Below are 119596 nucleotides of genomic sequence, written 5' to 3' on the forward strand. Positions count from 1 at the left end.
TAGAATGAAGGAAACTGACTTTGGAGCAGTGCTTCATCCTCCCACGTTGTCTCATCCCCCGTTATAGCTTTCCACTTCACCAACCATTGCTTACTTCGTTAGTCTCCTTGAACAATTTCTCTTGATGCCAATACAGTTTCTGGTTCTTCAATTTCATTTGATTCCACCTCTAATTCTGTTGGTAGAGATGATTCCACAACATAATTTCCCACAACTTTTTTTAATTGTGAAATGTGAAACACTGGGTGTACTTTAGTTATATCAAGCAACTTCACCTTATAAGAGACAGCTCCTAACTTAGCTATTATAGGAAAAGGACCATAATATCGTGGAGCGAGTTTAGGATTAATCCAACGTGCTACTGTTTGTTGTCTATGAGGGTCTTAATAAATACCCACTCACCCACATCAAACTCAAGAAATCTGCGCTTTTTATCAGCAAATTTTTTCATTTGTTGATATGCACGTAGTAAATGATATTGTAGCTATCGCAAAGCTTCATCTCTATCCATCAATTTTGCTGCCACGGCCTTAACACGTCTCCCCTTGTGAAAACCGCACCAATGTAGGTAGTTTTCTCCTGTAAACCACTTCAAAAGGGGTCGTACCAGTGGATACATGGAATGTGATATTATACCATAATTCTGCCCATGGAACCCAATGAGACCAAGTTTTAGGCTGATCTGAGACAAAACATCTTAGATAGGCTTCCAGGCACCTATTCACTACTTCCGTTTGGCCATCGGTCTCCGAATGATATGAAGAATTCATCTTTAACTTGGTTCCTTGTAAACGAAATAATTCCTGTCAAAACAAACTCATGAACAAAGGGTCCCTGTCACTAATAATAGATTGCGATATACCATGAAGCTGCACCACCTTTTTAACAAAAACTTTTGCTACCTTCCTTGCTGTATAAGGATGCTTAAGGAGGATAAAATGCTCATATTTAGACAATCTGTCCACCACCACCAATATAGCTTCAAACCTCTTTGATTTTGGTACTCTCGTAATAAAGTCAAGAGAAATGTCCTCCCAAATTCTATTTGGGATTGGCAACGGTTGTAATAAATCGGCTTGAGAGGTTGCAACATATTTTTGGTGTTGACACATATCACACTGCTTGACAAAGTCCTGCACCATCTTCTTCATACCCACCCAATATAAGTTGGCAGCAATTCTTTTATATGTCCTCAAAAACCCCGAATGCCCCTCGGTGGAGAGGAGTGAAATTCAACCAAAATTGTAGTTATTAAAGTTGAATTTGCTGGTAGCACCAACTTGTCCTTGTATAATAATATTCCTCGCTGTAAACTGAACCCAGGACGAGAATGAGCATCTTGCAGTAAGTCGTGCTCCACCTGTTTCAAGAAAGGGTCAAATTCTTTTTCCTTGCTAATGTGCTGGCCTTGTAACCAGACGGGAAAAGAAGCAATTTGCCTTAACTCGCCATCTTCAAACATTCTAGACAAGGAGTCTGCAACTTTATTCTCAGGACCAGGCTTGTATATAATCTCAAATTGATACCCCAAGAGCTTTGTCAGTCAATTCTGTTGGGCCCCAGTGGTGATACGCTGCTGCAAAAGATGCCCCAAACTCTTTTGATCTGAATACACTTTGAAACTTCTACCCAACAAATAAGGCCTCCAATGTTGCACAGCTAGCACAAGTGCCATTAACTCCTTTTCATAGGCTGATTTGCTAATATTGTTATGTGACAAAGCTTTGTTGAAATAGGCAATTTGCTATCTATTCTGCATCAATACTGCCCCAATGCCTACTTTGGACGCATCACATTCAATTTCAAAAGGTAAAGAAAAATTGGGTAAAGCCAAAAGAGGAGTTTTAGTCATGAATTTTTTTTTAATTCCTCAAAAGCTGCTAATGCTTCGGGACTCCAATTAAACCCCTCTTTCTTGGTCAACTCAGTAAGTGGCTTCGCTATCTTATCATATTCGGCAATAAATTTCCTGTAATACCCAGTCAAGACCAAAAATCCTTTTACTCCTTTAACTACACACTGAATTTTTGTAGGGTCCACTGATATCCTATGTTCAAAAATCAAATGACCCAAATATTCTACTTGTCTACTCCCAAAAACACACTTCTTTTGATTCACCACAAAGTGCTAACTCTATAACAACTCCAAAACAATAGTTAAATGCTCTACACGTTCTGTCCAACTTTTGCTGTAAATCAATATGTCGTCAAAGAAAACTAAGACAAATTTCCTTAAGAAAGGCTTAAACACTTGGTTCATTGTAGACTGAAAAGTTGTCGGGACATTTGTTAATCTAAATCACATTACCAAGTACTCGTAGTGGCCCTTATGAGTTCGAAATGTCGTCTTGTGAACATCTTTCTCCTTCATTCTCATTTGATGATAGCCGGATTTCAAATCCAATTTAGAGAAATAAATGGCTCTATGTAGCTCATCTAACAATTCTTCCACTATTGAAATGGGATACTTATCCGGTACCGTGACCTTATTTAACGCTCTGTAGTCCACACACATGCGCCAAGAAGCATCTTTCTTCTTGGCCAATATTACCGGACTAGAGAAAGCACTTGAACTGTGTCAGATAGTACCCTATTGCAGCATCTCATTTACTTGTTTCTCAATCTCTTCTTTATGATGATAAGGATAGCGATAAGGTCGCACGCTCACAGGTCTCACCTCTTGGTGCAATGCAATGGAATGAGAAACTTGTCTAGGGGGTGGCAACCCTTGTGGTTACCGAAATACTGCAAAAAACGATGCTAAAATTTGCTGAATATCATTTTTTTTTATTCACCGGACACCCCCTAGTCTTTCACTGACTCACCTTCTTGAACATTACTGTCCATCAAACTCTGTAGTGACATTTCAGCCCTGTATGGTTTTCTACCATTGCCCTGTTTTTGCCCTTGTAGTTCAATTTTTTTTATCCTGCCAACAGAAACTAAGGGTCATGTCCTCCCAGTCAAAAGTGACTTTGCCAAATTGTTGTAACCAAGCAACTCCTAAAATCATGTCTAAATTTTCATGTTCCAGAACATAAGGTGCCACTACTACAAAAAAATTTCTAACCTGAATTTCCATTCCTTTACATTGTCCTGCTGTAACAGCTCAATGACCATCTCCCAAGCATGCCCCCATTGGCTTCGTTGACTCAACTTCAAGCTCCAAAGTAGCAATTACCATTGGCGAGATAAAATTGTGGCTCGCACCACTATCTATTAAAACCACCATAAAAACGTCATTGATACTCCCACCCAAACGCAAAGTAGAGGGAGGGGTTCATCCCCTCTGGTCTATCTCAACCTCGCCAAAAAAACCCATGGATCCATAATCCAAGGTAGGCTCTTCGTCCTCTTCGCGAACTTCAATGGCAATTATCTCTCCAGCTTCGTTAATGGTTTCATCGTCTCCCAGGACCACCAAACGTAACTGTTTAGTGATACTTCTCACTGTAACGGAAACACAACTCATGTGCCTTGCAGTTCATCAATTTTGAATATGGAAGATATTGCGTACCTCGGTTTCACTCTACAGTGGAGATATGCTTACTATAGCCACGACTTCCTTGCTGGACGATGGTGCGCGACTCACTAGGGCTCGCGCTCCAACCACGACTTCTTGATAGGACGGTGGCACGCACCTCATTAGGGTTCGAACTCCCTATGGAATGCACCCTAGACTAGTTTCCTGAAATTGGGCCAGGCCTAACACTTGTCTTGCCCGCGTATGAATTCTGACCCGAACTAGGTCCATTTCGGTCAATCTGACCTAGGCTCAGTTCTCGACCTTTCCACCAACGTCACCCTCCTCCTCGCAATAACTCATCCCCATACAACTCTACCTCCATGTCCCTAGCCAAACGCATAACTTGTAAACGATTTCCTAGATTAAAGGTTCAAACTCGTGATCAAATCTCAGGGTCGCAAGCCTCCCATAAAATACCCCAGATATTGTTCCTCTGGTAACCTTAGAACCTGTGAGGATATGAATTCGAATTCCAGCAAGTAATTCTCAACATTCCCAGTCTGAGATAAATCTTTCAATTATTCAAATGGATTATAACTCTAGCGACCTCCATAACATCTGATTAGCTCTCTTTTTAATTTATCCCATGTCAATCCATCCACCGACTAATGAAGAAGATTGAACGAGTGAATGGTGGCTCCTTCCATACTTAACTTGGCCAATCGTACTTTCACGTCCTCAGTTGACCCTTGTACTTCAAACTATGTCGTTGCTCGAGTGATCCATCCTATTGGATGAATGCCATCAAACACGGGTAATTCCACTTTCTTCCCTGCCATCCTATACTCAGTCAATGAGTCTGTCTCAGAAAAAGACATCACGACGGTCTTCTGAACGACTAGCACGTAATTTGGTAAGTTCCTCCAATATCGATTGGCAAACTCAAGCAATGATTGGTGCACCAAACTCTCTAACCCCATCAATCTCTTCTTCAATACTTCCACACAATCTGACATTTTTGGGGGGAAGGACTGAAACACACAGCTAGCTCCTCACTCGAATCTAGCATGTCGAACCAATGATAGAAACAAATTATATATGTTGTGTTATTAATCAAATTATGCAGTAAAACTGAGTAAAAGAGCTCAAGCTCTACAATGCTAAGGTAGATTTTCTAGAGTCAGTAATTGACTCCTCTAAAGAGTAAACTCTCCTTAGCAAAACCCACAATATTCTTGCCTACCTCATTCCCATGCCCTTCTTTCCCCATATACTAGAATTCCTCTATTTCCTGGATTCCTTCCACACCACCTCCCCTCTAACTAACTAATCATTATTTCCTGGCCCCATTTTTTTGTCTCCTAGTATAGACTCTCCACACATTGGGCTTTTGTAAAACTGTCCCTTCACTAGACACAAGCCCATCACCCTTCCTTATAGTATTTGCCATATTTGGCACCCTATCACTTTCAGTCTACTATGCACTTTGCTCAGTTTGAGTGTGTACACTTCTTTACATCTGTCCTGGTTTTTCTTGAAGTACAGTCCTCTTCTTGGTGTACTCTTCAAGCATTGTAAAATTTTATTGACAACCTTCGTATTAGTGTCACTAGGATCATTGTTGTGATTACCATAATTAAGACAAATTCTAATTATCACAAATAGATCAGATTTGTTTTTTTTTCTATAATTAGGACATATTTGATTGACTATAATTTGTACAGTTTTTTATTCGATATGATCATCTTGTAATCACTACAATTAGGACAAAATTAACCTATAAATACAATGTAAAACCCTCATAATGATATAATAAGAAATATAATTATTCAAATTCTTCTGTCTACACTTTTTTCAAGTTGGTATCAGAGCTCCCGATCTTAGGACCTCTGTTTTCGCACTAAAATAATAGTCGCCTTCATTGCAGACTACCCCAGTATTGCCTTCACTGCACTCCCTTAGTATTTGGTGCCTTCATTGCACCTTGTAACAGGTGTTTCTCTTCTTGGTTCTGCCTTTATAATGTGTTTTTTCAGAGCGCACCGACAAAATCGTTAGTATCACAGTTCCCAGCGCATGTAACCCATGCGCCACTGTAACGGCCTCTGTTCTCGATGCCTCTACCACCACACGAGTTGCCAAATCTTCCTGATTATGTTTCAATGATTGGTGACCATAAAACAGAACCGTTTGGCTATTGGTTCTTACATCCTACCTCCCTCGCTTTTGTCTAATCATTAATGGCTACTGAGAACCCTGTCTCTGCTCAAGCACTGGGTCCTAATGACCTTGTCTTAATGATCTTACTGATTTGATGGTTGCAATTATCTACAGTGGTCACAGCTTGTTCACAGAACCTTGAAAAGAATAAATAAGTTAAGTCACATTGAAGGAAAAGCTCCAGGCAAGGATAAATCGTAGTATGAAGTTTGGGATAATGAAGACTATCTCATCATGACATGGCTATGGCACTCGATGCTTCCTAAAATTAGTCAAAACTGCATGTTATTCTCCACTACCAAGGAGATTTGGGAAAATCTGCAACAAACTTATTAAAAAGGACACCTCAGCCTGTTATGTGTTGGAGAATCAAATATTCAACACTAAGCAGAGATCTTTGTCTGTGACTGAATATTATGGTATTCTGAATGGTTTGTGGATCGAGTTAGATCAATATCAGGATCTAAAAATAAAATGCAATGATGATACTACCATTCTGACAATTTATCAAGAAAGCAAGGACCTTTAAGTTCCTCTCCATTCTAAACCCGGAATTCGATCCCATCCGAGTTTAGATTTTGGGAAAAGAGAAGCTTCCTTCCCTCTTAGATGTGTTTTACTCTGTTCATAGTGAAAAGAGTCGTAGGACAGTAATGCTAGAAGATAAACCCACTGAAGGATCAGCCTCGGTCTCTGGAAAGGGGTCTTTTGTGAAGCCTTCCATGAAGTCTAAACAAGAGGAGCGTTGGTACACCTATTGTAAGAAGTCAGGCCACACTAAAGAGACCTGCTTTAAACTTCATGGGAAGGATAAGGTCCTTGGATGCTGGAGGGTTCAAGGGCACTTTACAAAGACATGCCAATCAAGCAACCTCTAATTTTGAGATTGCCAGGGAAGATCCTCTTCTGTCACAAACTAAAGAAGAAATCTCAGCCCTTAACAAGGCATAACTGGAATGATTGCGGATATTCATGGAATCCTTTAGTAAGCCATCTAGCACTTGTTATCTAACTGTGACTAGTAAGAATTTTAACTTCTTAACCTTTAATTCCTTTAGTATTGAAGATCTCTGGATTATTGATTCTGGTGCCACTAATCATATGACACCTCACCCTTCTTATTTCTCATCCTACTCCCTTCTATCTGGTAAACATCAGATCACTATAGCCAATGGGACCCATACTTATGTTACCAGATGCAGTGATGTTAAGGTTCAACCTTCTCTTCAATTGAATAATGTGCTCCATGTCCCCAAACTTTCTAATAACCTTATGTCTATTCAAGATTTAAATTACGCAGTAACCTTTTTCAACTCCCATTGTGTTTTCTAGGATCTTGCCACGAGAAGGACGATTGGAGTTGCTAAGGAACAAGGCGAGTTATACTATTTACAACATAAGAAAGATAAGGGCAGTACCGAATAGAAGGTCTTCATCGAGGAAAATTAGACCCTTGAGCTGTCAAGTGTATCTTCATAGGGTATTCTCATAACAAGAAGGGATACAAATGTTACCACCCACAAAGTCGTCGTTTCTATATCTCTATGGATGTCACCTTTAATAAAATTGTGCCCTTCTACACTAGTACTCGGCTTCTAAAGAGTCATTTAGAAGCTGAGGCGTCCTTCAATGAGTTGTCCTTTATTTCCTCTTATGTCAGACTTGACCACTGATGATTATACTACCCTTGACGAGAGGAAAAACTCTGAACCAACGGCAATGAAGACAGATTCTTTAGGCATTAATATTAGTGAAGAAAAAAATCCTAACTTGGTCCAAAAACTGCTCCAATGGCTTGAACTAGAGGTAAGTACTCCTATTCCTGATTCTCTACACAAACCTTTAGATAATTTTGATGAATTACCAATTGCCTTGAGAAAAGAAAAAAGAACTTACAAAAAATATCCTATATCCCAGTTTGTATCTTCTAAACACCTTTCCATGCAGCACCAAAGCTTTATTTCAGCCATTGATCCTGTTATAGTCTCTACATTAATACAAGAAGCCTTAAAGGATGAGAATTGGATTTAAGCCATGAATAAAGAAATGAATGCATTAGAAAGAAATGAGACGTGAGAGATCGTTGAACAGCCAAAGAATAAAAAGATTGTGGGTTACAAGTGAATATAAATTATGAAGTATTGCTTATATGGTATGTTGGATCGGTATAGAGCTAGACTAGTCGCAAAAGGGTACATGCAGACCTATGGGATCGACTATCAGGAAACATTCACCCCAGTAGCCAAGATAAATACAGTGAGAATGATCATTTCCTTGGTTGCTCAATTTGAAATGAAGGACCGTGGAAGTTGAAATACTTCCTTGGAATAGAAGTTGCCTACTCTTAGTAAGGTATCTTTATCTCTCAAAGGAAGTATGTCCTTGACCTTCTTAAGGAGACTGGCAAGTTGGGGTGCAAGACCACTAGAACTCCTATAGAACAAAACCACATGATTGGGAATGATGAAGATAGCCCAAAGGTGAAAAAGGCACAATATCAGAGGCTAGTGGGAAACTCATTTATCTATCTCACATCAGATCAAATATAGCTTTGTTACTGTGGTTAGTCAATTCATGCATAATCTTTAAGAAAGACATCTATAAGCAGTAAATAGAATCCTTCAATACTTGAAGATAACCTCAAGGAGAGGACTCCTCTTTAAGAAAGACGGTGATTTGTCCGTAGAAGTATACACAGACGCAGATTATGTAGAGTCTATTATGTATAGGAGATCCACCAGAAGATATTGTATGCTTTTAGGAGGAAATTTAGTAACTTGGAGGAGTAAAAAACAAAATGTGGTTGCAAGGTCAAGTGCTAAGGTAGAATTCAGAGCTATGGCTTAAAGGGTGTGTGAATTGTTATGGGCAAAGATCATTTTAGATTACCTTAAAATAAAGTTTGAAGTCCCTATGAAACTCTTACGTGATAATAAATCCGCTATTAGCATAGCTCATAATCCGATCCAACATGATTGAACCAAGCACATAGAGATAGACATACACTTCATTAAGGAAAAATTAGATAATGGTCTTGTTGCCACGTCATATATTCCCTCTGAACTTCAATTGGCAGATACATTCACCAAGGAGATTCTCACTGATCGGTTTTGAGAACTAACATGCAAGCTGGTAATGATAGATATCCATTCACTAGCTTGAGAAGGAGTGTTGTGATTACCATAATTAAGACAAATTATAATTACCATAATTAGACCAGATTTGTTTTTCTATAATTAGGACACATTTGATTGACTATGATTTGTACAATTTTTTATTCGATATGATCCTCTTGTAATTACTACAATTAGGAGAGAATTAACCAATAAATACAGTGTAAAACTCCCATAATGATTTAATGAGAAACATAATTATTTAAATTCTTCCATCTATAGTTATCTTTTCAAGTATCATTCATGTGGTGGTTAGGCATACTCACAGCAAATCCAATGTCTAGTCTGGTTTGTGGTAAGTATATCAATTTTTCCACTAGACTTTGGTACCTTTCTTTGTTAGTAAGCTGACTTTCATCTTCATCACCGTTTCTTTTGACAAATTCAATGGGAGTGTTTGCAACCCTACATCCTAGCATCCATGTTTCTTGCAACAAGTCTAGGGTTTTCTTCCTTGGGAAACACAAATCCCATCCTTTGACCTTGTCGCTTCCATTCTTCGAAAATATGTGAGTTGTCCAAGGTCTTTGACTTCAAATTCATTAGCCAAGAGCCTTTTCAAGTGCTCAATTTGCTCACCATCGTCTCTAGTGATAACAATATCATCCACAAATATTATGAATATTGTTTTTCACCTTCCAGAGAGTGTTTAACAAACATGGTGTGGTCTGTGTGTCACTGTGTGAATCCTTCCTTCTTGACAACTTGGTTCAATTTGTTAAATTAAGCTCTTGGAGATTCCTTGAGGCCATAGAGAGTCTTTTGAAGCTTGCATAGTTTGTTGATGGTGCTAGTGAACTCAAGTCTAGGCAAGATTTGCATATATACTTCCTCCTTTAGATTATTATTAAAGAAAACATTCTTGATATCCAATTGATGTAGTAGCCAATCCAAGGTTGCAGTTAAGGATAGAACAACCCTGGTGGAATTGAGCTTGGGCACAAGTGCAAATGTTATTTTATAATCAATCTCATATGATTGAGTAAATTTCTTTATTATATCCAATTGATGTAGTAGCCAATCCAAGGTTGTAGTTAAGGATAGAACAACGCTGGTGGAATTGAGCTTGGCCACAAGTGCAAACGTTATTTTATAATCAATCTCATATGATTGAGTAAATTTATTTATTATCAACCAAGCTTTGTACTAGTTTATGCTTGCATCAACATTATACTTGATCAAAAAACTCTATTTGCATCCTAACGCTTTCTTCTCTTTTGACAAAGTGATGAGCTTGTTCTTTGCCAAGGCTTGAACTTCTTTTGCAAGAGAAGCTGCCCACTTTGGTTGTTGAAGATCTTCTTGAATGATATTTGGGATTTTCATGTCAAGAAAAGTTATAAAAACTTTATAATCTTGAAGAAATCATGCTATAAGACATGTTTTTCAATTAAGTGTTGAGTGCAAGATCTAAACACCTATTCTTGAAGCAATAGGTACATCAAGGTTAGCATTACTATGATCTAATTCAAGGTTGGAAGTAGTGTTACCTGGGTGATTTTCGGTTTTTGGAGTATGGTTTGACTCATGACCATGCATTAAGATTGTGCTAGGCTCTATTGTCTTCTTAGTCTTCCTTTTCCTGAAATAAACTCATAGATTGGTTTCTTGTATAGTAGGTTGTGGAATTTCATGAGGGAGGTTTTCTCCCTCTAAATCTACTCTTTCTATTATAGTGACACTTGTTGTTGCTGGTAATGGTGGTTCTGCCATCTCACCTTCCAATTATTGAATTCTATGATGTCTTTTTGCTTTAAATTTCAACCTTTGGATAATATGGTTGCCCTTCAAAAAGGTTACATTTGTAGGGTGAAAATATTTTCTAGTTATAAAAGTAGTATTTGTACTCCTTTGGTAGGGTGAGTAGCCAATAAAGATACATTTGATGGAATTAGGGTCAAGTTTGTTTGAGCTGATTAAGACGATTGTAAGTGGCAAAACTCTCCTTTTGAGTATTTAACAAAGCTATATTCATTGATACTTGAATTTGAGATTACATGTTAATGCTAAAATTTATTTTTTTATTTTGTTATATAAAAAGAGTATTTTTATTTTATATATTCTCTATATATCTAAATAAATTTAGATCATATAATTATATATAAATATTAAAATTAAAAATTCACACACACCCATTTAAAAAAGTTCTTTATATATTTTATAACTTTTTTTTAGTATAAAAGAGAAGTTTTAAATTTGATTTTTATTTAACTTCTTAACTTTATATAAGAAAATGTTTTGTGAGCATAAAAATATGATATTAAAAAGTTTCTTTTGATTATAAAGTAGTATATATTTTAGATATATGTATATTGAAAAATTAAAAAATTATATATAATATTACATGTCGAGTTAATTTTTTTATGTTTAAACAATGAAACTTATTTAAATTTGTTAATTTAAGTTATGTAAAAGTTGGATTCAATACCAAATAATTCGGTCATGAAATCTAGTTACAAAAAATTAATTCAACTTAAAAATATAAAAAAATAATGCATCCGCTTCTAAAGGGTAGAGCCTATTTTTATTTAGTTCATTTATAGAGTTTTTTTGGTAATTTTTTAACACCAATTTTGTTAACAAAAATAGATAAAAATAAAAAAGAGAAAGCGAAAACAAAAATGTAGTGAATGATACAATAAATAAGGGAGTATTTATATTACTAAAAAATGTTTATTACCAAATCTTATTTAATATATTTTATTTAAATATTATTATCATTAATAATTTAACTAATAAATAAAAAAGAGTATTTTATATAAAAAATAATTATTTAAAAAGATGCGACAACATTACTCAATATACAAATGTAAGACTAATAGAGATCGGTCCAAGTGACAAATAGCTCGGTATTACTTAAGTTAGGTCTTAGATTTGAATCTTTGTGTATTTAAAAAATTTTCAGTAGTACACTTATCTACTATATCTAAGTGGCGATTATCTACCACATCTAAGTGGCGATTCGAGTGGGATCCAAATTAAATTGGATGGAAACTAAAAAATATATATATATAAATGTAAGAGTTGGAGAGAGAAATATATAAAAAGAGATAACATAAAAAGGATATTTTGAAGGAAAAAAGGGATATTAAAAAACAGTAATATAGAAAATAACTTGCAAATACTTGGAAGCCAGACATTTCCTTCATGCAAGATCCACTGAAATATCAGACCTGATATCTATGGCTAAGCGGTCAACTGAACACAAGTCAACTTAAAAGTAATGCATACGTTGGAGTAAAGTTCAAGTCATAACGGTGCCACCATTGCTTTTATAAAATCGAAGACTGAAATACAAACTATTTGCTCTAGGATAAGCCACTAAGCATTGATTCTGAACCCAATCTTGCTGCCCCTCTATTTTCAAAATTTTTTTCTACCAAATGGGATTTCATAGTTTCTTCTTATCTGCAATTTTGATGCCATGCATCAGTTTTGTGATTAGTAGTACTCACCAATCCCAAAACTTTACAAAGAGTTCCAATGATTTGAAGGCTTTGACTGGATTTTCTAGCTGCTTAGACTCGGCTATTCTAGATTGGAACATCTCCACCTCACCTGATTATTGCACTTGGTCTGGTGTCACATGTGGTGCCTTACCAAGTGTAGGCACAAGGGTGGTTCAATTGGAACTTGGAAGCACAGGACTTGGTGGAAAAATCTGTGAATACTTAGCAGGTTTGGATCAACTAAGAGTCTTGAACCTTTCCCATAATTTCTTTAGTGGCTTTCTTCCAGACAATTTATTTCATCTACAAAACTTGGAGGTCATAGACTTGAGCAATAATTATTTTAATGGCTCTATAAATACTGCTATGTGTACCTCTTTCACTCGGGTTCAAATACTTAAACTGTCTAATAACTTCTTTTCTGGTAAGATTCCAGGAAATTTAGGTAATTGTTACTCTTTGCAGCATCTGTCTATTAATGGAAATGATTTGTCAGGAAGCCTTCCAGAGAGTATCTTTCAGCTGCAAAAATTGAGTGAACTATACATGCAGGATAATAAGCTGTCTGGGCCATTGAGTAAAAGAGTTGGTAACCTTTTAAACTTAGTGGAATTAGACATCTCCAATAACCAATTTTATGGAACTCTTCCTAATGTCTTTGGGAGCCTCACAAGGCTTAAGGTTTTCTCTGCTGATTCAAATAGATTAACTGGCCAGTTACCTGCATCACTTGTGAATTCCCCTTCTCTTCAAATGCTTAATATGAACAACAACTCTTTGGGTGGTTCAATTAATTTGAATTGTTCTACAATGAAAAATCTAACCGTCATTGCTCTTGGTTCTAATCAATTCCACTGTCCAATCCCCAGTAGTCTAACAAACTGCTTAAGATTAGAAGCAATTGATCTTTCTCGAAACCAATTCAATTGTGGGAGTCCTTTTAATTTCAAGAATCTTCAGTCCCTAACCCAACTCTTTCTTTCAAATGCAAACCTGCATAATTTGTCAGCAACACTAGAGGTTTTGAGTCAATGTAGGAACATAAGTACGCTAGTCCTTACAAACAACTTCCATAGCGAAGACATGCCACAAATTCAAAATCTTGAATTCAAAAGTGTCAAATTTCTCTCCCTGGCCAGCAGTAAAATAAAAGGTTCAATTCCTGAGTGGTTAAGTGGATGCAAGATGCTACAGATGCTGGATCTGTCATGGAATCATCTCAGTGGAAGCATTCCCTCATGGATTGGCAAATTTAACAACCTCTATTACTTGGACCTATCAAATAACTCTTTCACTGGGAACATACCACAGAGCTTGACCTGGATCTTGTGCCTCCAGCACAAGAATTCTTCATTACAAGGAACTCTTTCTGCCTTTCCTTTGTACACCATTGGAACTGGTACTCTAAAGAAGATAAAGTACCAAAAGGTTTCAAGTTTCCGACCATCTTTATTACTCAGTTACAACAAACTTGAAGGACAAATATGGCCAAGTTTTGGTAACCTTAAAGGCCTACATGTTATGGACCTGAAACACAATAGCCTCTCAGGGTCAATTCCTTCCCAATTATCGGGCATGGCAATGTTGGAGATTTTGGATTTGTCTCACAATAAGCTCTCAGGAGAAATACCAGAATCATTAATTGAACTTAGTTTCTTGTCTGCATTTGATGTGTCTTATAATCAGTTGCATGGGGAAATCCCAACAAAGGGACAGTTTGATACCTTTCCATCTACAAGCTTTGAAGGAAACAAGGGTCTCCTATACCATCATGGCACTGCAGGAGTTAAGCCTTCTCTACCAGATGAGATTCATTCTCAGCCTCATCACCAGAAACTACAGATCATTGGTTTTCCATTTTGGTTCGGTGCAATTGCTGGTTTTGTTATAATCATTGCCATGTCTTTTGCCAGTGGATGGATGTTCATAGGCCAGGAGTAATACAAAATCTTTCTTTTACCCACCTTTTTTTAACATTTTTTATATTTATTATCTAAAATTTATTAAATATAAAAATATCAGTGGACTCATTAATTAAATTTAAATTTTTTTTACATAATTTATAATAAATATTTATGAATAATAAAAATATATTTAAAAAGATATACTAAAATTTATGTTGCTAATATTTCTCTTTTATAGATGTAGAAAGAATGAATGACATCTTAGAATTTTTAAGCACCGTGAATTTAACTCTTAATAATGTTATGCATGTAACTGTAAGATGCTTTTTTTTTTAATTATTGATTTTCACCACAGGTTCGTATAGTTTATGAAAAGATTAAATGTTATTTCAGCTAATAGAAATATAATTTTTTTTTTACTTTAATTTTAGTAAATTTAAAATTTTTAAATTTTTTTATCATTGTTTACATGACGTGATAGGCCTTTGTGTCACATCATTAAGTAGGTAATTATAAAATTTAAAAATTAATATAATTATATTTATATAAATTAAAAATATAGTATTCTTTATATATATATATATATATATATATTAATTTTTTTATATAAAAATTTACGAAATAAATTTATTTAATAAGAACTTTCAAATAATTGAATCGATAATGTATAATAAATTGTTGAGTTGTGTATATGTGAATATGTGTGTAATGTGAATGGGTTATGAAAATAAATATACTTTCTTTATATTACAACTGTGATTCTGTGATGTAATAATTTGTAAATGATAGAATAGACGTTCATCCTTACTAATATTTTCTGTAAAGCAGGATGACGATGCCTCGAAAAAGAAATAGGTTAATAGATAGTTTTGTAAATAATAGACTTAACTATGTATTTAATGAATAGGTTAATAGGTGGGATTGGCTTCCTCCTTGTACAAGCACGGGCTACTGACCTTCATTTAAAATATACCTAATTAAATAAATTAATGAATATATAAACTTTTATGATTTTTTTTTCCATCTAGTTTAATTCGAATTCGACTTGGGTCGTGCACCTGAATGTGGTGAGTGAATCTACGACTCGAACCCGAAATTTTACTTAAACAATACTGAGTTGTTTATCACTTGAAGCTACCTCCGTTGGTAAATTTAATTGATTCTACTTTCACATAAAACATTTTAAAAGATGTGTAAGGTTACTTGGGTGATAGGATTTAAGAATAAGATTCATGTGAAATTTTTTTCATTTTGATGTAGAACATAAAGGCAAGACAATAAAATTAAGAGTGAATGAGGAAAATATACTCACTTAGAATTATGATTGATAAATTATGGATAATTAGGTTTCAAATTACCTAATATGAATATTTAATAACTTGATATCTTTAACTTATAAAATAGTTAAAGGACTAAAACATACATAAATAATCTTAAAAACTTGCTTATTTTGAAATAATACTATTGACATTAGATTGAAAGATAATTACAATCAAGATCACCATCATGGTTCACTATAGACAAAAGAGCACTTTGGATCATGTGTACCCAAGAAAGAGTAAGAGTCACAGCACCTGTCCCATCACATAACTTGTATATCCAAAGTCACTACGAACATCAAACTCACTATTATAATATAACTCTTACTCAATTATCTACATCAAGGCATGGATGAAATCTTAACTAAATGATATCATAAATGTCTATACAGAAGCAAGAAAACTTCAAGTCTAAAGTACATTACTCATTTTTTTATCTTAAATAAAGAACCTACTTTAAACTGTTTTTCACTTGAATGTTGAAGTGTTTCCCTATAAAAACAGCACTAGCCCTGTGTAAATTATCTCATTTCACAAACAAAACATCAACATTGAAACAATGTCCACCTTTAAGTACTAAACATTGCTATAGCATGTCATTTTTTTTTTACTTAAGTCATATGACATGCTAAATAATTTTTCAAGCATTGATCATGTAACACCATGTCTAAATTTGAGAGAATTTGTCATATGATGTATTTCCTGTGAAGATTGCGAAACATAGAGTCAAGCAGTTAAGGGGTAAAAATTCTCTATTGGTAAAAGTAATCTGGAATGTAAGTGATAAGGGAGATGTCACTTGGGAGTCTAAGGACAAAATGAAGGAAACCTACCCCCATCTTTTTCTAAATCAGTGAATTTCAGGGGCAAAATTCCTAAAAGAGTGAGAGAATTATAACATCCTCTCTTTTATTATTCAGTAAATGATGCTTTGTTTGATATTAAGTAGGGTTAGAATGTGTTAGAAGTGAATTATGAGAATTTTTGGAAGAAGTCTGGTGTAGGGAGTCTCGCTCAAGTGAGACAAATCTTTCTCAAGTGAGACTAAGCGCCCAGAAACACAAGGTTTCAAGGCAATCTCACTCAGGCGAGATGATTCTCGTTCAAGCGAGATAAGATAAATCTAGCTCAACTATCACCTCGTCCAGGCGAGATGAGTCGCTCAGGTGAGGACTCACAGGAAAAATGTTAAACTCTCTAGACGTCATCTTTCTCAGGTGAGCTCGATCTCACTCAAGCAAGCATATCAGGAAATGTTTGGCAAAACCATTGTCTGCATATCTCGCTCAGGCGAGATATACCTCGCTCAAACGAGAAGTCCATCTCTCAAGCGAGAGCACCCAAGGCTGAGGAATATTTTAAATATTTTCAGCATGAAAATTTCATTTCATTCCAAACCTCACATTCCTTTCTCATTCTCTTTGAACTCTCACTTCCTTTACTCAGATAAAACTCACTTAAACTCTAGTTACTCTTCAAATCTGAGCTTGAATATTGAATCTAAATGACTCCAAGTAAGTTTCTCTAGATTAAACTTTGTTTTCTCTGATTGTTTCTTGTATTTTTCATTCCTCACGGATATCTCTTGGTACTCAGGAGAACTTCCATAATTGAACTCAAATCTTCATCAATATCTCTCCACAGACTCAAGTTGAGGTAAGGAAAACTTTGTTTTATCATTCTATTAAAATGTTTATTTTGTGCTCACTAGAGCACTATTATATACAAATTTTTATGAATGTATATGTTTGAAATATGTTATGTATGTTTGATGGTCTGAATTGATTGGCAGTGATATGTTTATATGAAATATGTATATGAGTAGTTGTGATTGTGATAACATATGATATTGGCTTGAAGAACATAATGAAACTATATTCTAATGGTGTGAATGGGATGGACTTAGTCTGGAAGTATTTTACTAAGCACTATCTTATGAGTAGAAAAGGAAATAATTCTAAGAAAAAGTTTAAGTGTCGAATATGGATTGGATCTAGTGTGAATAGTTACAGGGATACACTAGGAGTATAGAGTCCGGAGATAATGAGAAATCTAGAGGAAACGTAGAATGGTGAGTGACATTTGCGTATGTGTATACACTCTTTCTGAGAGCGAATGTGTCACATAGCCTCACACCCATTTCCTGACTAGACTCTTGATTATACCTTTGCTAAGAAGCCCAACTATTGTATACATTATATTTGTATGTATGAGCTAACTGACGACTACTTATCTAGTTGAGTAAGACTTTAAGAAATGTTGGAGGTATCGATATATGTGATCACAGTGCACTGGGAGTGCGTATTGAAAAGAGAAATGAGATAATGTATAATAAATTGTTGAGTTGTGTACATGTGAATATGTGTGTAATGTGAATGGGTTATGAAAATAAATATATTTTCTTTATATTACAACTGTGATTCTGTGATGTAATAATTTGTAAATGATAGAATAGACGTTCATCCTTACTAATATTTTCAGGAAAGCAGGATGACGATGCCTCGGGAAAGAAATAGGTTAATAGATAGTTCTGTAAATAATAGACTTAACTATGTATTTAATGAATAGCAAAGGACATGTTATTTTAAATTTGCTGTACATGTTGATGATGTGCCTAGGAATATCATTATGTTAGAGATGGAACTATATTATAATGTCCCTTCTGATTTCCAAGTAAATAGGATACACCATACTTTATGTATGTATTTCTATAGAGGTACTATTAAAACTACAACAGTCTTCACATATCTATTTATATACCACGACCATTACCATCTTGGAAAGCTAACTCGAGTTACCGGTGAACGAGTCACAGGGGTTAAGGTTATGGCCGACTCAGGGGATCTATATACTAGATCAGATAATGATCTTGACTTCGAGGATTTAATAGAGATTGAGAGCTGGCATAGAAATGACTAACACTGAGTTCTCAGTGTTGGGATGTATTTTTGTATTGCTCTGAGACTTAAATTGCTTTTGTAATGTAATTATTTTGATCATGCAAATATTATCTTAAGTTACACATATTTTAACAACAGTTTGTAAATTATTTTACTTGATATATGTAATGCATGTTTAGTATCCGAATTTGAAAGAATTATTTTTGGTTTATTATGATCTTTAAAATTACTATTATTTCCTTTAATGTGGCATAGTTGGAAAAATTTTGTATAAATAAATCTATTCATAAAAAGACTTTTATTAACTTGTAATAACAAAATGTATCATATGTAAAAATTGACATTTTATCCTGAATTATTATAAATAAAATATGCATTTTATGATTAGAAATTTTAGGATGTTACAGATCATGTTTTTAAAAACATGAATTAAAATTTCATTTTATATATTGGGAGCACATATTTTATTTTATTAAAATTCTATATTGACATAACAACTAAGTTTAAAAGAAAAAATTTTTTGAATACATATCTTATTTTCTGGCAAGGAGCTTAAATTTCAAACTAGATTAACTTTGTCTTTGATTGCCATATGGAAATTTATTCGTCTTTTGAATTTATAGCTGAGTTATTAGTCTTTATAATAAGAGACTAAGTTGGTTAATTTATAATATTGTCAACTTGCAATATTTCTTGGTCTTATTGGTGGACTGGGGTTTATGTTAAGTCTATTATTTGTATATGATATGCCTATACGCAAGGTTTGTGACGGGCAAGTTGGACGGGGGATGGTCGTCGATTTCTTATTTAGAGACCCTTTCAAAGGTTTGCTCAACAGGTGGTGAAGTTTTTAACACAAAAGTTCTCATAATTAGCTACATCAACGAGTTCCACCGCATGCGAACATACATTAAGCACTAAATTACTTATTATCAAATCATTTTCACATTTAGACGTGTATTACCAATAATCTTTTCATGCTGTTAAAAAATCATTTTTTAACATTTTCTATAACACCTTTTATTGTGAAATAAATTATACATTAATGTCATTAAATTATTAAATTTATATTTTATTTGATAAAAATATATCAATTTATTTAATAGAAAAATGTATAAAAATCTTAAAACAAATATCATTATAACAATTTTATTCTGTACATCAATTTCAGGCTTTTTTTATAAATAAATAAAAAAATATTAGTTATTCCCTAATTGTTCTAAAAAAAATTACGTAAATATATATTCTAAAAATTTATATAATAGAAGTTGATTTTAATTAATTTTTATTAAAATTTTAAAAACTTATTACATAGAAGTCGATTTAAATCGATTTTCATTTGGATTTTGAAAATTTTTTACATCGAAGTCAATTTTGTGTTTGAATTTTTTGTACACAGAAATCGTTTTAAATTGGCTTCCATTCTACTTTTAAAATTTTTTTTACACAAAAGTCGATTTATGTGACAATCAAGCTTGGTTACTTGGTTGGTTATTCGTTCCATCGATTACTGCATCACAGTTAGAAAGTCGAATATTGGAGAAGTATGATGAAAATAATAATACAAAAAAAAAATCAAATTTCATGAAGTTTTATAATGAAATAGACGAAACTGATCTCTGCTAAGAAAAACGATATAAATTGTGTAGAAGACAATCAAACACATGCCCATATACTCCATCCTCTAACCAACATAATTAATTCATAGTATCATGTAGTAAAACTAATATTATTAAGTTTAATTTATCGTAGTGTATCGGTTGTTTATGACCTTATGTATTAAGAATAATATTGTTAAGTATATGTAACTACTTTTTTAAGAAAAATTTATTTATTGCCTTATTATCTACCATCTTTTGATACATTTTAACCAAGCTAAGCTAAAATACAAAATTGATATATTTCAAAGAACATAAAATCTAAAGTCGATTAAAATTAAATATCTTACACCAACATAAAATTAAAAGTCATAAACTACTATGCTTTAATAATTAAAACTCTTACATAAACCAAATTAAAAGTCGACCATATATATTTATTTGAATTAATATTGACTTCTTTTTAAAAAACATCTATGTATGAGTGAAAGTCAATTTAAATTAACTTTTATGTAAACAAATTTTAAAACTAGAATGAAAATCAATTTAGATTGACTTTTATATATAAATAAATTCAAAAATAGGATGGCTTAATTGTTCATTCCACCCATTATTTTGCTACAATTAAAAAGTCAGTATTGGAAGAATATGAGGAAAATAATAATACAAGAAAAAATAATCAAATTTCATGAAGTTTTATAATGAAATAGACGAGACTGATATTTACTAATGAAAATAATATAGATTGTGTAAAAGAGAGTCATAGATGCCCATATGCTCTATTCTTTAGCTAACATAATTAATTCACTGTGTTATATTGTAAAAGTAATATTATTAAATTTAATTTATTACAATATATTTGTTGTTTGATGTCTTATTTCCTCTTGTATTAAGAGTAAAATAGTTAAGTTTATGTAACTACTTTCTTAAGAAATATTTGTTATTTATTGCCTTATTGTCTATCATCGTTTGATACATTTAACTAAGCTAAGCTAAATACATAGTTGATATATTTTAAAGTACATAAAATCTAAAGTTGATTAAAATTAAATATTTTACACCACTATATTTTAATAATTAAAAGATCAAAGTCTATAAAATTAAAAGAAAAGATATATAACATTAAAAGTCCTAAACTACTATGCTTTAATAATTAAAACTCTTACATAAACTAAATTAAAAGTCTACCATACAAATCTATCTGACTTACTATTGATTTATTTTTAAAAAACATCTACGTGTGAGTGAAAATTTGACTTGAATAAATTTTAAAATCAGAATAAAAGTTAATTTAAATTAACTTTTATATTAAAAAAATTTAAAAACAGAACAAAGTTGATTTAAATTAATTTTTATGTAAAAAAATTTTATAAACAAAATAAAAGTTGATTTAAATAAAATTTTGTGTAAAAAAATTTTAAAACCAAAATAAAATTTGATTTAAATCAATTTCTGTGTAATAAATTTTTAAAATCTCAACAAAAGTCAATTAAAGATTGACTTCTAATATTTACATGTTTTTTTTTACGTAGGTTGTAGTTATTTACATGACATTTTAAGCATAACTAATATTTTTTAATTTATTTATAAAAAAAGCCTATTTTTAAATATCTCTTTTTATATTATTTTAAAAAACTAAAAATATCTTTATTAGATTAAATTTTTTTAAGAAAATTAATTAAAGAACAATAAATAAGTTTTACTAAATATTATAAATTTTCTAAAAACAATATTTTTAAAATGGAAAATATTTTTATTTTTTAATTAAACCTTAAGAATATTGGTAAAAAGGATGGTGGTGGTAAAAGCGATATTCGGCGAAGATGCGGCTGAGATACTGAACCCCACCCATCCCCACCGAGAGGGGAAGGCAATGATAAATAAAAGGCGTTATTTTGATGTTATATAGTTTGGTAAAGTAGAATAGAATAGAAGCAGAAGCACCAACACACCCCTAACCCTCCTTCCAGAAATTTCATGTCCATCTTGCCCTCACAAACCCAAGCCGCATCTTCGTCTTCTTCCTCTGCGCCATCTCCTAACCCTAATCCCCAACATGGAATCCCAATCCATTCTCTTCCTCAACCCTTCTCTTCTCTTTCCCCACCACTCAGCCTCGCTTTCGGATCTCTCCAGATCTCCGATAACCCAGGTTCCCGCGCTTCCTTCTTTCAATTCATTTATTATCTCTTCCATTCCCCCTAATTTTTCCGTATTTCGTTTTTTCCTTTTTTTTTTCATTTAGGCAAACGAAAATACGATGGATAAATTTTGACAATTTTTTAAACATTTTAGTTTGGGAATTTATTGGTCAAAGGGCGGGATTTTTATTCTTCCTGTTTTTTGGGATATTGAATTTTGTTTACTGATTGATTAGAGAGAGTTGATTAGTTGAAGAGTGTGGTTTTGTGTTATGGTTCTGCTTGTTTAACTGATTCATTTTGTCATTAGGTCCATCGACTCCAGCTGCACAAGATTCTGGTGGATCTTCCGAAAAGGTGTTTTGTTTTTCCGCATTTAGGGCTGGATTATTTACATGATTTTGGTTTTAGTTTATGGAAGCCTCATGGTCTAATAATAGAAGTGTAGAATTATATTTTGCGTGTATCTGTTGATTAATTTTGTTCTCGTGTGCTTTTAGGTGACAGAATTGGGGTCTCCAAGTGACATGAAGGTTTCACCCCAGCAAAACTCTAGAATGCATTCTAGGAGTTACTCCAGAAGACGGATAGGAGCGGTTTCTACTCATAGACATCAACAAACTCCTGGGTCTCTGAATTCTCACGGAAGTGCCCCTTCAGCAGGGAGGAAAGCTCAGATGGTGAATGGGAATTACTTGCTGAATTTTCATTATGACCCAATATCTCGTTCACAACCAAGGGGTCCTCCTCCTCCCCCTACATCAAGAAGGCAGCGGAAGAGGAAACCATACAACAAAGATTTGTTTTTGCAGGCAAATTACAAGTTCATGGTGCTGGATTCGGGAAATTATTCGCCTGAGTCGATGGATCCAGATAAAATGTTGCAGTGGGAAGATATTATATGTGTGACATATTTTACTCCCATTCCAGTTCAGTGTCCAATTTGTTTGGAGCGTCCACTGTGTCCACAAATAACCTCGTGTGGACATATTTTCTGTTTCCCATGTATTCTACAGTACTTGTTATTAGGTGAAGAGGATCACAAAGGTGATTGCTGGAAAAGGTGTCCTTTATGCTTTGTGATGATATCTGCCAAGGATTTATATACTCTCCACATCACAGACGTCAAACAGTATGGAGTGGGAGATAATGTTGAGTTCACCTTTTTAACAAGGAAAAAGGATTCATTTACTCTGTCACATAAAAATAAAAAAGGGACAGATGTCACATCACATGGCGATGGAGATTTATGTGATCCCTTTTGCAAGTTCACTCTCACGTCAGATGTGGATCTCTCCGTGAGACATGCAATATCAGATCTGGATGGTTGGCTGGCCAGAGCTGATTCAGGTCTTGTTGATGACCTGGAGAAACTTCCTTATGTTTGTGCTGCAATGCAACAATTAGAACAGAGGAAGAGGTATTGGAATGAGCACAGGTCTTGTGACAGTGAAAAATCTTCTAAGCTTATTGATTATGGACATCAGATACCATCAACAGATGGAAATGCTGTGGATACTGATGATGAAAATTGTTCTAATGGATCAAGAACTTCCTCTACAGATTTCCATGACCAAAGCAAGGTTATAATGTTGGATAAGTCTATTGCTGAAGCCTGTTCAGATAATACCTTGGATGTGGAGAAAGAATTAATAGAGCAGGAAGTGAATTTATCTTCTTCATATGAGGACAAAAATGGTATTGAAAGGCATTCAAATGGCACCGGAGATGCCAAGGAAAATGATTCATACAATTTCTACCAGGTAACTTACGACAATTTTGTTTAGTTGTGTTCTGCATCCTGCTTTTCTTACTTCAAAGCTTTTGAATTGGATGCGATAGATGCACATATGAACTGAATATCAGAGATGATGTCGAGCAATTTGACATCATGCAAAATTGTAAGATATAATTAAAGACATTTTCAGATGACTTTGTGCTTTGTAGTGGGCATGGGTGAGGAGATAAATTAGGATTATTAAGGTTTGCAAAGATGGATGAAGATGTTAGTTATATTATTGTTGTATGCTTTGATGCTATATTTGGAAGTTTTAGAGAGAATGAGAGGAAATGAAAAGGCATGTGATGAAATGGAAAGAGGAATGATGAAATGGAGATGAGTTGTGCTACTATGTTTGAATGATTAATAATAAAGTAGAGGCCTGGGTTCTCTTTAAAATTTCATTATGGCCCTTTTGAATGCTTCTCAATTAGCTCAAATTATGAGTGAAATGGAAATGATCCCCTCATTACAATTTGGTGGGGGAACACAGCAAGAGTTTGAGGGAAGTGGTTCCCCTTCCACCCTACTACAACAACAACAACCAAACTTTATCTCATTAGGTTAGATTGGCTACATGATTACACAACACTATTGAACTTGGTCAAAAATCAAAATTTTAAAATTCTAGTTAATCAAAAAGTTTTTTAATAATTTTGTCTAAGGTTCTTTTGGGTCTTCCTCGATCCCTTTCTATTGGACTAAACGTCATGCAATCCACTTTTTGTATTGATGCCATCAAAGGTTTTTTTTGTACGTGACCGAATTACCTTAAATAATTTTCAGTCATATTTTCCACTATAAACGCTATTCTAATATTCTCCTGTTTGTATCCTTTTCTTTTTTGTGTTCATTTATTCACCTTAACATTCTCATTTTTGTCATTTTTATTTTTGTTTTAGTGTTGTTCTTTTAAGTCCCAGCATTCACTACCATATAGTATAGCTAATCGTATTGTAGTACGATAAAAAATTTTCTTTTAGTTTGATAGGTTCTTTATGGTGACAAATAACTCTTGATGTTTTTCTCCATTTTAACCATCTAGTTTGTATTCAGTGAGTAATATCTTTATTAATTTTTCCATCATTTTGTATAATTGCTCCTAAGTATTTGAATTTGGAAAGTTGTTGTATAATATTATTTCCAATTTTAACTTCTAAAACATGACCATCTTCTTGTTTTTTTGCTAAACTTATAATGCAAATACTTTGTCTTTCTTTTATTCAAGCAAAAGTTCTTAGATTCTAAAGTCTCCTTTCATAACTAAAGTTTAGCACTAACATTTTCTTTTGAATCTTCAACTAACACTTTATCATCTATAAAGAGCGTGGACTAGGGCATAATTTTTTATGTGTCACTTCTAAGTAGTAAATACATCTAAGACTAGATTAAACAAGGGCTCAAAGCGGAGTCTTGATGTAAACCTATTTCTATTGGAAAGTCTTTAGATCACCTCCAAAAGTTCTCATGCATATAGTTACCTCCTCATACATGTCTTGTATAGCTTGGATATATGCTACATGGATTCATTTCTTTTCTAAAGCCTTCCATGGCCACTTTTTTTGCTGTCTGATCATATGTCTTTTCCAAGTCAATAAAAATCATGCGCAAGTCTTTTTCTTTGTAGCAATAATTTTCTATCATATTTTGTAAGAGATATATAGCTTCTGTTATAGATCTTCCTGACATAAAACCAAATTGATTTTCTGCAGTCTTAATTTCTTTTCGTAGTCTATGTTCAATCACATTTTTCCACAACTTCATAGTGTGACTGATAAGTTTAATCCCTCTATAGTTTGCAAAATTTTGAAGTCACTCTTGTTCTTGTATACAGGAGCAAAAGTGTCCTTTCTCCAATCATTTGACATATTCTTGAATCTCAAAATCTCATTAAGAAGTTTAGTGAGTCATTAAATCTTTATTTTTTCAAACTTTTTCAAACTTCTATATGGATATTATCAAGGTCAATTTCTTTACTATTATCCATTCTCTTAAGAGTTTCTTTTACTTCTCCTACTTGAGTCCTAAAGTAATATGCCAAATTTAGGTCATTAATTTGTGCTTCTAATCCTGTTATATTTCCATTTACTCCTTGTCTATCATTAAAAAGTTTATAGAAATATTTCTCCCATCTGTCTTTGATGCCTTAATTCAAAACCAAAACTTTTCCTTCTTCATTCGTACATTTAACTTGATCCAAATCTCTAGATTTTTTATATCTACTTTTGTAAGCTTATAAATTTTTCTTTCATCATACTTTGTTTTAGGATCTTGATAGTACCCTTCAAAAGCCTTAGAACGTGCTTTACTCAATGTTTTTCTTGTCTCATTTTTTGCATTCAGATACTTTCCTCAATTTTTAGCATTATTGCATGCATGCTAAGTTTTAAAACATATCCTCTTCTCTAATCTTCTCTTGTACACCATGATTCTGTCTTTTGTCCAAAACCTCTACGTTCACCTAAAATTTTGTTGGTAACTTTCTTGACTTTTGTAGCCTTTTGGTCCTAAACCCTTCCCCTCTGTTCCTTCAAATTTTTTTGTGAACTTTTTAAGTAAGTGGGATTGGTCCCTTTCCATCCCTTTCCCTTTCATGTACCTCAGTTAATAAAGATTCATAGGTTGAATTTGGAGAAGACAGAAAATGTATATTTGGGGTTCTGAAATAAGGTGCAATTCAAGAGATGGATTGAGGTTTGGTAGACTTGAGAGTACCTTGTAATGTATTACTTATAAGTTGTTTTTTAAAAGGAGCAAGAAGCATGGGATCCCAGAATTGGCCTGTAATTAACTTCGTCTATTTATTTTAAGATGAGTTTTATATGGTAGATGTTTATACTTTTGCACTGAGAATGGATCCTTATGTTAGATTTTGACTTGACTAGGTAATGTGAAAATTCTGTGCGCATCTCTCTTTTCATAGGCAAACAAATTTGACAGGGTCCCACCATAGTCATGCGTGTGAATTTCTCACATGTTAAGATCCATTCTCTCTTGTACCATTCCTCTAAAACAAAGTGGGAGCCTAAAATTAAGAAAACCAAAGTGGATGGGAAATTTTCAGATCAAACTGAGAATGGGAAACATACTAGCAACAGCAGTAACTTAATCAGTTTGCTTCAATCTCTGATTATGGGTATGCAATAATAGCATAGCTCTGACATTTAGTTGGTCATTGTGAACTTTCTTAGTTTGGTTCTCTTAAATTTTACTTGAAGATAAATAATAAAATATTCATGACCTTTCTTGAAAACACAAGTTAAAAGAAAATAAAGGTTCAGAAGATCATTAAGGCTTATTAATCTACTTTTGGCAATTACTATTTGAACATTCACTGTCAGTCATGCATCTGCTCCTTTCTCTATTATCTGATTTTCTTGTATCCTATGATTTTTTGGTTACAACATCATTATGTGGAAAATTGCCAAATTGTCAAAATATTGTTGAGGCTGCTGCATCGAAATAGGATTTCTAGACTCTGACCTCTTTCCTCCTTGATGGCTTAGTTATTCACCATGCTCTTATTTCAGGCTGCTGATGGTCAACATCTAATTCTTCATCCTCTAAACATGAAGTGTTTACTTCACCATTATGGGAGCTATGATATGCTTCCGCACAGGTTTGAATATAATCAAATTATATTTCTTCTATATTTTCAGGAAGTAAATGGAAAAATGTGTGTTTATTTGTTTGTTTAAGGTCTAATGATGTTGGTATAATGCTGAACTTATATCATTTATAGGCTATAAATTGAATTGTGTCTCAGATTTGGTTTATAAAGATTAAGATATATACACCATACATGATGGACTTGCAAACCCATTAGTATTATGCACAATTGTTCATTTGGAATTAGGTTACAATAGGTGCAAAAGAAATTGAATATCACACAAATTATTAAGATTTCACCATATATCCTATTCCTGCTGGCCCATATCTCCTAACATTACCGTTGATTTCAAAATACAGTTGAACCTCGTCTATAGACTAAAATGATGGTATTCAATGCAAATGAAATATCGATTGTAGTTTCTACTTAACAGAAAAACTCAGTAAATGTTGCTTGAATTTGTTTTCATTTCATCAGAAATGTTAATTATCTTGAATGGACATCTTTCTATTGGGAGTATCATTAGTGAGCATTAAATACTTGATTTTTGACCAAAGTCTACTAATTGCAGAATAAGTGGAAGGATCCTGCAATTGGAGACAATTACTCAGTCTGAGGCCATGAGGAGGCGGTATCGATTCTTAAGTCATTTTCCTTTGACCACAACATTTCAGGTGCATTTTAAAAGAGTTTTATAGTTCCAGGATATTTTTTGATGATTTGTAATAAATGTTTGCTAATTTTGCAGCTTTGCGAAGTTGATTTGAGTGAGATGCTGCCTCCAGAAGCACTGGCTCCATTTATGGATGAAATAAAGAAACGTGCAAATCAAAGGAAGCAGCTTGCAAAAAAGGTATCCATGTAGCCTAGCATATTTTATTAATGTAGATTTCGCAGAGTTTTTATAAGATTTGAGTCTTCCTTGATTCACATTTTACACATGTAATGCATGTTTCAAAGAATAGGATTGATTGAGTGAAATTTCTCAGAAAGGTGCTTTTATGAACTTTTTCCTTTCATTATTAGTCTAGTCTCAATTCTTTGTAAATCTTTTTGTCTGGTATGCACGTGTGGGAATTTGTGTGTTAAGGAAATCTTATCAGGGTTGGGTCAGTCTAGGCTTTAGGGTGGTGCACACTTATTTTTTAGGTTTGGGTTTGTGAATGTGGAGCCCAATACTTTTTACAGTTGAACCTGGGTTCTGTAACCTCTGTTATGGTTATTCAAACAGGGCACCAAACCCTTCTAATTGCAAGTCAATACTGGTTTTATGTTACTAAAACAGGCCTGCAGTTGGTATTGATTCTATTATGTTACATGCCATTTATTCACATTTCAAGTATTTTTTTTGTTTTGGCATCCACATATTTTGAAATGTGCCTTCCCATGTTGCTGGAATTATGTTATATTCTTGTTCTAGGAACGGAAGGAAAAGATAAAGGCTGAAGCTACTTCTACATATTCTCTTCCCATACCATTGAATTATCAGCTTTCTTCTCGTGAATCACCTCCGACATTCTCCATGGACGACTTTGAAGGTAATCTACTTTCTGGATGTTGGAAGAAGGAAATTGGTACAGTTAGGATAAAAGTTCTGCTGTTATTTATTAACAATTCCTTTAGAGAGGGTGATTGTTATGGAGGTTGTTCCATAATGGAAATAAAAACTGTGCTAGAACTCCAATCCAAAGCAAGCAAAGAAATCACCAGGATTCTCCAGTAGGAGTCAGATTATCCCCAAGCACAATGCCAAAAAAGATAATTGCCTGCGGATACCCCATCTTCCCTTTATCTTTATACTGGTGATCACACCAAAAACCACCTCTATTGACACGGCGTTGTCGTGATTCTTTCCCACAGTCGCAACAAATTCCTCATAATTATCTATTTTCCACAACTTTCTCCTTGCTTTTCACCGATTTTCCCCCTCCATCTTTTCTTCTAGTGTTGACTAACTGCTGTCTTGGGCTTCCTTTCTTTGGGCCTAATGTTGGAGTTGGACCTCTATCAAAATTGGTGGTTACATGATTCGATACTTTGCTATTGTAGAAATATAATGTTATGTGAGCTGCTATTGTTTGTGTTACGTGGCTTAGTTTCCATTGTTGTACTTGGGCTTTATGGCTATTCAAGCTGCCTCTTCTTCCACTGTTTTATTTATTGCAGTTAATGATGTGCTATGGTGTATATAATTTTTGTGTGTGTTTTGTTTAGCTCTGGGAAATTCAACTATGTCATCAAGTCCTCCAGTTGTTGGGGAGAGAAAATCGTTCTCAAATGTTACTAGACTTGGTTTTGCTGCTGGTCATGATTCTCCATCCTTACAAATTCAAGAAACAAGTGGTCTACCTAATACCAATATGACCACAGATTCTTCTGCTACAACGGGTATTATATGTTCATGCAATTTGATATATTCTGCATGCTAAATTTTGTTATGCTATGCAACCGAATTTCTTGACTGCTGTGATTCTGTAGGTTTGAGAAACGGGGAGACACAATCATACTCCCACGTGATATCAAGAGCTGAATCAAATACAAGCTTGAATGTGCCAAAGACAAATGACTTGGGGAAGAAGGGAAAGAAACCAAATCGAGTTCTTCTGTCAACAGCTGGTGGTAGGCGTTATTGATTACTTGGTCGCCGACCACATGCCAAATTAGCGATTCTCGCTTCTTTCGAATCTGATTTCAGGGGAGTTATTAGCTTTCTATGTATTACATGTACTTTATGCACCTCTAATTACTTGTAGATAAGGGTAGCGTGTGGAGTGAATAAATGTTCCCAGCAATAAACTAGCCATGACAGTTAGATGTTCAATTGATTGTTCATCGAGTCTGTAGAACTATGTGCGACAAAGGATGATAATCAGATCTAGACACCATTTCAATGGGTTATAAATTCATAAGATTGCAGAATTATCTACTAAATGATTTAATTTTATGAAGAATTACGAGAACAGATGCAGGTGAGTACATTATTTGATATTTTCACCATATTATTTAAAATATAAATAAACATTAAATTTTGTATAATATATTTATAAGTTCAAAATGACGTAAAATTTAATTAAAAATTAATATAAGATAATTTAATAATTGAATTGATTTATTTTGTATTTTATAAAATGTTATTAACAGAAATGTTTTAAGTTTGATGTTTAGTATTAATAGATTTTGACTCACTGAGTGTTACGATTTTATTTTGAAATAAAGTTAATTGGTAGTTCCACCAACGCGTACCTATGGATCCTGTGCAGGAGTACTATTCTGCACGTGTTCTGATTTATTTTCTTCCTTATTATTGATGGAACAATAATAATTGTCATACTATGGTACAATCAAGCAATGTCAATCCTTTCATTTGATTTAACAAGTTCAACAAAATTTATCCTGTGTAGGGAGGTTTATTATTGTTAAATATTCATGAATAACTACGTATAGAATCAAATATTATTTTAGAAAAAAAAAAGTAGTGTCATGCTTTGAGCTGAATAATGTTATTTAAATTATATAATAAATTAATAATAAATGTCTATCCAGGTACAGTAAATATATAGGAATTTATTTTATTTGGACATGAAAAATTTTGGATAACAGTGCATCTCTTTCCCTGAAAAATTAGTATGAAACCATTAGATATGGAAATATTAAGAGAAAACATTTGACAAACGCTTATAATAATAGCAGGAATCAAACTGAATTATTCCATAAGCATTTATTGTGTAATGAAAAATTCATATTTCATTTTAGCATGATTACTCATTTTTTCTTTTCCTTTTAAAACAGGTTCTTTAATTTGTAATAAATATTTTATACGCACTACTTTCTAAATTAACAAGATTATATCATAGAATATCATAGGAACTACATTTGCAATGAAATTTTATATTTCCAACTTTCTTATAAAGAAGACCAGCTTGTATTAGATTCACAAATTTAAGTAAACGTCATACAAATCTCACATTGATAACATCTTACACAGTAATATCTTAAATCCAACTTGAATTACTTACAAAAATGAAATGCGCAGTAGCTTCAAATAGAAAAACATAAACCCAAATCACATTCTTTTCTAGAGTTAGTGTTTTACTCTCACTCTTAAGTGTTTAAGGACAATGTTTACTCTCATTTGCCATCTCATATTAAGATATACTACTATAGGCTTGATAATATTCTAAAATCTCCACTGCCTATGCACATGAAAACAGATATCATGAGGACTTTTGTTACGGTTGTAATGTATTGGGGTTAAAGTCAAAGTGGATAATATGGATGAATGTAGCTAAATGAAAGAAGATTAGAGGATATAAGATGATGAGCTAAGTTCATAAAGATCATAATAAGTTACACCTTTCACTCTATTTGCATCAACTTTGTATGTTCTATTTTTTTTTTCATTGTATTGCACACCTTTGTAGACTTTCTTTTCTGTTTTCTTTTTCTTTTTCCTTGTTTCATCATTTCTTTTTTATTTTTTCCTTCATTTTCTCTTTTTTTTTTTAACAAGTAATCTTGCTATCCCACAAGTACTCTTTGTACCATCTAACTACAAACTTAAGAGATTTGCTTGTTCCCAAGCAATGAATACACAATTATACACTAAGATCAGAAACTCATAACTTATATCCACCAATCCTTAATGGTAAAGGACATATGGGTTTTTCACTTAAAGCTTATATTGTGTAACACCCTAAAATTTTTAAATCCGTACCATGTGCATCTTATTCTTAACAATTTGATATAAAACATTAGTTTCTGGGTGTAATGAACTTATAGCAAATTAGTGAAGTTTTCTTTAAAATATACGTATGTAGATGATAATTTTGAACTTTGCAATGCTAATAGAACAACAATAATAAATTACAGAGAGAATAAATAAATATCATAACTAAAATTTAGTATTCTCAATGAAAAATCTGAAAATACATTATATATCAAATATAAAAATTTACAAATTGTTTGTCAAAATATAGGAGACTTAAAACAATATTTACATAACCAAAATAATTACATCATATATACAAATTCAAGTCCCAGAGCAGTCTCATACATAACCAAATACTGAAAATCGATCCTATTCATCACCAGCATACCAACTCTCTATCTCAACCAAATTCTCTGAATCCAAATCATCATCTGATATAAGGTAATGATTGCCTAAATCAACTGTGACCTCTGTACCATTCACTCGCTCGAATGTCCATCTAGACAGTCTCTCGAGATAGTTGTGATCGTGATAGGTAAATAGATAGGTGAGGACTATTGAAGTTCTAACAATACCACTATAGATAAAAATACATAAAGTCTGATACATTTTGCTTCTAGGAAAATCAAAAGGGATACTACAAAAGAAATTCATCTCTAACATAATAAAAGTCCTAGGTTCATCTTCCAAAAGAACAATAAATTTAAAATAACATTCTCTTTGATATTCATTAAATACAAAATTAAGCCTATTATGTACTGAGCTATATATTAATCTAACTCTTTCATGAGGCTCCGTCATCCTAATTTTCTGAAAATATTAGTAAGGATGAGTGACTTCTATTAATTACAAAACATTTAACATAGAATCATAATTTATAACATAAATATAATATATTCAATTTCACACTTATTCATCTTGCAAACATATTCATATCTATATCCAACTCAACAATTTATTTTACATTATCCATTTCTCTCATTCCAATACGCACTGCCAGTGCATTGTGATCATAGATTTCGATGCCTCCAATATTTCTTGAGGTCTTACTCAACTAGGTAAATAGTCGCCAGTTAGCCGATGCACACGGATACAACGTATACAATAATTGGGCTTCTTAGTAAAAGTATAGTCAAGAGTCTAGTCAGAAAACGAGTGTGAGATCATGTGACACATTTGCTCTCAGAAAGAGTGTATACACATACACGAATGTCGCTCACCACCCTACGTTTCTCCCAGATTTTTCATCGTCTTCGGACTCTATACTCCCAATGTATCTCTGTAACTATTCACACTAGGTCCAATACATATTCGACACTTAAGATCATTCTTAGAGTTATCTTTTCTCCCATTCATAAGATCGTGTTTAGTAAAGCACTTCCAGACTAATTCCACTCCAATTCATTCTACTCATACCCTTATTAATGTAGTTACAACTATTAAATCATTCAGATCAATATCATATTTTACCATATCATTTCATTCAGATATATTCCATAAAATTACATCATAGTCATTCAGCAAGTTTGATAATATTTCACATGGAGTACTCATCATATAATGCATATACCAATCATTTAGTCTAAACAACCAATCAGTCTAAACAATCAAACAAACATCTTTCTATTCATTATTCACACGATAGATTTCTCAACCACATATTCTCATAAAATGTTCATGTAACATTGCTCTATGATCACAAAATAAATACTGTAATATAACGATAAAATATAGCCTTCCTTAAACATGCAAGAACGCACATCCAAATATCACAGCAAAACATCTCTCCTATCCACTACTTTTTGAACTACTGAAGCGAAAAATTTTCAGGAAAGAAGGAGAAAGATTCTCATTCACACAAATATGAAATCAGCAAAAAAATGTTAGAATTTTCTTAATCCATTATGTAATTTTTATTATGCAATGACAATTATGAAATTATCATTTCCCATTAAATCTTGAATTACGTTGTTCTCACAACATAATACATGGTTCTCATACAATTCAAGATTTAGAGAGCACTAATTTGAATCCATTGTTCCTTGATGTTACCTCTCTTTTTGATATTTTGTATCTTCCCCAACTTTTCTTTCCTCGTTTAGCTCCTCTCCTCTCAGATGGTTGAGAGAAAATTTCTTTCTTGCGTTTACCGTGAACACACTTAGAGACCGTAAAAGTAATAGAAAATAAAAAATGTTGTAACCCCTATCTGGTAACAGCTCTTTTATTTATATGAAGAGAGAGAAGAGAGTTTTCTTATAATTATATTTACAATTATGCCCTCTATAACTCTATATTTTATATTTAACCACTATCACATTAAATCATTAATTAGCGTCTGCTATAAGTTACATAGGCCATAATAATAAAATTATTAAAATAATCTAACAAAAAAACACTCAAGATTAACCCGAGGCTATAATACCAAATAAAAAGAAAATGAAGGAAATCTCGTGCATGCACATGTACATTCAGAGTACCAAGATATTATACCAACACATTTGCATGCGACACAGTTTTAATGATTTTAAGATAACTTAGACTCCCTCCTACCTCGTATCCACCACCATGGAATGCTGTTTCTGAACTCCAAGAGCACCAACTCTTGTTCTATCATTCCACTGTATGTTCTATTGAATTTTCCTCCGCTCTGCTCCTAAGAACCAAGAGCCTAACAAGAAAACTTCTACACCTATCTGTTATGTCTTCCTCATTTTCCTTACGTGAAACCCCAAATAAGGTATATTTTTTTGGATCTCTCCCCCAAACCCTGCAACTTCTGCATGTAGTTGGATTCAAGGTAGGGGGAGTCCATAAATTTCTTGTGGTGATTGGGTAAATATGTCGTATGCATGTTTTCATTGTTACTCTGTGTGTAAACCGCTGATCAGAGTGCATGCATGTAACTTTTCTTTGTTTTTCTTTCCTGTTCTGAACATCTTAATGAACTAGGAGGTGTTCATAAAACGTGATCGAGTATTTGATTTGATTGCATGCAACTTTGTCCCTTTTTCTTTTAGTTAGTGCTTTTGATGTTTTTATAAATGGACCTGACTGAAATAATGTTGATATTGAAAATTATGTTACCCTTGATTTGAGACTGATTTTATGAATATATTCTTCTTTGGTGTCCAGATTTTGTGTCTGTTTGAGTGTTCTGTGATGTGTCCATTCTAAATGGATATATTAACCCTACCATCTTTGCATGGATATTAAACTGGAAACCCAGTGCATGATGAATTCCAGAGGTTGCATGCGTAATCACTGTGTGTGTTCTTTATTTGTTGTGCAACTTTTTGAATTGTTCATGTGCAGAATTGTTGTACATTCTTTTCTTCTCAGAAATTTGTGATCTTTGCATGCTTCTCTGCATTGGTTGTAAATGTGGGAATAATGTTTATGCACTTGATACTCAAAAACTTTGAAAACTGAAAGGAGTATTTCACATTTTATCCTCCCTACCTGTACTCGAAAATATTGATTTTGCTATCCCATTTTACGAGTTTCTGCCAAAAGGGGGAGAATTTAACATCCTGTCCCTAAACGCTTTATGCTGCCTATCATTAATCTAAATTATTTTCTCTAAAGGAAACTCCAAATTTAATCATTGTATTGTGCATTCTACTTGTTGTTTGCTAAAGTTCCGTTTGCATGAAACTATGACCCGCATTTTAATATGAAATGCACACACCAGAAATTATATTATTTTGTGAACCTGAACTGTATGATGTCTTGACGCCCTAGTTTTTTGCATATTACATAATTCTACATCTATATCTTCTGAACTTATTATTATTTTCTGCATAATTCTGCACTTCTAATCTCTGAATTTATCTCCACTTTTCTACATAATAAAACATTGATATTCGTTGGACTTGTGACCACTTTTCTGCATGATTCTATCTATCGTTTCAAAACTTGTTACTATTTTCTGCACTACAAAATCCACATACTTATCTTGTAGATTCTGTGCCTTGTACTGAAATCTGCTACATTGGTTGATAGTACAGCCCCACACTTTAAACTATTTACATGCTAGGTACCATACTACCATACACTCCAAATTTACACTTTAAGCTAAGCTACATGATAATTGCCTTGACATAGTAAATTATGATCATGGTATAATCTGCTGTGACTTGAACCGAGAATTGGTACATTTGTTTGAGACTGAAATTTGGTGCGTTTAGTAAGATTTTCCTGTCCCTCCTTCCTGACACACTGCTTTCTAGTAGAAATTGAACCCAGTGACTGTGCCTTACATATATGCTTTAATTGTTGTTCGTAATGCCTTTTAATAAGACACGTAATCTTCACTTTTAATCTTGGAACTCATGGACAATACGAATATATAATGACTTCTGTGTATGTGTATCTTGATTCAGTAAGAGTTTGAATTTCCTGAAAGGTGTTGAGTCCGCTCTAGTAAATTTTAGATTGGCTATTTCTGTCTTAACACATTAAACCTTGAAATTACTCACTGCCTAGTTCTATTTTTCTGTGTTAAGACTTGTTGCCCCTATGCTAAAATCTGAAATCACAAACACACACTCCTGCTACGAAACTGGGTGTTCTCACACTGAAAGTTCATCATGACTATTCCTAGTGTACTTTTCTCATACTATAAATATCTGTATATGTTATGTACCAGATTACTATACTCTCTAAACCCAATTACAATACACTTTCACCCACTTCTTTATAAATCTGTACTTGAATCTGGACTCATTGCATTGATGTCATCTTGGTGATTTAGATCATTATGCTATGCTAGTTAATGGACTAAAAATCATTGGACCAAAAGTCGTGTGAATTTCGTATGCACTAAAATGAAACTTTTCTTCCTTGTCTTAAATTATTGCTGTATTTTTTGGTGGACACCTACGCGCTTAGAGATTTTGTACAAAATTCTTGCTACTATTCATCACAGTGACACTTGAATTTTCCTAACTATACTGCATAGCTTCTTGCCATTTTCCTTTTAATTTGTCAATTGCAGTGGGGTCACCTCATAGCATATGAATCATATGATTCAACATCTCGTTTCATCTGTGTAAATTGCCTTTTTACTCTGCTGGACAGTTTAATTTAATGAACTAAGTGTTGCTAATTTTTAATGGCTATGTTGTGGTTGTGTTATGAAATTGTATATAAGTGACTTAGTGAATTTTAGGAAATTATGCAGACTATTCAAGAAAAACCAAATTCAGAATAGATGACAATTGGTTTGTCCCTGTGTGCAGTGAACTAGTCTACTAAGAGATCTGCATGTTTAAACTACTAAAAAATAAATAAAAATTTGAACCAACCAAAAGAACATATTATCTTGCACACTTCATTCTACTTCAAAAATTCTGCTACATGACTATTTTCTTATCAAGAAACGTTATTTTGCACTCTGCCACAATCTACATAATGCATCTTTGCCGCATGAGGATCTGCATCAAAAGAAACACTTTTGTGTACTTCTACATTTGCTGCATAATCATCTTTGCATCAAAAGGAAGTCATTTTATGTAAAAGGAAACACTGCACTAGATTTTGCTGCATGATCATCTCTGCACAAAAAGGGAATCTTACACTTTTTCATATCAAAAGGATTACCACTCTGCATAATGCATCTTACTGCATAATTATCTCTAATATCAAAGAATGAGCTGTTTAGTACTTTACTGCATTCTACTTACTGCACCTTGTTGCCCAACTTTTTCTTACATCCAATGACTTAACAAGCTTGCATTTCATGTGTTTCGAATATAGGCAATTCTGCCAAAAAAGGATATATTTTTCAGTACTTGTTGCATACCAAATTGTGCATTAAAGAATCTATTTTCTGCATCCTACCACATATGCAATCCTACACCAAAAAGAGTATTTTCTCCACGCTATTGCATCCACCCGTTTCTGCATCAAAGAGGGTATTTTTCTGCACTTAATCACATACAAATTTTGTGTTGAAACAAAATAATTCCTGCACTCTATCATACGCATAATTTCATATTAACAAGAGTATTTTCCACACCCTATTGCATATATACTTGTCCGCATCAGGAAAGGAAATTTCGGCACTCCACTGCACGTAGGTTATTACATCAAAGGAGTATCTAATTGCACAGCACTGTACCATGTTTCCATGTTAGAAGAGATGCTTCTCATGAAGGTTCTAAGATGTTTATAACACTTAGTTACCATAAATTCTGCTTTGCAGCGCGAGAATGAATACCCTTATTCCTACTACTTGGATGTTTTCAGTTTGATTGGACTAATATAGTTATTGATGCATCCCTAACTCATGAAATCTGTGTGATGATTTGACTGCGTGTATGTTAGCCCTACCTTAATGTATAATTGTTGGCTTTAGAATGAATTTTAATCTGAGTGTATATGCACATGTGCTGGTATGTTAAGTGAAAGTGTGTGAATATTAGAAAAGAAGAGTCATCTGATTTTAAATAATCGGTGCAATGACAATTTGAGATATCTGCAAAATTTCATTAAAACTGCATGTGTAGAGTACATTAAGTGAATTTAATGAATATTTTGAATTTTTGGGTGCACTTCAATGTACTCCACATGTTAAAACAAGATTGTGTGCATGTTCTAGTAAATAATGCAGAATATCACAAACCCCTGAGCCACTGATTTGTGAACACACACATACCTAGATATATGTAATTGCTTGAGCCATTAGTAATGACGACAATTAAATACATCTAATGTCTCATGTAAATAAAATCAATATTTTAGTCCTGTTTATAAAATATAATTGTCATTTTTTAAATATAAAAAACAATATTTCTTTTAGATATATTAATGATTAAATTTTTTTAATATTTTTTATTTTGTAAAATTTATATTGATAAAGTAATTACCATTTATTTGTAAAAGTAAATATATTTATTTATTTAATATATAATAGACTAATTTAATTATCTAATACCATGAGTATTTTTAGAATCGAGTATAAATTTACAAAATACGATCACTTTTTATTAGTTTTGTTAGTTTTGATGAAACAAAATATTTATTATAGAAACAAAGCATCGACATTTGGTTGAATCATCAGCTAACTTGTTTTGGATGCATGGGAAACAAGTAATTAGAATAATTATACCATATACCCATGTTATTATTGAAAGATGAAATTGAAAGAGACAATAATTTAGAATTAAAAGAGACAAAATGGCTACGCATGAGTGGTATGTGCTTAATGCACAATAAATGAAAGGAGTCAAAATTTGACTCTTAAGAAGTTAAAATCCTACACTTGTACTTCATAGAAGCAAATTTGTCAATATGGTAAAAAATAAAAATATGTTGATAATGGGTTAGAGATCATACATTTGCACATCATATTTAATATATTAATAGATATTAAATTAGTTATATTAATTAATAACAATATTGTGGTTGTATTGAGATTTTTTGTTCTATTTTTTTAGCAACAATAATATAACAGTAAAAATATTGTTTTAATTTTAAGTGAGTAGTTTTCATTGAAATAGAGTTTAAAGGAAGTTTAGGCCAACACGCGTATTTTTGTTGGATGACACTGCTATATTGTTTAAGACTATTGTCCATCATTTGTTCATCAATTGATTTGTATAAAATTCAAATATTACATTTTATCCATTTAACTAATACCTTTTATTAAAAGAAAAAAATTCCCAACTTTCTATTACATTTATTTAAGAAGGACAATTAATTTACTTGAATGGCTCCCTCAGAAATAAGTTTTCCATTTGAGTGCCAAATTGGAAAAGTTCTCTGGTAGAGGACCCATGTTCTTTGAATGCATTAGCAGCAGCATCTTTGAGCTTTTCTATTCTTTGGCGAATCTCATTCCTTTCATCACCCAGTATGAGACCTTTAATCACCTTAGCAATTTCCTCTTTTTCCACTGTGCCATCATTCTTATTAAATTCAGGCCTTAATGCCACTTTGAGGCCCTCAGCTAGCAAAATAGCATTCATTTTTTGGTCAGCACAGAGTGGCCAAGTTATCATTGGCACACCCATCACAATGCTCTCGAGTGTCGAATTCCAACCACAGTGGGTTATAAATCCCCCAGTTGAAATGTTACTAAGGATTTGGGTTTGAGGTGCCCAATAAGGAATAACTAATCCTTGTTCTTTGGTTCTCTCTAGGAATCCATGTGGTAAGAACTGTAAAGGGTCATCATTTCTAGCACCAACAAAAGTTGGATTTGTTGAATCACTTGGTGCTCTCAAAACCCACAAGAATTTTTGACCACTCAACTCCAACCCCAAAGCTAACTCATTAAGCTGTTGTTGAGAGAGGCTACATAAACTTCCAAAGGACACATACAAAACTGATTGAGGCCTTTGGTTCTCCAGCCAACTCAAACATTGTGAAATGTTTGACATGTTACTTGACCCAGTTTGTATGATTGGTCCAACTAGGTAAATGGGGGCATTATTTTTGCTACTTCCACTATGTTCTTGCAAGGATCTCACTATATCTTCCTCCATTTCATAGAAGCTATTAACCAAGAAACCATCAGCAAGAGATAACCTCTTGCTTCGTTGAAGAATTAACTTATAAACAACGCTAGATCGATCATGAAAATCGTCTGGGAGATCATGTCCTCGAATAGGCATACAGCCTGGAATTTGAATACTCTCTATGTGATCTGGATATTCACCTGAAACTTTCTCATGTAATGTTGGAAATTGTAATAACAATGAAAGTGTCATGGTAGAAGTAGTGAAGTATATGTATGACAAGAGGTTGAACTCCTTTGCTATTTCTAATGCTTCGTTTGCAAAAACATCAGTAACCAAAGCAGCAAGTGGTGTGGTTGCATGAAGTGATGACAATGTGTCACGGAAAGATGATAAGGATTGAGACACTGCATGTTGGACTTGCATGGCTAAGGGAGCATCTTTGGGTAGGTCTTCTTCATTCACAGGAGGGAGGTAAATGCAGTTTGCGGTAGAAGGAAGGGATTTAAGTAAAATGACAGTGGCGGGGATGGGTGAACTAATGGTGGGAAAGATACAAGTGACATGAAATTGCTGATGGAGATGAAGGAGTTTTTTGCAGAACTCAATAATGGAGGCTTGGTGACTATATGTAGGGAGTGAAAAAATTGCTATGTGAATTATTTTGGCCATCGAATCTCTATGGTTTGTTCAAATTCGGGTTTATATATATAATCTTATTTTACTTTTTCCCATCTAATGAAACATATATTATTCTATTCACAATCATTTAATGTAAGAAGCACTTTTCATATATAATATTTCATATATAATATATCACATTTAAGATATATATGATATATCTTATTTTACTCATGGTCATTTAATAACATATTTATTACCCTGTTTATATTTGAATTTTTTATTATTAAATAATATATTTTATGTTGCAACATGGATGGCAACAGGATGAAAAGTGATTTTTTTAAATTAATTAAGAATAAATATTTTTTTAAATAGAAGAATCACTCCTAAAATTTATTTTAAAAAATTTAGAAACTAAGTGTGTCATTTACGTGTAAATAAACACCTTACGATATTCATTTAAACAATAATTATATTAAATTAATTATGTAAATTTATTGTAATTTTAAAAATGTTTATTAAATCTTTAAACAATAAATTTTAATACTTTTATTTTAAAAAAATAAAAAATTTATTAAAAGTATTAAATGATATCTTATGAAGAAGAGAAATTATTTTAATTTGGCGGATCTAATCTTTGTTCTTACATATCTTCTATTGTAATAGGATATTCAAAAGTGACATAGTTATATTTAAAAATTATAAAAAAATATTATTAATTAAAATTTTAATAAAAAAATTATTTTAAGATTAAAATTATTTTTATAAAATTATAATATTTAGAATACACCATATTACCATATAATAAAAAAATAGGAGGCAAGAGAAGATTATATATCCATATTATAAATCTTTACGAGAAAAAGAAGTTTAATAATAAAAATAAGGTATTTTAATTTAAAATATTTGAGTAGATATTTTAATTAAAAAAACTCATATTACAAATATTACAAATGATCTAAGATAATATAAGATATACATAAATTTTTTTTGAGTTATTTGACAATAACAATATTATAAAATATTGAATAATAAAATAAAAAATTAATTTTATATATTTAAATACTTGATTATTTAGTTTTCTTAGTTAACAAAATGAATTAAATTTTAAAATTATTAAATTTATTATTTATTTAATAAAAGGAAAAATATTTAAACAAGAGAGTGAAAAATATATTTAAAGATAATTATTTAATAAAATAAAATAAAAAAATAAATTATATTTGATAAATAAAAAACTATTTAAGAGAATATATTTTGATTATTCAATAAAATTAAAAGAAATATACCTTAATTATCATATAATTAATTGAAGGTGAATCATGATTTAAATTTAAAATAAATTTAATCATTTGATAATTAAAGAAAAATATTTTAAATACAATTTTAATTGAATAAAATTATTTTATAATTGATTAATTTTAAGAGCAAGATTTAATTTTTAAATATATTCACATAAGACTTAAAGTAATATTAATACACATAAGTTTTGATAATTTAAAATGCATAAAGATAAAGTCATTGCATATTAGTGTTATAAATTATATATATATATTTATTAATATTATTGATATATAAAAAATATCATTTACTAATCACAAGGTAAATCAATTAATATTATATTTACATAAAGATGTCATGAAAGAAGGCAAAACAATGACGAGGAAGGACCTTATTGTCTGAAAATGTTAAAAGTTAAAGACAAAAATAAACTATTTTTGAAAAATTCTAAAACGACGTCGTTTGTATCGAGAATAGAGTGTCATGTGTCACTAATCATGATAAATCATCACTCTGTTACTCAAATTTAACATTTTTTTAATAGTAAAGACTAACGTGACTGACAATTGTTAATTTTAAGAACTAAAATTTTAAATTTCAAATTTAAAAAATTAATTTGAACGACATGCATATTTTAAAGACTAAAAATGAAAGTTTACTCCTTTTTCAAATTAATTAATTCACTTGGTACTTGTTTTGACCAATAACTCACCGTCTGAATATCATAAACTTTTTTTCTTTTTTATATGACATACAAGACAAAATAATAGGATAGCGGATTGATTTGGGAAAATAAAAAAAAAAGAGTTGAAACTTCTATAAAATCTCAACTTTCAAAATGAATATGTACATATAAAGCTTAGACACATCTCCAACAAACGTTGGGAGAGTGTTGGCAAAGATTGACAAGAGAAAAAAGGAAAGGGAAAGGGGGAAGGTGAAAAAGAGAGGGGGAGAAGAGAGGTGAGACAACATTGTGAAGGTGGCTCACAATGGTTGAAGGTGACAATTGGGAGTCTTTATAGATGCTTCAACGTGGCTAAGGATGATGAAATTAATTTATAGGTGATGGTTCTTAGATTTTAGGTTCATTTCAATACCTATCTTTTTATTATTGACTCTCTTAATGTATTTTAATTATATGTGAACCTTCTAGGATTATAATTTTATTACATGAAATTTATGTATTTATGTTCATGGTGTATACATATGTATCAATGAACCCATTTAGCTAAGGTGCACAATGTACAAAACATATTAAAATATATTAATCTTAGATACAATTAATCTAAAATAAGAAGAAATGATTATTTGGCTCTTTTTGTGTTTCCTTAATGTTCTCCTTATTTTAAATATTTCTCTTTGTGCTTTCTCTCAAATTTTCTCCATTCTTCCTTTTGAATTTTTAGTTCTTCTCTCATGCTTTTTTTTCCCTTTCTTTGCCTCTCAAACTTATAATTATGAACCTCTCACAAAAGGTCAAATTTTTGTCTTATTTCTTTTTCTATTTTCATGTATGACTATTTTGTATTTAGTGTATACTTTAGCTTATAATGGCACAAAATTCCTATTTTGCAAAGTAAAATAGGATTTGCTTATGAGCTTGCTATAACGCTCTAAATTTAGTAATATTAATTATTGTTATTTATATAAATTTAAATGTATATATATATATATATATATATATATGTATGTGTTGATTTACTTGATAATGATGTTTATGTGTATTAAGTATATGGATATGTGTATTGTGTGTATGCATGACTGGATAGGGCTGAAATGGGCTAAGTGCCTAAGTGCAGAGAGTAATTCTGGGTTGTTCTTGCTGTAGCGAGAGAATTCTCGCTGTAGCGAGCGGACCCTGGGAGGAAGGACTGGAACTGTCACCTTCTCGCTGTAGCGAGAGAGCGACAATTTGGAGTGCATTCCTGGATGTAGTCTCGCTGCAGCGAGAAGGTCTCACTGTAACGAGATTCTGTAAAAACCAGGGTGCAGTTTCGTCTGATATTTTCGCTGCAGCGAGAGGGCGAGAATATCTCACTGTCTCGCTGTAGCGAGAGTGTCGCGACCAGAAAAGGATTTAAAGGGGGTTAAAGTTTAGGGAGGATTATTTCTCCCTCTCCCTTCGAAATCCCTTTGATCTTCTTATTTACAAACCCTTTTTCACCGATTAAATTGCCTCCAAAGTCGTTCGTGAGCTTGATTGAGGGTTGAATCCGCGTGGAGAACGCTTGGAGGTGAGTTTTAATGGTTGAGGTTCCGTTTCTCATCCCCTTTTCTCTGTTTCGGGGTTTCCTTGGATTCTTATGAAGTTCTTCCATGTGTTTTAGGCCAAAATTTGTGTAGGGAGCACGTCTGTGGTCGAATCCGAGTGTGAGTCTTCAATCCAAGGTAAGAGGAGACTCTACCCTATCTCAATGTGTTATAATTCTTGTGTGTTTCATTGATTAATGCAATGTGGCTGAGATAGGGAGTAGAATTTGTGTGTTGAATGGAAATTGGTGTGCAATGTGATGTGTGCTGGAATAGTTAGGCCTCGTGGGGGTGATTGTGTGTGATGGAATGCCATTGATTGGTGAATTAATGATATTGTGAACAAATGTGGGCCCGAAGGCCGTGTAATATAAATGAGTATTGGCTACGTGCTGTATGATGTGAAATGAATGTGGGCATAGTGCCGTGTATTTGAATGTAAATGTGGACTGTGTGCCGTGTGTAAGCATGAATATTTTGTGTGTGAATGAAATGTATGTGAATGGGGCGCGTAATGCCGTTATAATGTGTTGTAAATGGTTTAACGATACATTGGGGGTGTGAAAGATGAGGACAGTAGAAATACCTTGGGGAAGGGGGAGTGGTGGTGACACCGACTATGGAACAGATGCACCACGGGCCACACACTCTCTTCCTGACTAGACCTCTGACCACTATCTTTGCTGAGCGACCCGTGATTGCCCACATGGTATCCGTGAGGCGGGGTAACCGGCAATCATTCATTATGTAAATCTGTGATCACAGTGCCACAGTGAGTGTGGCTGGCGTGCGTATGCACGGGTTTATGAATTGTACTTATGGATGTGAAGTGCTGCCGATGCCGTGAGTGCATCGATGTTAAATGAACATAAGTTGTGTGATAATGCTGCCTGTGATTGTATTTGTTTAATGTATTGAAAATGTGATGGAGGTGAGACTCTATGTTGACTGTGTGTTTTTGGGTAGTGTAGAGTACTCACCCTTACATTCATTTTTCAGGTAATCAAAATGATCAACACCGGACTCAGTAAAAAGGGTAGATGGAACTGCTATAGGACTTAGGATATTATTTTGAAAATTATTGTATTGAATAAGTCCTGTAGCAACTGTTTGATGAAATTTGTAATCCCTTTCTTTATTTAAAATGTTTGATGAAACTTGGATTAAAAATGAAAGTTTTATTATTTCAGAAATTTATGAAATTCCTTATTTATTGAAAATTAAATTTAAGGTGATACACTTGCTACTTTGGTTTTGAAGAAAATAAATTTATTTGTAATCCTTTTGGCAAAAGCAAATCAGAAAAATTAAAATAAAATTTAGATCGTTAGACAAATTATGAACTTAAATTGAAGGTCACTCAAGTTATAAACTTTAACAGAAAAGTAAAAAAGCCAGTAAGATTTTGAACTTTGAAAAAAAATAAAGAGTAAAGATGGTAGTCAAGTTCTCAACTTTGATAGAAAAGTAAAAAGGGTTAATTAAGTTTTGTACTTTAACAAAATAAAAAAAATAAAAAAACCAATATTTTTTAGACTTTGATAAAAAAAAGTAAAGAAGTTGATTAGACTTTGGACTTTAACAAAAATATAAAGGTGTCTATTAGCTTTTGGACTTTGACAAGAAAAGTAAATAGACAAGTCAACTTTATGATTCTAACAAGACAAATAAAAAGGTGCCACTTAGACTCTAGGCTTTCACATAAAAAGTAAAGGAGTTAGTCAAGATTTAGACTTAAATAGAAAAGTAAAGAAGTCAATTAGCTTCTGAACTTTGACAAGAAAAGTAAATGAGTCTCTTAGCTTTTAGACTTTGACAAAAAAAAAATATGTTAATTAAATTTTGGACTTTGATAGAAAATTAAAAGTGTTTATCATGTTCTAAACTTTAACATAAATGTGAATGAGTACAATCAACTTCTGGGCTTTGACAGAAAAAGTAAAAAGATTGGTCAACTTCTAAACTTTAACAAGAAAAGTAAAAAGGTGTAAGTTAGATTCTTGACTTTGATTGAAAATAAAAGTTGCAAGGTAGATATGCTTGAACTAGCCTTTGACAATAACAAAACAAAAATAAATGCATGCTAATGTGATTGTGAAAACTAAATGAATGTGAACATTTGAAATGAAATCATTGTATGATGACATTAATGATGTCAAATACTATGATGGGACTTATTAAATCATAAAAAAATGTTTTCTAGTTTTTTATTTCTTCTGTGATTCAAAGTTCTTGAACCTTATTGGAACAAACGCCTCAAAGTTTGAATGAATAAGATTTGTCTAGAATAATTCCTTTATTTAGGTTGTATTGAGGTAATATATCAATCAAATTAGATTATTAGTTATTTCTAAGTTGTTGTGTGAGTCAACTTTTGTCATGCTAAATTTATCAAGAAACTCAAAAGACTTACCATTAAAACTCATTATTGTCATTAATTTTTTTTTATTTTTCCCAAAAGTTAATATATAATCACCAAATGACAAAGGGATTATTAGTTAAGATGTTGAAGAGTTAAATTAAACTAATTATTAGGATGGTGTACACATTGAATGAAAGATGTAAAGAGTCAAAATATTGATATTGAAAAATAAGAAAGATATAACAAATAAAGTAATATTAATTTACAAGAAAATTTACAATATGAGTAATGAAAATACAAATACATCAAACAAAGGATAACAAATATTAAGGGTTCACATAAATTCCTGTAAAACATTGAGGTATCATACCGCTTAAGTGACCTTCGAATGAATAGTGCTAGTTCCTCGTGTTAGCAAATTGATTGCCTATTAATAAAACTTCCAATTGAATAAATTTGTCCCAATTTAAGATTTTAGACTTGTCAATTGGCCAGTTTAATTTAACATCTCAAAATTGCCCTAGTTTTTTGGTTTTACCATATCACTTTGCCTTATTTTAGTATCATTGCATCACGTTGACCCGTTTGAAATGCTAGTAACATTATATTGCTAGTTTAAAATTAACTACCCAAACTTCTTCTAGATCACCTTTATATGTTTAGTCTAGTGGAGAATTTTTTTTTACTCTAGTTTTTGTCTAAACTTCTCTTTCAAGTTTTCAAGTCATCAGGTTGCTCTAACTTTTATCTAGATTGTTCTTTTTGGTTTTTAATCCAGAGAGCTCTTTTTTTTTGTTTACTTTATTTTTTGACAAACACTTTCAAGCATGGTATTTTTTGACAAAATCATAATCTACAGAGTTTGAAAGCTCTTTCTTATCCATGTTTGTGAGGAGCAAAGCTCCTCTTAAGAATTTATTTAGTAAGATCTTTTTGAGTACTATGGTTTTCTCGTTAAATTCTCACAGACGAATATTTTTGTCAGAAATATTATTCATCTTTCTTTGGTAAAGTTGATCATAACATAATGCATTCAATCATTTTTCTTCAATGAGATTCAACTTATAAAAAAGAGACTAAATTCACTCTACCTCTTGCAATTTAGTCTTTATTCACACTCTAAATGAAAGAATTTCAACCTCGATAGGAAGTACTGCTTCCATTCTCTATACCAAAGAGAATGAAATTACCCTAGTTCAAGTTTAAATGAAAGTTCAATATTTGTGTAAGACAAGCGATAGAATTTCATGTCAATCCATATACGTCATCGTCATCTTTTTGAATGATCTTAATATTTTAGTGGCAGCTTCAACTCCTTTATTCATTTTTAGGTGATAAAGGAAGGAGTTATGATGTTGAATTTTGAAGTTATCATACATTTCTTTCATAATTTTATTATTCAAATTAGTGTCATTATTTGTTATCAACTTGTTCTGAAGTTAATAGTGACATATTAAATTCTTTCAACAATGTTAGCTTTTGAAATAAGAATTTTAAAAAAATTATAAAAATAAAAAATTTAAAAATATTAATTGTTAAAGAGAGAAAATTATTTAATTTTTTTAAAAAATAAAACATACAAAAAAGCATATGAATAAAAAATATAAAAATGTAATGATGTCATTTATAAGTTAAACCATTTATTACTATTCTCCTTTGAAATTAAACATCAAAATAACGGAGAAATTTAATCTTCTTTCTTCTTAAGTTGTTTAACTTTTTAAACCTTTTCCTTATCTCTCTTTAAACTTTCAAATAAAACTTTAGAATTTTTAAAAGTAAGTCTATTTTCATGTATTACTGAATTTACAATGAAAATGCAAGAGATCCAATGAATTTTGGTTCCAAGAATTTTTAAGCAAGGTTGAACTTTTTTTTTTTTTGGGAAGAAATAGAAATTAGAAGAGTGCTTAGAAAAAAAGGGTTAAAGAAGACTTTTTTTTTTATTAGGGAGAAATAGGGATTAAAAGAGTGCTTAGGAAAAAAGGTTAAAAAAGACTTTTTTTTTACAAATAAGAATTTTTAAATAATAATTTTTTTAAAGAAATAATAATATAATAACATGATAGTAATAAATTTAATATTTAATAAAAAAAGTTTCAATAAAAATTAAACTTTGATATTTTAAATAAGTTAGAACTAGATTTTAATAATTTTTTATAAAAATTTATTTTAAAAAAACCATTTTTATAGAGATAGAATATATAATTAAATTTTTATAATATATATTAATTTAATAAATAAGACATATTAATATTTATTTAATAAAAATTATCACATATATATTAACTTATTTAAATTAATGATATCTTATCTTCAATAATGATATGAGTAAAAACAATTTAAATTAAAAATATAAAAACTTTTCTCATTATTATAATCTCTGTTATAATAAAAGTCTTTAGTTTTAACCAATGATTTTACCGTATTAATAAAACAATAAATACGATAAGAAAATAATAAATAAATTTCACTACATATCTTAATCGTGATTGAGGATTAAGATTGATTTTATCTTATCCAAATAAATTTTGGAAACAAGCAAGGGGGGTAAACCCGATTATCCGCGTCCAGAATTCGTATCCAAGCTTACTGTTAATACGCTGCGTTTCCCTTCCATCTGAATTCTCAAGCAAGGAATGTCGGCGGGGCTCATCAGAGCCAAAGTTGTCGTTTCCGACAACTAAAGTGTTCCATTTCATGCTTCTCTTTCTACATTAGATTTCTCTCTCTCTATGAGCAAAACGCCAATGAGGCCGCACAAGCAGGTATCCTCCGTGAACAATAGTTTCCGGCGACCCACGATTCTTTATCTGGTGTGTGCCGCTGCATTATTTTCCCTCCTCCTCTTTTCCATCCAATCCTCTTTCTTCGCAGGTAACCAACAATTCCCCTAATCATTCAAATTCCGTTTCGCGTTCCCTTAATTCTCTTCGAATTCGCATTTTCAGGCTCCTTCAATTCAGATCGAGACTCCGAAACAATTCGTGCTTTGTCTAACTTTCAGTCCAGTGTTAAGCAATGCGTGGTAACTATTGGATCCGAAATGCACTCTGCCCTTCCATTTTCCATTCTGAATTTCTAATATGTATATTTTTAATTATCATGCATTGTGTAATTTAAAAAAGAAAAATGAGTTATTTAGTTTTATGAAGATGTGTGATTATCGTGGGATTTGAAACAGGATCACAGGGGGCTTGGACTCACTGCACATATAATTGACCACTGCAAATTGGTCCTGAAATACCCCGAAGGTACCAACAGCACTTGGGTATGTGTCACTGTCTCCTAACCCCTCTTATTTGATTCAATTTCCATTATTAGCCAAATACTGATTCTTTTTAATGTGTCAATGATTGCAGTACAATGCGCAATTTAAACAATTTGAGCCTTTGGAGTACAACTATGACGTCTGTGAGGCAATTCTATTGTGGGAACAGGTGGATTGTCATCCCTTTTGCCTCTGCTTATTTTGTATTTTTGGGATGAATGTGTATAAGTTCTGATATTTTGTGATGTTTGCAGTATCGTAACATGACTACGGTGTTGACCAGAGAGTATCTTGATGCTCGCCCTGGTGGTTGGGAAGATTATGCTCCACAAAGGATAGCGCAATTGTATGGATCTCCAACCTTACTTTTCATGTTTGTTTGTGTTAATACTGATGTAGTTTTATTGTATGTTTTATCACGTAGCAAGTGAATTGATACCTTTTCTTCTTGTAGGGGGACAAAGAAGTGCTATAATAAGACTCTTTGTGAAGAGAACCTCAATATATTATTACCTGCAAAGCCCCCCTTTCATCCACGGCAGTTTCGTACTTGTGCTGTTGTTGGAAACTCAGGAGATCTTCTGAAGACAGAATTTGGGAAAGAAATTGATAGTCATGATGCTGTTTTTCGAGACAATGAGGCCCCTGTTAATCAGGTAAATAGTGCAGAATGGGGGGTAAAATTTCTCATTTTTTATCTGTTGTCTTGAACTTGATATCCAGTTTTTATCAAAGGATAGAAGAAACTGACCACCCACTATTTTTGTCCTTCTGAACAAGAAGATGCTATAGAGACACTATGTAGAGCATAATCTGATATACTATTAAAAAAAATTGCAGGATACTTATTTTGTTTCTTTATGAATTGTGTAGAAATATGCCAAGTACGTTGGTCTTAAGAGGGATTTCCGTCTAGTTGTAAGAGGTGCTGCTCGTAACATGGTCCCTATTCTAAATGGGTCTGGTAAGTTATTATATATGAAAATGAAAGTATTTAAGCAAAATATCAAACTTTTATTGAAAACTAGCTCTTGAAATTTTGGGTCACATTAGTTATTTTGAGAATCTATTCACACTAGCTCTTAATAATTTTCTGTATGCTCTGAATAGGTTATAGCCATCTTTTGTTACCTTTGGATTTATTGATAATTATACCTTCAGCACTTCTCTTGTAATGTCCTTGAATTCTTTTTTATTTTTAGTTTCTAATTCTCTTATCCTATGTGAATTGTGCTTTTGCATGCCTGGTTTTCATGTCTTACAGTAGTGTTGTAAAATATTATTCTTTTAGTTAAATCTGCATCATCAGACTATCTCTATTTATAGTTTTTTCAAACTATATTCAACCTTGATGTTATTTTATATCCTAATATTTTTTGTGAATGCTTTCTTATTATCATAAGTTTTAAACTCACTACTATTAAGTGATTAATAAGGTTGTCAAACTTGAGAGTCTTTGTAAACAAGTTGAGTGCCATAAGCTGAACTTATAAACTGGTAAGAGTTTAATGATACAAAAACAATATTAATAAAAGCTATCTTAGATTCATTGTGTCCAAACATAATTTTATATCACGTGTTACTCGGTGATAATTAACAAGTCAAAAAATCACAAATCATGAACTGGACCCGACAACTTCAAATTTGAAAAACAGAGCACAACAGTTGCCAGTTTGAAGAAAATGGGTTTGAAATTGAAAATTTTGAAACAAAATACAAACATAAATCTAGTTTGAAATGTAGACTTGGAGGTCACACTGGGTTGAGAAATTAGAACATTGTTGATTGATTTGCTGAAGCTGGATTCATGACAGTTGGATGTTGGGTTGAAGCTGGATTCTTGACAGCCGGGTGCTAGGTTGAAATTTATTTGTGTTGTGGATTTTCATTATGTTTCATAAGCTGGGAATGGATCTTCTCGTTGAATTTTCAAGTGACCTTGTTGCGTGAAAAATTTTTCTGTCTCTCCTCATAAACATTATGCAGGTGGGACCTAATTAAAAGTCATAAATATTTATGAAAAGGAGAGAGATAAAAAAATTTACTTAACAAGTTCATAAGGATGATTTCATTGATCACAGTTATGGGATTCAAATTTGGAACCAAACTAATCAGCCTTGCCTAATTTTGAACAATCCATGCGTATCACAGTATTTTTGTGTGTCTTGACTCGAGTATTTCCCTACCAAAGTAAAAACGATGTGACTGTTCTGGACATAGTTCTCAGAGTCCAAAAGTTGATGCTAACACTTGATTAGGATAGGAGGTGGCACTTTACAAATGATTGTTTTATATGAATTGCAAAAAAAAAAAAAAAACAAAAAAATTTAAAAAGGGCAACCCATTGCACAAGGCCTCCCACCTAGAAGGGTTTGGAGAGGTAAATTTATGCAGCATATCCCCATAAACAGGGAGGTTGTTTCCAGGATTTAAATCTGTGACCTGAGTTGCAAGGCAGCAACTTGACAGTTGCACCAAGACTTGCTCCTCTTAGCGAAAAATACTTCATTTTGAAAATTGGATGGTGGAGGATGCAATTTAGTTTTAACCAATATATCAGTTTAGCAGAATGCAATCAACTCTTTCTTCTTACATTCATATTTCAAAATTTAGATTTTTCAGATGTGGATACTATTTCTTGCTTTCCATGGCTGGCCAAATTGGATTTAGAAGACTTACCCATTAACCCAAATGGATACAAAATTTAAAATTAATCCATTTACTGGTAATTAGTAAATAAAATAAAATAATTACAAAAATAGTTATTGTGATAAATCTGATATACATAATATTCTTTTAACTAAGAAGATGAATATATTATTATATTATCTAGGTAGCTGGCGTCTTACTATCCAGCTCTGATTTGTGGGGATCAATTGGTAGATAGTTTCTCTAGACCTAGGAGCTAGGACTAAAAATCTAGATGTTCACTAGGTATTGTGTGATACTGTGATCTTAATCCTATTTTATTTTCCTTGTATCAGTTAGTTCATGACATGTATATAATGAGAGGATTAAATTTTTATTCTTTTGCAGATGATGAGGTTCTAATTATCAAAAGTCTGACGCACAGAGATATCAATGCAATGATAAAAGTGAGAATCTATTATTTGATAACTATTTTATATGATGCGTTTTGTTATATGAGCTCAATAGAGATTAGAGCAACTGGATACTTTATAGAATAAGTTTATCCACATTCTTTTGAACTAACTTGTATGGCAGACTATACCCAATCCAGTCTATCTCTTCCAAGGAATTGTACTACGTCGAGGTGCCAAAGGAACTGGAATGAAATCTATTGAGTTGGCGCTCTCCATGTGTGATATTATTGATATATATGGTTTCACTGTTGATCCAGGATACACTGAATGGTGGGTTTATCTATTTTAATTCTGATCGTTTATTATAGTCTTGGTGCTTGTTCCCTTGATAAATTCCCACAATGATACTCAAACCTTTGTTTTTAATTTATTTATATTTTTGTACATGTAAGGTAGTGATACTGATGATGCCTTTAAAAAATTTTTTGTCCTTTGTACCATGTTTTTTTCTTCTTCTTAAAGGACAAGATACTTCTCTGCTCCAAGGAAGGGACACAATCCACTTCAAGGAAGAGCATACTACCAACTTCTAGAATGTCTTGGGGTATTAATATTAGTATAAATTTCCACATAAAATGTACCAAAAATATCCACATAAAATGTACTTTGGGTATTTCTTATAATGTTTTTGGCTTTGGGTTTTATTCAGGTACTCAGGATTCACTCCCCCATGAGATCTAAGAGGAGGCAAGACTGGTCGGATATACCAAGTAGAGAAATGATAAGCCAAGCACATGCTGCAACTTTGCGCTTGAGAAGGGGTCAAGCTGGTCAGGACAGTGATTTAGGTCCTTTTGGCAGTTGTAAGGTGTGGGGCAATGTGGATCCAGACAAAAGTGGGCCTATCTCAGGATCACCAGACATGAGTGATGTCAGGAAATATTCAAATTACAGTAAATGGGAAGTCATGCCTTTTGAGAGTTTAAGGAAAGAAGCAAAGGATTATTATAACCAGATGCAAGGGGTCTCTCTGTATAAAATGGATGGCAATAAGTTGGATGATCTAGTCTGTGTCAAACATTCCTTAAATTCTGAGGTGTAAACAGTGTCTTTGATGCCTATTGTTATTATCTGATAATGCCCCACTGTCTTCGAAATTGGAACTGGGATGAAGTTACTTTTTGGGGGCTGCTGACATATAGCTCCTCAGCAGTTGTTCTGTATCTTCACTTATTGCAGATATCAGAGCATAGCATGATTCTCAACTCCAAGGGAAAATGAGGGAGTCAAATATGCAAAATTTCATTGAGCTGGAAGAATAATATTTCGAGGTGATACATGATAGGGCTCTAAAAGTAACAACAATATAGGAATTCTGACCGCAGAAATTTGTTGTGCCTCTTTCTTCAGGTTTGTAATGGACAGTGATTAATCCATAGTATGATAGACGTCTGTCTTTTATAGTGTATTAATCGGTTGAAGAAGTATCTGCAGATTTTTATTTTTTTTCTGTGATGTGATGATAACGAAAGAAAGTGATGGTCAACTGTTTTGGGTCCGAGTTTTGATTTTCATTGGTATTTATTTTGTAGCTATGTATTTTTTTTTTATCCCTTTATTTATGTTTTTCTCTTTTGTTTCTCCTGCTTCTGCCTCCTAACTGGGGTTTCTTCGCACTGTTTGACTTATTTTGCTGAATTAACTTTTTCACTCGTCTACTAAAATGCTCATTTTGGTTAATGATTGAGCAGCATAAAGATTGAAAGGCCATGTAAATATTTACTTGTTTCCGTGCAGCATGTTCGATGGGAGAAATTATTGAGTGGTTGAAGACCACCATGTTTTGATGGTCTCGATCATCATGCACACGTGACCAGGTTTTTTAATTAACAAGAATAAATATTAAAATTTTGCCATAACTTGCAAAATTTTCTACTAATTTCTCGTTGGATGGATACTATTTAGGGTTTTGTTAATCTTAGCTCCAAGAGTTGAGAATTGAAGCTGAGAATAAACAGTTAATAATAATAAAATTTTATTAAAAAAATATTTATTATATTTTTATAATTTTTTTTATTTGTAGATATTTAAATTCAGTTTTAATGATTGAAGATGATAAAATTCTATTTCGTAAGATCATCTTACTAATTGAAACTTGTGTCATTTTTAAAAAGAACCTTTTAGATTGCATTTTTTCTTAACAACTTGCACCAAAGTAATTTGGACACTTCCACACCATTGATTTTCACAATGAAAATCAATCAAGCACATACTCCAATTCCAAAGTTTTATTATAATTGGAAAATTATTTCATTTGAAAATTTACAGCTTATTAAGATATCCATCAACAAATTCAACTTTGACATTCTATTTCATTTTCTTCGGTCTCAAAAAAAAAAAAAAAAACTTTCACAATAGCTTGTCAATTTTACTGCTTGCGGTGTACCTCTGCCCTGGAATAAATCAGCTAAGATTCGAGGTGGAAAGCTAAAGTAGAAAATAAAGAAAGAAAATGCATTTAGACTTTTCTCCAACTTTAATTTGATCAAACCACATAATAAGATAATCAAAGGACTACATAGAAATTAGTGTCTTTTACTAAAATATTAGAAAATTAATGTAATTTACCAAAATAATACCCATACAAAATAATTAACCAAGATAGGGTGAATTGGCAGACAAGTGTTGTATAATTGGAAAAAATATGGAGCCAAAACAACAAATGTCAGTATGTGTATGTGATGCGTAATTATAATATTCAACAAAGAAATTAGGCCGAGAAAGATGTAATTAAGAAAAAAAAAAAAACTCTTCTCAAGTACTTGATAGGTGTAATAAATAGAGAAGGACATGCATTTTGTAGTTCTCTTTCTTATTATACCAATCTAAAAACTGGAGAGAAACTCTTGCAAGTGAACAATTAAAATAGGGGGAAAAAATAGACTTAAATTTAAAAAATAATTATCAAAAACATTAAACTTGCAGTGTTGATAGGGTTTCCACCAATTACTTTCTTTACTTTTCAAGAAAGGGGGGACAGTGGTGCTAAAAGGGTTTTTTAACCCGTCGCTTGAGAGATCTCGAAGGGTGTTTTTGTTTCGGCGACAAGCTAAAACTTTCCACGATTGAGAGTTCTTTACTCTCAGTTCGGTTTCAAGGTATGGAATGACATAAAGGGGAGAAACGCTCAACAGAGGAGCTTGACTAAATGGATCGGAGTACAAAGAAAGTGAAGATGGGTCCAAGGAGTGGCATGGAAGTACTAACTGAGGACATGCAAGAAGGACTCTCTGTTGATCTGATCCAAAGGAAGAAAGGTGGGATGGAGAGACTTGAAAGAGAAAAGAGGTCCAAATACGAATCAGATTTGGTAGAGCGGTCCATAAAAAAGGTGAAAATGAACTCAAAGGAGTCTAAGATGGAGCCAAAGGAGGATATGCAAGAAGACCAACTTACTGCAGATCAAATGTCATATCAAGTGTATTCGAATCCTGTTCTTTCTGAACCTGTTTCCTTTAAAGATAAGGTGTTAAGGTTAAATTGACCCAAAAATAATAAAATTGCTTGAAGATTTTAACTTTCTCCAAGATTATAAAGAAATAAAATCAATTAACCATAATATTTTCCCAGAACTGAAAATACCTCTTGAAGACTATGAAGTTTGGTGCTTGCCTTGGAAGTTCACCCTTATTGTCAAGTTGTTAGGTACGTCAGTAAGTTCTAACTATCTAAGCCAAAGATTGAATAATATTTGGGGAGAAATGACTTTTTACAAATACTTGATTTGAAGAATAACTTTTTTCTAGTAAAATTTCAAAAATAGAATTATAAATTAGCTTTGTTTGAAGGCCCCAGTTGATTCTAGACCATTACACCACTACCTGCTTGTACAAAAGTGAAGACCTTTATTTAGAAGTAAGGATTATCACCTGAAAAAAATAGCAGTTGGAGTTCAGATACCTGATCTACCCCTAGAGTTATATAATAATAAGTTTCTTTGGCAAGTAGGAGCCTGCATGGGATCAATATTGAAAGTTGACCCCTATACTTCCCTTCAGTCTAGAGAAAAATTTGCTAAGATATGTATCGAAATAAACCTTAGAAAGGAACTAGTCTCAGCTTTCAAAGTCTTAGGACAAGAATTCAAAGTAGAATATAAGAGATTACATCTCATTTGTTTTCAGTGTGTGAAGTATGGTCATAGACAGAGCTATGTGAGGCCCACCAGAGAAATAGCCAAATAGATATGGAGATGGAGAGACCCTTCTCTACAAATCAGAGGATAACAAAGAAGGTACAATAGATAGTACAAGTGTAGTTAAAGACAATAATGGGGTTGATCAAGGACATGAGATTAGGGCTAAGGATGACCTTTTTGGACCTAGATGTTAGCAAAGAAACAAATTAAGGAAAAAACCTTCTTCTTCTAATATCTCTAGACCCCTTCGAAATCCTAGAAAATCAAAAGATCATCTTATTGGATCTTGGTTTGATATCCTAGCTGTTCAAGAATTAGAACTTACAGCCCAGGAAAATCTAGAACCTAGTAGGGACAGTAAGGTTCCTCATAAAGAACATGGTGCTATTAACCCATATAGAAAAAATTATAGTAATAATAAATTAGGTGAAACTGGTAAGAAAATGACCAAGCCTAAGATTGTTCCCAAAATTATCAAATCAAGAAAAGAGGAAAGTAATCATACACAGATAGATAACCTTAGCAATGTTAATAATAAACAGGACCAAGATGAAAACAAGCTAAGTCAAGATAGCATGGACACTCTAAGACTTGTCATATTTCTAGAGAAGTATCCAAGAAAAATGTAAGGGGAGTCATAACATCCTTGACCTTATCCATCCCTATTAATGGAGATAGATAAAATAGTTTCACAAGCCCTAACAAGTCCTAAGCTTAATCCTACTAGAATAAGTCTTCCTAAGCATCATATTGGTGCTGAGTCTTTAGCCTAAACACTATGAATTGTCTTTTTTGGAACTGCAGGTGTGCTGGGGTAAAACCTTTCCTAGGCTTATAAATGACCTTATTAAAGTTTACAAGTTAGACTTTATTGGACTATTTGAACCAAGGATCAACTTAAGTAAGGCTAACATAGTTATTAATAGAATTAACTTAGATAGTTGTGCTAGAGTTGAGGCTATAGGGTTCTCAGGAGGCATTTGGTGCTGCTGAAACACTAGCAAAATTAAAGTTACTATCTTAGAGAAAAATAATTATTTTATCCACCTAAAAATCAATAATGGTCAAAAGGGCTGGGTACTCTCTTCTATGTATGCCAGCCTTCACGAAGGGAGGCCAACTGAGTGTTGGCAATTTCTAAATAGCTCTAGCTCTTCTATAAATGGTCCCTAGTGTGTTGTTGGAGACTTCAACTCTGTTCTTTTTGAAAAAGAGAAGTTTGGAGGCAAACCTGCAAACTTATCCCTCATAAATTAGTTTGCTGCTTGCCTCAATAATTGTGGCCTTTAGGATTTATGGTTCAAAGGGAACCATTTTACTTGGCATAGAGGAAATATTAAAGAAAGGATTGATAGAGTTGTTGTAAATGACTCTTGGAAAATGTTCTTCCAAAATAGCTCTCTTATTCATATCCCTATTTTAAAATCTGATTATGCTGCTTTATGGTTAAAAATTAGAGATCAAGACTATACTAAGAGATGTCATAGGCCTTTTAAGTTTTTAGCTCCTTGGCTGTCTCATGAAGACTTTCCCAACCAAGTTAAAAAATTCCTTGGTTGTTTCTAGATCCTGGACTGAAAATGTTACACACTTTACAAATAATACTTATGCTTAGAACCTTAATGTCTTTGGTAATATTTTCAAAAAAAAAAAAAAGCGCATGTTAAATAGGATCAAGGGCATTTCAAATCAGTTAGCCAAAAAAGATAATCCTTATCTCAGCAAACTTATGAAATCTCTATGGATTGATTATCAAAAAAATTTAGATTCTGAAGAAATCTATTGATTTCACCATTACAATTCTAATTGGATTAAATTAGGTGATAGAAATAATACTTTTTTTTTTCCACAAAGTTGCTATCATCTGCAAATAGAAAAACCTAATTGATGCTCTTAGAAATGAGAAGGATAAATGAGAATATAACCCTCTAAACTTTAAAAATCTAGTTGTTAACTATTTTAAAATTATTTATTATAATCCTTGCCCTAATATGAGTCCCCTGCTCACTAGGACTAGATTCCCTACTCTTAGGAATTTTGACCATATTACACTTAATTTTGTTTTGACTATAGAGGAAGTTAAAGTTGCCCTTTTTGACATAGGAAATTTTAAATCTTCTGTCCCTGATGGTTTTCATACTATATTCTTTAAAACTCAATGGAATCTCCTTGCCGCTTTCATTTTTAATTTTGTTATAATACATTTACAAATCCTAAAGACATTGCTACTATTAATAACATTGTCATCATACTAATATCATAGTAGTCAATAACGCCTATATCGGCCGCTATCAACAGTGAATTATGGTAAAAAATTGCAAAAATAGCGACTGGAGCGGCCGCTATATCATCCTCTAAAATTTCTAATTCTTCCCTTTGTTCGTTACTGATGGGTCCTTTTAAGAGGGGGCAATCTTGAAATTTTGCCTTCCTTTTATTTCTAAATCTTCTTCTTCCTTACGCAAAACCCTAGCCCCCCTCAAGTCACCTCTCAACCCTTTCTGCAGCTCTCCACTCAACTCTCCTTTGTTCTCTGTTTTTCCACATTTGGAGTGTAGCTTTCATCTCTTGTGAGGCTTCTACCAAAGAAGAGACATTTTTCGGTCATCTTCTTTGTCTCTGCCAAAGCCTCTAAGGTGACCCAAATTATTTGGAGTCATTTTATTCATCTTTTGTCATCTTATTCAAGGTCAGCACAACTTTCGACATCACTCAAATACTTTTCGGTCATCTTCTCTAACTCTGGGAAACTTTTCGGCGAACTTTCTGGTAACTAAACAATTATTTTTTCCTATTTTTTTCTTTAATTTTTTTCCTTCTCTATTTTGATTCTTCAATTATAAATATACTCATATAAATTAAATTACACACATATATATGCTGAAATATATAAATTTAAGACCCAACTTAAAAATATATACAATATTAATGATTAAAAGTAAAAGTTTAAGAACATAACACATGTCAAATGTCAATAACAAGTAACAAAAAAATATAAGAACTAAATAAATTTAACTAACTAAATTTAAGTCTCTAATGCTTAGATGTTTAAAAATACTAAGTGTTCAATTCAAATACAAATATTTTAATAATTATCATCATCTTCATCTCCAAGATTTGTCATGCCTTCTTCATTTTCACTTCCATCACTACTTTTGTAGAGAACTTCCTCCTTTTTCTCTTCTTTAGAGTCTTCCTCATCACATTCTTCTTCTTCTTCTTGTACAATTTCTTTCCCTTTTCCCTTAGATTTAGAAGAAGAAGAAATTGTAGTTGTCTTGGATTTTGATATAGCTTGTCGCCTACTATAGGTTATAGGCTCACTAGCCCTAATTGCATTAGCAATAGTTCTCCAAGTTAAATTATCATCATCAAACACTAATTCATCTACAGTATCTTCATCATATCCAGCTATTCCTTCTAGCAACCAATCATTACTATCATTAACATTCTTTAAGATAATAGGATCCACCACATCAGAACACTAAAAACGTTCATTAAAAGCTTGGTTATATTTAATGAAAATGAAGGCTTGCAACTTTTGATGCTCAAGTCTGCTTCTTTTTTCAGAATGGATCTATTTTACCATAAAAAATTATTTTAGTTTACACTTTTAATATAAGAACTTTAAATTAAAGTTACTTGACATTTTCTTACGTGCTTAAAAGTACTCCAATTTCGTTCAAATCTAAATGAACTACAAGTCAAACTCAACACTCTAATAGCAATGTTTTGTAAATGTGGTGTACGTACTCCATAATTCTTCCACCATTCAACTGCAAATTATGCATCAACTTATTAATCTTTTATGTTATATATACATAATTACATTACAATAAAAAAAATTAAACAAATCTCTTACCAGGAGCCATTGTAGCCCTTTGTCTTTTTGCTCCACTTAAACCAAAGAGACCTCTCGCTCTTCTATATGTTGAGAATTGAAGTGTAGCATTGTCTACTGATAAATTCACATTTTACCATAATTTTTAGTATAGTTTTGTTAATTAAATAAGTAGTAAAGTGCTAAGTAAACTTGGAAATATCATAAAAATTGCATAAATATTCATAATTGTGTAAATAGTTTTAAATTTTAGATTTTTAGTCCAATTCTGAACAATTTGACTTAAAATGACTTAATCCTTGTGCAGAAGCTTGAGCTGAGAATTTGAGTTAAAGATTGAAGTGAAGAAAGTAGAGGAATTGAGCTTCAAAGATGAAGAATCAAGTGTTATATGTAGGACGTAACTACTTTGAGTACATAAAGTTAATATTTTGAAGAAGAAAATCCAAGAAGACTAAGAGAGTAGCAACTCCAAGCGTTCAGAGTAGCTATGCCCAAGGCCAATTCACTTATGCACAGTGTGCCTAGCCACTTGAAGCGTTTAGAGTAGTTACGCAGTAAGCACGTAGCCACTCCAAGCGCTGGAAGTAGCTACGCGTGAGGCTTTTCCCATGTAGAACACTTGCGTGTAGATACTTCAACCACTTAAAATGTCTACGCAAAAGTAACAGAATTTTAAATATCACTTCTAAGTGTCAAGTTTGGACAATTTAAGTTCCTAATTAAGTTATAGAAACTTCTAGAAGACCTTTTATGCTATAATTCTCAGAGATTAATGTGTGGAAAGGAAAAGGCGGGAAAAACATTATAAATAGAAGTTAGAGGTTGAGAAAATGAGACTTTGGTTCATTTTTGTTATTTTTCATTTTGTAACTATTTTAACTTCCAAGGAAAGTCAGAGAGAGAGATTGGGAGCGACTTTCAAGCTTCATTGCTAGAGGAATCAGTGTGAAGATTAGGTCTTGGAAGATGTTCTTCTACTTCATGTCTTCTTCTTCTCTTACTTCTCCTTCTTCCATTGTAATGTTGGTTAAGGATCTATGAATCTAGATTTGATGTTGTAATGTAATTGTGAATTTGGATCTTGAGATTTTAATTGAATTGAGTATATGATTCTGTTCTTAATGCAGTTGTGATCTAATTCTTCATTCAATTGAATTTAGAGGAATCTTCATAAATGAAAATTGAGTTTATTTCTCATATCTGAATCATATGCTTAGGTTATTGAGATATTAGGAATAAGTATCATGATCTAGTAATCCTATAATTTTCAGAACTTAATGCAATATTTGATTAAATTTCACCTAAGGAATTAGGAAGGTTTAATTAGGTATTAGGATCAATGAGACAAGGACTTGTCCTTTGATTAAATAAGTAAAATTGATTATCAATCAATTAAAATTCTCAAGAGCTCAGAACATGATTATATTGCAATTGAAAATCCAGTGAAGTGATTCCTAAATATTTTTCATATAGCATTCTTAATACAAAATCCGTACTCTGTTTTTACAGTAATTTTATTACCTTTACTGTTGTTAGTTCTTACTTTTACATGTTACAAACCTTCCAAACAAATTGTATGGCTCAACTAATTGTTAAATTGTGAAGTGGTAATTGAAAATAAGATTCTTGTAGACGATACTTGGGCCTCATATTGATTTCCAAATTTTATTACTTGTTATAACTATCTAGTGCAATTGCTAGTTAGTATTACTCTCAAATTTACGTAACATCTACATCATCTTCACTTATACATAGCCTCTCAATACATATATACAAGCCCTCCATAACTTCAAGATCATTCTCAATTTGTTTATTGCTATAAAAAAATTGAGGATTCAAATAATAACCTGCAACATGTAATAGATGATAAAGTTAACACTTCTATCTTTTATCAATTATAGCAAAAATCTCCTTATATTTGTCTACATTTTCTTTGAATGCATTTTGAATGCTTTCTTTAGCTCTATCAATTGTCGCATATATATAACTCATTGCAGGCTTTCTTTCATTATCAACAAGTCTCAAAACTTGCACAAGTGGCCCCATAGCCTTAAGACTGAAAGTCACATCATTCCAAAAAGAAGGCATAAGCACAATGTCCATTGCCCTTTTTTCTTTAGCTTCTTTGGCCATTTTGGACTTAACCACTCATCGAAAGTGAACATTTTTCTAAGGTTGTTTTTTTTATTATACAACCTTTGTAATGTGAGGAATGTTGTGGCAAACTTTGTCACTCCATATCTAACCAATTCAACTTTATTTGTAAACTTCCTCTTAATGTTCAAAGTCAATGTATGATTATAAATAAAACCCACAAGAGTAACTCCCCTTTGAATTGTTCTCTTGACTCTAGGTATTTTTCAATGTCTTCTAATATTAAGTCGATACAATATACAGTGCATGGAGTCCAAAACAAAAGTGGTCTTTTAGCTTGCAATAACTTACATAAAATTAAATTGCATAGTCTAAAATTAGAAACTAATAAAATAATTAGAAACTGATATTAATAGAGAGAGTTAAGAATAATTCTTACCGGCTAACACATAATTACTTTCATTATCAGTAACTACTTGCACAACATTTTTCTCTCCAATCTCTTCAACAAAACTATCCAAGAGCTTAAAAAACTTTTCTCTAGTTTTCATATAAGCAGATGCATCAATGCTCTTTACAAACATAAAACCAGTTAGACAATTTACTAAGAAATTGATAACTGTTTTATTTTTTTTTATCCATCCACGCATCTGACATAATTGAACATCTACATTTTTCTCTTTCTTCTTCACGACTTTTCAACATTTCCTTTGTGTACTCTAACTCTTTTTTAAGAAGAGGAACTCTACACTCATGATAACTAGAAGGCTTTAGATATAGACCATAGTTTCCAATAGCTTCAACCATTAATTTGAAACATTTTCAACGCACAACATTGAAAGTAATTCCATTCCTACAAAGGAATCGTTCTATGTATTGAATTGTTCTTGTTCATGCCTCTTTGATACAAGCATCATTTATACTTGTTTGTCTTTTTGTTTTTGCTAATTTGATGCTTGTTTCTAGACTCTTTAACCACAATAAATCCAATGGGCCGTTGAGATTTTTTTCTTTTTTGGTGGCATTACAACCACTAACATAAGCTGATGCAACACTTGAGGTTACAAATCTTTTTTCACTACAAATATTTTGAATTTCTTGCACCTCTTCTTCCTCATCATCATCTTCATCATGCTGAAATAAATATGTCTCTTTTTCAATTCTCTTCTTCTCATGAGTTGCTATTAGTGTTTCTTTTATTTCTTTGAGAATCTTTGAACACCTATCAACATCTCCTTTCACTCTTATCTGGTGCCTCTTTGCTCGGGTAATACCGCCTGTAGTTGTCTTTCCACAAAAGTCACAAGTAAAAGACTTTTTATTATTTATGTATTTCAAACTATTCCATTGCCAACCTAGATCCAAATTATTTCCTGAAGGCTTCACTAATGCACACGATGAAATTGAAATAGAGTCATTTCCTTGTAACTGATTGGGAGGAGCAGTCATTACTTCTACTTTCAGCTTTGAAATTTTGAACAAAATATAATAGAAGAATCAAAACAGAGAAGGAAAAAAATAGAGAAAAAAATAGGAAAAAATAATTGTTCAGTCACCGAAAAGTTTGCCGGAAGTCTGCTGAACTTCGAGAAGATGACTGAAAAGTAATTGAGCAATGTCGAAAGTTGTGTTAACCTTGAAAAAGATGCCAAGAGATGAAGAAAATGACTCAAAATAATTTGGATCCCCTTAGAAGCTCACCGAAGACGAAGAGGATGACCAAAAAATCAAAGTAGAAGCCTCGCTGAAAAAATAAAGAACAGATGATGATAAAAAAACAGATAACAGAAGAGAGAGAACAGAGGAGAGCTGACTTGAGGGAGGCTAGGTTTTGCGTAAGGAAGAAGAAGATTTAGAAATAAAAAGGGAGATCAAAATATCAAGATTGTCCCCCTTAAAAGGCCACAACGGTAACAAACAATAGTAGAACCAGAAATTTCAAGGAATGGAATAGCGGCCACTCTAGCCGCTGTTTTTGCAATTTTCTACTACCCCTACCATGAAACGCGACGCTACAGGATTACCATCGAGGAAAAGTGTCACTCCTCCCTGCTCCGCCGCGATTACGGCCTCTATTGCCACTATTGACTACTATGATACATATAGCAATTCCATTGTAGGAATGTAATTGCTTTCAACATTCTGCACTCAAAAAGTTTCAAATTAATGGTTGAAGCTATTGGAAACTATGGTCCACATCTAAAGCCTCCTAGTTATCATAAGTGTAGAGTTCCTCTTCTTAAAAAAGAGTTAGAATATATAAAGGAAATGTTAAAAAGTCGTGAAAAAGAAAAAGAAAAATATGGATGTTCAATTATGTTAGATGCGTGGACAAATAAAAAAAAAAAAGAACATTGATTAATTTCTTAGTAAATTGTCTAACTGGTTCTATGTTTGTAAAGAGCATTGATGCATTTGCTTATATGAAAATCAAAGTAAAGTTGTTTGAGCTCTTGGATAGTTTTGATCTGAATTTCCAGCAGAGAATAGAAGCAACTATACAAAACTTGAAAAATCAGATTGGACAGTTGGCTTTTGCTTTAAATCACTTGCAATTTCAAGGTTCTAGTAATCTATCTGCACAACCAGTTGTCAATCCAGAGAATGTTAGTGCCACCACCTTGAGATTAGGAAAGGTCATTCAAAACTCTCAAGAGCAACAACCAATGGATGAAGATCCTAATGCTACCGCTCCAGGAAGTGATTGCAGTCCAGCAAGTGCAGAATTTGCTTCTAGTCCTCATGCTACCGCTACTATGCAATAGAAAATTTTGAGTAAATTGTTCCTCACTCATTTCATTCGGTTTACCATATTGATTTGTTAGATAATTTAGTAGATGATAATTTGGCTGAGTTTTCAGATTATATTGATTATCCTAGCTTAGCCAATTATTCTGATTCCTTTACTTACGATGCATGTAATGATTCTGCAAAATGTAACATCTGTGTTGAGATTGATATATATATATATATATATATATATATATATATATGTTTATGGTGATTTTGATGCAGTTATTACAGATTCTGAAAAAGTAAATCATGATGCATCCATGGCATATTCAGCTCCAATTTTTACACTGCCTTCTTCTCTAAAGCTGCCCCTTGCATTTGAGTTAAAGCCATTTTCTGAGCAGTTGAAATATAAATATTACATTATTGTATATTCACGGGAGTAGCCTAGGTACAGCAGCAAGACACAATGTTCTGCACATCAAGGAAATGAAGAGTATGAAGAGAAGCTTATTAAGTTCATGAAGCAGCTGGAAATCCTCTCGCGGCTATTTCTTCCATGTTTCCAATTAAATGAAGTGCTGCAAATTTATGAGAAAAAAAGGAGGAATATCTAGGAATACAACTGAAACCACTACCAATAAAAGTATATCCTAGAATTAAAGATCATAAGGCGTTAAACTAGTGAAGTTAAAAGAGCGCTGTGTGAGAGGCAACTCACAATTATTATTTTTTTCTTTTAGAAGTTTTCAATTTATTTTCTGCATTCAATAATGCTCTTGCATTTAAGTTGTGATAATTCATGAAGTTGCTACACATCTTTGCTACATAAACACTTCATGCTACACGTTACCTTATTATTTGAGATGTGTTTCTGCATAATCCTGAATTTTGCAGTAGGAGAACAAAAATTTTGGAGACCATTGAGGACATACCCTTGGAGACCACTGAGGAAGTCCGCTTGCTAGTGGCCACTTATGCTTGATTAGGGAGTTCCTCTTTCCCTTTCCGTACTACATTTTACTTAAAATTCTATTATACATTACATTGAGGACAATGTAAAGTTGAAGTGTAGGGGGAAAGTAATAGGTTTTTATTATTTAGCATTGTTTTTGTTTTGTTTTGTTTTGTTTTCCTTTGTTAAATTGGAAGTTATTGAGTTAAGGCGTTAGTCATTAAGGAGGATAGAGTTCCTACATGATTTCATCTTTGCTTCTTCCTCTTGATATATGTGAATTGGGTAATTGATTTTGATTTTGATTTTTTGATTGAGTATGTTAGACTTTACCTTTGTGAGCATTTGAGCCTTATTTTTGGATGGTTGAAATTCATGCCATTCTTTTCTTTCTTGTGTGCTTTCCCTCTTAGATTTTGTCATTCTAGAACTTGTTTTGATTCTTCTTTGAGGCTACAATTTTCATATGCAATTATGAACATGATAGAGGCATTTCTTTCAAATTTGTACCCACTTGGCCATATAGCTTACCTTGCATTTTGCCCTTTGTTTAGCCCCTTTTAGCCTTATTGACCATTCTTTGGCTTCTAGTACATTATAAGCTTTAAGTGGAAAATCATGTTATACCTAACCTTAGAGAATAGGGAGTGTATTGGTTTCATTAATGTTAAGAAAAAAAAAGGGAAAGAAAGAAAAAAAGAAGAAGAAGAAAAATAATAATAATAATTTACAAAGAAAATGGGAATTTTTGATAAAGGGAAAAGAAAGTCCAAGGAGAGTAAATGTGTGTTATGGCTTGATTTGTCTAAGGACCAATGTTATTCCCATTCTCTTTGGTTGTATCTAGTCATATCCTCATATTTCCCTACCCTTACCTTAACCCTATTACAACCATTGAATAAAGCCCTCTTGATTTGTGTTTGCATATGATTGTAAGTAGTGGAGAAGTAGAAGATTAACAAGTTTATGATAATGCATTGTCTTTTGAGGTGACTTGAGTGAAACACTTTGAACCATACACTTGAGAGTTGGGTTATATACACCATCTTGTGAGATCTTTCATGCTTGATCTATACACTTTGAATGATATTGCTTGGCATGCATTTTTGAGAGGTTTGGAGTTGGATGTTTGATTGTTGTAGAACTATTGATGCTTTATTGGATCTTGTGTCCCTAAGTTCAGCACTTCTAAAGATTCATTGGAGAATTTATTTATTTTGATTACTTTATGATTTTTAGGTTACATGTTTTTATTTGCTTGATTGTGTCTTACATGAGGACATGCAAGAGCTAAGTGTGGGGGAATTTGATTTATTGGATTTTTATAACCTTATTTCCTCTCATTCCTGGCTCATTAATCCTCTTTTGTGCCTAATTGGTTTGAATTAGATCATTTTATGATGTTTGAATTTTATTTGGGCTTTATTTAATTTTTTCAGTATTTGGCAAATTATGATACTATTTTGGTTTCTAGACTATATCTTGAACTGTAGAACTCATTTCATTGTGATTCTTAATTTGTAGGAAAATTGAGAGAAAGGCACAAAATTCTTATGAGAGGTTAGAACCCAATTCTAATGATAAGAAGCTGAAATTGGGTCTGGAATAAGCCAGAGCGCTGCATTCGCGGTTTTTTATCTTGGTGTAGTATTTGGGCCATATCTCAGTCCACAGATGTCCGTTTAAACCCATTCTAATTACGTTTTGAAGCTAACATCCAGGGCTACAATTTCTCTTCATATAAAAAATTGAATTAGACAAATCTTCATGGCCAAAAATACCACACAATATCTTCACGGATTCAGCATGGATATTGAGCAGCAATTACAAGCATAACTTTCCCTCCAGAATTTGAATTTGAACAAATAAGGATTCCAAAGACAACTATTTAGTAGAGAATATTAATTAGGTTTTACGTTTTGACCCTTAGGAGCCTGTATTTAAATTAGGGCAGCAGGCTGTAAAAATGTTAGTTGGGGACGTTAGGTTAGATTAGGTTTTTGTTTTAGGGTTTTTGTTTTCTTCTTCTTTTTCTCTTCCGTTTTTACCTTTCATTTTCCTTTATTAATGGAGGCTTAGACTTTCATCTAGTCCAAGGATTGAAAAAGGACTGAGACACTCTTGAGGATCAGTTTCGCAATTTATTCAATAACAAATTCAGTTTCATCTCTTCCTTCATTCTCCTTTTGCTAATTATGATTTCGAATTGAAGTTCTTCATTTGGATTGATAATTGTGCAGTTGTTTGATTACATATTATTCGGTTGATGTATGTAATTAATTCTTGAAGAAGTGTGAATTAGATTTTCAGGTTTGAGATCTAAGATTAATGGCAATGGTGAATTAAATTAACACAAATTGATTAGGTTCTAGAGGTTTTTGAACTTTGAGTGAATTATGTATTAATTGAATGCATGAGAGTTCTCGTGTGAATGCTTAATTTGAATTGATGTTTTATTCAAATTTAATGTTAATCACTAATTTGTTGATTGATGCATCTTCTTGGAATCCGATAATAGAGTGGTCATAGTTCTTCTAAATTCTTGGATTAGAATCTTTAATTCTTGTTAACTTTTGATTCTAATTAATGTTATTATATATATCAAACCCCTTTTAATTTTATAATCGTATAACGTTATCATCATTGGAAGACGACTCGGATTGCACCTCTTACTACATAATTTTTATGCAATTCAATTTTTATTAAGTTGTCCGAGCGTGACACTCACGATCAATCCCTGTCCTCCTTTGCTGGCTGAGTTATGAGGAATCTTTTGGGGACTTCATCTTATCATAGATAGAAAAATTGATTTCGTTTGAATTGAATGTGATTCTAAGAAATTTATTTCCTTGATTGTTAACATTTAAAGTTGTAATCACTCCCATTTCTTTGTAATTAATGAGATTAGGACATTAATGAAATATAATTTTTTGTTAGACTTAACCATGTTCTTAGAGAAACTAATCAAAGCGTTGATTGACTTTCTAGGATAGGTCTAGAAGTTGAACTGCCTCACTGTTATTTTGATAAGGCTCCATCTTCCCTTGAACCATTGTTAAGGCTTGATGTCATTGATATTTTGTGGCCTAAGCAGTTAACCTAGAGTGGTTGTTTAATTTTAGGTTTTTAAACCCTATTTACTAGAAAAAAAAATTAAGAAAATTTGAAATTCAAACATAGTCAAACCAAATTTTACACCTATCATGTGTTAATAGTATGATGGCATATGTCATTATTAATACTTGAGTTGTAGCACATTTAGATAAGTGAAACTTATTTGAACACATTATAGATACATTACACCACATTTATATGTCATATGATTAAAAAGTATATATAAAAAATAAATTTACTTAATATTAAAATTCTTTTAACAATTGATTTATTATCACATATTCGATACTCACTTTTAAATTAATTTAAATATCTATTTTTATGTGTCTTAATAATTAAATAGCATATATTTAATAAATTTTTACTTAATATATTATATGAAATATATAATTAAATTTAAACAAATATAAATATAATTTTATATTTATTTAAAAGGAATTACTAAATTGTTAAAATCTAAAAGTAAGAGGTGAAAAACAAATTTTCTGCAACTTGCACAAAAAAATGCAGCATGCAATTTGCTCGAAAAATACAGTTTTGTTTTTGTTTAAGCAAATCCAAATTCACTTAAACGAAAATGAAACAATTCTTCTCCTCACTCTTTCATCCCCTCTTTGTTATATCTCCTCGTCCCCTTTCTCTCTCCCTCTCACCCATTTCTTTCTTCTAGCTCTCTATCCCTTTTCTCTCACCCTTTCCATATCTCCTCTCCCTCACTCTCACCCAACTCTCTTTTTCCTCTCTTCCTGTCCTCTCACCTAATCATCCACTCATTTCACCTCTTTCTTCCTCTCCTCTCCTTTTCACTTTCTTCTTTATTCTCTCTTCCTTCTGCTTTCTCCCTCCCCCTTCATGCTGTCTCTCGTCCTTTTCTCTCATTTAAACAAAAAAAATTATTTTTATTTAAGCAAATTTTGATAATTAATAGATTACAGACAATTGTTTGTACTAAAATTGTATAGGATTTAGATCTTAAAAGGTGAGAGTTTAATTAGAAATTATCAAAAATTAATGTAGAGATTTAAATATTTATTTCAATTTAGTCAATTTTTTAGCTTATTTATTTTAATATTTTTAAGAATAAATTATTAAAAAAACAATTTTTTTGTCTATGATTTTTGATCGTGTCAACGTAAATTTTGCAGCTGTGTGCAATCTTTTTTAAATTTCTTTAAAAGAATTTCATATACTAAAAGGGTAAAAAAATTATATCTTCTAAAAGAGTTTCATGTATTAGAATAACAAAAGAGATTTTGAAACAATGAAAATCACACAATTTTGCATTTAGAGTATGTCAAACTTGATTAAAAAAAAAGTGCAAGAAAAAGGAGAAAAATTAAATACTGAGGTGCACTGGCATTCGTAGTTGAGTGGAGAAGAGGGTGGCATGCATAGACAACACATATTTTTCTTAAAACTTACATTTATTATTATTTTTAAATCAAGTTTCTTATACTGAAAATATGAAATTCCTTTACTAATGGGAGCCGAACCCGTAATGAAAGCCTTTTGAATACAAGTACAATGAAGTCAATTGTTTTGCGAGTTTATTCTCGTACGAACAAAAGTCAATAATCAGTAAGATTTTGAATAAAATAAGCTTGGGGATAGTTTTTTTAGAAGAGATAAGGATTAAATTAGTTTAGCTATTCCTTATCTAAGGAATCAGTTTTGATTACTAGGGGATGACTTTGAAATAAGAGAAGGAAGCATTTTATTATCTGTGAATAAATAATTAATACACAAATTTTCTTCTTTATTTATTTCTAAATTCTGTCTCTAAACCCTAACATTTACCATTTTAACATGTTTCATAATCTTTAAGTTTTGTCTATTTGATATACAATTTTTTTTAAATTAAAAAAAATTACACTGCAAAACCAGTGATAAGATGACAAAAATGCTCCAACCAGAAAATTAGTTTTGAAATAATACTATTTTAATAATTTTTTTAAAATATTAAAAAATAAAAAAGTCAAAATTTCAAACACAATAATCTCTTCGTTCTCACAATTGCACATGTTTTCTTTTTTCCTTCCTCCGATCCCAATGGGTAATAAGAACACTTTCTCAAAATTCTTTTTTTAATAAAACTCAAATTAATTTAAAAGGTTAAAATTATAATGTGTCCAGTCACAAGTCAAAGTAAAAGCTACTCAATATATGTGTTGAAGTGTAGATAATGTTGTCGTGTTTGGCTTCGGAAGAAAAATCAACCTGATATTATCGTAATGATCGAAAGATTCCAAGAGTTTCACAAATATCTTGAGCTGATGGAACCCACCAAACCAAGGACTATTCCCAAACACAAAAAGGCAACCTTATCCCAAACCTCAAATATCTCACTCCACTGTTCCCAAACCTGTTCTATATAGTGGAATCACTCTTCCTCGTAAAACTAATTCAACCTCCAATTTCCCCAAACTAACACCCTTCAAAATGCAGACAGCATTAACCTTTGCAACCCCCAACGTTGTGCCTTTGACACCTTCAAAGAGTGTCTCCCATCTTGCCATCTTCCCTACCAAATTTACTGCCCCACGCTCTTCACCTCGTTACACTCCAATCAAAGTTGCAACCTTCAATAATGACACTTCAACAGAATCAACGGTGGATTACAGCTCTGCATACTCGTAATCCTTCTCCTTCAGTTCAAGTTTTTTCAATTCAGAATTGCCTCTGCAGTAAAACGTTTTTCCAAGATAATAAAACTAAACTGAGTTAGTTGAAACTGATAAAAGGGTTGGTTTGTGTTGTTCTCAGAGTGTTTCCAGCAGAAGCATGCGAAACTATTGGAGGGGACGCGTGTATGGCAGAGATGTATCCTGAAGTGAAGCTGCAGCCAGAATCTAAGAATGACACACCAAAAGTTGCTACAGAGAACGTTGATAGAGAGTATCTTGAGTACAATGATCCAAAGACGTAAGATCCCATAAACCAATTCAGTACTTCAGTACTTACCACTTACATTAGTTTTTTTTTTTTTTTTTAATAATTCTAAACTTTTATTTTATGGCTGTAAATTCTTTATTAAATAAAGAAATTGTTAAGTACTTCTTGCACTTTTAAAATCATGAATACTTGAATTTTTTTTATTTAATATGTACTTTGTAAAATAGTAAATAAACTATTTGAAAAATATATAGGAGAATAGATACAGTTTATCTAAAATGAAGAAATGTATAAATAAAGTAAAAAAATATTAATATAGCCAACATCATATCTTAACTGATTTCATTATTTACTTATTTTATTAACTTCACTGATAATATGAGTTCAGAATTGTGGGTAAGCATTATAATCTGATGCGGAATTGTTTTACAGGGTTTTTCGAGCAGAGGCTTGTGATGATCTTGGAGGAACTTTCTGTGAACATGAGTATCAGAAGAGTGTCTACTAGAGAAAAGAGAAAAGGGGAAACTCTATTATTTCCATGACCACTTCATTATCAATGTCAGCTACCAGTGATTGTAATATTGACTGTATATAGTCATAGAATACGCGGATTTCAGTTTGAACTTAGTTTTATTTTCGCTATAAATTTTACAGTAATATAATGCCTAATTTTGAAAACTTCAGCCCTGTCTTCTCGGTAATTTGAAAATGAAATAATATATTAAAAAGGAGTATGACACTTAATCACTCATATTGTGGCATCATTTTAGTTCTCTAAATAATTAATTAACAATTTTACAAAAGAAATATTAAATTGATTATAAAAAAATTTAATACCAAGTTACTCTTTATAATAATATCGATTCGATTTTCAATCCTGTAAATTTATATGCAAAGTCGTGATTTCGATACTTTTTTTTGTATTATTGTAGAAATAAACTCAAATGAAAATAATTGTTTGAAGGAGAAAAAGTATAAAACTTACCCTTTCATATGGATAAATGGATATGCATGACACTACCAGACACTCTCAAGCCTTATCCTTTCGCAAACTCGATCATAAATAGTAATCTTTCAACCTGAGTCACTCATTGTCTAATCGCTACATGTACATCTAAATTGTGCACCTTATTTGGCATATACAAACGGGATTTAATTTATGTGAAGTTATAAATGGATCACTCTTGAATTTTTAAAAGGGAAAGCTTATATTATAAAAGGGAGAGAGGAAATAAGAGGATGAAAATGAATCACAAAATCCATCGTAAACAATCAGATGTTCTCAATAAGATATTTAATAATTTAGTTATTCGAGTGAATTCGAGGAAATTATATTTATTTTAAGACAAAAGATATGGACAATATTATAATTGATAATGTTGATATTGATGAAGGTAGCTGAGGATAGTCAATGGTAGTTTTGATAACTAGTGGTACTAATATTTATAGTAAGGCAGTACAAATAATAATGGTAAAAACAATAGTAATGAATAATAATAATAGTGATGACATGGTAACACTATTGCCAATTGTAATTATATCATAATTTTATAGAATTAAATCTTTGAATAGTGATTTTCAATTCTAAAATAACTTCTAAATTTCAGAATTTCATAGTTATAACAAATAAATATTTGTTTTGACATTGATAATAAGATGAGTGTTTGTGATCTCAAAACATAGAATCCTTGAAATTTTAGTTTGATTTGAAAAATGAAAGATTTTGAGGTCTTAAAACTCCCATAAAAATTGACTTTATGATTAAAACACATTTTTTTATCATATTAAAAATATTTTAGAATTGATTTTAAAATAAAATATAATAATTTTTTTTATAAACGTTTCTATATTTGGAATTGGTTTCAAATTTTTGTTAAAAATTCCTAATAAATTAAAAAATAAAAAATTAATAATATATGTTAGTTAAGTGTTGAATTGACTAATACTACTCATTAAGTACTAAGTAGTAAAAGTAACACGAATAATTAACCCTAATGACCATTTACAAACATGCTTGAAAACATTTTGTTTACAAGTTCTTTCTATAAGATAATGGTGTATTGAGTAAGATAATTATGTGATAATCAACAAAATAGTATATTAAGATGTGGCAACACTGAATTAACAATTAAGATGATAATATACTGAGTATTTAGCATGTGACAATGTTGAGGTAAAATTTCAATAGGCACCTCAACACTTAATAAAGAAAAATCAACGATAATGATTAAGTTTTAATTGCTTAGTTTCTTAAGGACTAAACCTTGAAAAAAAAAAAGCCACAAATTCCAAACGTGGGACACTCTGGCGCCGAAAAAGGTTAAATATCTTTTCGTAAGTTACCACTTACTTGGACACCATTCTCTGTTTTCCTTTTCAATGAATCACATTAAAACATGTACGAGGAAAAACGCGATCCACAACCTCAACACTTTGGGTCCACCACCATCTCCAAAACGACACCTTCAACTCGACGCTTCGATCATCAAAACAGGCTTCGATCCCAACACATGCCATTTCAATTTCAAGGTGAAGACCCATCTCCAACGCGGAGAGTTGGGTGCAGCCCGCCAACTGTTCGACGAAATTCCCCACAAGAACACCATATCCACCAACATCATGATCATGGGTTACATAAACTCTGGCAATCTTTCTAATGCTAGGAGCTTGTTTGACACTATGATTCAACGCACAGTTGTTACTTGGACAATGATGATCGGTGGTTATGCTCAAAACTGTCGGTTCCGTGAAGCTTTTGGTCTCTTTGCCGATATGTATAGGCATGAGACTGTTCCGGATCATGTCACCTTGGCCACTCTCTTATCTGGGTTCACTGAGTTTGACTCTGTCAATGAAGTAGCTCAAGTTCATGCCCATGTTGTCAAACTGGGGCATGATTCCACCCTCATGGTTTGCAACTCGTTGCTTGATTCTTATTGTAAAACGCGTAATGTCAGTTTAGCTTGTCACCTCTTTGACCTTATGCCAGATAAAGATAATGTAACTTTTAATGCATTGTTGACGGGGTACTCCAAAGAGGGGTTTAATCATGATGCCATAAAGCTGTTTTTCAAAATGCAGGATTTGGGAATTAGGCCCACGGAATTTACTTTTGCTGCAGTTTTAACTGCAGGGATACAGTTGGATGATATTGAATTTGGGCAACAAGTTCACGGTTTTGTGGTGAAGAGTAACTTTGCGTGGAATGTGTTTGTGGCTAATGCTTTGCTCGATTTCTATTCGAAGCATGACCGTGTTGCTGAAGCAAGGAAATTTTTTTATGAGATGCCAGAGGTGGATGGTATCTCTTATAATGTACTCATCACGTGTCATGCGTGGAATGGGAAAGTCGATGAATCTCTTGTACTTTTCAGGGAGTTACAGTTTACTAGATTTGACAGGAGGCAATTCCCGTTTGCTACCTTGTTGAGCATTGCTGCTAATTCTTTAAACCTGGAAATGGGTAGGCAAATTCATTGCCAGACTATTGTAACAGCTGCCATTTCAGAAATTTTGGTTGAGAATTCTTTGGTTGACATGTATGCTAAATGTGACAAATTTGGGGAAGCAAATAGGATTTTTGCAAATCTTGCTCGTCAAAGTTCAGTTCCATGGACAGCCCTGATCTCAGCTTATGTTCAGAAGGGACTTCATGAAGATGGCCTAAAGCTATTCATTGAGATGCAAAGAGCCAAAATAACCGCGGACTCGTCCACTTACGCCAGCATTGGAAGAGCCTGTGCAAATTTAGCTTCACTGACATTGGGGAAACAGTTACACTCACATATAATCAGATCAGGATACATTTCAAATGTGTTTTCTGGGAGTGCACTGGTTGACATGTATGCAAAATGTGGATCCATAAAAGATGCACTTAAAATGTTTCAAGAGATGCCCGTGAGAAATTCTGTTTCCTGGAATGCACTGATTTCAGCTCATGGGCAAAATGGGGACGGTGACCTTACTCTTAGGTCATTTGAACAAATGGTTCATTCAGGTCTGCAACCAGATTCTGTTAGCTTCCTTAGCGTTTTATGTGCCTGCAGCCACTGCGGTCTAATTGAAGAAGGATTACAGTACTTCAATTCCATGACTCAAATGTATAAACTTGTCCCCAAAAGAGAGCATTATGTATCAATAGTTGATATGTTATGTCGCAGTGAAAGATTTGATGAGGCTGAAAATTTGATGGCTTGTATGCCTTTTGAACCCGATGAGATAATGTGGACATCAATTCTCAATTCATGTAGAATCCATAAAAACCAAGAGTTGGCAAAGAAAGCAGCAGACCAACTATTCAATATGAAGGCCCTCAGGGATGCTGCTCCATATGTTAGCATGTCCAATATCTATGCAGCAGCTGGTGAATGGGACAACGTATGCAAGGTGAAGAAGGCCATGAGAGACCGAGGAGTTAGAAAGGTCCCAGCATACAGTTGGGTTGAAATCAAACACAAGACTCATGTGTTCTCAGCCAATGACAAGTCTCACCCCCAAATGAGAGAGATAATGAGGAAGCTTGATGAGCTGGAAGAGCAAATGGAGAAACAAGGGTATAAACCTGACTCAAGTTGTGCCCTTCACAATGTGGATGAGGAAGTCAAGGTAGAATCCCTAAAATATCACAGTGAACGCATTGCTATTGCCTTTGCACTAATTAGCACCCCAAAAGGATCACCTATTTTGGTTATGAAAAATCTGCGAGCTTGTAATGATTGTCACACAGCCATTAAGGTAATCTCCAAGATTGTAAATCGGGAAATCACAGTTAGGGATTCAAATAGGTTCCATCATTTCAGAGATGGGTTTTGCTCCTGTAAGGACTACTGGTAGGTTGGCTTTGTTCTATAAAAAAAACCATCAATTTCTCTCAAGAGCAGAAAAACGGTACAAGGAGTTCGTTTCCATTGGCATGTCACACATTCATTTTATTTTTTTTTCATTTGTACAATTATTTATACCAATCTTCAACAGGCCAGGCAAAGATATATATTATTCTTCAGATGCAATAAATTCTCTCACAAAATGGTCACTGGGACAAATTTTATGATTCTCTTTTCTCACGTTCCTTTTCGCAAAAGTAGAAGACAATTTGGGAAGTTTTCCTGTAACCTGATTTGGAACCCATGAAAGTCGAAACTTTTGAAGTAAACTCCAGATTCATTCTTGAAAATTTCACAGAAATTCCAAAAACATTGCAATTGTGAGTCAAATACTAAACATGAATTTCAGAAAAGGACTACCATGGCTGAATTGTGTGTTTCTTAATGCATTTTCACATTCTGAATCACCACAATCTAATTTGTAAGGTCCAATTCGGAAATTGCGTGACTATCTATCAATTCTAACTTACTTATTAGAACCATAGAGCTTCAAATTAACAATTAAAAATCATCACAGAACTTGTGTTCCAACCATAAGTAAAAATCTAAATATTACAAAACTTTTCATTAAACACCCAAAATTTTCCATCAAAAAGAGCAATAATATATAAAAACTCAAATTAAAAAAAGAACATCCTATTTCTTAAGCAAATCATCAGGAACAACTCTAAGCTGCTTCCTCTGCTTAGACTTAGCGATCTTCTTCAAAGTATTAGGGTTTGTAATCTTCTGGAACTTGGTGCCAGACCTGATAATATTCTCCTGCTTCCTCTTCTCTCTCTCCTCTCTCTTCTTACGCTTCTCAACCTTGTTCAACCGAATCTCCTCCTTCAACTCCATCATCCTCTCCTTATACGCCTTCTTTATCATCTTCTGCCGCTCTCTCTCCTCAAACGTCGTTCCCTTCCGACTCACCTGAACCGCCGACGCTCTCCGCTGCCGAGCCTGCTTCCACTTCCGACCGGACACCCTTCCGGCAATCACGCCGTCGTAGCTCGGCCTCCCGAACGTCGGCTTGTCCGGGTTATCCGACGAAGGTAGCGCCGATCGCTTCGCCGGCGGAGGGAGAGCGTCGTCGGTGACCATGGAAGTGGCACCGTTGTCGTTGATGACGTCATCGGCTTCGTGGTGTGGTTGGGCTTGTTGCTCCCTCTTGCGCTTGTAGGTTTTGCCGCCGAAACCCTCGTCGAGGCACCGAAAGTCGATGGTGCACGCCATGGATGGTGTGGAAAGTGCGAATCCGAAACCCTAACAGAGTTTAGGGTTTATATAGTATGTGGATTCTCAAAGGCTATTTGTGCTTTGACGCATATGCCCTTCTCTTCTCAATTTTATGCCATATTGTCTTGAAAATTAAGGGACTCGCTTAGTCCTGATTAAAAATTTAATAAATAACATTTTTTATTAAAAATATGATAGAATGTATTAAAATATATGAAAATAGTATACTTTTAGACTTAATTGTATTTTGAGTGTGATTTTAGTTTTTTTAATTTCAATGGTTTAAATTTAGTTTCTTTAATTTATTAATTATTTAAATTAAAATTTTCGTATCAAAATATCATAAAAAATTAATAAGATATATAATAAATATATAATATTTTATTTATTTATAAAAAATTGTAAAATATATATAATAATTAAATAAAACGAAAAGAACCTTTATTATATTTTATATATAATTTAATATTTTTATTTAAATATTGTATATTTTTTCTAATTTAATATATATAAATTAATATGTTATGTTTTATTTTTTATTAATTATTATAAAATTTAATTTTAATAATTAAAATTTTTAAAAGCAAAATATAAATAATGAAAATTACACACAAGTTAAGACCTAAAAGGATAATTAAGTCGTGTTTTTATATCTTTTCATAAAATATTTGTATTAAATAATCTTTTGATTAGGTATTTTTTTAATCTTATAAAATTTTGTAAACTAATTTACTTATTGAAATTTTTTAATCAACGGTCAGATGAATAAAATTTATTGTATGAGGTTATTAAGAAGAACAAGTTAAACTAAACTTACTTTCAAAGTAATTAAATATTTTTTATACAATAATGTTATTCATATAAATATAACTTATAAATAGCTTCACAAATATATATATATATATATATGAAATTATTTTATTAATTTATTTTATATTTTATTTTCTTAGTTATATTTTATTATTATGACATTTCTTATAAATTAATATATAATTTATATTTATATAAAAAAATATTTGTAAATTTTATCATTTCATTTTTATATGCTTTCTTAATTATATTTTATATTAAAATATGATTATATTTTTAAATTATATAAAACTAATGCAATTATTATTTAATATTTAATTATGTTATTGATTTTTTCAATAACGTGATCCACTATCGTTGACTATCCATTTTAAACTCAATCGTAATTTTGGACTCTTTACATTATTAGCAGGTTTTAAAACAAAACAATTGAATATATGTTTGAATACAGTTAAAAATATTGTAAACATAGATCGAACTTATCAAACGTAAAATCAATGACGCACTAACTCCTTTGTCGGTGAAATACTCGGTTGTACAGATAATTGTACTCGTCAACACCCTATTTTTGCTAAAAGAGATGTAACTCGTTATTTTCTCGATAAACATCACCCATCCATTTTGATGAAATTGAATAAAATCTGCATCTTACAAAGTACACTGTTACTGCAGTGTTGCGTTTCACAGCGAATATGATCCGAAGAATAAATAGTATAAACCCAGTATAATAAATAGTAAATACTTTCAATTTCCTCTAGCTAGTTTCCAAAGTTCTGCCAAACATGCAACAAAATCTTTAGAATTACGAAGAACACAAAGGAGAATTGCTGAATTCAGCATAAGTAATCTATCAAGTATGTTAAGCAAGCAACAAAGAAACCACTGAACAACACTAACTCTAGTGGGTAAAATTCACAACCTCCTTAAGACAAGTACCATAGTATATAATTATGCTAAAACAATAACTCTGCACAAGTACATAGCAGAATACCAACAATGGCACCAGCACAATTTAACTTAGCTGAATCAGAAGCCTTCTTGCCATCAAATTCACCGGAACTCGGTGCCGGCGCAGATGCCTCGGCCTCAGAAGGAGCTGCTGAACTCATTGGTTGATTGCCACTTGTGGTGGGGAAAAATGAGGAAATATCTGGAGCAGTCACGTAAGGTAGAACACCAGGAGAAGCTGAAATTGTCGGCTTAGTAGTTGAACACACACCCTTTGAATTGGCAAGCAATATAACCAAAATGGCATAGCCAAATAGCTTGATGATACTAGCCATGAATAGAAGGATGCAAAATAGTTGTGGAAAATGGGAATGTGTGTGTTTTTGAGTAGGGGAAAGATAATATAAGAAGTAAAATAACTAACTATACTAACCAGTGTGCTTCTTGTGACAGTTTAATTTTTGGTGCATTTGGTGAGCATCACGGGGTAAGCAAGGGGTGTAGTATATTATCTCTTTGCATCCATATTTATTAAAACCTTTTGTTTCTCTCGATTTGTCGGTTGTTATCAGTACAAGATAGATTCCATTTTCCTAAGGGCAATAATAAGGAAAGTGAAATTGCAGAGGACAACGCACAGCTATGTATGTACTGCTTTTCACACTTCACATGCTGAAGGGTTTAAAGTTTTTTAATAGAAGGGGCCACATTTCTTTTGGCCTTGCACTGCTTCCTCCTACCCTACTCCATGTGAGCACTAGACATGGTACATGGTGAAGATATCAACTAATTTTACTGTTTTGAAACACTTCCATAGAGGTATATGGATATCCAAAAATGTTTTGAGATCTGTACACAGGAATGTTAAAAAGTAAAAAATAAAAATAATTGTATACAGCATCAAATTTTAGCTGTTCAAAAGTAAGAAACAAAATAAAATCACTCTTGTACAAAACAAAATGATTAACTAGGATATCAGCAACAAAAGGAATAGCAATGTGCATTTGTTAGATTCACATATAAACGACTTGAAGAGTAGAGCAGGAAATCTGAATGCTTGAAGCAATGATGACATAGTAATTGAAAAATCACCGATGCCATGTGAGAATCACATGACATAATGGATTGCAGTATGGTCCACACGGCGTGGTACAGGAATTGACAAACGACAATTTAAAGTTAAAGACAAGAAAGAGTATGGAGAGTAAACTCGGAGGTTTTCTGCTGATGAACTCACAGTTCCTATGGTCCCCCATTCGTATTGAATTTGAGTAGTCCAACATAGTGTGTTAGAACAGTCTAATTTTTGTTTGGGATCTTAGATTGAGAATATATAATTCTAATGTCAAAGTTCTTAATTCCAAAGCAAAGTACCTTTTGAAGTACATGAAATTCATGCAATATAGATGCATAGCAGAAATTTTCGTAAAGCTAATGATAAATTCTCAGGTCTGGTTCCTCCCTTTTAATTTAATCTCTCAAATTATTTTTCATTCCATTTTATCCTTTCTAGGTAATTTATTATTTTGTTTCGTTATTTATTTACATAATATTTAAGTTCACTCATGTTATTTATTGAAATATAATATAAATAAGACGTGTCATTAATAATATTTGTTTTATATTTTTAAATGAAATTTTAGCTTATAAAATTAAATTTTAAGAATATAAAAATATAAATGACATTATCGTTAACATCAAATATATATGATATTATGATATAAATTAGATGTTATATAAATACATAATACAAAAAAGTATTATATGAAAAAACTATTTTTTAAGAGACTTATTTAACAAAATAAAAAATATTAAAAGATGAAATAAACTAATTACAGTTTTTAATGGCATCAAAACCTTATTTAAGCTAATAAAAAGAAAATGATCCAACAATTCCAACTACTTCATTTCCCTTTCTGTAGTGATCAGAGGGTACAACATAAGGTGCCAATTCATGTGAATTGATGAATGGCCAACAGCTAAAATAGTTTTTCTAGATTCTAACAAATGCCAAAATTCGTTCTCTGTGAATAATGCTTCTCTAACTAGAGAAGCCTAAAGGTGTGCAGTGTCTTCCAGTGTTACTTAAGATATATTTTGTGTGTTTCTATAAATAATAAAACTGTAGATTAATAATTTTTTTTAACACCTGTGTTGTTTTATTCAACTAGGAATGTAATAGAGAAATTGATCAAATGTAATTTAGCGACTATTGTGAAGTACTTGTATTTAAATACATTTAAAAACAACAAAAACAAAGATAATGCTCTATTATTTTAGGAACAAGTTAAATAATATAAAAATTATTTACTAACAGTTAAATGACAAATTATAATATTAACTTATTCAAACTTAAAACAACTTTGTAAGTATTAACGAGATATTCTCAACACTCTTTATTGCCTTAGAGGCTGCAAATTCTTTGTTTCTTTCTCAAAAACTTGAACTTAATAAAAAAGACTTTGATAAACAAATTAGCAGCTTGATATTCAGTTTTGCAGTAAAATAATTTGACACTGAAATATTTTGTCTTTTCATTAAATATAAGATTATGAGATATAGATATTGTTGCTTGATTGTCAATAAAAATTGTAGTGCTTTGATCTTGCTTCATGCTCAAAACTACCTGAATAGTTTGATTAAGTTATAAACTCAGCTTTTGCTCTTGACAAGGCTACTACCTGTTGCTTATTGGTATATCTTAATAAAGCTCCTAAACTCATACTAAAGTAATATCTTGAAGTACTCTCTTATATCAAAGTTACATGCTCAATCACTATTAAAAAAATTGAATAATTTGAAAGTTTTTTATCTTGCAGTACTTGACTCCATAGTTGATGATTTCTTTGATATATCTTATAACTCTCTTTGCTACCTTCAAGTACAGTTCACTAGAATAATGCATAAATATTTATAATAAGCTCATACAAAATAAGAGGTCTAACTTTGTAGCTATAAGATACATTAGGCACCAAATCAAACTTTTAAAATGGAATCATCAACTTTATTAGTTCTATTCTCCTTAAATTTATCCTTCTGATTCATAGGAACGTAAATGTATTCATTGAGCTAAAATCTCATTCTTCTTTTGAATGACTTTCATGTCCAAAAAATAGGTCATAAGATTAAGATAAGTCATCCTGAAGAGGTCTTTCATTTCTTGTTTGAATTCCTTAATTAGTGTTAGGTTGTTTCTTGTTACAAAACTATCATCAAGATACAAAAAAATTATTAAACTATAAGCATCAACCTACTTTGACAAAAAGTGTAGCTTCATATTGACTCTTTCGCAAGTCTAAGCTCAACAAATGATCATTAATTTATTATACCATACTCTAGGGACTTGCTTCAAGTTGTATGGAGCCTTTTTTAGCAAGTAAACCTTATCTTCTTGATTTTTAATTACAAAACATTTTGATTGCTCAACATAAATCTCCTTCTTCAAAGAACCATTAAGAAAGGCTGACTTGACATTCATATGAAATACTTGCCACCATTTTTATGCAATAGTGACAAGTAACAACCTTATTGTGTCATGTCTTGCTACTGGAACAAAAGTATATGCAAAATAAACTTAAAAAATTTGGGAATAGCTCTTCATAATAAAAGCCTTGCTTTGTACTTGTTTAAAGGGACATTGGGATTGAATTTTGTTTGAAACATCCACTTCATCCCCATGATTTCTATCATGATGTCTTTGAACTAGTTCTTGGGTTTGGTTTCTTTCAATCATAGAAAATTCCTCTTGCATTGCATCTAACCATTTTTGGTCCATAGCAACTTCTTGAAAGTTTGTTGGCTCACATATAGCTATATTGCAATTGCTAACACTTTGCTTCGAACATAAGAATTGTTAACAGTAAAATTCAAGAAAAAGAACCATCTACTCTAATTCTTTAGTAGATACTAGAAAGTAACCTTGTGCATTAAATAGGTGGATCATCAATTGCATCTTGAAGCTCCAATACAACATTCTAATTTTTCTTTGAGTCACTCCAATTTTTTATAGCAATTATAATTGCATTGTTATGATAAATATGAATGTGATGGGATGTTAGAAGAATTTTGAAGTGTTAGGAATGTAAGATTCTCGCTATAATGAGATAGGTCTCGCTATAGCAAGAATAAGATGGTGAAATTAGAATATTCTGAAGCTTTTTCACTATAGCAAGAGTTTCTCGTTGTAGCGAAAGAAGTGGATAAGATTGTCTCACCTGCAGTGAAAAGTCCCACTGCAATGAGAAGGGTATCGCTGATCTCTCGCTGTAACGAAAAGTGCAGGAAACAGAGTATAATTTTGTCTAATATTTTTGTTGTAGCAACAGTCTCTCATTATAGCGAGAATGTCATGATTCTGAGGGTATTCAATCATGCATGAAAACTTCATTCTTGATTCACTTTCTCTCAAGTCCAAACTTTGTTTCTCTAAATTCTCTCTACAATTTCTCAGATAAAATTCTTTAAAACACCGATTTCTTCCCAAATTCTTGATTACCCATTTGTTCCACGCGATCCTAAGTAAGTTTTCCTAAGTTTAATCATGTTTTTACCATTTGTTTTCTTTGAATCTTTTTCTTAAGGGATACATCTGTGTTATCTAGGTAGAAATGCCGTTTTTGAACATTCTTCATCATCAACACCTATTTATATCTTTACTATAAGGTAAGGGGAGCTTTATTTTGTTATTATATGTTACAAGTTGTATGTTGAGCTCAGAAGAGAATGTTTATATAGTATTTTCTGATAATATATGCTTGAAAAATGAGTATTAATGAAAAAAGATTGTTGTTATGTATATGTTTGATTGTTTGATTAACTGATTATACTGTGCTCATATGAAATATATGATGAATAAGACATAGATAATTTATTGGATGATATGATTATTGAGATTATGAATTAGTGGTGTAAGCAATATGGAGCTATTAAGCACGATCTTGTGATTGGATTGTGAAATGAAGACGAGAACTGAATAGATTTTGGTGTAAATAGTTACAAAGATACACTGGGGTATAGAGTCCGGAGACAATAGAAAAATCTAAGAGAAACATAAGGTGATGACATTCGCATTTGTGTGCACATTTTGTCTCGAATCCCGATTAGACTCCTGACTATACCTTTGCTAAGGAGCTCATTATTGTATACATTGTATCTGTATGCATGGGCTAACCAGAGATTATTTACATGATTAAGTAAGACCTCAAGAACTGTTAGAGGCATTAAATGACTATAATCACAATGTACTTAAATTGCAAAATTGAGAATAAAAATGTCAATGAAGTTGTGTGAACATGTGTGATGATTGACACATATGATATGTGGTAATGTAGTATGATGTTTAATTGTATAATTATAATATTGTTATGATATCTGTGTTGTATTTGAAAAATAGAATTGATACTCACCTTTACACAACTCTGCAGATAGTAAAGATAACAGTACGTCCTGTACGGATTAGTGTAGTAAATGTCTGTGTTAGTAATAGATTAAATTATGTTTTTAGAAAATATAGACGTGTAATACATTTAAATTTTAGAGTCTATTTTGAGGAGAATCAGGAATACACCTTAGAAGTAATCTATAATTATGCAGTTTCTTTTGATTTTTTTTACTAGTGGTCAAATTTATTAGTCTCTTGATTTTCATCTATACCAGGGAATAGAAAGGCCTTCTCGGATAATGAATAATGTATTTACTTATAATAATCATGATTTGCTAAGAAGGCTTAATAGTTATACATTTGAGAGATTCCCTAATATAGAAATAGTGGCAGACTCTGGTGACGCCTACCTTGGAGGGAATAATGAATTAACCGATGAGAACTTGGCAAAAATTGAGGGATGACATGATATAGAAAAATAGTTTTAGGTCCTCAGGTATGTGAAATGAATATGAATTGCTGTATATTTTGAAATATATTAAATGGAAGGTTTGTAAATGTAAATTTCATGATATAAGAAAATTTCGTGTATGTATTTCACAAGTGACTTTAGTAATGTAAAGATTTTATTTTAGCAAATTTTGATTATTTGGATGATGAAAATTTAGTTATTTCTTATAAGTCTTCATAAATTGACATAATTAAAATAAAGAAATATAGGGTGTTACAAACATCATTTTTCTTCCTCCATGAAATGCACATCTCTACTTATAAGAAATTTTCCAGTTTGAGACTAAAAAATCTTATAAGCTTTAAAGATTGTGTTGTAGTCAATAAATACTCCAAGTTCAACTCTTTTGTCAAGCTTATCACACTTAACTTGAGATACATGTGAGCAGCACAAGTAACATACTTTTAAAAAAATCTAGAAGGTTTAAAACCAAACCAAGCTTCAAAAGAAGTTTAATTTTACACAACTTGTGTATAAATTTTGTTTTGAATGAACATAATTGTATTTGCAACTTCAACCTATAACTTTTTTAGTAATTTCTTTTGATGAAGCATCAACTTAGCCATCTCCATGATTAATCTACTTTCCTTCCACTCACTCTATTTTGTTGAGCAATGTAAGAAGTTGTTAATTGTTACTCAAGTATAGCTTCATCACATAATTGTTAAAATTAATTAGCTAAATACTCTTTATCATTATTTGACATGAAATTTTCAATTCAATAATTGTTTTGATTTTTAACATGTGCTTTGTATCTAAGAATATAAATTCAGCACTTTCTTGTAAGGTCATCAATAAAAATAATATATTAAAAACTTCCTTTTAGTGATGGAGTTCTTTTTGGTCCAACAAGATCACAATGGACAAGGTAGCCTTTCTTACTTGCCTTCCAACAACTTTTAGGAAATAATATATTAAAAATAACTTTTGACTTGCCTTCCAGCTACTTTCAAGAAATGGTATTCTTTTTTATTTTCTGAATTGACAAACTTCATTTTCAACTAGCTTTTTCTATTAAGGATAGCGCTTCAAGACTAGTTGGTTTTTCAACATGTAGTTCATTGCAGAATGAATGATGGAAATACTAAGCCTTTTGTGTCAAAGATCTTTCTAATTGAAAATACAACTTGCTCTTTCTTCATTGGATCAAATGAAAAACTCTTGCTCCTCATTTTGATCTTAAACATTTTAAGGCCTACTGGATCTATAATTACTCAATTTTATCTTCAAATATAACTTTGAACCTTTTCTCATGCATTTATCCAACACTAAGCAAGTTTTAATTGATTTTAGTTACAAATAAAATGTTAGAGAGGATTTTTGTACCCATGTAACTTGTTATAGCTATTGTCCCTTACCTTTTATTATAATTTGTTCACCATTTCCAATTCCGATTCATTTTACTTTGTTGTCCAAATGCTTGAACAATTTCCTATCATAGGTCATTTAATTGGTACAACCACTGTCAATCAACTAAGATTCACTTGAGTTATTGTTGGCGAAACAAGTAGCAACAAAGGGTTGGTCTTTCTCCTCTTATGCGTTTTTCTCTTATAGAGAATCCCAAACAATCTTGGATGTGTGTCTATCCAAGACTTCTTCGAAGATTGATCTATCAATGGCCCTCAAAAGATAATGCTTGACCTTGTGATCCTTAGTTTTGGTTTTTTCCAACTGTTCCAACTTTACATCAGTCAAAGCAGCAGCCACTTCACTAGGCTTCTTGAAACCATCTTCAATCAAGCTCCATAGACCCCTACCCAAAGGAGATTATCCATCAACTCACTCCAATGATCATAATGAAGACCATTAAAGTGAGGAATTTTTGCTAAAAACTTTTCGTAACTCATCTTTGAGCTTTGCATACCTTTTAGCTAAGCTGCAACTTAGTTATATGTATTAAGCCAAGTAGGGACTCCAATACCAATTTGTAGATAATGAAATAACTTGCAAATTAACTGTTGTTTTATTGAATTTAAAGTGGCTGTTATATAACCTCTCCCATTCAACAGAAAGCTAAAAAATATATGTTACGTGATCCGCGATAGCTTGAAATAAAAAATAGAATATTAAATATTTAAATAATAAAATTAAAACTCCAAAGTTATAGCAGCAGTAACAAGTTGTTAGACTCTACATTGTAATAGCACGAATCTTATCAACGACGTCAATTGTTTTGGAATGATTTTTTACAGGGAGTTTGTAAACTTAACAAAGTGCATAGCCAAAACTAGAACCAAGATGTGCAATTGTTCATCTATAAGTTACATTGGAGTTTACACACCTCTCTAGCGAAGTTATCAAATGTTTCAAAATTGTTCTTGAAGTTACACAATTGCAAATAAGAGATGTTGAATGTTGTAAGCTTGTAAGATGTGCTTGAAACAATCGCGAATGAAGAGCGGGTTCCCTTATTTATGGCTTTGGCTGTGAACGAATAGATTTGACACTAGACCTGGAAAGGGATGATCAAGAGAAAATCATGGAAAGTTGATGGAAGCAATTTGTGGAGGGATGTTTAAAGTGGTTTTTTCATGGAGGAAGTATATTTTTCTCATATACTTCCTTTTTTCTAAGTGTATTTTGACCATGTATGGCAAGACTTATTCAATTCTAGATAGTGATGGAGCATGCTTTTTTTTTTTTTTGTGAGAATCTAGGTGATAACCTGCTGACTAATTTAAGTGGTAAAAGTTAACCTAAGCAGGGTATAGTCTCCCAAACATTGCATGTTTTTAATTTCTTACTCAAGTTTGCTCCTAAGCAACCTCCCCCTTTTCTTCTAAAAAACAAGCAAAGTACACATCTTTTATGCAAAAGCGATAAAAATAAGCTAAACTTTGCGTAAATAAGTCTAACTTATTTAATAATTTTAAAGCCTAAATATGATCTGTTATTTGTCATAAACTTTTTATTAAACATAGTTTAACCTTTTTAAAAGTCTAATTTGGTCTATTAATCTTTTTAATAGTCTACTTCATAATGAGACATTCAATAGGTTATTAAATTTTTTTATAAATTAATTATTAATTCATCTAAATAGGTATGTCTTTTTAAAAGTTATAAATCTTATATCTAAATAAACTATTAAAAAAATAATTTAACACCTTAAATATGTATAATAAAATTACATATTCCTATTTATCACTTTCAAAACATATTTAATTTAAATAAATAATTCACTCAAATACAATAAATTAAACATCAATCTATAAATTATTAAACAAATCTAATAGCATAAAATCTTATACATTAAATCAACAAATACAATATAGCTAAATAAATTTTAGACTTAAAATTAGCAAATGCAATAAACAAAATCTAAAATGCACAAATAATATTTTTTTCATAGTAAATGAGAAGCAAAAATAAATGTCATCACATTTTCTCATCTTCAACAATATTAAAAAAGTGCTCATGTCCCATAATAGCTGTAGCAATCATTTCTCTCATTTTCTCTTTACAATAACTGACTCCAGAATTAGTAAATTAGTTACCTAAATTAGGTTGAAATAGAATATAAACAAGTGCACAAGATAATGAATGAAATAAAACAAACCAATAATAGACATAATTGAGACAATACAATTTAAATTAGTGTTATGCATATAAGATATGCAAAAGATTTCAACATAAAACTCTCACTTAGAAAATATGTAATAAAAATATTTTTCAACTCTAACAAAAAGGATTCAAATTTTTAATTTAAGATTTTATTATTTTAAATAAGTCGTTCTAATAGGCTTAATTAACTTTTTCTTAAGCTATTTGACTTATTTATTTAATTAAATTTTTTAAAAACTTAAATTAAGCCTATTAATTAAATAAGAACTTTAAAAATACTAAGCTATAGACCCTGTCTGACGGTATCACCTATTTTCATCCTAAATAGATCCACCAAATTAATGCTCCAATTAGTAGCTATAATTGAAATAAATAATATACAGTAGCAGCGGTCAAGTCCTCTCCCAGAATCTAAACTGTGGACACTTCTCATACAAACCTTGTCATTTACATTACAATAGCATACAACTTTCCTCTTTTGATCGACTAAGAGAATGCTTAGCTGCTAGCAGACTAAAGAATGAATTTACGTTGTTCTGAAAAACAAAGCTCAGAAGAATTGATCAAGCCTCATTAATTGGTCTTCGAAGACCAGAATAAACAGATGACCGAAAAAGAGGCGGTGCTTCTTCTGTCAATACCTCTGCGTCTAACTTCTCAATATGTGGCCATATCTGCCAGCAACAATATAAATGTAGCGTGATTATCAAATGATATAACACCATTTTTTAGGATGGTACTTAAACAATAATTAAGAAAAAGATAATAGAAATATGCAAAATCTTAACATAAGATTTGGATATTTTTCAAATATACAGGTTTTTAAGTGACGCAGCGACGCTACAACACAAATCCAAAGCAATCTAATTGTGGAGAAAAAGGTGTAAGCATTTTGCATATGCAAATTGTAGTTCATACGGCATTCCCAAGTTAAAATCCATGATAATATTAAAATGCAATACGTGTGAATCAAATAATACCTCAGCAGCATACTGCCTAGAAAAGGCCTTCACATAGCCCAAAGTGGTGATACACCACTGCTCCTTTTCACCTACTACATTATAAGAACCATTTTTCTTACCACCACCATTTGACTGACTGCAGAAGAGAATAAGAAACCAATATTATTATGCAGTATTAATATGCATATTTCCTCAAATTAAAAATTAAGTATTTATTATTTTTGCAATGTTATTATGCACAGGAACCTGTCTTCAGATCTCTGATTCTCATTGTCTAATTCCATTAATGATGGTTCTTCACGGTCCACTGCCGTCACATCAACTTGTGCAGACTTCAATTCACGGAGTGTTCTAGCTCCCTCGGGAAGGCGAGCCATCAACACATTTGAGAAGCTTTTGTACAACAAGAGAAATAAAGCCTGTATGTGTGCCAATAGCCACCAAGCAATGAAATACTATGAGAAACATAACTTCAAGCGCATTTACAAAAGCCAAAAAACATGAAGAAAAAACAAATCAAAGTGAAAAGAAAATCCTATCCATCCCCCTTTTTCATGTACTTCAACCCTTCCATTTAACAATAAATTTTTTGTTATTCTTGCAATGTGGCCAATATATCCACCTTTCACATTCGGAGTGTATATTAGTCCAAATATCCGTATCATCTATTTACTCATTGAAATATCAGTATATCACCCTTCCACATTCACCAAAAAATTTTGCTACCTAGTGAGTTATATCTATGGCAAAGATAATGTCTGAGTGACTGATGAATAATAGAAGATGGATGCTTATAAATTATGAAACACACTATTGGAACATCAACTTTTCTCCAGCACCGGGTGAAATGATTTCTCAGTCCACAACAGAAAAATGCATGGCCAAAGACAGTGTACCAGCACACAAACATCACATTTGAAATGAAAAAACTGTCTGAAAATTAACCAATACCAATTTTACATCAATTACCTCATTTTCATCAATTGCTCGGACAAGAAGAGCTTCCTTAGCTTCTAAAGATTCTTGAAGAGACACTACTTCCTCCTTTGCTTTTTCAGCGTGTGATTTCAATCTATTCAATTTAACAGGATTTTCACCAAGAACTGGTTCACCATCCACGAGTGTCAGTTTTGACTCTGCAGTGTCTAACTCTGCTTTTGCCTCCTTGGCAGCTTCCTCAGCTGATGAAATATTCCTTTTAAGGGATAATATTTCTTTCCTTAGATCAGAAATACGATTGTGTGTCTTGCTTACTGCATTTCTAAGAATCTGTTGGGAGGGAAAACAGGGTGGAAATTACTGTATGAAAGAACAAAAGTATTTATGATGAAGATCATTTGAAAATTGAAAATGTTATCATAATATCATTTGTAAACCATGCCAATCAAACCAAAACCAAAAGGATTTAAAGTCTACAGCACTTGAATTTAAAAAGATTTAGTTATCCAAAGATTATCATTTAAAAATATTATTGAAAGAAAGAAAGATGATTCCCAACCCCTGTAGATTTAATTACAGAGGAGGGAAGAGTTGCAAACAATATCCATAATACTGAGATTAAGTACCTCCCATGGACGATCTGATGTATGAAATTGCTCAATATTTTCTGCTGAGAAGACCCATCTCACAATAGCGAGATTTGATACAAGTCGATAACCCATCATCCTGTCAATTGCTATTGCTGTCATTTGGGTGTTACTCTTCCAGAAAAGACTCACTTCAGCAATCAGCATGACTTGTTTATCCTGGTCAGGACATACTTTTGCAAAGACTTGCCCATATCTCTCTAAAACAGTTATCAAATGAGTGAAACTCTTGGATCCAATATTGAGAAGAGTCTGTACAACCACTCTGAGGGTAACTTCTAGACCACTATTTGGAAACACATTTTCATCAATCCATGATATTATTTCACGAACAGGTGCCTTTCCTTTAACCATGTTGTTGAGCTGTCCAGATAACACTTGTTCATTGTTTTCTTTACCGTCTTCTGCACCCAAACTAAAATTTGGCCCACCCTTGGGAGGAAGCAATTCCTCTAAACCAGGTGCATTTTCAATACTCTACAAAATATCAATAAATATACCATGAAAACATTAATATGCCAACTCTACAGAACAAAACTAAAGCCTATTCAATTAATCAATAGCTGATAGAGAACATTCAGTCTACATCAACAAAAAGGCAGATAAAGAAGCGGCTATTTGGTTTCAAAAATTTTCTTGTTTTCACTTTTATTTACGAAATTGCCACCTTGTTACTTGTTTTCATTCTGTTTTCTTTTTTAAGGATTTGGATAGAAAATAGAGAAAACAGAATAAAAGTTGTTTCTAGTGTTTTCTGTACTAATTTTTGAAAGCAAGAGATTAAATGAAAACATGGTGAGTTTTGTAATTAAAAGTGAAAACAAAAAACATTTTGTAAAACCAAACAACCCTGAAACTTCTGCATATCCTCTTATGCCACATCTTTGGGCCATGTACAATAAAAGTAATATTTAGTATTTACTCTGATTTTGCCATGGATAATTTACCTGCTTAACTTTGTCCCAGTACGACAAGCGAACTTCCCTCTCCAAAACCTCTTGAACAAAGACACGTTGAGGGGCCCACCTTGGAAGGTCTAAGACATAAGCCCACTCTTCCCATGGCCAGATGAACTGAAAGTTTGACCTGCATAGCAAAAACCATCAACCAAATTGAATACAGAAACACTTGATACAACTTTGACCAACATGTCAATTTTGAAAGTAAAGAGAATTGATTAAAAAATATTTTCTTTTAGCCTCAATCAGTAATGCTGGAATTGTTAAACCTAATTCCCAATGCAATGTTGTGTCTATGGCAGGAAGAAGAAGGTATAGCCAGCTAGACAATCAACCATGTTAGGAGAATGGTGAGTTAAACAATACATCAAACGTCAAACACAACAAGACATTACAGGTGTTTATAAACCAATCTAATTCAATACAAACTACAAAAACCAAACCAAAAAATAAAAAATTGAACAAACTAAAAATAAATAAATAAATATTGAAAACTGCAAATACAATTTCTTTTATTGGATCAATTTGATTTTGGATCTAGTTTTCAAAAACAATCCAATCCACTTCAAACCAAACTTATATGTATATAAACACTTTTATTTATGAAATTAACTTCTCACTAGTACTTATACAACTACATATTTATGAAATTGTAACATTTTCGACCCATTTAGGGGACATCATAAGAGAAAGGGATAGCATAACATTTCTTAACCTATCATATTTTCTGTATTTTTATAACCAACAAAATATGATAAATCCATTATATAGGCTTATCATGTCCTACTCTCTAGGGTAAAATTTATACAGTAGAGATCTAAGACAGAAATAAACAGACTAAAATAATATATGTATGTAGTTAGTTATTGTGGCATGCATTTTGATTGTAAAATAAGAGTATTTTACTCTTATCCTATCATTTTTAACTAACTCTCATAGCATATATCCTTTCCGATCCTACCATATCCACCAGACCCGCACTACTTATCTTGTCATGATTTTATTCTCATAGTTACATCTTACTTTTTAATGGATAATCTTATTATTTTAATGCCTTTATAAGTTTCTAAGATTTAGATTAAAGTTATTTTGTGTCTCATATTTTATATTAAATAAATTCTATATCTTAAATAAAATGTTTAGACTAAAAATAGGGTAGAAAAGATGATAAATAATTTGTTTACCATTTAGTTAAATTTAACATAAAATATGAAAATCAAGTTATTCAGTCCAATTGAAACTACTTTTATTCAAATCGGATTGAATTGAATTTAAAATTTTATTCAAACCAAACCACATTGTATATTTATAATCAAATTGAATGACATTGTGCCTATAAAATAATTCAAACTGAACCATGAACACCCCTAAAAGATATAGACATAGTGTGTGTACATGTGAAGCTATTACTCAACATTCATACAGAAAAAGTAGATGATTGAAAAAATTAGTTCATCATCAAAATACACCAAAATGTAAGAGCAAAAATTAGCAATTACCACAGCAATAACAAAGTCTTATCCACTAATAGACGTCAGTTAAGTTATAAATTAGCAACTAATTCATTTAAATTTAATACACCCATTAAACCCATTGTATTCATCAATATTATCACAAACTTTAGCATTTCCACAGTTAGTGCCATGTATTGGATTTACTCAAACATGACACAACAGCTGATTCCCGCAACAAATTAAGCCATCTTCTTGGAACCTGTTTTAAACCCACCATTTAAGGTTAATACCAATTTCAATAAAAACATCAACAGCCTCACCAATATCACCAGCTTAATTTCACAATTTCCTTAATCCTAATAAGTTGTAATCATTTACCTAATTAGCTTAGAACAGTAAGATCTCAATTTCCTGTTTTTTACCAAAAAAAAAAGGCTGTCCACATTGCAGAGTCATAAAAAAAAAAACAGTACAATCTATATTTGAAGTCACTATATATTAGAACAGTCCATTGGCATTTAACAATGAATCATTATCAATTCCTGCAGCCCATGAAAAAGACATTCAGGAAACACTGCAGAATGGATCAGAGGCTACGAATCTCAGGATTGCAGCTCAAGTTTCCTTTTGTTCTGGTAATCAGGATCAACAACTTTATCCAATTAATCACTCAACCAGTTAATGATTTTTAATGAGTGGTTGACAAAAGCAACACCGTATGGACTTCATCAACAACACAAGTTGTTTAATATTCCTAAACTAAATATACTTCAATCAAAACTTCATTTCTTTAAAATTTCTTTATTTTTATATGATATTCGTTAGAGAGAAATAAGATCAGGTGTAGAGGCAATTATTAAAAATGAAAATACAATTAGGGATAGCAATGGATAGAATACTACAGTATCCACCCCTATACCCATGGTTTAAAAAATTACTTGAACTCCTTCCCATACTTAAGTGGGTAAAATCTTTGATCCCCACACCCACCGAATACCTAAATCTCATACTTGGTCCCATTAGCCACATTTTGTTAACTAGAATACAATCTGCCCGAATGGCTATAGCAGTTTCACTTCAATGATTTCCTTACCATTGAACAACCAGACAGATAATTTTAATGTGAAATTCATGAATAGTATCTTTCAATGTTATTTTGCAACTTCAGAAGAACATGCACAATATATATTATTTTGAAATTTGGATTATGCATCCTTAATGCAATTGCTAAAATTCAGAACATACAAATGGTGCGAGAACCAAAGGATCAGACGTGTCCGACACTCCATATCCAAATCAGCAATCTTCTCAAAGAGAGCACGAACTGCTCCAGCTACAACTGCAGGAAAAGCTCCAGGAAGAGCCTGCTCGGAAGCCACACCATTAGAAAGCATTAAACATGGAATGGAATGAAATTTAAAATCCATATAAAATGTGAACTGAGGCAACAATAACTCTGCAGTGACAAAAAATGACAGCAATGGCATGTCCACTTGACAGTACCTTACAAAGGTCAATAATGACCAGGGTGTAATAAACTGGTTTGAAAGGTGGTTGTGGTAGCATCAGCAGCTGCAAGAGAGATAGACATAGCATTACTAATTCTGCCAATACTCCAAGTCATACCCAGCCATTCATTTCAAAAGTACAAGCCCAGAAACGTCAGCAACATCAAATTATATAACTAAACAAATCAATGAATTTAATGTACATAACTTTTTTCTACCAAAACAATTATTTAAGAATTAAGACATTCTTTAAAACACACTTAAAAATAAAAAAAGCACTCCTCTGTAGATTCACTATCCATCTTCAAGTTATCACTTACTGAAATTATTCGCTTCAAACTACAAATATAAAGAGAAATAAAAAGTTATTTTCATAAATGTTGAATATAAATACTAAAGAGATAAGAAAAGAAGTAAAGCAAAAGACTAGTAAACCCAAAAGATTAGGGGAAATGAACTACTGAATACACAAAAGCACCTTTCTCTCCCTTGAAACAACTATTAAGTGTGTATTTAGCATAATATTCAAGCAAAAATCAATATCCAAAAGCTTCCTAATCATGCATTTTATATATATTAAGCCTTCATTTTTCTTAATTAGTTCAGATTACTACTGCATTGTGTGGAGAATTTGAAAACAATTTGAGGTTGAAAGGACAGGAATTTGGACCCCCAAAAGTGTCCACTGCATGCCAGTGGAGTTTCACATGGTTGTGGATGAAGAAATTACAGAACTGAGGTGCAAAGAGGTATGGGAGTATCCCAAATTAGGATTGTAATCAAGTCCCCTAAAAGTTTGTTAAAATTGGATTTCTCTAATTTAAAGTAATTGCATTTTTAATTATTTTTCCTTTTTATTATTTCTTTCCATTTAATCTTGTCGAAATGATTGATTGCATTTAGATAATTTAAGTTGCAATATATCATTATTTAATAGACAGTCCCTGTGGATACTGGATCGATTTTTTTTTTAATATTACTCGATAATAACCGTCCACTTGCAGGTGAATAAACAACTATCATGAACATATGTAACATTTCTATTCAGATGAATGCGTTTTAAATAATTCAGTGGCCATCCAATTGCTTGAAACAGGTTAAAATCCACATTTGCTTTCTTTAGACTTAGCTTTCTAACTTAGTTTTTTTTTATCATTTTTCTTTATTTCCACTTTACTGTTGGTGAAACATTAATAGGATTTGAAACCCTTCTTCCCAGATCATTCACACAAACAACACTTAAAAGTGAGCCTCTGTTTCAATCCAACCCATACCCATTGTTCCCTGGCACCATTTCTATTCACCAGCCACAATCACTATTCATCTGGCATTTTTCAAGCACACCCACAGCTTGGCGGTACAATGCAAAAACTTCAACCTCAAATCCAGGCACCTGAAACTGCAAAAGCTACCTGTTTCTTTAACTAAATTTTCTATGAAAATTTGGGACCCTGCCACCTTATGGCAATCTGCACTGGACTATGAATCTAGTTAATCTTCATTTGGAACACATAAATAAGACTTAAGACAGCAAATACCAAGGGAAGAGAAAAAGCTTTCTTTCTTTTTCCTGCTTCATTAAATTACCTTAACATGCCTTAGATAATAGATGTTACTTAAACTTCCTTGGAAAGTTCATTATTCTTTAGTTTCTAAAAGCAGCTTGCTCAAGTCCATTTATAGGCCCAAAGCAAGCTTCTACAGTCATATAATGCTAAAGCTTTAAAGTCATAAAAGAGTAAGACGGGGAATTGCAATTTCGCATGCTAATACCTGAGAGAATATTGTCTCAGCCATGAGGTACTCATATCTGAAGGAAACTGGCAGGCCAACCATTAAAGAAGCACATTCCTTTCGACTAGCTTTGCATGAACCCAAAACAAGTACAGTTAAAATTACATCAAAAACATTTATTAGGAAAAGGGTTAACAAAAGCAGATATGATGTATAAATAAGGACTAGAGGAATTATAAGTAAACACAATAAAATCAATACAGGTACCCTAAATTTCTGTTGATGCAACATGACAAAAATTGGAAAATTACAAGAGCACTCAACAGAACTCAAAAGAAAAATTAGTGACACAAGATTGGCATGCCATCATGTGTTTTTAAGATTTCTTTTTTCTCTTTATTCAAACTCACATCACAGGGTCACTAATATATTTCTATTATAAAGAAATGAACAGTATATACGAACCAGCCATTAAAAAACAGGAGGACATCTAGGAGATACTCTTCCATCACAAATCGGTCTATAGGCTGTAGATCCTGCATTCAAAAGATTTATTTAATTGAATTCACAGATATGATTGGTAAGAATGAAATCCAAATTACTGAGAACATATAACACAAACATTGAACAAAACTAAACCCATTTGGAGGGCTGTTAAGAGAAGGAATTTAACGAGAAAAGAAAGACAGAAATACAAAAGAAGAAAGTAAGATATTTTTCTCCTAAAGAAACCACAAAATACAATAAAAATGAAAAATTACATCTATATTGGCTGTTTAACCGTGGAATAGTCATCTTCTACAAAAAGATACTATGAGGGACAAATTTTAAAGGAGGATGCATCATTGCATATAAAATAACTCATCCCTTGAACAGGTTAAATGCCTCAACTAGTCTTTATAGTCTCCTTGTTTTCTATCAGTTTGTTTCACTTGAGCCTTGATGGCTTTCTAGTTTGTATTGATCTTATACTTTGAGAGATATGCTATTATGTTATTATGAGACTTCTGATATTTTGTTATTAGACATATGATATTATTTGATGGTTTTCTATCAATTATATTTCTTGATTTTGGCATATGGTTAGCTTTTTGTTTTTTAATTACATTCTGCAGTTTTTTAATATATTTCTGTATATATAATATATATTATACTATGGTATTATGACTGCCACATTTCTGCCATAAGCACCATGGCATCCACCATAATTTTATGACTGTTTTTGACTTTTTGCCATGACCCACTATCTATAATATGGATTCCAAGTCAAATGATAATAAATAAATAAAAGAAGTTTAAATTGAACAACTTAACAGAAATAGGAGCAAAGACACCAGACCAATATCATATAGAAAGCAAATCACCTCAGTTTTACTGGAAGGAAATATGTTTAGCCGGTGTATCCTTTGGGGGTATTTTAATTCTGCTTCATGCTTCTCTTTACCAATAGACAGACCAGATGGGACTGAAGGCACGTTTGGTAAGCTGGGGCAGTTTATTGGCCCAAATTCATGGGACTTCCCAGCAACCAGCTGAGCTTCAAATGAAAGATGAGGTCTTGGAGCTAACAATTGAAGCGGTAAAACAAAATCAGGAAGGGAACAAAACACAAGGAAACAAATAAAGGTAAACAAAAGTGGTGTGATGTGAAAAAATAAAACAAAAGAAAAGGATAAAGATGAATCAAATGAATAAACTGTTCTCTACAAGGTTGGATTTAGTGTTTATGAGAAACATGATTCTGTCACACTCACCTCACATCACCTTTGTAAGAATGAAATTCAAAAAGAAAGTTTGAAAGTAATTACATAGCATCAAAACTAAGTATTAACGCAAAGGTATAATGCCAAACGACATCTAAGAGCTACAAGCTATACTTGTTTCCTCAAAAAACAACAGCATACCAGAAAGATATCTAAGTATTAAATTATTAATGCAAAAGTAAAATGCCAGAAAGATATCTAAGAACAACATGATATACTCTTCAAAAAACACAGCATACCCCCTCTTGCTATCTATTTTCTTTGGTACATAAGATGTATATCTTTGTGACTAGTGCTTGTTTGGGAATGCTTAAATCCTAAGAAATAATTGCTTATTTTTCAAAAGCTCTCTCAGGAAACAGACACATAATTATTTCTCTAAGTTGAACCAAACACAATATAAGATGTTTGTTCTTTATGGGGGATTTTGAGCCACTAATCCCACCCTCCAACATACTCAAAAACCAGTTTTTAAATAAATAACAGATGACTTCTTGCACATAAAACAGCTCTAATAACACTTCTTTTACACAGCAGAGGTCAGCTTCGGTCCTTGGGTCAAACAGAAAGTATTACATGAGCAATGTCCCAGTAAAGGCAATAAAACACAGGCTCGATAGGAAAGACACTACAATTCCATAGAGAATAAGCAAGGCGTTAGGGAACTAACGAAAAGCAAAAATAAAATCTATCAAAGATAAATTTCAGAGAATAATGAAATGCACCAGTAGCTATAATTTTCAATATTCAAATATGTAAAATGGATTTCGAGAGCCTCTAGCTCCTACAGAGAAAATGTTTCCTCTCCTCACACTGTCTTACGCTCACAAAATCTTTGCCCGTCTCCCTATACTCAGCACTAACCTCCTAATGCCACTGGCAACTCAACCTCCTAACAAACCTCACCACCTCACAAGCTCGCATAACTACCTTCCTCACACTAGCTTGCCATCTGTCCCTTGTTTCTTCTTCCTGGCATAAACCTTCAAAAATTTAGGTCCATCACCCCCCTAATCCAACAGTACATCTATTTCTATATTATGGGCCCTATCACAAGGTGACAGGAATAATCAATGCCTCTTTAAGAATCCTATGACTTAACATCTTTTCAAAATTTATTCAATGTGGTTAAAAGTTAAAACAATAAATCAAAAGCATTCCTAGTTGTTCTCCCAAATACTTAAGCTTTTCAGATAGCTGGTCAATTTATATGAAAAGCATCGTCATCCAAGCAGTCAAATACTATTCAATGCAATGATCCTATGTATTATTAAAATATGGAGAAATTAAGGCCAACATAACATAGAAATCAGGGCTAATTACTTAGTAGTCTATTCGTCAGAAATGAAAAATAAAATAAAATAAAATAAAAAAATCCATCAAATCCTTAACATGGTGGTAGACCTATATAACAGTAATTTTACTAAGGAAAAACTCTTATTCATATACAATGTAACTCTTATTAATCAATACCAAACCATTAAAACTTGACACAATTACTAAAAAGGAGAATCAGAAAACCGTTAAAAACATTCCAAAAAAGAACTTCAGAAAACCAAAGACAAAGAAGCATCAGTTAGGAAGGACTATCTTATAAATAGCAAGTGAGATACACCAAAACCGAGCCATTGTACCAATCAAGCAGGGAGAAAATCAAAAAAGAGGAAAAAGGAATTAATCACCCAAGTATGACTAAAGATATTTTAAGAAAATACAAGAGTTGGATTAGCTCAACCGTATTATTTCATTCTAGACCAGATACATATTCGACAATAACATTGTCCATATATAAATAATGCGTTGGAAGAAGTGTATTCCTCTACATAGCTAATTAGCAATCAATTGTGCACTTGATTCATAACACTAGCACATACTGATAAAATTTGCAGATGCCTAACAGAAAACAATAACGGGTGTAAAGAGGGTTGGCAACAAACTGATTACAATTTTGCATAGGTACAGGGATAAATTTTACAAATAAATATAACTTTAGCTTCAATGCCACTAACATTTAAATATTCTGGCTCTATCTTGGCATTATAATGTATATATTAGCTGAAGTATGGTTTACTTTAAGACATTCTTGGTAAACTTAACATCAATAGGTATAGGGAAATAAAACCAAAACATGAACGTTATATTAGGATCAAATGCCCTGAAATTATAAGAAAAAAGATTGAAGAACAGTGTAAATGATTAATTTTTTGATAAAATGATAGGAGCATAACCTAGTCTTACACTACTATGCATTCTACATAGAAAAGAGAAAATTACCACTTTCAACCTTCCATCCATTGCTTGATAAAGCCTGTATTCTATCCCATAAGTCTTCCAAAAAATCCTGGAAAATAGAAATAAAAGGTTATAAGAAAGCAAATCCTTTTAAGCACCCGGTAAACTTTTGAAAGGGAGTGGTAACAGAAACAAACACAATAGGCTAAAGACAAATTTTCTTTAAGTTGCACATCCATTCTACAGGACATCTACATGTAATAAAATTTAAAATGGCCCATTAGGAATTGACGTGTTATGTATTTGATACAAGTGTACAACATGTCTGACAAGGACACTCTTCATCTTTTGAAGCACCTGTGCTTCATAGTTTTTGTCACATTAAAATTTAACATTTATTTTGTGAGGAAAAATCATCAATTATGAAACAAGATAATACCTATAACAAGATGTCCATTGAAAAAATAAAATTTAGAGCAAAATGAAATTTGAAAAATAAGCCTTTATCTGTATTCCATAATCCACAGCCAAAATTATTTGGTTGAAGAAAAATGCCAAAGCGATATTTCATCCAAGACAATTTCCCTAGGCCCCATTTGATGAATCAAACATGATAGGATAAGATAGAATAGTATAAATATAGTTCAAGGCATTAAGGCAACATACAATACAGAGCTGAAAGCCAGAAACTCAAAACAATCCATTGCTTGGTGTGATAAACATATAATAGCAGTCGTTGTGAGTGACAGTGGCTAAGGAGGCAGCAATTGAGTGATGGGTGTAATATGGAAATAGCATTAGCTTCTTATCCTATCTGGCCTTATCTGACTACTTAGGCCAAATAGATATGTACTAGATATACCTAATAAAAGATACTAAATGACAAACACTAGCATTCCTAAATGAAAAAAGTTTTTAGGCCCAGACAAATTTAAAATTGTCATGTAATGTGAATAATCTAAAACAATGAGCTCCTTTTCACTGCCCACTCGTGTCTAGGCAGTACATTAACAAATCTGAATGTGATGTGTTTCAAATTATGATATTTACTTTCCAAGTATGATATTTTACACGGGGTAGGTGTCACAAGTTCATAACCAAAAACAATTATATAATAGCATGGTAAACTAATGGGAATTGTGTTTCATTGTTAGATTCAAATCCAATGAAATCACCCATGTAGAAAGTGTTTATAACTTTATATGAAGAGGGTGTGTGGAACAATAACTGTAATGTTGGCAGTTAAGGTAGAAGTTTGGAGTAGTTATATATATCATAAGAATTTGAGTAAAAATAACTGTCTTGTAGGCAGTTTTGGGCAAGTGAGAAGCAGTTATGCATTATTAATTACGAAATATGTGCATAGTATGGTGTAGTAGGATGATAAATGTGTTGTAATTTGCAGTTTCTGGACAGAGAATTCTCTCTGTAGGAAACATTTGTCTTTCAGCCAGTAAGTGTATAGCTGTAGTATGTGATGTCTGGGTTCAGTATTATATTATATTAGTTTATCATTTGGTGTTCTACCTGATCTTCTGAGATTCACTAAATGCACCACAGCAAGACCCAAATCATAAAAAAAAAATCATTCGGGAGAAATATTGACATATTGCTCAAAGGATACACGAATAACTAAACAGAAGCCAACCTTGTCACTCTGTCCTTTCCCATCTTCATCATCATTCTCAAAAAAGGATAAACCAGTATCAGATGTATGCCTTCTGATGCTCAAGTAAGCTTCCACACCAACCATCACTCTCTCAATATCTTCAGGAACTTGCTGTGAACAGACATGGCATGTCGTCATTAAGCGGAAAGAATTCATTCTGTATTTAATGTATGAATAATCTCTACAGGTTACTAATTGCTATTTAAAATACAGTATAAGTACAAAGAAAAAGGAAAGTTATAATATGTCATGCTGCCAACTGGCCTAGAAATACTTTCCAATCATTCCATATACTTGGGATTCTAATTAAACATTTTCAACAATATTGGAATATGAACAAACATGCATACATAAAAAAGGTGCCAAGAACTGCTAGCATAGTTGTTTCATTTACTGCAAACTTATAGCTTCTCAACTTAATGAAAGTTTGACATGGGAATCAAATTCTTTATCATTGTTGCCACAATACAAGCAGCTCACAATTCAACTGCCATATCACTGCAAGGCATCACCAATGCTACTGACCTATAAACTACCCACCCACAAAAGGAAGATACAGTGAGTCTCTAACCACAGACAACATCTACCTATTAATACATTTGACTCCAAAGAATGGAAAATATGTGAAACATCTCTTCATTCGAATATTAAAAACAACTCAAAATGAAAATGCAACACAGTTGTTCTTGAATAAGCAATTAAACCATCAAATTTATATTTATAATAGCTAATACAACTTGAAGACATTAGATAAGAATAAGAAAATCAGAAATGAATAGATTCAATAATCAGATAAGAAACACCTAGAAAAAGAACAAATACTTTAAATTACAAGGTTAAAATGCAGATAGAAAAGTTGTTCCAAGAACTTCAATGAAGTTGAAAAATTTTACCAAATTTTATAGGCATCAAATAATCACCTCAACAAGTTCTGCTCCACCCCACGGGAGGCATGATAAAATGCAAGTTATGTAGAAGTCAGCACATGACTGCCACAAGGGATTCCCTTTTTCCTCATCTACCGTTGTTGCAGCAGATGATAAAAATGTTTCAAAGACAGCCACCAAAGAGCTTGGTTGAAGAACCTTACTGCACATCTTAAGAATTTACAAGGAACAAGTAAAAAAATTTACATTCAGTAATGTAAACACTCCAAAACACATGGAAACTACAACATACAAGGATAAGACTAGGAAGATAAAATGTGAACATATCTAAGAATAAGTGTTGCGTTAGGATTAACTAAGAAAAAGAATTTATTTCAATATCTAAGAATAGATTATTGTTATAACTAGTTAACAGTTATAGGAAACAAGCTTTATGTTTGGATATATTTGGTAAAGTCATCTTTAAGATAATTTATTTTCTTTGGATTGTATAAAAAAAAATTATAGTAAAATATCAAAAAAAGGGTATGAAATTATACGTAGTAGCTAGTTTTGTATTTATTATTTAAAATAATCGATTATTCGGGATAAAATAGCAAAAAAAATTTAGATAGAATAAATTAATTTTCAATCATAAGCTCCAATATTTTGCTTAATTGAAAAAAAAAATATTTTGCAATATAAATAATCCAAGATTATAATCTTATTTTCACTACCTTTCAAACAAGAGTGAACAGATTCTAAACAGTTTTTCTGATTGGAAACAGCTTTTTTTTTTTTTTTTCACGGGTTATAGTTGATACCAAACATACTCTAAGTTGTACATACCAAAATGAACAAATGATGGGGAAACTGTACAACAATTTACCCACATATACTACAGAACATTTATCCATCAATATAGAATGAATCTGTGGTGAAAACTTGAAGGATTTCCTACCTACCTCATACAATCCAGAATATACTAGTGAACAGTTTTATGTTGATAAAGGTACAACTTTTTCTTCAAAAAATAGGAATACATACCATTACAGTCAAAAGCCGCATTGTAATACGAACCCCATTGCAGTTTCCCGAATCTATGTCATCCTAAATTAAAAATATAAAAAAAAAAAGAAATACAAGAAAATTATTGGGAATGAACAATACAAATTCATGTATAGACATTTAATTTGAATGAACAATACAAATTCATGTTGACAGTGATTAAATAGGCAAGTCATATCATTGCATCTTGCATGGAACAAAAAAAAACCTTAAGCATTAAAAATTACTGAAAATGTTTTTCCTTATAAAAATTTATAAGTATGTCTCACCAATAATTAAGCATTTCAATCTGATTTCTACGATCACAACAGGATAAAAAATGGTAATGACAATCACACTACAATGTGACGGTAAAACCAATGGTGTGTAATGTGATAACATGACACTTCTGATAATGTTTGGGTCAACATAATGGTCAATGTCAACGATACAGTATGCCATCCACTATCCTTGTCAAAGAATAATTAAACTTTAACAAAAACAATAACCATAAGCAAAACTCCCCATAATAATATGACATCATTTGTGACTAAATCAGTGTTATCAATTCGGTACAGCTGTCAATGGCAGCAGGCCAAAAGTTTAACAGTTTTATGACAAGTGGCATGGCAACCAATGCCAAGGGAAGACAGTCATATCAAAGAAAATTGAAATAAATAAAAGAAACTGAAACAGACATACTGGTATTCAATCAACATACTTATAGAAAGTAAATAAAAAGACTTAATAGTTTATAGCAAGAAAAATTAACAAAATATTATTTTCAAGAAAAAAATTAGCGCATCACAGAGCCTTTAATTAACTCATTTTCTAGGTGATCCTCATTAGTTTTCATTATAAATAGTAATTGTTATTAATTTATATATGCAATGTAGCAGTGTGGGCATACCCACAGGTAAGAATTCACTCCATATCCGCCCCATACTCATGCAGGTTACTCATTAAGTGAATTTTAAACAAATTTACCATTATCCTTGGGTATCCATATATATATCCATGGATATTTATTAGAAAAAGAATTATAGAAAAAATATTAAAATAAGTTAAATAACCTATTTTAAAGTAACTTGAATTACAAAAATAGTGTAATATTAAGTTAAAAATAACAATAACACAATATTAAGTTAATCACATATCAAAGTAATCATAAAATACCAAAATTAGGAATATGTTTACTTGAAAATATTTAAGAACATTGTAATAATTATATATATGGGTAACCATAAGTATAGGTACATTAATACTCACCCACTCCCATTAATAAGAGGATAGAGAAAATCAATTTAATTAAACCTGTGGGTATCCACGGGTACATATATTTTTACCCGTAGCAAATTTTTATCTGCGGATATCCCCAAGTAGTGGTAATTTTGCAAACCCTATTAATTTCCAGTCAGGTCTGACTCTCAATGACCCATATCCAAGAAAAAAACTGTGCGTTAAGTGAGGATTTCTTATACCATTCTCCCATTCTTTGCCTCCTTTCATGTGTTGCAGCACAACCATAAGAGAAAATGTGAAATAACTAACTACATGAAATTAATGAACCATATTTTGTTCATAATTTGGAAGGTATACTTGGTAAGGATTGTGGCTATTTTGAGTGGAGGTAAAGCCCGGTAGTGTTGAAAACCTCCTACAGTCCATTATCACAGCCTCAATCTAAAAGAGGCATGAGTGTCTTTGGTGGAATTAAACTGCTTTTGGACCACAGGCATCATCAAAGACAAAAGCATTCCAAAAATCACAAGCCCTTCGGTCAGGAAGGTGGGCAGATGAGATTCCACTTCTGGTAATGGCCAGTAGCAACTAGCAAGATGCAAGTGGTGTCACCATAATCAACCCACACACCAACACCTAGATATTTTTATGGCTAGAAACATCAAGCTTGCCATGTATTCCAGAATGGCAAGTTTTGACAACACAGGATTAAATGCAGACTATCTGCTCCCAACTCAAATAATGTTTTTTTTCAATGAAGCATCCACATGAGTGAAACTCAATTTGAATTTCTGTATGAAAAAATAGTTTGTTTCAGATTCAAATACCAATTACAAAATAATCCTGCACATCAAGCAGTCAACATTGCTGCAAAAGCTAATTACAAGTTCAAATTCTAATTTACACTCCCCCATTAGATTTTAGAATTACTAATGAATCCTCAACTAATTATAGACAGTTTATTCACACAGAAATATTCCTATCCTTAATTGCACGTTCAGCTAGTGAACTAAGATTGACTAAAAAGAAAGAAGACAGTGCCATAAGTACAACACCATGAAACCACCATAGCAGCTTCAGTGGCTTAATTGCTTACCTGAAATTTAATTTGAGTTTTTTCCACCAGTTGTTTCACAAAGTCCTCATTTTCCAAGTTAATCAAGCCAATCTGAAATGAAGTGGATAAATAGGAAATGCAGGATGCTCAGAAACTTCAATTTGCAAACTACATTAGAACCAAGAAAGATTTCACAATGCATAATTGAGATGTTAATTAGCTTTAAAGAAATTATAGATGCAGAAACAACACATAACCTCAAACTGTTAGACATAATTGACATTTGATGCAAAATGCAACAAGTAAATTAATAATAAGATAATGTAACAGCAGAGGAGAGCAGACATGTCAGACTAGGTTAATTATATTGCTTCTTTAACCATCAAAGTGTATGAAACTCTTTTAATTGTATGAAACTACTTTGAATATCTATAAGCCATACAAAGTTGTCCATGTCAGTTAATTTGAAAGGACCTATAAAATTTTCAGGGCCAAAATATAATAAACAATGACAACAAAAGTTTCATCCAACTAGGTTAGGTTGGCTACATGGATCACAAGCTTCATAAGGGTCAATCAAAAACCAAATTCTCAGATATTATTAACCATGAGATCCCTTTTAAACATTCCTTCTAAAGTTCTCCTTGGCCTCTCTCTACCCCTTTTACAAAGCCAAAAACCATGCGATCCACTCTCCTCAATAGGTGTCACTGCAATACCTCCCTGTATACAATTATTTCTTATCTTCTCCTTTCTCGCATAACCACTTGTCCATCTCAATATTCTCATTTCTGCTACTCCCACTTTATTTTAAATTATTAAGCTTGCATTTGAAAATTAAACAGTACAGAAGTACAAAAGTGGGAAAGTTTAGGATAAAATGATTTTGAATAAAATAGCAAGAAAATACTTCAAATGTAAAAAATTCAGTTGATCAGATACATTGTCATGACTCATAACTTGCTGTTCTATTGCAAAAACATGCCATAATATGCAGTAGCACTTTTTCATTACCACAATAAGAATAAACAAAAGGTCACCAAGTTCACCAATATCTGTGTAACAGTCAGCCACAAATCCGAGATAAATATTGCAACATACAGGAAAACAAATAATGGATGCTTTAGGCAGTTCAAGAGAGTGAGAAGAAAATCTCTACCAGGGTTCCATATAAAGGAATCTTGTGAGGCAATTGCTCAGTACATGTGAGAAGAAACTGCACAAATACAATAAATAACTCATGATACCAAACATAACAGTGCCATGTTATGATAAAGAAAAAAAGGCAATATATAACAATTAACCAGACACTAGAAACAATACACGCATGCTTCATGAAAAAAAAAATCCAAACACTTAACACTTGAAAAATATGTAGAGAAAAACACAGTGGTGCAACCAACAAGTGGGCATAACATACATTACAGTTCTAATATTAACACAATTCTATTCAAGTCTCAACATTTTAGACTTCAGGAGGAGCAAATAAGTGTTCTTATAGGAAGAAAACTAGTGAGCAAGCTGCAAGCCAAGAGAAAGTACAAGTAACAGAAAAATCAATTTTAACATTTCACCTCACGAATATATTTTTAGCATACTTTTTTGAAGTAAGCACATAGTCGGCAGATAACACTTCAACTCACAACAAAAAATGCTTCACAAGCCTCAGAGCCCCAAAAAGAAGTAGAAGAAGCCAGTTCAAAATATTGGCAAAGGAATTGACCTAACAATCAGAACTAGGAAACTGGAGCAAAATGTCAAACAGAAGAATCTCAGTTTACCTCCAAAATCTCAGTTTGGGAGTGGTCGAGTTCTCGGCGAAGGGCGCCAAAGCATGTGTCCTGAGAAAGTGAAAAGAAAAAGGAGAGGCATTAGGCACGTGAAGCGAGAGAATCAAGTGACCGCGAAGAGTGAAAGAGAGAAGAAATAGCCAACAATGTGGTCTTTGAATTCGGAGGAGGGGCCATATTCGGGGCTCTTGTCACCAATTCGTAGAAGAAGGCTTCTCCAACTCATGGTTTGCTACACCTCCAGAACTAGAAGAGAAGCAAAGAGAGAAAACAAAATGAAGCAATAGGGGTTTTCAGGGTTTTGTGACCAAGCCTCGTTGGGCACCCAACTGGGACCAGCACGGATTTCAGCTTTCAACCCTAACGGTGGTCCGTGATTCAGTGAATACCCCGTCACGGTACACTTTTTTTTTTTTTTTTTTTATGGTTATTTTGAATTTTACTTTTCCTTGCCACTTAACGATAAAAATATACACATGCACGCTACATACATGTGTGCGTAAAAGGGAAATTCCTGATCCTAAATTTTACTTTCTTCTAAATAAATACTTTAAATTTTTATTTTATTTTTATTCATATCTAATCCTAAAAAATTGAAAATTAATCATCAATATTTTATCTTTGTTTTTAATGAATATAGTTCTATAAGACTTTGTTAACATAAAAAAAATTTAAAATATATATTTTTCATTTTATTTAGTTTAGTTAAAATATGTTCATAATAATAAATTTAAATTTAATTTTTTTAAATATTAAACATTAAGTGTTTTTTTTAGACTTATTTAATTATATAACAGGGGATAAAAAATTAATATAAACAAGTTTGCCTTTTTATTTATATTATAATTATTTGTCTCACTATTAAACACTAAAACTTATATTTTGAATTTAGTCTCATTTTTATAACATTAAATTTTAATTAATTTACTAATTCTTATCAATTGATGATCATATGTTTTAAATTAAAATAATTTAATAATTTAAAATAGAAAATTTTTGTAAATATCCATATTAATTATTACAAATATTACTTTTTTAATTATTTTTGCATACATATTTTAGTTTTTAATAAACATTTTTATTGGACAACATATAAAATTTAATGAAATTATTTAAATCAAATAAATTAAGGTAATTAATGTATTTTTTTTATTCTTAACATTTTATTTTCAGCTTTTCTACTTTTATATGTAATCAATTTCAAAAAAATCATTAAATATTATTTATGACCAGTAATTTTATTCCATTTTAACTACCAAATATGCTTGTGCATTGCACAAATTTGCATAAATATATTTATATTTTTATTATTTAATTTAGTTTTAAAATTATTATAATTTAAATATAAAAATAATTATTTTTAATATGACAAAAATATAAAAAATATTAAATGAAAATTGTATTTCTTTAAATCAAATAAATTAAGATAATTAATGTATTTTTTTATTTTTAACATTTTATTTTCAGCTTTTTTTTACTTTTATATATAATTAATTTTAAAAAAATTTCATTAACTATCATTCATGACCAGTAATTTGTTTCCGTTTTTATTCTATGGCTACAAATAAAAAACTCTTATACATAATAAATTATAATCAAATTTTTTAATATAACTTATTAATATTTTTTTTATTTTTCAGATTTTATGATTTAAAATTCTAAAAACATTAATAAGAATTAATTGAATTTAATTCTTGCACTATTTGATGGTCATAAAATCTGAAAAATGAAAAAAATATTAATGCAAAATCAATTACAATTTAAATTTATACATAACAAAGTTATTTTAACATATGTATAAACAAATAAAACATTAAATTTTGAAATATAATTATAGAAACATTGTTTGTTAAAATAATTTTTTATTATATATTATAATTGTAAATATATATTTTGAATATAATAATTGATAAATATTTACATAAATTAATGAATAAAATTAAAAAATAAAAATTAAATTATTATTTAATTTATCAATTTATATGTATTAAATAATTATGCATTCTAATTTATTATATAGTTAAATTTTTTTTAGCATTATATTAATATTGTTGTTTAGCTAACTCTACATATATTTGTTCGTTTAAAATAAATTTATAAAAACAAATTTAAAAATTGCCAATAAAAAAATGTTATTTTATTCGTTAATTTATACAATATATAATTAATTATCTTATAAAGTTTATCGATATTAATTTTATTATTTTTATCTTTTAAATAAATTTTGATAATTTTTATTAATTAATTTTAATTAATTATAATTATTTTTTATATAATTTTCATTAATATCGGTAGTTGCAAAATTAATATAAAATTTACTTAATTTTGCCATATTAATTCTAGTATTTTATATAAATTTTAATATTTTTTATAAAATAATATATATATATATATATTAGAATTCACTGACATGTCAAACTTGAATAATCAACTTAATTACTTTTTCTATAATGTGAGAACAATTAATCTAAATGTTAAATTATTTTATATTATTTTTAAATCCTATATATCAAATTTCACATAATTTAAGCATATATATTATTCAATAGTTGATGTATATTTATATTTTAAAATTTTAATAACTGTTAAAATAAAATAATGCGATAAGATAAAAAAAAAATTTGTAAAACATATTTATGATATTGAAAAAATGGTTAAAAAGTATTTAATCAACATAAAACATGATTATGAGTTACTTTTTGTCTAAAAATATGAAATTAAAGGATAATGACCAAAAATTTTGTTATCAAGACAATTTTGTAGAATTAATATATAAATAAGTCTATAAAGATTTATATTAGTTTTTTAAAGATTTAAATTATTAATATATTAGTCTTACAAAGATGTCATTAAATTAGTTCTTCAAATATTTTAATTTGTCACTAAATTAGTCTTTAAAAAATCTAATTAAAAACATCAAAGTAGTGAAAAAATATTTTGACCAAGTAATAAATTAAAGCTGAGGGAAAAACATTTAAAAATTTATCAAATTAATCATTAAAGATAATTAAAGGGGTGATAAAAAGATTAATTTAACGATAAAAACCTTAAAAGACTAATCTGATAATGATTTGAATATTTGAAAAATTAATTTAGTATTCTAAATCTTTATAAAACTTACTTAGTGACACTTTGATCTTTGGATGACAAAGTTGAAAATTTTCTCTATTTTGTTTTTGTTTTTAAAATCTTTTTATAATTTTTATATGAGTTAAAAAATTTGATAGGACTAAATTATTAGCAAATCAATACATTTGAGAAATCTAATTGCAATTGTATGGTATTTATTTTTATATTTCACGAGTTTTCTTGATCAACGTAACAATACCAACAAAAATACTAACATGTGTCCATGATTTATGTGACCACATTAATAGGAGAAACTAAAACATCTAAGTTATATAAGTATATGGACCAAAACTATAAAAAAAATTAAAAGATAAAATAAAAGGGTAAAATTGAAAAATTTGTCCTTTAAGTTTAATTTAGGATTTAATTTGGAATTTAATTTTATCTCTTAAGTTTAATTTTGATTTCACAATTTAATATTTTAATTTTATTTAAAATTCAATTTAGTACTCAAGTTATTTATTTGCACCAAAGTTTTCTTATTTGATATAAATATAATTTTATAATTAACAATGATAGATGCATAGGTTTAATTAGGTTTTAATTTAGTTTTATAAACTTTGCGGAGTTTAAAGTGGCTTTTAGGTATTTAAATTAAAGAAAATTGTAAGAATGTCATTTTTATTATAAAAAAAAAAGTTAAATTATATGTTTGATTTATATAATTTACACATATTTACAAATTAGTCTCTATACTTAAAAAAGTTATATTTCAGTTTCTATATAAGTTTTTTCTTTTTATTGTTTTTGTCTTAGTAGTTAATGAGTTGGTCATTACTTTTATAACAATGTTAACTGTGGAAGGGAGCAAATCATAACAAAATATTGTATAAAGTGAAAACTTAGTTATTTTAAGTAAAGGGATTAACACGTATGTTTTTTTAAATATAGGGACTAATAAGTAAACTTGTTAAATATAGAAACCAGGTATGCATTTTAACCGATTATAATTTTAAAAAAGTTACACAATTTGAACTTAAGTATCTTAATTAGGTGTTTATGCAACTTTTTTTAGGGACTAAACATGTAACATTCTTAAAAGAATATTCTTTTTAGCTCAAGCAATAATGAGTCATGCTCTAACTATCCTTTCACTCAAGTGAGAAGACATAGAGTGAATGAGGACCTCTTTGGACGCATTTTAGCATAAGCAAGAATACCTCTTGCTCAAGCGAGAAAATATTAGAAAAAGATTGAAAAAACATTGATTGGTTTTCTAAATCAAGCAAAAAGTAGCTCGCTCAAGTGAGAATGATTACGCTTAAGCGAGAGCTTACTCGCTCAAGCGAGAATGATTACGCTTAAGCGAGAGCTTACTCGCTCAAGCGAAAATTTACAAGTTTTGAAGGGTATTTAAGATATTTTCATTCTAAAACTTGTATTGTAAGTCAAGGAACCTTTCACTCACTTCTTTCTATGTTCTCTTGTTTCCTTTCTTAGATAAACCTCTTCCAAACCTCAAACTACTTCTGAATTCAAACACAGACTTCCTTTCCTCTTGATCTCCAGGAAATTTCTTGGAACTCAATCTTTCAATCTCATTTCTATATTTTTCAGTTTTCTCTTTTGTCAAGTATTCTGCCTTGTAATATATAGGAAGGACTTAGTCTTTGGACGATATTTTTCACAAAATCCTGTACAAAATCATCTCTGTGAGGTAAGGAGAGTTATATTCCATCTTTGGAATCTTGAATACCTATTGTTCATGTGTATGGCTATGTACTCTCTTTTATTTTAAAAAATATGAGGTGAGAATTAATTATTTTAAGGGGTTGAGACTATGGTTATTTCTTTAAATAGTGAATGAGTTGAGGTATATAAAATACATGATGTATTGATAATATATATATATATATATATATATATATATATATATAATTATGAATCTTTGTTTAGAAGTTGAAATATGTCTGAGCTTATATTCTTTTATTATTCTCTCTCAAATTATATGTGAATCACTTGTGACAAATAATAAAAGAACAAAAACATTGGAATTATTATCTATATTATAATGGTGAAATTATATTATAATGAAAAAGAAAAAAAAGGTGAAAGTTGTATTATCATAAAAAGTTATCAGAATACATGTAGATAGTTATATAAATACACTGAGAGTATGGAAGAATGGAGTCGATTTGGAATCTTACAAAAATAAGGGTGTTGGATGCTATCTGTAATGGGTGCACATTTCTTAATGAGAATGGAAGCATCATAAGCATTATACTCATTTCCTGATGCATACTCCTGATCATAATTTTGCTAAAAAGGGCCAGGTTAGCACACATTGTATCTATGTTATTGCAGCTAACAAACAACTATATATACATGAGGAAGACCTCAAGGGATCTCAGGTGCAATGACTAATTGAGATACAGAACCAAAGAATGATAAGAATGTTGAAAGAATGTGATCACAATATATGTAAAATATTGTATGTACATGAGTGATATAGTTTATATGCTTATTGTTTGAGTTAGTTATATGTTATCTTAAATATGTGTGTTAAAATTATTAAGTTGATTATTATCTTGAAATTTGCTTGATTGACAATTTCTCTAGTCATAAATGAGACATTGAAGTCTTCTGCTGTTTTCAAATTGAAAAGTTGAATCTAACGGCCAAAGTTGTAAACTAGAGGGAAGAAAATACACCAAGGTATAATTAAAACTCTTTCCTTCTTCACTTAGGTATGAATTCCTTTAACCTAATTTTACCTATCTAGTAATTGTAAGTTAATTGAATGAACTAAAAATAAAAAAGTTACTCATAGAAATTAAATAGTAGAAAAGTTATTAGGTATTTTATTGAGGACATTAAAGGAATAAACTCCTTAGTGGACATGTGTCAATACCAATTTTTGTATAAAAAAGTTTTAATTATTTTTATTGTATTGTATTTTTTTTTTATCTTATCTTACAAAACGTGAAAAGAAATAAATTTTGTTATAAGAATAATAAGTATTAGTCTTAACAAATGGAGCATAACCTTTAACACCCCAAATTTCACTAGTTATAAATTAATTATTATTAATATCAATTTAAATAAATTAAAATTAGATAGTATATGAAAAATTAGAAACTAAAACCTACTTAGCCAAAATTTACTAAAAAAAGAGACTGATTAAGGAAGAATTTAGGTAACATAACTATAAGGTGCCCAATTTTAGTAGAAATTAATTTTTCAAAATTATTCTAAATAATTTTAGACCAACTAAATTTAGAATTAAAAGAATTATAATAAGTTAGGAAGAAATAAAAATAGAAAATTAAATATAAGTTATAAAATTGACCAAAGATACCCTTATAATAGGCGTAAAATGATGACCTAATTTGAGTAAGGAAATGATCATGAAAATTTCTGAAAATTTTATGGCAATTTATTGGGTCAAATAGGTTCATGGTCATTCAAGAATCAAGCTCAAACCTTAAGTAGAAAATTCAAACCAAATTCTCCCAAAACACACTCATGTAATGTGTAAAAGTTAGAAAATTTGGGTAAAAGTTTCAATTTTGTGATCCTATCTAATCCAATTTAAGTGGCACAATTTTTGACATGAAAAGAGAGCCAATTTGTCAATAATTAAGCAAGAAATTAGCTGAAGTGAATTAAGCCAATAAAAGAAGAAGCTTGATTAACACTTGAGTCAATAATCCAATCTTTAACCAAATGACAACCAAATCAAACTAAATTCAGCCAACAAATAGTGTTATGTGTACAGAATAATAAAACTTGAATAATCAAGAATTAAAAGTAGACTAAGCAAGTACACTTGGAAAATAAGAAGACATCATAAGAGTCAAAATTTTCACAATGAGCATGATTTTTGAAGGCTACTTTTCGTAAGGATAAAAGTTGAATTAAGGGGAGACTTTAAAAATAAAGTTGCTTGGCTTGAACCTTCCTAACTTGTTTTTGTAACTAGGGTCACAATGATATAGCAAAAATATTTTTAAAAAATCAGAAGAGTCGTCATTAAAGTTTATTAAAGAAAACTTTGAAAAACTTTTAATATAATATGATCTTTGAAACAAAAAATAAGTTCGGAAGTCATTTATGTGTAAAGAAGGTATTAACACTTTACCTTAAATTAATTGTACAAATTCATTATAACTTTTTTAAAAAATATTTATTTAATCTCTAAATAATAAGGTTGTCATTTTTATTATTTTTTTAAGGAAAAATTTATTTACTAAAATATTAATTGGTATCTTAAGAAAGTGAAAATTTATTTTGAAAATTGTCTTAATTCGATGGGTCCCACTACTACATATGCAATAGAAAACTCAAAGTCACATAATTCTGTCTAAAAGATTGTAAAATTGGTTGATTAAATTAATTTTAGTAAAAGAACGTTTAGAATATGAAATAATACAGTTATACATGTATCCTACAATAAATAATATAAAAGACAAAGAGATCATACAACTATATTACAAATCGTTAAAAATAAATGAATAATTTAAAAATATTTTTATACAAAAAATAAATTTACTTGAATTTGAATAAGTATATTGAAAGAGAATTTAGGATAGCATAAATTATACATAAATTTCTTATAATTTATTAAATAATCAAGACAATGTATATTACATATCGATGTTGCAAAAAAAACGTACAATAAAATGAAGAAATAAATTTAATTTTTCAAAGTTAAAAAAACAAAAATTAAAATTAATTGTATTTAGTGAAATTAGTAATATTTAAAGAGAAAAATGAAAAAAAAATATAAATTAATTTGTAAAGATAATTATTTACTTAAGAGAAATTAAAAATATCATTGGATAAACTTGTACTCCATATTTGTACACAAAGATATTAATGATTTTAAAACACATAAAGGTGAAACTATTACACAATAACATTACAAATGAATATGCTTTTAACTTACTAATGAATTAGTAAATAAAATAATTGCTTATTAATAAATTAATTTTTTGATAATTTACGTAAAAATATTTAAAAAAGTATATTTAATTAAGTTAAAAAATAATTACTTAAAGATTTATATCACATAAGGCCAATGGTAATGTAAGTACGTAATAACTTTGACAATTTACAACGTATAAAGGTAGAGACACTACACATTAATATTATAGAATATTACGTTAATTAAGTAAATTAATTTTAATTAATTAGCTAATAGAATTTAAAAATATTTAAAATAATATATTTTGATTAATATAACACACACACACATATATATATATATATATATATATATATATATAAACTTAATTAACTTTTAGAATAAATTTTTATATTATTTAATAATTTAATAAAGCACAACTTATATATTAAAATTTTAATTTAATAAAGTAAATATATAATTTATTAATCTTAGAAGTAAGGTTTAAATTTTAAATAAATTATGTATAAGATATAAGATAACATGGACGTATATATGTCTCAACGATTTATAATGTATAAAGATAGAGTTGTTATATAATAGAATTATTAATTGTTGCACTAATAAAATAATTTGAATTAAATTTTATTATAAAAATAGATAACTAAAGTAAAAATATTTAATTAGATGTTTTTTGAATGATTAATTTAATAATTACATAATTAAATTAAAGTTAGAATATGAAAATTTTATATTGTCTAAGATATAAGGCAACATAGTTACACATATTTTCCTAATTTAATGCATAACGACGGAGAAGCTATACGTTAATGTTAAAAATTAATGTAAATATCTTATTTGTTATACATTACATGATTTTAAAATAAAATATAATTCACTAATCATGACATAAAATCTAAACTTAAATAAAATAACTTTTTATATAAAAATAAAATAATCACAATAAAAAAAATCAACAAGATAAATGAATAGCTAAGATAGAAATAGTGAAATGGAATAAAATTTATAATAAAA

The 119596-nt window shown here is 31.4% G+C and overlaps 8 protein-coding genes across 11 annotated transcripts; 5 read left to right on the forward strand and 3 right to left on the reverse strand.

Moving 5' to 3' along the window:
- The first annotated feature begins 12070 nt into the window (after positions 1 to 12070).
- On the forward strand, positions 12071 to 14365 carry LOC113861705 (phytosulfokine receptor 1-like). The gene has a single exon (XM_027494697.1). It carries the CDS (start codon positions 12242 to 12244, stop codon positions 14246 to 14248), a length of 2007 nt encoding a protein of 668 aa, XP_027350498.1. The 5' UTR covers positions 12071 to 12241; the 3' UTR covers positions 14249 to 14365.
- Positions 14366 to 21935: 7570 nt separating this feature from the next.
- Positions 21936 to 30515, forward strand: LOC113861704 (RING finger protein 10). Of its 2 annotated transcripts, none has more exons than XM_027494696.1 (9): positions 21936 to 22180; positions 22480 to 22526; positions 22670 to 23932; positions 27480 to 27568; positions 28131 to 28233; positions 28308 to 28412; positions 28980 to 29097; positions 29774 to 29947; positions 30038 to 30515. In XM_027494696.1, the coding sequence occupies exons 1-9, from the start codon at positions 22006 to 22008 to the stop codon at positions 30190 to 30192; spliced, it is 2229 nt and encodes a 742-aa protein (XP_027350497.1). In that variant the 5' UTR covers positions 21936 to 22005; the 3' UTR covers positions 30193 to 30515. The 2 variants fall into 2 exon arrangements, with proteins under 2 accessions (XP_027350497.1, XP_027350496.1); XM_027494695.1 differs by having other exon boundaries at positions 21947 to 22180; positions 27456 to 27568; positions 30038 to 30482.
- Positions 30516 to 39973: 9458 nt separating this feature from the next.
- Positions 39974 to 41404, reverse strand: LOC113862258 (hydroquinone glucosyltransferase-like). Its single transcript, XM_027495352.1, has one exon. The coding sequence runs from the start codon at positions 41402 to 41404 to the stop codon at positions 39974 to 39976; it is 1431 nt and encodes a 476-aa protein (XP_027351153.1).
- Positions 41405 to 49806: 8402 nt separating this feature from the next.
- On the forward strand, positions 49807 to 55948 carry LOC113861903 (sialyltransferase-like protein 1). 2 transcript variants are annotated; one of them, XR_003504371.1, is made up of 12 exons: positions 49807 to 50129; positions 50204 to 50280; positions 50437 to 50523; positions 50615 to 50692; positions 50778 to 50869; positions 50978 to 51179; positions 51397 to 51487; positions 53560 to 53618; positions 53749 to 53897; positions 54090 to 54171; positions 54277 to 55122; positions 55365 to 55421. XR_003504371.1 is itself a non-coding variant. In XM_027495006.1 (11 exons), exons 1-11 carry the CDS (start codon positions 49988 to 49990, stop codon positions 54667 to 54669), a joined length of 1452 nt encoding a protein of 483 aa, XP_027350807.1. In that variant the 5' UTR covers positions 49807 to 49987; the 3' UTR covers positions 54670 to 55948. The 2 variants fall into 2 exon arrangements, 1 of the variants encoding a protein (XP_027350807.1); XM_027495006.1 differs by having other exon boundaries at positions 54277 to 55948.
- A 16902-nt stretch (positions 55949 to 72850) lies between these two features.
- Positions 72851 to 74252, forward strand: LOC113862948 (light-regulated protein 1, chloroplastic). Its single transcript, XM_027496268.1, has 3 exons — positions 72851 to 73138; positions 73269 to 73427; positions 73830 to 74252. Exons 1-3 carry the CDS (start codon positions 72945 to 72947, stop codon positions 73903 to 73905), a joined length of 429 nt encoding a protein of 142 aa, XP_027352069.1. The 5' UTR covers positions 72851 to 72944; the 3' UTR covers positions 73906 to 74252.
- A 1506-nt stretch (positions 74253 to 75758) lies between these two features.
- On the forward strand, positions 75759 to 78430 carry LOC113862768 (putative pentatricopeptide repeat-containing protein At2g01510). Its single transcript, XM_027495956.1, has one exon. It carries the CDS (start codon positions 75780 to 75782, stop codon positions 78231 to 78233), a length of 2454 nt encoding a protein of 817 aa, XP_027351757.1. The 5' UTR covers positions 75759 to 75779; the 3' UTR covers positions 78234 to 78430.
- LOC113862769 (coiled-coil domain-containing protein 86) lies at positions 78355 to 79518 on the reverse strand. Its single transcript, XM_027495957.1, has one exon. The coding sequence runs from the start codon at positions 79499 to 79501 to the stop codon at positions 78920 to 78922; it is 582 nt and encodes a 193-aa protein (XP_027351758.1). The 5' UTR covers positions 79502 to 79518; the 3' UTR covers positions 78355 to 78919.
- An 11529-nt stretch (positions 79519 to 91047) lies between these two features.
- On the reverse strand, positions 91048 to 110980 carry LOC113861225 (nuclear cap-binding protein subunit 1). Of its 2 annotated transcripts, none has more exons than XM_027493902.1 (19): positions 110732 to 110980; positions 110578 to 110637; positions 109956 to 110012; positions 108836 to 108907; positions 106498 to 106560; positions 105505 to 105681; positions 104564 to 104695; positions 102958 to 103024; positions 100285 to 100484; positions 99386 to 99456; positions 98960 to 99044; positions 97182 to 97250; positions 96924 to 97042; positions 94213 to 94351; positions 93245 to 93742; positions 92649 to 92948; positions 91926 to 92098; positions 91698 to 91815; positions 91048 to 91391 (listed from the first exon to the last, which is right to left on the reverse strand). In XM_027493902.1, exons 1-19 carry the CDS (start codon positions 110810 to 110812, stop codon positions 91281 to 91283), a joined length of 2592 nt encoding a protein of 863 aa, XP_027349703.1. In that variant the 5' UTR covers positions 110813 to 110980; the 3' UTR covers positions 91048 to 91280. The 2 variants fall into 2 exon arrangements, with proteins under 2 accessions (XP_027349703.1, XP_027349704.1); XM_027493903.1 differs by having other exon boundaries at positions 91068 to 91391; positions 91698 to 91771; positions 91918 to 92098; positions 110732 to 110946.
- Between the last annotated feature and the right edge of the window lie 8616 nt (positions 110981 to 119596).

This window comes from Abrus precatorius, unplaced genomic scaffold, assembly GCF_003935025.1.
Source record: "Abrus precatorius isolate BTA unplaced genomic scaffold, Abrus_2018 Scaffold3, whole genome shotgun sequence".
In the NCBI taxonomy this organism is placed as follows: domain Eukaryota; kingdom Viridiplantae; phylum Streptophyta; class Magnoliopsida; order Fabales; family Fabaceae; genus Abrus; species Abrus precatorius.

Bases quoted from the DNA above. Each gene is read 5' to 3' on its own strand.
- LOC113861705 (XM_027494697.1), top strand. From the start codon at position 12,242: ATGGGATTTCATAGTTTCTTCTTATCTGCAATTTTGATGCCATGCATC.
- LOC113861704 (XM_027494695.1), top strand. From the start codon at position 22,006: ATGTCCATCTTGCCCTCACAAACCCAAGCCGCATCTTCGTCTTCTTCC. The intron at 23,933-27,455 runs GTAACTTACGAC...TTGATGGCTTAG, and splicing joins ATTCATACAATTTCTACCAG to TTATTCACCATGCTCTTATT. The intron at 29,098-29,773 runs GTAATCTACTTT...TGTTTTGTTTAG, and splicing joins CTCCATGGACGACTTTGAAG to CTCTGGGAAATTCAACTATG.
- LOC113862258 (XM_027495352.1), bottom strand. From the start codon at position 41,404: ATGGCCAAAATAATTCACATAGCAATTTTTTCACTCCCTACATATAGT.
- LOC113861903 (XM_027495006.1), top strand. From the start codon at position 49,988: ATGAGCAAAACGCCAATGAGGCCGCACAAGCAGGTATCCTCCGTGAAC. The intron at 50,524-50,614 runs GTATGTGTCACT...CAATGATTGCAG, and splicing joins AAGGTACCAACAGCACTTGG to TACAATGCGCAATTTAAACA. The intron at 50,693-50,777 runs GTGGATTGTCAT...TGATGTTTGCAG, and splicing joins CAATTCTATTGTGGGAACAG to TATCGTAACATGACTACGGT.
- LOC113862948 (XM_027496268.1), top strand. From the start codon at position 72,945: ATGCAGACAGCATTAACCTTTGCAACCCCCAACGTTGTGCCTTTGACA. The intron at 73,139-73,268 runs GTAATCCTTCTC...TGTTGTTCTCAG, and splicing joins GATTACAGCTCTGCATACTC to AGTGTTTCCAGCAGAAGCAT. The intron at 73,428-73,829 runs GTAAGATCCCAT...ATTGTTTTACAG, and splicing joins GAGTACAATGATCCAAAGAC to GGTTTTTCGAGCAGAGGCTT.
- LOC113862768 (XM_027495956.1), top strand. From the start codon at position 75,780: ATGAATCACATTAAAACATGTACGAGGAAAAACGCGATCCACAACCTC.
- LOC113862769 (XM_027495957.1), bottom strand. From the start codon at position 79,501: ATGGCGTGCACCATCGACTTTCGGTGCCTCGACGAGGGTTTCGGCGGC.
- LOC113861225 (XM_027493902.1), bottom strand. From the start codon at position 110,812: ATGAGTTGGAGAAGCCTTCTTCTACGAATTGGTGACAAGAGCCCCGAA. The intron at 106,561-108,835 runs GTAAGCAATTAA...TTTTTAATTTAG, and splicing joins AAACTCAAATTAAATTTCAG to GATGACATAGATTCGGGAAA. The intron at 91,816-91,925 runs GTTCCTGTGCAT...TCTCTTCTGCAG, and splicing joins AATCAGAGATCTGAAGACAG to TCAGTCAAATGGTGGTGGTA.